The 121,896-nt window shown below is 40.9% G+C and overlaps 2 protein-coding genes across 2 annotated transcripts; one reads left to right on the top strand and one right to left on the bottom strand.

Annotated features, from left to right (window-relative positions):
- Positions 1-528: 528 nt before the first annotated feature.
- On the bottom strand, positions 529-98,907 carry METTL25 (methyltransferase like 25). The gene is made up of 12 exons (XM_054027431.1): positions 98,638-98,907; positions 84,303-84,467; positions 70,314-70,414; positions 65,525-66,166; positions 62,718-62,862; positions 29,003-29,097; positions 25,623-25,652; positions 23,112-23,185; positions 18,673-18,766; positions 6,013-6,087; positions 5,342-5,413; positions 529-3,141 (listed from the first exon to the last, which is right to left on the bottom strand). The coding sequence occupies exons 1-12, from the start codon at positions 98,897-98,899 to the stop codon at positions 3,055-3,057; spliced, it is 1,842 nt and encodes a 613-aa protein (XP_053883406.1). The 5' UTR covers positions 98,900-98,907; the 3' UTR covers positions 529-3,054.
- A 197-nt stretch (positions 98,908-99,104) lies between these two features.
- On the top strand, positions 99,105-113,342 carry CCDC59 (coiled-coil domain containing 59). The gene is made up of 4 exons (XM_054027445.1): positions 99,105-99,237; positions 101,335-101,557; positions 107,639-107,738; positions 113,132-113,342. The coding sequence occupies exons 1-4, from the start codon at positions 99,108-99,110 to the stop codon at positions 113,291-113,293; spliced, it is 615 nt and encodes a 204-aa protein (XP_053883420.1). The 5' UTR covers positions 99,105-99,107; the 3' UTR covers positions 113,294-113,342.
- The last annotated feature ends 8,554 nt before the right edge of the window (positions 113,343-121,896 follow it).

The raw sequence follows: 121,896 nt of genomic DNA, 5'->3' as shown, positions 1-121,896 counted from the left end.
CTTTTGTCCTAAAAATAAATGTACTGTGCTCTGAAAGCTGGCTCGTCACCATGTCTTTGTTCCCGAGACAATGCAAACCATACACAGGTGCTGGATTCAGGTCAGTGCTGCTGGGATAAACACAATGAATTGCAGAAGAACCGCAAGACTAACTTCCTAGTCTGGAGAAAGTGCGACGAGGGTTCTGCCTAAAGAGAGGTGGTGGCTGACGCCTGAGACCTAAAGGCGTGCCCCTGAGTACACCAGAGAGGGGGCAGAGGTGCAGTTAACTACAGAACTGCAACACATTTATCATTACATTTATATAATACCCTTAATTCTGAAGGCTCCTAGAACATTTTGGCCTGTCTAGTATACTAACGTGTAGCTGGTTCTGGGTTGGAATGTAGCAGCCATGTTGTATTAGGAACAATACAAAAGAGCATTAAGAACATGCAGAAGAAATGTCCTTAATAGCCACTGTCCCAATGGCTCCAAAGCATCATGAATCTGCATATTACAAGAATGTATCACATTGCCCACTCAATAGCTTGTTTTACCTTTTTAAATATTTTATTGAAATTATGAATAGAAAGTAAAAACATTAAAATACTATATTAAACAGTGTGAAATTCTACAATTACCAAAGCAAAGTAAGGAAATTTTACCTTCAATTTCAGCATAGATTCATCCAGTTGAAACTGAGATTCCCACAACACCTAACCAGAAATATTAGTCCCACAGAAGTCAATGGTAAAACTTCTGTTGGATTTACTAAAGCTTAGATTTCACTGACTGATATGAGTTAACAAGAGTTATCAAGACACAATGAGATTAAACTAGCTAAATGAGACATAAAGGGTAAAAAGAAAACATTCTACAAATGCATTAAAAGCAAGAGGAACACCAAGGACAGGATAGGCCCATTTCTCAATGTGTGTGGGGGAAACAATAACAGAAAATGTGGAAATAGTAGAAGTGCTAAATGACATTTTTGTTTCAGTTTTCACCAAAAAGGTTAGTAGTGATTGGACGTCTAACATAGTAAATGCCAGTGAAAGTGAGGTAGGATCAGAGGCTAAAATAGGGAAAGAACAAGTTACTAAAAATTACTAAGACAAGTTAGATGTTTCAAGTTACCAGGGTCTGATGAAATACATCCTAGAATACTCAAGGAGCTGACTGAGGAGATACCTGAGCCATTAGCGATTATCTTTGAAAAGTCATGGAAGACAGGAGAGATTCCAGAGGACTGGAAAAGGACAAATATAGTGCCCATCTATAAAGAGGGAAATAAGGACAACCCCGGGAATTACAGACCAGTGAAGTTCACTTCAGTACCCAGAAAGATAATGGAGCAAATTAAGCAATCAATTTGCAAAACGTAGAAGATAAGTTAATAAGTAACAGTCAGTATGGATTTGTCAAGAACAAACCATGTCAAACCAACCTGATAGCTTTCTTTGATAGGGTAACAAGCCTTGTGGATGGCGGGGGGGGGGAAGTGGTAGATGTGGTATATCTTGACTTTAGTAAGGCTTTTGATATTAATATTGTGATATTAACACGGCTGCTACTCTGAAACCTGGCTTTTGATATTGTCTCGCATGACCTCATAAGCAAACTAGGGAAATAAAACCTAGATGGAGCTACTATAGGGTGGGTACATAGCTGGTTGGAAAACTGTTCCCAGAGAATAATCAGTGGTTCACAGTCAAGCTGGAAGGGTATATCAAGTGGGGTCCCACAGGGATCAGTTCTGGGTCTGGTTCTGTTCAATATCTTCATCAGTGATTTAGGTAATGGCACAGAGAGTACACTTATAAAGTTTGTGGATGCTACCAAGCTGGGAGGGGTTGCAAGTGCTTTGGAGGATAGGATTAAAATTCAAAATGATCCGGACAAACCGGAGAAATAGTCCAAAGTAAATAGGATGAAATTCAATAAGGACGACAAATACAAAGTACCCCTCTTACAAGGAACCAGTTGCATTCCTACAAAATGGGAAATGACTGCCTAGGAAGGAGTACTACAGATAGGGATCTGGGGATCATAGGGGATCACAAGCTAAATGAGCCAATGGTGTAATACCATTGGAAAAAAATGTAAACATCATTCTGGGATGTATTAGCAAGAGTGTTGTAAGCAAGACACAAGAAGTAATTCTTCCACTGTACTCTGTGCTGATTAGGCCTCAACTGGAGTATTGTGTCCAGTTCTGGGCTCCACATTTCAGGAAAGATGTGGACAAATTGGAGAGAGTCCAGAGAAGAGCAACAAAAATGATTAAAGGTCTAGAAAATATGACTTATGAGGGAAGATTGAAAAAACTGGGTTTGTTTAGTCTGAAGAAGAGAAGACTGAGAGGGGACATGGTAACAGTCTTCAAGTACATAAAAGGTTGTTACAAGAAGGAGGGAAAAAAATTGTTCTCCTTAACCTCTGAGGATAGGACAAGAAGCAATTGGCTTAAATTGCAGTAAGGGTGATTTAGGTTGGACATTAGGAAAAACTTCCTGTCAGGGTGGTTAAGCACTGGAATAAACTGACCACAGAGGTTGTGGAACAGGTGAGACAAATACCTGTCAGGGCTGGTCTAGATAATACTTAGTCCTGCAATGTGTGCAGGGGACTGGACTAGAAGACCTCTCGAGGTCCCTTCCAGTTCTATGATTATAACAGAATGGGCATTTCCCCATAAGTCTGAATTATACTATCCCATCAGTTTTTAAGCTATTAACATCAATAGAGTTCTGCTTTAAAAATAATCACACAATATGGGCCTCTGAATTTTTCTGGGAAAATCAGATGCTTAACATTACTTTATTAAATTAGACCAGGACATGTTGAAATATAAAACGAGTTCAATTTTACTTTGGATATATTTCTCATGATTCACACTTATTAAATGCTTTATTTTTCAAGTAAAAACAAGACGGTTACATAACATATCATTGAAGTACTTAGATAATAGCTTAAAATAATAACAAAATAAATGTGAGTGTCAAAAGTAACAACAATATTAGACCTAGAGTTGTGAACTATCTAGCAATTTGCTTCAACTTGAGCACACTTCTATTTCTTCAGAGCAACAACTGCATAGCATCTGGGGGATTTCACAGGATCAAATAACTTCAGCAGTCCAGACCAGGCAATGTTGTCCTGTAAAATGATATATGATTAAAGCACATAAAAATGCGTTTGACTTAAAAGCAAAGATATGGGAATGGGTCCATATTTTTAAATACAAAACTGCAAAAAAAGAAAACTCTAACTTTTATGCAATACATGAAACAGTTGTGAACTCACAAAATAATGCTTATGAAAAGTAAAACAGTCTGTGGTTTAAAGTCTTTAAATTATTTCTTACATATTGTCATGTGAGTCTACCACTCACTATACAGATTTCTTCTTTTATGAATTACAAGCAGTGAAATTAAAGACAAAACCCTACTAACTTTACTCATTCAAATAGTTCCATTGAAGATAATGAGATTTCTCAAATGAGTAAGTTGACTTGGATATGGCCCTGACACTTTGTATAGTTTCCATAATTTCTATTTCATCTTGTCTAGAAAAATACAATTTGTGAGACAACCAATTACTCCTGAGGGAATTCTGCACCAAAAAATAAAAAAGTATGCGCCAAAAAAAATTATTTCTGTGCACGATATTTTAAAATTCAGCAAATTTTATTCGTCAATAAATAAATGTGAAGGTTCCTGCATGGCAGTGGGGAGCAAACACCACTGGCTGCATGTAGGTAGGAGATCACCCTGTAGCCCCCTCTCTCCTGGGCCAGGTACTCGGTGGCGAGGTTGCATCCGACGCTGACCCTGAAACACCCTGGCGCTCTTCCCTCTGTAACAGCTGCACCAAGTGTGGGCAGGCAGGCTCAACCCAGCAGGATCCAACTATGGGGGATTCAGGTGTTAGCAAGCCGGACGGCACACTCCCTCACTTGGCAGCTCTGTGTTCACAGAAATAGGGGGAGCAGTGGCACATGACTCCACAATGCCCCCCCAAACTATACCCCCACCCCCAGGGTGATTTACCTCTCCACTGGCTCCTCCAGGCACTGGAATTGACCTGCCTGTACTGCTAGGGAGGAGTATGTGACCGCTCTTACGTCTTCCCTTTGCTTCCCTATCATTTTCTGAGGGGAAGCAAAGAAATCTACAGGGAACATGAATTCTGCACGCATGCAGTGACGCAGAATTCCCTCAGGAGTAACCAGTGCAAAATTAAATCTATGGGTATATTAAATTTAGAGAAGGTAAATCAGAGCTAACTGCAGAAGGTCTGATCTCCCAGTTTGGGAAATATACAGATCTCTTCATGATTTATAGCTAGTTGGCATTTAGGAAAATACATCATTAGATATTTCAGAAACGCCTCTCTCTGTAAAAATACCAGTTAGAACAAAAGCAAACATTTATTACAACTCATTTGCTCCAAGTGTACTGTAGAAGAGAATAAAAAAAAACTTTCCTTATGATAAAATGGAGCTATTAAAATGAAAAGTTTATAGTGGAAAAAAAGAGCTGCTCACACAAATGGGCTTAATATGAAAAGGTCACAAAACTTTATTTTGACTATAGCCCACAGTAGAAGCTTCAAAGACACCACCCTAACCTTCTAACAAATTACCATTGGATGGAAAATATGTTATTGGAACAGCATAAGTATGATCATTACTTTTGAGTTAATTAGGACAAGCTGAGACTTAATGGTGTAATTCAATGGAAGTCAGTGTAGTTGCACCAGGTCTATATTTGGCCAGTTCAGATGGGCTGTATGTTAGTCAGGTGAAACTCAATTTATTATATAACTGAAAAAAAAAAAGCTTTTTTCCCCACTACATATCTTAACTAAGTAGGTATAAAAATAATCCACATGCATTTTGGACATGATCCAAATCCCACTGAAGTCCACAGAAAAACTACCATTGAGATCAGTGGGCAGCAGATCAGTCCTTAAAATATCATTAGTTGAAAGCTTTAGTATTCACAGGGTAATGTTTGTTTACTACTTCCAGTATTAATTTTAATGATTAATATACCAATACTTGGTATGGAATAAGATTTGTAAGGGTTTAAAAAAATTTTTTTTTACTGTCTACTGACTAGTAATTACCATACAATTAAAAGAACATAAACTTTACGGTTGCAGTTTTGCTTAAAATAATAATAATAAAAAAACATCTGCTGGGCATATGTTTAGACAAAGATGGAATGAATACTTAAATTTTTGCAACTATGATGAGAATAGCAAGTCTGCAACAGGGGCTCTTTGGTACCCAGTAAATAATTTGGTTAAAATAAACAGACTTCAGGTAACATGAAATATAAAGTAAACACACCTTCTCTTTGAGGTAGCAAAGACGATCCAGAAGTAATAAAACTTCTATACAGGGAGCCAGAACAACTTTCAACTGAAAGAAAGGTTAGACACAATCATGGCTTTAGGAAAGGAAGCCAGCATACTACTAAAAAGACAACTCTGTCCCCCAGAAACACTTCTAGGAAGGTGAATCATTTTCTTGAGGAAAAACCTTTACAAGTGCCACCTTGCCAGTTCTTCCCTATCTGACATTTTCAGAAAAATCTAGTAAAGATCAAAAGTCCATGGAATGTTATAAGCAGGGCAAGTATTTTACATGGCTGGCTCAGAGGCATAATCTAATATGCAAATCATACTATAAATGGCAGAAAGCTTTTAAAGAGGGAAATAATTTTTAGAAGACTTTTTTTGTGAAATAACTTCATGGAGACCAATCCGGTTTCAAAAGGAGTCTGACATTTCTTTCTTCACATTCATAATCCCCCTTGAAAAAGAACCTTCCATGTGTTCTCTTTATTATTTTACTGACACCTGATATAGCTCTGGAATAGGATAGCCTCGAAGTGAAGTGTTTTTCTGTAGACAGTATATCACAATATAAGCTGGTCCACCACCACATAAAATTTGACAGGGCTCTATTCTAGACTAGCACATATATACAAGGTAATGTTTTTAATCCTTTGATTTTACCATATTAAATGCTTCCAGCTCATTCATTCTATGCTTGTATTTTTCATAGTAATCCATTATACAGCTGTCCGGGAGCTGCAACAGAGGAAAAAAATGGATGACAACAATTAAAGCCATTCCTATTACCTAGCCCAGGAAATGTCTGAAACAACATTATTCTTTCTAATTAAAAGTGATAATGTCAAATGAACTTTAGTTTTGTTTTTTATTAGTACTTTTCTAAGGCTTATAATGAGCCATTTTTCTGTTCTCAATTACCCAAATTCTTCGATTAACTTTAGCCTTTTCACTAACGTGAAATATTCAGATATATTATTACTCAGAAGCATGAAACCATTCTTAAATAAGCATTATAAACTGAAGTGGAGGTAACGTTCCCATTTCTTACAGTGAACATCTCACATCAGTTTTTACCAAGAAGTACAAAAGGGCTCACTTACAGAGCTAAGGGGGGAGTACGATATGTCACAGTAAAAGGAGTAGGAGTCAGAACTCTAGGGTTTTATTCCTGGTTCTGCCACTTACTCGTTGTCAGGCCCTGGAGAAGTCACACACTTGCTCTGTGCTCCAGGTTATCCCTCTGTGAAATAACTATAATACTTCCATATTACTTTTCCTCAATTGTAATTCTCTGCAGTTTCCCTCTCCTTCACCAGACTGCCTGGTGCGGTGTTGCCAATGCCTGTAATATTGCAGGTGCTGCAGTTTGAGGCTGGTTTTGCTGAGAAGACACAGGCAGCTCTGGAATTTTGCCTGAGCCATGTGCAGCTTTCCCCTTTGGCTAGTAGAAGCCATTATGCTGCCTGTGTTACAGGCACAGGGCCAGCTCCAGGCACCAGCGAAGGAAACAGGTGCCTGGGAAGGCCAATACAAAGGGGCCGCACTCCGTCTGTTATTGGGGCAGCACGTCCGGGTCTTCAGCGGCAGGTCCTTCAGCCCCTATCTTCGTCTTCGGCGGCAGCTCAATTGTTTTGTTTTGTTTTTTCCTTTGCCGCTTGGGGTGGCAAAAAAGCTGAAGCCGGCCCTGTACAGGCAGCAGCCATAGGGAAGCTTTGGCACAACAGAGCTGGCCCCTACTCCAAGTTTGGCAGTACAGTAATGGCTTCACACCCCCCACGGTGCAGGAAGAGTGAGTTAATGAAGATAAGAGCTCTGGGGAAGCCCTCTCACTGAAGACTGGAGATAGGGGGACAGTTATTGGAGATATCATGGGATTAGGAGAAGAAAAGCAGGTGGCTGCAGGATCCTGCAGAGGAGGAGTGGGACTGGGGGCTGCAGGATCCTACCTAGGGGATCCTCCCAGGATGGAGCGGGGCTGCCCGCCAGCTGGGACCAAGGAGAGCTCTGGGCAGTGAGAGGGGAGGAGTCTGGTCATCCTGGTCCAAATTCTCAAAGGATGCTCAACACAGCAGCCACAGTTAAATATGAGCAAGTTATCATGTGCATTTTTCACATGCAAAGTGTCTGATTTACATATGCACATCAAACAGTATTTCTAACTACTTGATTTATGCACACCACTGTATTTATTCTACACACGGTTATCAGAGTTGCAAGTGTAAAAAGTTGTGTGCTCAAAATGTGAAAAATATTATATGAATGTAGAGACCATATTATTCTGTGATATTTGGACATTATACTCTGAATGCAAATCATCAAAGGAAACAATGGCCTTGTCTACACTACAGGGGAAATTTGATCTAAGCTATGCAATTTGAGTTCCGTGAATAGCGTAACTCAAATCAACGTAGCTTAGACCTACTTATTGTGGGGTCCACACGATGCAATGTTGATGGGAGACGCTCTCCCATCGACTCCCCCTACTCTTCTCAATCCGGTAGAGAACAGGAGTTGACGGGAGAGCGATCTGTGGAAGACTAAATCGACCGCTGATGCATTGATCGCCGCTCGTCAATCCTCTGGTTAGTGCAGACAAGCCCAAAGAGTATGCTTGCTGCACTTGCCAATTCTTCCTAAGGCCTCCAATTCTGCAGTGAAAGAATTGGAATGTGCTCCTAACGTTCTCAGGCAATACAGAACATTGCACTGTGGCCAAAGTCTCTTCCCTCCTCTCCCTCCACAAATTCACACATTTTAGTTTGTTTTGGGATATATTCAAGTTACTTTAAGTTTTAATACACTATTGAAAATTATGTGATTTTGTACATGTGGTTCTTGCACCCTTCCTCTGAAAAAAGAAAGCCACAGATCATGATTTTTCCTTTAATTTCCCCTTAGACTGTCAACACCATTATGTAATCCTCCACCATTTCCCTGGAACAGCTGTTGCCAAGGAGACACATCCAGTACTGCTCTGTGGTGGGAGAATGAGCAGGGGATTTTAGATAAACAGAGATGTGCTTTCTTATTTTATTGCCCAGAATACAAAGCCTTAATTCTCAAGTGAGAGAACCATCCACTGTGTACAAATTGCTGTACCAAAACCAAGATCCCCTTTTCTTTTTCACTTAAGATAATATGACACAATATAACATCATGTGACATTTATTACTACTTGATATTTTCTTATGTGAGTACTGAGAAATTCTCATAGGGACATGGCCCCACTGTGCCAGGTACTGTACAAATGTCTATGAAGAAACAATCCTGATTCTGAAGATAAGTGACACAGAACAATGATACAATCCTATGTATATTCTATATACATACATATGTATTTATTCCCAAATCTTATGGTTATAGGTGGATAAATTGCTAACTAACCTCATCTTTATTCCACTCAGTCTAGCTATTGGATGATTTCTTATCAGCACTGTGGTCTTGAGGAGAGATTTAAAGGAATGGGTATCAGCATTACAGATTAGCTCAAGGTGAGTGTTTCACATGTAAGGAACATTGTGGAAGGCAGTATGAAGATGTTTGTGTGAGAAGATGAAAAACAGGCCGATGAGACTCATGTTGTTCACAGAATGGAGGACATACATTAATAATAATCTCATACTCTCCAAATGTTTTTATACCATGGACCACATTTTAATAGAAGTCATGGACCCTCCCTCTTACAGTGAGTACAGTCCACCTTCCCTCCCATTCACAATCATGTAGCAACTACAGCCATTACTTACTCATAAACGTAATAGTAGGAAAGTAGTTGATATACTTTTAGATTCTTTTAATGCAATTTAGCAGCTGGAAACAAGGAGGAGAACAGCTCTCCAAGGACCATGAGCAAGTGCTCAGCAACCACCATTGTTCTAATCTGATTAACCCATTACTCTGCACTATATCTTCTTAAAATGAAACAATCCAATATAAAAACAAATACCCTACAGCTAAATTCCAAGCCCAGTGATGCTTGTAAACCAATGCATGACAACTACAATATTTTGGCATTAGTCAGTGGATAGCGAAGTCTGTTTTGTCTTTCTTTAAAAATGTAGGGAAGCAATCAATTTCACAGACTCCATCATCACTAGAATCTAATTTGGGGAAACACAAGCAAAGGACAGGGGCAGGTGCTGAAATGGTAGTAGGTTTAAAGTGAGAGTGGGGAAGCAGAAAAGTAGTAGTAGCTAGGTATGTAATAGCATCTCAGGACACATACAGCTAGGTGGTTAGATATAAGGCTGCTGAAGTTATGCTGCATTATGACAAAGAAAGGAGCAGCATTAAAAAAGAAAATCGCAAGATGTTACACATTTGTATTTCAAAGTAGAAAAAAATCATATGTTATACTGCTTGAGAAATAATATACAATCATGTAATTAAAGATTACCATACACTTATACACAAGGAAAGGGAGAATAAAGTGTACAGTTGTTATTTTGGCATTTCCTCCCTTGACTGTTTAATTGCATAGGTCATAATGTTCTCAACATAGTTTTTGTCTGGAATTTCCTAGTTTGTTTTAACATTAAAAACAGCCACCCACAAAGCTAAGGCATTTAAATTCCAGATTTTTGAAGCTATGTTGGTTCTACAAAAAAAATGGTATCTAAATTACCTAATGAGGAACTTTTTGGACAGACACTATCAGAACACCCTATCCTAAGCATTTTAGGAGATCTACAGGACAGAATCTCTTTCCCATGAACTTCATGCAAATCATACAGCAGCCCTTCATAACTCCTGGGTCCTAACAAGCTCCATAGAGCCTGAGGGCTTCTGCCTTTTCCCATGCACATCTTCAGTACATATTTCACTGTGAAGCTAAGTTTGTCATCAATGCATGCATAGCACAGCCTGCCTTAGCTACACCCTTTACAAGTTTAGTGAAAAATTACATGCAAAATATCTCACTGCCAATGTGCAACATGCAATTCTGAAAGGGTCATATTTGAGTCAAATTAACAGCAAAGGTCATTTGGAACATTCAAGTCATTGCTCTCCAGTGAGTGAAAAATCAGCAGAGAGGACCTTCCAATATGTTGATCTCCCCCTCCCCATGCAGAAGAGATAGGAGGTCAGTTGCCTGTATGACACCATCCTCCTCATTCTCCCGGCATGCTCTCCATAGGTCCAAAGAGCCATGCATGGGAAAGGAGCAGGCCAGCAAGTAAGAGTGACAGATTGTCGGGGGGCAGGAGAGGGAGAGGAGTGTACACATTGTCACTCTGGTGCAACTAGTGGAAATACCATATGGAAATTAATGAAGCCAATGGCCTTAAAGACTATTTAACGTGACATTAATGTTGGTATATGGCTGAGCACCTGCAAGACACAGCTCAGCATAGAATCATGGAGACAGAGGGCCTCCATCTGGATGCTCCCCACTGGACTCCAAAGTCCACAGGATGTCAAAGGATCTATTGGGTGTGTGTGCTGGACCCCGGTTTCTTCTACAAGGGGACAAACCATGGATGAATTCAGAGGGAAGTCCATGAAGAGAACCTCACATAGTTTCCCAGCCCCTATGCAGGCATTTCCACATAGAGACATTATCTGGCCTCGTAAATTTAAGGCTGGGATTTTTAAAGGAGCTTGATGGGATTTGGGCACCCAAATCCCTTAGGCTTCTTCAAAATTTCCAGCCTTAAATACTTGGTCTTACAGTGGCCTTAACATGTAAATCTGTACTTAATACTATAGGAAACGGAACACACTGAAATTAAACTATTCCTTCTTTTTGACACTAATTTAGAAAGGAACATAATTTCCACAGAAACAAATGCATGAAACCACAGTATCAATTACTATAAACAGTATGCTGATAACAGAGGCAGGACTGAACCCAGTATCTTTTGAAATATAGACTTAGCTGACATGGATCATTGGCTCATGTTAATAAAATATGAGACTGTTATATCTGGGGTGTAGGTGGCCAGGCCAGGAATGTCTGCTGGGTTGGAACTGAAGGCAGGATTTGAGACAAGTTACCAACCCAAGTCAGGAGATGGGTATCAGGGTCAAGCTGGGCCAGAGTCAAAGGCAGGAGTCAGGACTAGCTACCAAGCTGAGTAAGAAGACAGGTACCAAAGTCAAGCTTGGCTGGGGTTTAAGACAGGAGTCAGGAGCAAGATGGGGCAAAAGACCTCGTCTGTAGCAGTAGGAAGTCAGAGTTTTCACTGTTGCTGAGACAGTTCCCTGGGGCAACTTTCTGGTTTAAAGAGCTGGTGTGAACCAATCAGGTGATCGCAGGGCTCTGTCACTCTGGCCTCTTCAGATGGTACTTTCTGCGGTGCCTGACACTCCAGTAATTGTTGGATGCTGTATTATCTGGCTCCCCTGTGGTGCTGTGGAGGGGTCTGGACTGCACAACCCTGGGTTCTAGTCCCATAAATCCTTCTAGAGACAACAGCTATGTACACTGTGCCTTCAGACCAGGTTGATATGACTTTAATATCTGTAACTATTTATTTTTGGTAGTCATACCTTTTAAAAATTGTGATTAAGTATATTGAGAAAATTGTAATATGAAATAATGATCCACACAGACTCATAGACTTTAAGGCCAGAAGGGACCATCATGATCATCTAACCTCTTGCACATTGCAGGTCACAGAACATCACCCACCCACTCCTATAATAGACCTATAACCTCTGATTGAGTTAATGAAATCCTCAAATCATGATGCAAACACTTCAAGTTACAGAGAATCCACCATTTACACTAGTTTAAGCCTGCAAGTGACCTGTGCCTGATGTTGCAGAGGAAGACAAAAAATCCCCCAGGATCTTTGTCAATTTGATGGGGGGGGGGGGGGGGGGAGGGAGGGGAAGGGGAAGGGAGGAATTCCTTCCTGACCCCAAACAGAGTGATCAGTTAGACCCTGAGCATGTGGACAAGACCCACCAGCTAGACACCAGGAAAGAATTCTCTGTAGTAACTCAATGCCCTCCCCATCCCGTGTACCATCACTGGCCACTGGGGATAGTTGTTGCTAGCAGTCACAGATCAGCTACATGCCATTGTAGGCAGTATCATCATACCATCGCCCTTCATAAACGTATCAAGCTCAGTCTTGAAGCCAGATAGATTTTTTCCCCCACTGCTCTCTTTGGAATGCTGTTCCAGAATTTGATTTCTCTGATGATTAGAAACCTTTTTCTAATTTCAAGCATAAACTTGTTCACGGCCAGTTTATATCCATGTAGCGAGGCAGAATGGCCTCCCTCTGAGCCTGAGAGTGAGGAACCTCTCCTTGCCCATTGGGGGGGCAGAGCCAGACCAGGCCCACCTCTTGTGCCAGAAGCAGAGGTATGGAACAAGAAGTATAAGAAGCAGTGCTTCCAGCTCAGTTGGGGGAAAGCCAGGAAAGGAGTCAAATGCCTCTGCCTTGCTGCTGGCCCCTGGGCCAGAGACCAAGCTGTACCAACTCTTGCTCCTGGAGGAGGACCCTGAGGAGCTGCTGGGACAGCTGCCAGTTGACAACCTGGAGGAGCTGCCGGGACTGCCACCAGTCGAGTATTCTGAGGAGCTGCCGGGACTGCTGCCAGTCGAGTACCCTGAGGAGCTGGTGGGACTAACAGCTGCTGAGTACTCAGAGGAGATTGAGGTCCCATGAGCAACGAGGCCCTACGAACAGGTACAGGTAGGATGTAGCCCAGAGAAAACCAGACTTTAGTCTGGTTGTGTTGCTAAAGCTGCAGTCAGCATGTTTTGGGAGGATCCCTGCTGACCCAGTGGTGGGACCACATGCCACTGGACGGGCCCTGGGCTGGGATCTGGTGGAGTAGGATGGGCCTGGGTCCCCCTATCCTTCCCCCTTCACTGCCAACCCCATAGCTGGGGATTGGCTGCATGCTCACTTTAGGCCCTCAGACCTATAGACTGTCTGCCCCAGCCAGGAGGTTGTGGCTATAGACTATTTGTTGCTCTTCCCGACCCTGAGGGCTAGAGACTATACACTGTTCATTATTGTCTGCCTCAGCCAGGAGGCTATAGACTATGTGTCGCTCTGGTGATGCTGGTACTAACAAGACTCATATCAATTGTTTAAAAATATGTTCAAGGAAATGACAAAAATTGTTTTGGATACATTTTTGTAAGACAAAATGATAATGAATTCTAATTAACAGAATGATCTACATATTCTCTACACAGTATCAGTCATAATCTAGTATCAGAGGGGTAGCCGTGTTAGTCTGAATCTGTAAAAAGTAACAGAGGGTCCTGTGGCACCTTTAAGACTAACAGAAGTATTGGGAGCATAAGCTTTCGTGGGTAAGAACCTCACTTCTTCAGATGAAAGAGTCATAATCTAGTTAGTTTTACCACTGAAAAATGAAATACTCTGGAATTCACAAAGGCACAATCTTAATGTAGCAACATTGAAATAAATAGTAATTTTAACAAAGACTAAATAGCTTAAAAATTCACTGCAAGACCAATGAACATCAAGTCCCCTTGAAAATACCCATATCCTGGCTCAAATTAATGATCGTAAAGGAAATGTACCAGTGAAATTATTACAGTATAAGCATTCTTTAAAAATGAATGGCATCCAATTCCTTCAAAGAATGTTAATAAAAACAACAAGCTTGTTTTATTGTACAGATTAAAACTACTATTGCTCTATATACTGCAAAAACGAAGGGTTGTACCAATAAAAAGCATCCCATATCATAAGAATAATAAAGACAGCAGGTTATGTGATGATAAACATTTCTCTTTATGTGCTGCATAAAAAAGCTACATCAGGAGATTCAGAATATTTTTCGTTCTGACTTCTAGATGCAAAATGACAAATATCAGAGCTGTTTAAATTATTTTTAAAGAGAGGAAAATGTCTTTGCTGCAGGGTTATTGTTTTCATGTATGCAATTTCTGCTGTGCCATTAATTTAAACACCACTAACATTATATTGTGCAAAACTGAAAATGAAAAATTTTAGGCACAGCCAACTTTTTTGATGCATCACTATGGGTTTAGAAAATCAATCAAACTTACAGCAACCTATACAAACACACACACTCTTAAGGTAACACAACCTAAACTGTGGAATTGCTACTGCATCTCCATAGTACATACTTAATTGGATGCTTCTGGAGGAGTTCTTAAATTGTGTGTGAAATATTTTGACTACAAGACAAAGTAACCATCATTAGTGAAAAAGTAAGCTATAACTTATACAGTAGCTTGTATGCTTGGATGTGATGACAAGATGGATTCAAGGTGATTATTTAATATCTTTTCTCTGTATGTGGAATATCAATTGACAAAGCTATTTCTATATAGAATTTATACTTGAATGAATTAACCCCTTCATGATTTCAGGCTGCCACAAAGAAGCCCTGAAAAGTATAAAAAATAGCAATGGTGCTAAGACATTGGGTGCAAAGAAGGTTGAAAAATGGATTTAAATAAAATTTAATCTTTTTGCATAAATCAGTGTTACTGTATTGATATAAAACAATTAAAGAACATATATATTTCCCACTGTTTTCTATAAATAACATGGGAGGTAACTACCATTACATTATTACCAACAGGTTCCAGATTTTCATATTTAGATGTCCATTTAGGACAGAAATATTAGAAACTGAGCTTGTTACTTTCTTTAAACATATAAACTGGGACAACTTAGTGGTAAACTTGGAGTATATATCAGCACTGAACTTGGCCCATTATGTTTTAATAATATAATGGATATGACATATGCACACTAAAACATGGGCTATCATAAGGGAGTTTTAAAAATACATGATACTATAATGACAAATTCATAAAAACTAAATTATAAGATCTTGAGCGTTCTGCCATAGCAAGTTTTATTATATGTGAAGCCATTTGCTGTATTCCTGTATATTGGGCTGGGGTGAATATGCTACCTATTTAGAGTGGGAATAGTTTAGATTAAATAGATTATGAATCGTTAAAAGTAAAAGTAACAGCTAAATGTAGTTGCAAAATACCTAATGTCCGCGTCCTGTTTCAGGTTTTCTGAGGCATGTACGAACACTTTACTCCTGGGGGAATTGTTCGTCACTGTGCGTATGCAGAATTCATGTCCCCTGCAGACTTCTTTGCTTCCCCGCTGAAAAATTACTTATGATGGGAAAGCAAAGGGAAGCTGCAAGAACTGTCATATGCCCGTTCTTGGCAGCACAGGCAGGTTGGCTCGAGTGCCCGGAGCAGCTGGTAGAGACGTAAATCACCGCCAGGAGAGATGGGAGAGGGGCTGGGCAATCATGCAAGTGAGAGAGAGAGAGAGACAGAGAGAGAGACTCTCCCTTGCTACTGAAGCATGCTCAGTGCAGAGGGGCAGGGCTTCAAGGTGTTTCTGAGGAGGTAGGCATAGGGCAGGCTCTGTCCCCTCTGGCAGAGCAGAATGTAGCAGCCTGTCTGCTTAGTGAATTGTTCCCATTGTCTCTGTGAGTTCCCCCAGGAGTATAAAACAGGTGTAAAAGTTTTAAGGCTCCTTCACATTGCCAGAGGGATGTAAAGGACAGTATGGCCTTATAAATGCTCATGGTGCTTTCATGATTAGAACTGGTCTAAATTTTTGGACTGAAAAAAATTCCTATCAATGTGCTCCATGAACTGTTTGCTATTGACCTTTCTGGAGATGGTCAGCAGCCAATATAAAGCCATATCCATGCATTCTCGGGAGTAGCAAAGCACCTGCAAATGAGCTGTATTCCTTCCCTTTTCCAAGTAGCCCTACTCCCTACCCTGCTTCCTGCTGAGGCTGCAGAGGGAGCTGGGATATTTTCTACTGGACAGTGGTAGCAAAATTGGACAGAGAGAAAAAGAGACACTCCTCTGGCGGAAGGAGTGGGTATGACCCCCTGCACCAATCACCCAAGGTGTCTCTGTTCTGCATAAATGTGAAAGTAAGAAGTGCTCCCTCATATGATCACAGGTGACAAAGGGTATTTGGTGAATTAGAAAGTAAGAAATCTTCTGCCAGATAAGGGCTTCCTCTCCTCTTTCTACCTAACTGCCAGTGCTTTCTTCTTACAAAATTGTGTGTATGTATGTGAATGTGACTAGAACCAGTAAATGTGTAAGGGCAAAGAAAACATCTTTGAGAAAAATACTATCCTCACTCCTCCACACCCTCCCTCACTCCACTACTTTTCCCCATGTTCTATCCATCATTCTATCAGAACTGCACAAAAAGTTAAGCAAATGGAGTGCCTCCACTGGGGTTATTTTTTAGCCCCAGGGAAGCGGGAGGCTTGACTGTCCACCAAAGAATGAAATGGATCTAATGTAACAACATTCAAGGCAGAAACAACCACTTAGAAACTTTATAGGCCAATCAGGAGCACATTTTTATCCTGAACTGTACATCACATAAAAGCAGGAATTTATAATGAATTTTTTGGGCAGATTCCACACTATATAGCCATACAGATGACATTACTAATGTGAGAAAATGACAAAATAGTCACGGTCCTCTTTTAGAAGTGACTTCTAAGGATTTGCCATTTTTGATCATCTTCTACTTGGACTCTAGCCACATATAAATCTCTCATATGTAGCTCTTCCTGCTTTGGAATGATAATGACTAGTATGAAAATGTTTTCTCTTACTCCACATCTCTCACAGTAATTTCTTAGGACTGAGAACCAATCCAGAAGCATGTTAGATTAGCTAGACACTTCACTTATTTACACAGTTTTGAAGATTAACAGATGGTCATTACAGAATCAGAAACACGTTAATATATACTTGTTCTCCATGCACAGATTTGTTTAAATATAAGTTTGTAAATGTAATATAACATAGATTTATTCTAAAACTGTACACTTTGTGCATTATTTAATATCCTCTTTAGATCTTTTTACTGCCTCCCTCCATTGTTCGAACTTTTTACACAAACATAATCTGGTTATATAATGAACTGGATCTAGTCCTCTGGTTTTCTACAGCTGTGGCTAAAATATTTCATTTTAACATTGAGAGCAGTATGGTAGTCCAGTGGTAGCACAATTCAGAGCACAAGTTTAGGTCTATGTGGGAAGCTGAAAATGATAAGGGGTTAATTTATTAAGCAAAAGCCACTTATTCTGTTATCTCTGCCGCACTATTCAGCTTTTCTGATATACATAGCTTTAAATAATAAAGGTGAAATAGCTCCATATTTGTTCAGAATAGTGGTTCATTTGGATCTATAATGAAGACACAAGAGGCATGCTTAACATAAATACTGATTAAATATGAAAGTTATGACAGGCTGACCAGCATAGTTTCAGCACAGGCAAAAGAATCCACATCTTTCATCTGAAACTCAAGCATGTGGGAGGTGTGTTTATTTACTTTGGATGACAGCATGTGTAAAACGGGTATAATATAAGGAGGCATTAAGTTACTATGGTCATGGAGGCCATACTGAGTATTTACATAGAAAGCGGGAAGGAAAGGCTTGATTTATACCAAGTCATCTAAGACTATTGACACTGCCATTCAACTTATTACCCATCTGGCACTGGTCACTGTCAGAAGTCAGGATACTGGTCTTGATGGACCATTGGTCTTACCCAGTATGTCCATTCTTATGTTCTTACCCGCTGTTCTATATCCACTTCCTTCACAGAATCAGACTAATCCACCTATCTTCCCTGGATTACAAAGGCATCTAGATGCTTTAACCCTATCTCGGCCAAACCCTGTACTGAGTCTTTTCATGTTATCAGAGCATGGTAAGATTGTAAGGAAAATTGAATGAACCAGGAAGCATTATCTGCCCATATGAGTAAAGGTCTCAGCTAAACCTTGTTACTGGCTTTGATGCTGTATCTACAGTCTAGTACTCATTTTATGATTTTAGGCCACAAAGAGGATGCAAGAGTTATGTGGTGGAGTACCCATCTCCACCACACATGTCTTGGAGGACAAAGGAGAAGGAAAAGGATATTGTAAATGTATCTGGAGAAATAGAGATGTTCATTAATTATAAACACTTAGGCTTTAGAGTGTATTTTCTGAGGGGTTTCAAAAACATTATTTAGACTATTAGTAATCATACAAAAATAAAAATAAAAAGGCATCTCACAAGTCATACGTTTTAAAATGAAAGTATTTTAAAGAAAATAAAAGTGAAAACTAATCCCCAAACTGAATATACAAACTGAAATAATTTGTCTTGGATAAATATTGTTTAATTCACAAAGAGCTGAATATGTGGATGTATATTCTAGTAATAATAGCTGCTCACATAATATATACAAACAGCTCCATCAAAATGCTGGCCACTTCTTAGAGTTTACATTGATATGTGAACTGTATGCAATATGAAATCAGCTGCTTACCTTTGTCTCATCTAGTTCAAGCTTCTTCAGAGACTTTCTGACATAATCCACGAAAGAGGAAGACTTGGAGAAAATTTTACCAACATGCCGATCACTGCAAATGTAGTATTGAGGTTATTCTTTTAATTTTCTCACAACACAGACGTTGCATATTATTGTTTCATAAATCTCAGATCCACTAAAAACATATACAATAGGATATTCTGTGAAGTTAGAATAATAATTTATTTCAGTTTTACTTTTTCTTTTATCTAAAAATACATCAAAGCAAGCTAACCAATACCCAAAGACCTTTTTAGACCAAAAATATTATTACTCATGAATACCTGAAATTATGAATGAGGTGAAGGTGATTTTTTTTATTTCTATTCCTCTCCTAACATTGTTTTTATTGTATTGGATCCATTACACAGTGTCCATTTTCAGTGCCTCACCTGACAATATTATCAAGAATTCAATGTTTATGAAAGCAGAACTTCTTCAATGCCAACTGTCGATCCAGGGATCATGTAACTTAAGTGTGATTCTGATCTTATTTATGCCTTGAAGATTTCTCTCCTAGATGTATGTGTAGCATGTGATTCTCATTTAAATTAGGCAATGTCAGAATTTTCCAGATTTACAATTTAGGGTGCCTCTTCAGAAACTTGCCCAATATTTGAATTGGTTGAGGCAAAGTGGTAAAGCAATGCAGAAAAAGTATCAGAAGGCAAACAGAAGATGCACTCACATTAGCAAATTACATGTAATCTCCATTTGAAATACCTTAGGAAAAAATGTATGAATATGTTTTGTCAGCCCTCAGTCTGAATTAACTTTCATAGCCATCACCTACATAACACACAGCTCCAGGTCTCACTGACCTTGGTAGTCTTGTACTGTAAGAATCATATTCCCAAACACATTAGCTATTCACAAATATTCTCTTCAATGTATTATTTATGCACAAACAGATTTTCCATAAAATATTAGTTAGGTACTATAACACTAGCAAACCAGGTGCCAATTTATACCAAGATCCCCATGCCTCACTTTGATACTGCCAAACACATAGCTGGAATTAGTCTGGCTCCCCTGTGTGTTAGTACTGTTAAAATAAGTATTAGTGTTATAAAAGTGTGCTTAGTATTTAGACTTTATTGAATGCTTGTAAGCTGCTGGATGCATTAATTTCCCTTATAACATCTGTATCACATATCTTAAGATAGTATTTGAGTATGTGCATTGTATATCTCTGTAATTGTGTAAAACACCAGATAGGAAAGGGACCTGAGTAAGGGCTTGTCTACACTGGCATTTTACAGCGCTGCAACTTTCTCTCTCAGGGGTGTGAAAAAACACCCCCTGAGCGCTGCAAATTTCAGCACTGTAATGTGCCAGTATAGACAGTGCACCAGCGCTGGTAGCTGCACTCCCAGCGCTTATAGCTATGCCCCTCTTAGAGGTGGTTTTTTTAGAGCCCTGGGAGAGCGCTGTGCCACGACTACACAAGCCAGTGAAGACGTGCCCTTAGTGTGAAATGCTGGCTTCCAAACGTAGGCGTTAGGTCCTGCCCAACACAGAAGACTACTTGACACCAGATGAACTATTGTGGAACATCAGAGGACAAAAGACTTTGTTAATTGCTCTCCCTGTCTCCCAATCCCTACCAGGAAGAGGAGATGTGCAAATAAATTCCTCCCATCAGCTGAGCTGGCAGTTCAGAAGAGAAAGGTGAATAAAAATCCCTGATAAGGAAAACTGTATCTCTGTGCTGCTTGGACTCTCAGGCCTTGGCTACACTTGCAGCTGTACAGCGCTGTGAGGTAAACCTGTCTTTGTACAGCTGAGTAGGGAAAAGCGCTGCAGTCTGTCCACACTGACAGCTGCCAGCGCAGTGGTGTGGCCACACTTGTAACATTTGCATCTGTGTTGGGAGTGGTGCATTATGGGCAGCTATCTCAGCATTCATGTGGCTGCAACGTGCTTTTCAAAACGGGGGGGTGGGGTGGATTGTGACAGGGAGTGTGGGAGAAGAGAGAGTGCAGCTCTCTATTTTGCAAGTTCCGAACTCCCGGCCCCCTGCTCATTCATTTACTCACTCAAAGCAAGCTGCAAATTGCTTGCTTTTCTCTGTGGTTCGAGCTTTGAAACCGGCACTTCCGCATTCCTGCAGCCGGTCACAACAATGGAGAGGATTGGCCACTTGACAAGGTGATTAGTACAGCGCTGCAAGCGTTTACACTCACACCTGTGAGTCGTGGCCACTCCGCTGCAGCTGTTATCCCTCTCGGAGATGTGGAGTACTTGCAGCGGTGTACCCAGGAAGATACAGCGCTGCAAGTGCCCTGCCAGTGTGGACGGGGAGTGAGTTACAGCGCTGGGGGAGGCTTTACAGCGCTGTAACTTGCAAGTGTAGCCAAGGCCTCAAGGGCAAGGTTTTCTAGGCGTAAGCAAGAGGTCCCCACTGTTTAGCCTGGGTTACCTCAAGGAACAAATAGAGCTTGCTTGTTATAAACGCTTCTATTACCTTTTGAAACTTAAGACTGTAACTCCTTTGTGTATGTATGTTTACCTGCTTTAACCTTGTAAATAACTCTCTTATTTCCTTTCCCTAATTAACAAACCTTTAGATAGTTTATTATAGCGTTGGTTACAAGCATTGTCTCTGGTGTGAGATCTAAGGTTCAACTGACTTCAGGTAAGTGACTGGTCCTTTGGGACAGGGAGCAACCTGAACATTGTTGTGATTTTTGCTGTAAGGGACCATCTATCACAAAAGCAAGCTTGCTTAGGTGACAAGGTAGATTGGAGTGCCCAAGGGGACTGTCTGTGGCTCCCTGGTTAGACTATTATAATACCTGCGGAGTTTGCACTTGATGTTTGGTTGGTGAAATCTAAGTATGGAATATAAAACCAATTTGGGGTTTGTGCCCTGCCTCTTAACAGTCTGTCCTGAGGTTGGTACTCATGTTTGTGAGTCACAGCTTGATGGGTATATTTTCTTAAAAACTATTTTACTGGAAACTCATAGAAAGCCTATTCTTTTCAGCTGTGGGCCTATTCAAAGCCTATTGAAGTTGACAGAAAGACTTCCATTGATATCACTGGGCTTTGGGTCAGGCTCCAAGTTCTTTGTGTCAATTAACTTTCAATTTTATTTTATTTTTAGGGAAATAGGAAATTCCTGTTACTGTATTTTTTATTATTCTAATGCAATAAAACCTTTGGGCAAATGCAGTCTGAAGACTACTTAATGGCTATGCATTTAAAAGATTCTTTGGAAAAAATATGCTTTTAGTGTATCTATCCTACAAATCAGAAGCAGCATAGTTGTAACAAGAAAATATATACTGAATACATGAAGCTCTAAAAAGTCAGAATGGGCTCTTAATGACTCAAGGCATCATAATTCATTCTTTTAATTGTCTTAAACTGCTTTTTAAGTGTTATTGGATAAGGAACCTGACATCTTAAAAACTGCTGAACTGGTCCCACAAGGCTTCACTGAGACAAAGAAAATTCCAGCTACTTCATCAAAACTGGAGACATCTAACATTAGCAAGCTTAAAACTGGGCCTAAAACTCTTTTAATTTCAAAACTGCAATCTTTATTACTTCCCCCATGTTACCTTTACTTTAATAGATAACATACACTGGTCTAGCCCATACTTTCAGTTTTTACAACCTAGTTCTCATGTTTTTTTCTGCTAAATCTTCTGTGTAGTTTTATTATACGTAATGTCAAGTTAAGGAAGAAATTCTTCTGTTTGGAGGTTACCCATTGACAGAAAAAACTATGCTCCCACCCCAAATGCCAAAGACAATTTGTCATTGGTCCTGTGAGTCCACACTGGCTCTTGGACTTCCTGCTGCTCAACTCAATATGCACTGACAGGCCTTCAAGTCAGTAGCTGACTATGAGACCTATGATAAAGAAGCACTCTCAGATATAGTCTGTATAGCTCAAAGCTGTAGTGGTGTGCTCACCACAGGGAAGAAGGCAAGAACACACGGTGCGAGTTTAACCAGGCCTCAACTTTACTAGTCAAATTATCTTCAAGGTTACCTTTGAGATAAAGCCCAGTGCATTGTTCCTTTGCTAGTTCTTAGGGGTGCTCTCCCCGCAGGGGGAGTCAATCATCACACTAGGAGGTTCTCTGGGCATCTCCAGCCACCCATAAGCATTTAGTGAATTTGCCACAGTTGCCTACATGTCCAGTGCCAAGGACAGGGCTAATGCCTCTGCAATGCTGGAAGGGCAAGAGCTCTGTGTGGATGGTATGCTCTGCATATGGATTCAGAGCAAATGAAAGAGCCCTGTATTATTTACTGACTGCATTCATAATACAAACAGATACAGACAGAATTTAGGGCCTCATTCTGCAATTCTTATGCTAATAGTTACAACTTGCAGAGTAAGGGAGGCAGAATTAGGCCTTAGTCTCAGAATCTCATACCTTTTGATGACACCGTAACATTCCTCTATAATAACCTGTAGAACAGCTCGATAAAACAATGATTCTGTAGGCAGCTGGAAAAAAGAAAGCAAAGAACAGCAGGACTGCAAAGTTGGCATCAAAATCAAGACCAGAGTAACTAGAATGGTGTTGGCTGCCTTACCTAATTACTGGTTTGTATTCTCTCAAACCAGTCTTATTAACCTGGTTGACAGGACAATTTACTAATTTTCCTGTTTGCAAGTTAAAATGAGTCAGACGATATCATAACCATAATTGTGAGAAAAAATAAACACAGGAAACTGCAAAGTTTGATAGGAAGTGGGTGGAGGGATAGGGATTATAAAAAAGAAAGGAAGATGGGCCAAATTCTGATCTTCATTTGTAAACCCAGGGAACTCTATTGCAGTTAATGGAGTTATTCCAAAATTGCACCATCAAACTTCAAAGCAGAGTCTCGTCCAATGAATAAAAAAAGAGGCAAAAGGAAAACATACTACCTGTGTCATAACATTTTCTTATTTATAGCTTTATCTTAGTTCCCTGAAACACTGATATCCATGCAGAAAGTACTGCGCTTATAAAAACAGTGAAGTGCATTTAAAACTTCATACCTTTAGGTATGAAAGATGTGTTTACTTAAGAAAAGTTAATGCTTGTCAGTTAAAAATGTAGTGCCAAATGCATCTCCTGTGTAAACCCTCTGCAGTCAATGGGCTTACAATGGGGATAAGTTGGCCTGTAAATCTAGTCTATTAAATACTTGTACAGTTAGTGTGCATACACAAAAAAATGATAAACTACACAATCATGATTTAAAGTACTCAGAGAACAGAATTTAGACAGGGATTTAAAAAATGAGAGACAAGTGTGATATTCCCGCCAGAAGCAAGCCGCTGCAATAAATCATACAGAAATTCTCAATCACAGTACCTTCCTATCTCCTACAACAGTAGTACTAAGTGAAAAAGTTACTGGTCACTACCCTGCAAGATTAGGAAGATATCTGGGATTTGCCTTTTGTATTTGTGGTTACATGATGGTAGATTACTTATACTATAGTGAAAAATATTACATAGTTTCTGGTTTTATGTTATTCAATATCTGTCCATAAATTATAGTCAAATAAAAATGCAGTTACAAATAAATATTTTTCAGTGAAAAAAACTACTAAACATTCATGCTCATCCTGGTCTTCGCATTTCAATTTTCAAACAGCTTATGAGTATGCAATTTAAAATATTATGTTAATTTGATCTCAGGCTTTTGGAGGTCTCAGGCTAGCACGTATGATCCACACCAATCATGCTCCTGTGCTGAGCTTGTATCTGCTTTCTGAGAAAATTTGGACCCAACAGTATGTGCTAGGAGGATAAGAGGACTGGCCTACATGGTTTAGGAGTTTTGTCTGCAGTGTGCTGTACCACATTCAGGAACACAACCAAGTACCAGATTAGGCTTCTGGTGGGGCAAAACACTGTTAAATTTCTCTAGTTACTAACCGAATTTTAACCATGGAATGCGATCCCAGAGAGCCAGGTATGTCAGTAACTGTTTGTTAACTTAATTAAAAGTTGCGTGTTCAAGGCCTTTTACATAGTATTAGGAGCTTTTATAATTGACTTGCTATATAAATTATAAAATATTCTCAAAATACACGGGACTATCTTACACTGTCATTTTTGTTTCAATAACAGAAATTAGTTTACTACTGTTCAACTTGTTTTAAAAGTTAGATGTACCTAAAGTTCCGCTCCTCCTCCTTTATTAAAATAAATTTTAATAAAAATTTGAAAAATAACTTTTTCCATGGTTCCCCATAGTATTTTATGAACAATATTTTTGCAGTTTCATATTATTTCCTTGTGGACATGTTTTTGCCTCAAAAACAACACAAGTGACATTATGGTTGGAAATCTCTGCAGAAATTACCAAAATTTAATGAGTTGGGAAGAGCCTGAACTAATCCCTTACTCCTAGTGACCATGTTGCTAGACCCCAAAACACTGTGGTTCTTCAGAATAAAGGGGTCAGTGAATCCTCTAAAGATGATCTGCACTGGGCCAGGAGCCTCTGTTGGATCAGTCCGTATAAGAAAGCACCCAGAGTTTGGAAAGGTAATTTTATACTTTAATTTTTTAAAGAAGCGCTTTTGGATTTAGCGAAGAATATTAACCAGCATAATTAAGCATAAAATAGCTTACTATTAAAATAAGGTATTTTCAAAAAACTATATTAAAATTGTACTTTCTCTAAAATATATGTTAGCTGACTCTTAATTGTCTGAAGAAAATAGATACTTTAGCATCACTACGTGCAGACAAGGCAATAAAAATGCAATTCTGTGGTGCTGAAACATGATATCATTCTGACTTTGATTTATATTCTGTTAATTGTAGTGTTTTAGAACCCAGTAAGTCACAAGTTCAGGAGAAGGTCATGCATTAAAAGTATTCAAAAAGAGAAAACAGTTTTGTCATTAGAAGGGTTAAAATAAACAACATTACTTACCACTTGGCTGACCGCAACTCGTTCCAAAGCCTTTAAAAGTGAAGAAATTAAACTTCTATGTTTATTCTTTATCAGGGCATTTTATAATCACATTGTATAAAGCCTGGTGGAAATGACATTTTACAAGATTAATTATGTGATATAACATGAGCTTGTACACTTAAGAGTGTTAAAACCATTAGAGGTTGTTAATCAGTTCACTTCTGTTATTTAGGGTTTATTTATAGGACATGCAATGATAACGGAATGTATATATATATTCCGTCATCATTGCTACATATATGTGCTCTCAAAAATTGAAGAGGATGGATATATATATGATGGATATATATATCCATCCTCTTCAATTTTTGAGGATATATATATAGCAATGATGTAAATATATATATACATTCCGTTATCATTGCATGTCCTGGGATATATATATATCTCCTCTTCAATTTTTGAGAGCACTAAGTAAAAAATAAATTTATTTTTTCTTGGCTATATTTCTATACAAGTATAAGCATAAAAACAGCTCACTTTAGTTATTATAATGTATAGTTTAAATAATCTTTTAATTTAATGCACAATACATTAAAATATCTTTTAAAATCTCTAGCAACTACACAAATGTTCATTTTCCACTTCCAGTACTTAAAGTTAAACAAAATAAAAACTTTAGAGAGACTGCAGTTTAAAATGTCATGTAGATCCTTTAAAATAGATTTTTCAGCCCATGAATCCTGATGATTTGAGAGTATTTGATTTTTATGATCTAAGGTGACAAAGAATTAAGAAAATATATGAATTGGGTGGAAGATTTTTCTACAGTTGGAAAGATATAGTACTTATAGGAATTACAACCGAAGAGTAAAATTCTCTGTGCAACCAAAGATAAATATGCAGTGAACACATTCTGTGGCACTGCCACAATATAATAAATAAATAAATACCGCACAGCATACTCCTCATACCATCCCTATACCCCAAATCTCCAGCATAGCTCCTCTCTCTATTTCCCACTCCACTCCCTTGTCCCAGAGCTCACCTATCCTGTCAACCTGCACCCAGGACTTCCCTTCAGCTGCACTCCAAGTAGCTGCAGTTCTCCCTTCCCCTACCTTTTATAGAGTAGCAGGTGCGATTTACACTACATAAAAGCTACTTCCCTTCTTTACTTCCAATGAATAATTGGCTATTGCAGGTATGCCCTGTGGTCACTGCTGACCTCTGCCCTACTCCAGATGTCTCTCTTCCAGCTGCAGAGCAGCAGCTCTCCACAGCCCACAAGTCTCTGTGTCACCATCAGAGGTGAATGAGAACCCCAGCTAGAAAGGAGGGCAGTGTTACTACTGTCCAAGCTGGAAATTTTCCTGCTGCTGCATGATTCCCCTGGTAAGATACTGTTGGCTACTCCTGTAATTCACTATTACACACAGCGTGCTAGTGAATACCGATGACCAACATTAGCCAGAGAGAGGCCACTCTTCATGCAAATATGCCAAAATAGAATCAAGTGATGCTGAGGCACAGCTCAGTTAAAGCCAGCTGTTTAGCATGCTGGCACAGACCAATGAGTGCTCTGGATGTGGATATGAGTTCTCAGGCAGGACTCTAAACCAGTCCCTATGGTGCCTTTGGTCTTCTGTAGTTCAGCAAATGGGAATTGCCATGCAAGTAACAACGATGGAATAGTTATTAGTGCACTGCAAGCTCCCAGGGAACCCTAGCTGGGTCACTCCCTACAGAGGGAATAGTGTTCTAACTGCACTGCTCTGTCTGCCTATCCCCTTGGCCTATGGGATGAAATGACAAGCCCTCATCACGCATGTTCTTGAGAGAGTCTCTGGCACAGTAATAGCACCTATGGGCAGAGGAGAACTTCTTGGTATCCACCTTTCCAATAATTTAAAGGAGAAAGTTTGGAAAGGGAAACATGCTGATCTTTTTTCTGGTAAGATAAGTGCACTGGGTGCAAAAAAATAATAATTGCTCTGTGTGGCCACAGGCATCTCCAGCTGGTTGTTTGCCTCTGAAATAGATCATTCTATCCTCGTCAAAAGGCAGCCTGAGCTTTGTCTCTCACTAATAAGGCCTAATCTACACTAGAAAATTAGGTACGTTTAACTACATCAGTCAGGGGTGTGAAAAATCCACATCCCCTGAGCGGAGTAAAGCCGACCTAAGTCCCTGTGTAAACAACCTAGCTACTGCTTCTCGGAGAGATTGATTACCTACACCAATGGGAGAATCCCTCCTATTGGTATAGGTAGTGTCTACACTGAAGCACTGAAGTGGCGCAGCTGTGCCGCTGTAGTGTTTTCAGTTTAGACAAGCCCTAAGAAAGAGTGGGAAATGGAAATTCTATAAGGAAAGGAATGGGCCAATATGACAATTGATCTAGGGTATAATGGATATATTACTGGGACCACAGAAGATGGTAAAACATTTGGGGAGGGCTTAGTGAAGGGTTTTAGGGTAACATACGGAGGTTCTAGAATTTACATTTTGGTCCATATCCTTAAGCACTTGAAATGTTTCATGCAGTTTGTTGAGGATGTCACATTTAAGGGTGAAAACATCCTGTATAATTGTCCTGACATGTTTCAGTCTTAAGATCTCTAATGTTAGCTCTGATCTCTTTAACCTTGATATATGGGCCTGAGTTGATTTTTGGCAGGTATCTGTGTGAGTGAGCAGCTGAAATTGAGGCTAACAGCATCTGTTGTGGTGCATCCTGGAAAAGGGATTAAAAATAAACAGAGACTAGAGGTGGCGTTTTCCTAATGCCACAGTAGTTGAAGACTTAGGGTCATGCCCTTATCCTGAGATTAAGCACCAGTCCATCATCCTGTGCTGATGTAAAATGAGCGAACAGGAGCACTCTGTCTCTTGGTGCAATGTTAGATGATTTCCCGGTGTAAAGGCTTATATAGGTGTGTAGGCCTACTCTGGTTTTGGGGTTAAAAAGGCCTGTTTATGGTCTTGTACAGTTAGGACATTGAGTGTTATGAACAATGAACCTTTTTGGGAAAGTCAGTGATGGTAGAAGGAATACTATCCCTTTTAAATCACTGCCATGACCTATTGCCCTGAAAGATTACTTTGTTTAAATTCAATTCAACAAAATTGTGGCCTTTTTGGTCATTTTTAAAATATTTTTTGTCTATCTTCATTGTTTCCTGTCCTCAGCAAATATAAAATGTGCAAAGTTGGAAGGTTAATACAATTTTTTTTACCTATAATTTATCATGCATACAACATTAATGATGTTATTCTGTAGAGTCTGGTATTTAAGTCATAGCTCTAGGATTACAAGCCAAAAACAATGAATTCTATAACATCTGGATAAAACTTTCAGTAGGGAAAAAAAGAAGAAAAAGAAAAAAGAACCATACTAAGCATGCTGACATTCTGGCATTGCGACCACAGCACCAGCCCTCTTCCTTTAAATACCGGCACATGGGAAACCCCCACAATCCTGGAGAGCAATCTGCAGATGAGAGAAAAATAGTGTGTTACTTTATTAAATTGTTCTTCTCTTAAAGTAAATCATCTATTGAGAAAGACAAACAGTAGTTGGAGCATAGGAGCAGAACTGTGTAACTGTTATTCCTATCCAATAACAGAAAGCATACTAGTGTTATGAAAAAAGATATTTTCTCAACAACAGATGTTTTTGCTTTAGGCTCCATTTTTGAAATCTTCACATTTTCCAAAACTATTCTTCCAAGACCTAACCAAGTGAATTCTCTGCAAAGTCTTTCTTTCTTTCTTTCTTTCTTTCTTCAGAGATGACAAAAGTGTTTGTAATTAATTTTGGCAACCAACACATTGACAATCACCCCAAGATGCTGAGCTGGGCAGCCCGTCAATGTAGCAGGATGTATGTGTCACTTACTGCTGGGCTTTTCTTTTACAGTAAACAATTTTTAAACAGTATTTTGGCAAGTCATTACAGAATGTGTGCTTGTTTACTAAAGTGCTGATGGCCTGTTTTGTTGTTAGCCATTATGTTTGTTTTCCAGAAAGGACCAGCTGCAAATGCTCTTGCTGCTTCTTCAAAACACCAGGGCATTTACATCACAGACTGCAACTGAGTTTGGTTCAGTCTCATTAATGTTTCAAGAGACAACAATGCTCCTAAATTAATGCTTAATCCTAATGCAACACTGGGACAGCTAAACTGGCAACATTATGAATACTACCTGTGTGTATGAAAAATTCTGCTAGGTTTTCTTTAAAAAACACTTTGATGTCAGTTGACTGTTTAAATCATTCTGAATGTGATTTTAATTGTTAAAAATGAAAACAAGTTGGATAGGATCTTGGCATTTCAACTTAGAAAGATGGCTCTGAAATATTTTAAGATTAATCAAGCAGAAGAGGTTAAAAAGAGGACAGTGGAAATACAAAAGTCTTCAGATTTATAAAAAGTTACATGCATTCAAAGAATGGGTTACAAACTTTCATGCAGAACTCTTTTCAAAGAGCTAGCAGACAGAAAAAGGAGACCAAAATTGAGAAAGGATAAAAAGACCCCAGACCAATGGACTAACAGTGGAAGCTCTAAGAATTAGAGAATGTGGCTAATGAAGGGCAACCAGGAGAAGAAAAAGAGGAGCTCCCTAAAATATTAAGATGATGTTTGGGGGAAAAAGACCAACAGAAGCCTTTGGCCTACAAGGGTATGTCTACATTGCATCTGGGAAGTATGATTCCCAGCATGGGGAGACAGACTCGTGCCAGCCCTGCCAGAGCTAGCATGCTAAAAATAGCAGTGTAGACATTGTGGCACTGGTGGCAGCTCAGGTAGGTAGGCTTAGACTCGTGGCTCGCCAGAGCCCCCAGTGGTGCTGCAATGTTCACACAGCTATTTTTAGCATGCTAGCTCAAGCAGCGCTGGCACTAGTCTGTTTACTCGGGCTGGGAATGACACCTCGTAACTGGAGTGTAGATATACCCAATGGAGTCTTATGTACAATAAAAGGGGAGAGAATAGTAGGGTTATTTTTAAGGTAATTTATCTGATCTCTAGTCATAATCTTTGTTCGCAGTCCCAGTCATAGTGGTCCTAATCTCAGAATAACAGCAAAGGTGTAATATGTTGTGACATATATTTCCCTGAATTTTTGTCACTACTGAGTGCAGAATGTATCACATCGATCCTCACCCAATTCTGCTTTTTGTGATTTATTTTAAGTGAAGGGGACTGTAAATGTGTGATTTTATATGGAGGTAAAATTAGGATGTGATTTTTATGAATGTATTAACTTTAAAATTAGTTACTATACCCAATATCCTAATTAGCTTTAAAGAAACATGGTCTAGTGATTAAAGCACCTAACTCTGAATCAGGAGATCAAGGCTCCACTCCCAGCTATGTCACAAAACAGACTGAGTGGCTTCGGTTAAGCCATTTAACCAAAGAAACTTAACAAGATTTGAGTACTGTGGTGGATAATCAGCTGAACATGAGCTTCCAGTGTGATGTTGTGGCTGAAAGGGCTAATGCAATCCTTGGCTGCATAAACAGGGGAATCTTGAGGAGGAGTAGAGAGGTTATTTTATGTCTGTATTTGGCATGTGCAACCACTGCTGAAACAGTGTCCAGGTCTGGCATCCATAATTCAAGAAGAATGTGGATAAATTGGAAACGGTTCAGAGAAGAGTAATCAGAATGATATAAGGATTAGAAAACCTGTCATATTGTAGATTCAAGGAGCTCAATCTATTTAGCAAAAGAGAAACAAAAAGAGAAAGTTAAAAGGTGATAGATTACAGTCTGTAAGTATTTGTATGGGGAACAAATATTTAATAATGGGCTCTTCAGTCTAGCAGAGAATGGTAGAAGACAATCCAATAGCTGTAAATTAAAATTCAGACTGGAAATAAGGCGTACATTTTCAAACACTGAGAGTAATTAACCACTGGAACAATTTACCGTGAGTTGTGGTGGATTCTTCATCACTGACAATTTTAAAACCAGGGGTGGATGTTTTTCTGAAAGATCTGCTCTAAGAATCATTTTGGGGAAGTTCTATGTCCTACGTTATACAGGAGGTCAGACTAGATTATCACAATAGTCCCTTCAAGCCTTGGAATATATGAATCTATAACACTGCTCTACAGCCAAAATGCTTCTGAAATAAATGTAGTCAAACTTTACTAATTCTGGGTCACTGAGAACGAAAATGATGCTTAAAATTGTTGATTGGCTCTAGTTTTCAAGATATGCTATTGGGTCAGTATATACAACCCTTAACTTGGGAATGGCAGAGGATAAGTGAGTTATAAAGGGAAGGGATCTCAATTTAAACCAGAAATGACTAAAATACATCTTTGACTGGATCTATGAATAAATCTATGACTGGGTTTGGACAGTACTTGCTTTTTAGGCAAAACAATAAATGATGCAATCTGAAGCTGGTATTGCGTCATACATGATATGAATTGCATCATGTTATTCCTAGAAGTCATGGATGATGCAATCATAACGAAGCTTACATCACTCTGTTGAACAAATTGCCCTATATCAGCTCTAGAAATCATACAGTGTCGTGCTCTCTTATTTGTCAGTGTTTGATTTTGCAAAGGGACACATTTCTGTTTAGCCAAAGTGAGCAGAGATGCCTCGTACTTGTGTGAACAGTGCAGATAACTTCTGCTATGTTTGTGGTGAAGTGACTTTTGCATCACAAAAGCGCAGTATAACCACTATGGTTTCTTCTAGATCTCCCAATAAGATTTATTTTGCAAGTGTATTTAAAATGTAAGCTCCTTGGGGCAGGTTTTAAGTATCTTCTCCCATGTCCTGTATACTCCCAAGCATACTGTGGGTGTTTAAAACAATTTAGCAGATAGATAAGCCTGTATTAAGGATATATTTTTATGAGCCACATTTTTAAAACCTGGACACCCTTTCTGTGCCTGCCATTATTTATAGGCACTATTAACATTACACAATGTCTAATTACCTGATTGCTCACAGGTGAGATCTCTAACCAGCATTATTTTTACCTCAAAACTGCAGGAGGTAGAAGGGAGACTGAGTTGATTCAGATTTAAAAGTCAAGTTTACAGTTATTTTAAAAGTTATATTGGGTTTCTTTTAAATTATTTTGCAGTGAAATGTCCTTTAAAAACAAGGATAATTATAGTTTGAATGAGTATGTCTGGTCTCTAAGAAAAAATAAGTTTGGATCTCAGAAACCGCTCTAACAGAATCCTGAATTGGAAGTTCAATAAATATTGATATACAAACCCTGAAAACATTCAGGAATACTTTATGGATACATTACGAAAGATTGTATAGCAAATCATTGTACAGCATATAATTGTAAAAGAGCCAGTCTATTGTATATGAAGCAACTAAGAAGACGTCTTACAATTCATTTAAGGGATGTTGATCAGGCAGAACTCCTCTCTATATAACTTCACACAAAGTGAGTAATTCTAGGTAATGGGATGAAGCACTGAATAAGAGCTGAAGTGGAGTGTAACTCTATTCACTATTAATGAAGCAGATATATCCTGACGTGTAGGCTAACAATTTACAGAGATCCCACAGCACATGTGTGGCAGAAGGAATAGCCAGAAAGAGCATACCAAAAGGAGCTGCTGTCAAAAGAGCTAACGTCTCACATTCAGGCTCAATTCTATTCTATTGAGGTTTATCGGCTCTTCATAAGCCACTGTGCATTTCTAATATACACTCAATATACAGAGGAAGGGCTCATTGAGGTATAACAGAACTTAAGCATGCCATCCCACAACATGAGCACAGGGCCTCCAATTCTGTAAGGTACCTGAGCACATGCTTTAAGTCCCACTGATTGTAATGGTCCCTACATATGTGCCTAATACCGAATAGAACAATTTGGTAAATCATGACCTAAGCAAATAAAATTAAGGGATGTTTGACTGGTTCCAAAATACATGTCACTATTCTCCATGTGTTACAGACTGTGCAATGAGCAAAAGACACACATCAGATGTAAATGAGCGAACATCCAGATCAATGGTCCAACAACACAAATCAAGGCATTGATTATACAAAAATGCACAATGTCAGGCCAAGTAAAGCATTCTGATGTACTGTGATGAAAACAACCCCTTCTTATAGCCAAAGAGCATAAGTCCTACTTCTAAATCCAGATAAAATGGAGGTAACATTGGTGTGTTTATGGAGTACTTTTTTAAAAGCAATTATTTAAATTAGCTAATTCTCCATTCTGTTTATTTCTATGGGCTAGCTAGTTACCACCCACAAGGGGTAAAACTATTATCAACTGAACACGGAAAAAAGTCTTTAAGAGTTTTGTAAGAATGAATTTGTTCAAAGTATGTTGAATTATGTCTTTCCATCTCTTCTGGGAAACCAACTACTAGTTACGTACTTTAATATTATTGCATCTGGATTATTTCATAATGCATTAATTTTCTCATGAAGGTTGTGTGTTTACTGTTATCTGATCTTGATTTTGTAATTCTGGTTTTATGGTCTTTTAGAGGCTGACAATCTGTTTTCAACTACTATTCTGTAAGGTTTTGCAGAGAGATTTTAACTCCAACTACTCTGCCTACATTTTTTGTAGCATTGCAACTACCTTAGCACTTACATTTGGAATGTCCATTTTATATTCTATGTAAGCTTCATTTGTAGTTGATGGAATTCTTTTCCTTTACTTCACTGTTCCCAGTGGGGAAAAGGGAAGATGCAAGTGGATGTTGGACTTATATAAAATGTCACTGATGATTCGATTAAGCAAGAAGTATTATCCAGAAAAAATATATATTTTTGGATTTTTGTCAACTACTCCCACCCTCATAATAAGTTTTAATTCTTTCAGCATGTTGTAATGGGGGAAAAGAGCTACACACTCACCCTTGTCAAAACCCTCCATTCCACTGCATAGGTCCCTCACGCTGATTTGTTTGGTCAGCATTTCATGGCTAAACAAGAGTTGTATAACTAACCAGAACAAATACGTGTGGATAGAAAATAGTGCAACTTATATCACATGGCCAGGGTGTGGAACATTAAACACACTCTATTTACTGCTTCTTTTGGTGCTTACAGAAAAAAAATATTTAACAATGCATGTAAGAGCAAAGGATTTTTTTCCATTATGTTATTATGGAATGTTATTCCATTCATATATGTGGAATAGGCCACAGAAAAACGTTAAAAGAGGATGGGTACTAATGTCATCAATTTTACCCAGGTCAGTGTATTGTTTGGATCAATGTATAGGAAAACAGTGGGCCTCACTCTTCTGTGTTCTATGCTATACCTTGTATAGAATTTTATACTGTGCAGAATGAGTGTAAAATACCACCCTTCTAGTCTGGTAACATTTTAAATTAACTTTGCACCATGCATAAATGACTCCAAACGGTGCAAAGCAGTGAAGGATCAAGGCCACTATATTTTATTCCTTTAGCCGAGAAAGTTCCACAGTGTATTATAGTTTCTTGTTTATTTCCTGACCCTAGGGTGACCAGACAGCAAGTGTGAAAAATCGGGACAGGGGTTGGGGGTAATAGGCCTCTATATAAGAAAAGGCCCTAAATATCGGGACTGTCTCTATAAAATCAGGATATCTGGTCACCCTACTTGACCCAGTGTTTTTGAAGACTCATTTGCATTTATTAAAATGTTTTCTTTCTTTTTAGTTCCCAGTGATTCTCAAGTGTTATGCATAGAAACATATTCACAAGTTTTCCTTTGCAACTTCTGAAACAGAATGGTTTATTACTAAGCAAACAGTCCCTAATACAGTCAATTTTTTTTTTTACAAAACTTTTCTTACAGACTCATTCTAATTTATTTAACACTAAATATTACTCACTATAGCAAACACAATTCATACTGGGTGGCAAGACAATGACTATCCAAATCACCAATGGTTTATTTTAAAGAGTACAAATCCGATTTTTTGTTTTACTGTTTTCAATAACATGTAGATGATTTATAAATTCTGGTTTGGAACACTATTATTTTTCTTCAGATCTCTGACAGATAGTCAACACAAATCAGTTATTACACTATGCAACGTACTATAAACATAGAGGATACTTGTTTCATTCAAATTGCTGATGGCCTTTTTCTTCTCATCCTATTTTTAAGGCGTTAAGCTACTCCAATACATACATAACTAAAAATGGATGGAGGTGAACTGTGATTTATTTTCTAGTGACTGAGTCCATCAGTTTGTATATAGTATGTGACAAACAGAAGGCAGAAATAACCTTTTAATGTACAGACCAAACTGCCAACTCTACTCAGGATTGCATTTTGTTTCAGAAATTATACTCTCTAAAGGAAAACAACTGTCATTTATATCATTTTTAACCTTTACCTTGGCTGAGGCAATTTGTTACTGAAGTGTTGTGAAATATCAGTCTCTTAAAGTGTTTCAGCATGAGTATAACTTGAAGAGAAAGAAAGCTCATTCTAATTTAGCACTGACATAACTATAATATTACTAAACCCAGAGATTGTATAGTCTGGAAGTATTTTAATAGCTTTTAAAGTGACACTGACACTTTAAACTTGGCTTTCTTACCAAGATTGCCATTGAAAGTAATAAAATAAAAATCTGATCTCAAATTGGATTTCTCTTTCTCCATTTTTGCCACTTGTTTTATACTGGTCTTGCTATCAGGGCTGGCTCCAGGGTTTTTGCAGCCCCAAGCGGCGCAAAAAAAAAAAAAAAAAAAAAGCCGGGATCGCGATCTGCGGTGGCGGTGACAATTCGGCGGGAGGCCCTTCGCTCTGAGCGGGAGTGAGGGACCGTCCGCCGAATTGCCGCCGAATAGCTGGACATGCCGCCCCTCTCCGGAGTGGCTGCCACAAGCACCTGTTTGGCAAGCTGGTGCCTGGATCCGGCCCTGCTTGCTATAATAGAGTTAGTGTTGTCGATTCCTCTTGGTACTATCTATGTGCTCCAGACCTTTCAGGAACCAAGCTGTCATGGGATGGGCGAAGACCGACCTGCCGTGAAATGGGATGGAAAGCCGAGATGGCCACCAGGTGAACTTTGACTGAGGACAGGAATGAGGTGAGACGAGAAGATGCTGCTGACATGATCCGCCAGGATGTTCTTGGCTCCGGACAGGTGGAAGGCCACCAAATGAATGGCATGCCACATACAAAAGTCCCAGAAGCTGAGAGCTTCCCAACAAAGAGCCGAAGACCTGGAGCTGCCCTGTCTGTTGATGTAGTACATTGCGGCAGTATTGTCCGTCGGGACCTGCACTGCCTTGCCTTTCAGGTGGGGGAAGAAAGCTTGGCATGCCCGGAAAACTACTCTGAGCTCCCTGACATTGATCTGAAGGGCCAGGTCATGTTGCAGCCAATGGCCCTGGGTGTTGAGCTTGCCCAGATGGGCTCCCCAGCCCAGGTCTGACGCGTCCGAGACCAAGGTGAGCAAGGGCAAGGAGGTTGCAAAAGGGACTCCCTGCAGCACCGACCTGGTATCCTGCCACCATTCCAGAGATGAGAGGATGTGGCTCGGCACCGTGACCACAGGGTACAAGGGGTGCCTGCTGGGAATGTAGACCGAGGCCAGCCACACTTGCAGGGGCCTCAGACAAAGCCGGGCATGGCTTACCACGTAGGTGCACGAAGCTATGTGGCCCAACAGTCGCAGGCATGTGTGGGCCATGGTGAGCGGTTGGTTCTGTATGTGGCCGACCAAGTCCGACATGGCTTGAAAGCTTGCTTCTGGCAGGAAGGCCCTGGCTCTCATGGAGTCGAGAACTGCTCTGATGAACTCTATGCATTGAACTGGCATTAAAGTGGATTTTTCTGTGTTTATTAGGAGACCCCAGATCGCTGCAGGTGGAGCGCACCAGATGGAGGCTCCTCTGGACCTGCTCATGAGACTTGCCCTTGATGAGCCAATTGTCGAGATATGGGAAGATCTGGACCCCTCGAGGCCTCAGGTATGCCCCTACCAGCGCCATGCAATTTGTGAATACCCTGGGGGGTTGAGAACAGGCCAAAGGGCAGCACTGTAAACTGGAAGTGGTGCCCTGCCACTATAAAGCTCAGGAAACATCTTTGCCCCAGGAAGATAGAGACATGAAAGTAAGCGTCTTTTAAGTCGAGAGCTGCGTACCAATCCCCCAGATCCAGAGAAGGGATGATGGAGGCCAATGATACCATGAGGAACTTCGACTTCATGAGAGACTTGTTGAGGCCCTGCAGGTCCAGGATGGGTACGAGCACCTCTTTTGCCTTTGGGATTAGGAAATAGCAGGAATAGAATCCTCTTCCTTGCATATCCCAAGGAACCTCCTCCACGGCCCCCCAGACTGAGAAGGTTCTCAACTTCCTGAACGAGGAGCTGCTCATGAGAAGGGTCCTTGAAGAGAGATGGGGAAAGGAGTGAGTGGGAAAAGGGGCAGCCAAAAATTGAAGGGTGTAGCCCCGCGTCATTATGTCCAGGACCAAATGGTTTGAGATAACCCGTGACCAGGCCGAGTGGTAAAGGAAAAGGAGGTCGAGGAAAGGGTGGGATGAATCTGCACAGTTGGCTGATTTGTTGCTCCAAGTGCACCCACAAAATGAGTGCTTCTGGCCCCCCTGGTGTTTCACCGGGCCAGGCTGCACAGGAGATCGGGACGATGAAGGGCAGCGGCAGTTGAACCCAGTGTCCCTTTTCCTCGTAGGCCCCTGTCAAGACTGCCTCTGCCTAGGTGGCGGAGGAGACTGGAACGGCTGCCTGGACGACTGAGGTGTGTGTATCCCCAGGGAGTGGAAGGTCGCCTTCGTGTCCTTTACGCTGTGCAGACCTGCATCCATTTGGTTGGAGAACAGGCCAACCCCATCAAACGGAATGTCCTGGATGGAAGCCTGTATTTCTTGGGACAGGCTGGCGGTTTGGAGCCAGGAACTGTGCCTCATGACCACTGCCAAGGCAACCACTTGGGCAGCTGAATCGGCCGTGTCCCAGGCCATCTGGAGGGAGGACCGGGCCGCTGTGGTCCCTTTGTTCACCATGGTCGCAAATTCCTGGGCCACCTCCTGGGACATGGAGTCCTTCAACTTGGGGCGAGAGTCCCACAAGTTAAAACTGTAGTGGCCCAGAAGGACCTGATGGTTCGCCACCCGAAACTAGAGGCTGGCCCTCACATAAATCTTTCGACTGAACAAATCCAGTCGCTTCACCTCTTTATTCTTAGGGGTAGAACTGATGGGCCCCTGTTTGTCCCACTCATTGGCCGCCGACACAACCAATGATCCCAGTGGTGGATGAGTGGATAAGTACTCAAACCCTTTTGTGGGAGCTAAGTATTTCTTTTCCACCCTTTTTGAGGTGTGTGGGGGGATTGGAGGACGGGGTTTGCCAGATGAATATTGCCAAAACTAAGACTCCTTCGTGTACCAGGAGTACGACATGGGCTGGGGCGGACATGGAGAGCACATTCACTGCTCTACAGCCAAAATGCTTCTGAAATAAATGTAGTCAAACTTTACTAATTCTGGGTCACTGAGAACGAAAATGATGCTTAAAATTGTTGATTGGCTCTAGTTTTCAAGATATGCTATTGGGTCAGTATATACGACCCTTGACTTGGGAATGGCGGAGGATAAATGAGTTATAAAGGGAAGGGATCTCAATTTAAACCAGAAATGACTAAAATACATCTTTGACTGGATCTATGAATAAATCTATGACTAGGTTTGAACAGTACTTGCTTTTTAGGCAAAACAATGAATGATGCAAACTGAAGCTGGTATTGCGTCGTACATGATATGAATTGCAACATGTTATTTATAAAAGTCATGGATGATGCATCATAACGAAGCTTACATCACTCTGCTGAACAAATTGCCCTATATCAGCTCTAGAAATCATACAGTGTCGTGCTCTCTTATTTGTCAGTGTTTGATTTTGCAAAGAGACACATTTCTGTTTAGCCAAAGTGAGCAGAGATGCCTCGTACTTGTGTGAACAGTGCAGATAACTTCTGCTATGTTTGTGGTGAAGTGACTTTTCCATCACAATAGCGCAGTATAACCACTACGGTTAAGAAAGCCTATCACCTTTATTTTGGCTGCAAAATTGGAGATCAGGACAAGAGGTGGGCCCCACACATATGCTGCAACACTTGTGCAACAAATCTTGGCCTGTGGTTGAACAGGAAAAGGAAATCTATGCCTTTTGCAGTGCCAATGATTTGGAGAGTGCCAACAGATCATACCAGCAATTGTTACTTCTGCATGGTGCCTCCAGTTGGGAAAGGTGTGTCAAAGAAGAAAAAGTGGACTGGGCATTATCCAAACATTCCATCAGCTATACGCCCAGTACCCCACCGAGAAGGACTGCCGGTTCCTGATGCACCAGAATTATTCTCACGTGAGTCAGACGAGGAAGAGGAAGAGGATGAAACTTCTGGTCCCGAACCATCAATGTCACAGGACCCACATTTTCTCCCATCCTCCTCCTCTGAACCACACCTCATAACACAAGGTGAACTGAATGACCTTGTCAGGGATTTGGAACTACCCAAGAGTAAGGCAAAGCTGTTGGGCTCCAGACTACAGCAGTGGAATCTCCTGGCAGGTGATGTTAGGGTTTCCATGTTCCATGACCGTCAAAAGGATCTTGTCCCATTCTTCATGGAAGGTGATCTTGTAGCCTGCAACAACATCGATGGTGTGATGGCAGCCTCAACATCGTTCACGATCCAGATGAGTGGAGACTGTTCATTGATTCATCGAAGACGAATCTTAAAGCTGTTTTACTGCATAATGGCAATGTTTTGCCATCAATTCCAGTTGGTCATGCAGTCCATATGAAGGAAACCTCTGACAACATGAAACAACTTTTGAGGTGCATAAACTATGACCAACATCAGTGGCAGCTTTGTGGCGATTGGAAGGTTGTTGTTCTCTTGCTTGGTCTGCAGACTGGATACACAACATACTGCTGTTTTCTCTGCGAATGGGATAGTCGTGCAAAAGATTCTCACTACATCAAGAAAGATTTGCCACTCTGACAGTCATTGGAGCCTGGGAGGAAAAGTGTTCAGCATCCACCACTTGTTGAATCAAGGAAGATTTTGTTACCACCCTTACACATCAAGCTGGATCTGATGAAGAACTTTGTCAAGGCCATTGACAAAACGCAAGCAGCTTTCAAGTACCTCCGTGGAAAATTTCCAAGGTTAAGTGAAGCTAAGATAAAGGAAGGTGTCTTTGTTGGTCCTCAGATTCGTGAACTTCTTCTAGATGATGCATTTGACCATGCACTGCATGGCAAGGAAAAGACGGCATGGAAAGCCTTCCAGTTAGTGGCAATAAATTTTCTCGGAAACAACAAGGCAGACAACTACAGGTTGTTGGTGGAAAACCTCCTCAAGGCATACAAAAGCCTTGTTTGCAACATGTCACTAAAGATAAATTTTTTGCACTCTCATCTAGATTTTTTTCCACTGAACTGCGGAGCAGTGAGCGACGAGCACGGCAAGCGATTTCACCAGGACATTGCAACAATGGAGAAACGCTATCGGGGCAAATGGAGCCCATCAATGCTTGCAGACTATTGCTGGACAGTGACAAGAGATGCTCCATTTAATGAATACAAGAGACAAGCCAAGAAGCGCCGAGTAGACACTGAATAGGACTAAACTATGTACATAATAGTTTTTTGCCTTTTGTTTCATAATAAATTTTATTTATATAACCCTTTTGCTGGTTTTTAAAGTGTTACATAAACAGGACAGGTGAAATATTATCATGTAAAGCAACCATAAACACATGAAAAGACCTAGGTTTACAATTTATGATTAAAACTCTACTATCTACACAATATACATAGACATAAAAGTAAAAACGTAAATATCTTAGAAACAGTATCCAATCAGTTGTTTTAATTGTCATATTTGAATTCAGCACATCAAAATACATAATAAATAGCACATTTTATCTCTGAAGCAGACGACTTCTCAAAAATTGTAGACCAGTGTAATGTGTTTGTCTGTTCCTCCATCTCCTTGGCCTGGAGGCCCAAATTTGCTGCCACTGTGCAAAACAGTGCCTGATGCTCACGGAAATTGTCTAGTGTGCTAGCCCTAGAAGGCCCTTCCACTGCCTCATCCAGGGAGGTGTAGGATGTTTGGACGACCGAGGGAGGTCTGGAGGTGTCCTCACCTGCCAGGGAGGGCGGCCTTGGGATAGGTACCGGCTCCTCACCCAAGACGGTCGCTAGGATGTTCTGCACCAAGGCCAGTGCTGCAGGTAATGGGGGCGCCACCTGTGATCTGTCTGATGCAGTGACCGAGGACTCGTGGCAGTGGGTTACCGGCATGTCAGGAATTCCTCATGCATCCCAATATGGCCATTGGGTAAGCCACTGGCTCTGCTGCCAAGCCGGTGCTGATGCCGCTGACGCGCCCTCTTGAGCCCAATCACGTTGTCTGGGCGAGGGGCTGAATTGTGCCTCCTGGCCCAAGAAGTCATCCCCCTCTGGCTACCGGGGTGGGGCTGTGGAGTCTTGGTGACAGTAACTGACAGTGGGATGAAGACTGGACCTGGGGAGATCAATGACACCTAGGCGAGCTTCAGGATCGGGAACACGGTGCTGACAGATCATAACAACAGGCCAGAGACTTGGGTCGGCATGCAGACCAAGAACATGGCGACCTAAGGCTCTAGCTTGGCTCCAGAGACTGTTGGCGCTCACCTATCTTGTGCAAGGCCTTGTCCTCATGGGGAGCCATAGCTGATTCCTTTGCCAAATGCGGTATTGGATGCAGAGGAGGCGCTTTCAGTTCTCCTGGTGCCGGGCCCTCGGAGGGGGTCAGACGCACGATCGACCTACGCCCTTTACCACTCCCTGGAGTTGGTGGTGCGTCTTTACAGGGGGGAGAAACTTCCCACGGCTGAGCCCTTAAGCGGGTCCGGAGTGGGCATGAAGACCAAGCAGGGTCCTTTGCCCAGAGCCTCTTTGTCAGGATTGGCCAGTGCCATCTTCTTAAGCCTTTTTCTTTGGCACCAGTGATGGGGATCAGTGCTGGGAGGACCCCAGTGCTGGAGATGCGCTACGCACCGAAGCTGAAGTGCTGGGTTCTGGTTTGTGCCGTGCTGCCTCTGAAGCTGGGTGCCAGGCAGCCTTCATTGATTTAGTTGGGGATTGGTCCTGCTTTGAGCAGGGGGTTGGACTGGATGACCTCCTGAGGTCCCTTCCAACCCTGATATTCTATGATTCTATGATCAGGAGGGCCCTGAGACGTATGTTGTGCTCTCTTTGTGGAAAGTGGGGCATGCCCCACTGGGGACAAAGTCCCTGCTGGGACACTATCTAAACACTTAACCGGTACTTAACAACTATCTAACAATGATTAAGACTATTTACAGGTAGGAAAAGCACAGGGCTAAACTAGACGATAAACCGCTGACCACTTGCGAAGCTCATGACCACCATGGGCGGTAAGAAGGAACTGAAGGTGCAGGGCCAGCAGCGCCTGATATACTGTGCCATGAGCGCGGCACTCCAGAGGGCGCCACAGCTAGCCCTACAGGTACCAGTAAGGCAAAAGTCTATGACGGCCACACACGTGGGCAGGCGCACATCTACAATAGAATCGACACGAGTAAGCACTTGAAGAAGAACTATACAAATTGACATCAGCTGAGTTTCTAGCACCTTAGTGGTTATTTGTAACAATGTTGGGTATATGGTTTTCAGATAGAATCTGATTTTTTTGAGTTAACAATGTCCCTTTAAACAACAAGAATCCAAATAGAACTCTAATTATTAGCCAGTGTCTCCTCCACCATCCACATTAACACACATGGAGTCTATCTAAACCTCTGGCCTTATTTATATAACTAAAAAGTCACAGTGAAATAATACATTAAGTTATGGTATGAAATTCTGATCAAAATCACCACATGGACCTGTGCTGCTATATAAGTAAATATTAATTATCACAAATGTGCAGCACATATTGACAAAGAAAATTGCTATTGACCTTGTTGACCAAACTATATGCTGGGTCTGGATATTAAAACAGAAAGTCCTACACAAAGATAATTAGGTATTGTTTTGTTTTTGTCAAAAGTCAGTGAAGACTGACTTAGAGTTGGAGTCATCTTGCAAGACAGAGCTCTCTACCATTGTTTATATATTATTTTATTTTAGATGAATGGTGGGTTGGAAAGGCAGGGAGATATCTTTCAAAGGATTCCTTGAAAAGGATGTTTTTGTTTCCTCACATTCAAAGTGTACAGAACCTTGAGATCAATTATTTATTAATTTTGTTTACACTTCAATTGCATTTTTCTACTACACAAATCCAATGTACATGAGCGTTTACGATCCCTTTCTTTGGCCACAAAAATAATAAAGTTCAAATAAAAGCAAAAAAAGAAAAGAAGAAGCAACAGCAGCAAGAATATTTTAAGACTCCATTTCTAACCACTTCAGGCCAGCTATAAAATACCCCAAGGCAAAAATAAAATACGTTGAAAGCCTGCAGAAAACACACAACTGACTGAAGATCAGATACAGCTGTCAGTGTGAGGTAATTGTACAAGGACTGCCAAGCACGTTGAAAAAGCTCCGTATTAATCACATACTTATTGGCAGGGATGGCTTTGGGATTCTGGCCAAAGTCACATACTGAAGAGTAACATGATATAGCACCTAACGCTTGTACACAGCTGAATCCACAAAGCTGGCACTAAGATCTGCTCATCAGCTATTTAATTACAAAGACCAATACCTGGGAGGTAACCACCATAAAAATCATTTTCAAGCTTGGGTGGTTCATGATATATTAGTGGTTGAGATAAAACCAGCCATAACAGATGGGGTAAAAATAAACAAATCTATTCCCTGATTCCTATTTTAATTTTTAAAGTTGTAAGAAAAACAGCAAAAGTGTACGGCAATCGACCAATTTCATTTCTATCATGTAACAAACTGCATGATTTAAAGTCTTGAGAGTGTTTCTTTCTGTGTAACTTGAGCTTTGCTTTCTTTGAAGAAATATGGTGAGCATTCCTAGAAGTATATGATTAAAATACCCTACCGAAACAACAGCAGCATGAGTCATATGACAATTGTACATAGTATTCTTTTGTTTCCCTTTCCCCTCCCTCATTCTTTTTTCTCTTTCCTTCTGTCTTGTTCTTGCTACTTAGATTCTTTTTGATATTTCTGATTAAAATGTTTTCCATATACAAAATGAATTTTGCCCCTAAAACTCGGTATCAGTAATACATGATGTCTTAATAGAAATATATAGATATAGATATACAATGAGATAAAAACACTAAAGAAAGCGCTAAGTGAAGGTGTGCTAACACAAAATCATCAGTTTTTATTATATAGATGTTACAGTAAGGTCTACAGGCCCCAATTAATATTGGAACCCTGTTGCCCTAGGCTCTGTACAAACACATTATGAAATATAGTCCCTGACTCAGGAGTTTACAATCCAAATATACAACACAGAAAAGAGGTGGGAGGGGAAACAAAGTCAATGAAAGATGAAGTGACCTGCCCAGGGTCATACAGAGGTCAATGACAGCTGGGGCAGGGATGTGGGGGAGAGCAGGGGGTATAGAAATCTGGTCTTCAGAGTTATGAGGTTTTGGTTCTAATCTTATCTCTGCCACAGGCTTTATGTGTGACTTTAGGCAAGTTACAACTTTTCCCCATGGACAGCATGATGTGCTGTGAGGTTTAACTCATTAACATATGTAAATATTTTGAGAAGAAAATCACTTTATAAATTAAAAATATTTTTCAAAAACATTTTATTACACTGGGTAATGAGGTCATATAAAATATTGTGTAGCATACTCAAACTTTTATATATTTTTATGACAGTTTCTGTTTTTGTATTCTTTATTTCCAATTTATTTTGCAGTTAAGAAACGTACTCTGTCCATTCTTTATGAGAATGGGGATTTGGCACCAATATGTAGTTGGTGTCCAGCTTTTTCTCTTTCTCTCTCTTTTTTTTTTAAGCAGGGAAAATCTTTGTGTCATTGACTCTTGTTGAAGCTACTGAATTGTTTGTCCCTGCCCATTCTCTCTTTACTTTTTACTGCTTGATTTGCAATTTCAGGTTTCAGAATACAATGCTGTCTTTACTAGTGAATGTTTTTGCATTCAAGACATTTGTAAATAAATTAGCATTTAATACATCTTCGTATGAGGGAGGCTTTTTTAATACTCAGTATAGTGTGGCTATGTCAGAAGTAATAGTTGTAGGTGTTTCTAGTTAATGTTAAGAAAGAGTACAGTTGGAGTTTTAACAGTATGCACCAGGATTAGGAAGTGTTGGTATTAGGTAAAATCTGACTAGCAATAATTCCCTAAGATTAAGTCACAGCTCTAAAAGAAATTTTTGTATATAATTTTAGCAAATATTTGAGTTCTCACCTTATTAATCTTTCTTATTACAAATATTTAATCCCTTTTCCTTTTGGTAACACTTCCCATATTTGTTCATTGGTTGATGACTTTGATTTATTACACTGCTTGGTTTGAAGATTAAAGCAATGAGTGAGTGTTGTCTCTGTTCACCTCTGCACCTGGGGAACTAGAATATGCAGTGTAGTAAGATCATCCATTTCTACAGTGTAGCGTAGGCGAGACACAAATCAAATTTCTTCTCCAGTAATATTGCATGATAAATAGAGATTTAAGAATGCTTGTTGACTGATGCAATGCTTGCTGGTGAGGTAGCATGTTTAGTTGGTTAGGGCACTGGAATGGGAGTCAGAATCTATTTTTCTAAGATATCTGTTGATATATCTATCAAGCCTCAGTCACTGAAGGTTTATAGGTAACAGTCCTGTGCTTCAGCTGTAGACTAGCTCCATTATAACAATGATATTTTTTTGCTAAATCTCTACAATTGGTTAAAATGTAAAGTAACTTATGTAAAACATTTAATTTCAATAACAATATTTTTTTTTTAATCTGGAATACTATGATTTGAAGAAAACATTTACAATCAATCATTTGAATATACAGTCATCCAACAGGCAGAATACCATTTAACTCAACTATTTCTCCTTAATTTTAACAAAAGAGCACTGTCACATTATCTTGGCTTGTAATTCAAATTCTGTAACAAGCCATTTGTCTTGTCTGTAAAGACAAGCTCTGCACTTTCAGCTGGATCTAGGATTCTTCTTCACTTACTTCCTAAACACTTACATAGTGCAGCTGTGTTGCTGTTAACAAAGGTGCTTCCAACCCAGAGATGGATGAATTTCAAGTTCAGAAGTGACTCCTGTACACTAGAACAGATCCTGCTGTTTTTATTGTGTCAGAATTCCTACTGAAAAAGACAATTACCTTTTTTCTGGGGGTGTCGGGTTGGAGGTGTGGGGTAATAAGTTTCTGGGAGCGCTCACAATTGGCTGGGTGCTATACAAATAAAGAATGTATGGTCCCTGCCTGAAAAACATACACTAAAACAGACAAACATATGAAAGATAGGGGAAAGAGGTACAACACAAGTAGTGTTCAGTGTAATGAATGACCATATTTATAAAAACACTTTTTTCTCATAAATAATATTAGATGTATATATTATCTCCAGTTTCTCATCAATTTTGCTATTATTAGTTGGCAAATTTCCCATCTCTATAATGGTAAAATAGATCTTCAGAAACAAATAGGAGAAATTTTTTTAGATTTGGTGTTAATATGAAAGCTACAAATATTTTGTTTGTTTTTCCCTGGTCAAATATGACAACCTATTTATTTGGCTGGTTTGAGATAATAAGAATGTAAAATAATAGGGAGAAAAAATGAATTTAAAACATGTTCAGACAACTAAAATCTGTTTTAAAAACTGGAAGACAATAATTTGATTAAACATTTTTCTTATTTCCAAAATATAGTACATTAACACTGACCTACTGTAAAAAAATCTATATTGAGCATGTGCAATTAATCATTTTTATAATATTTAAGGTTTCCACAAAGTTTCATGTTATAATTCTTTACTAATACTAGAAAAACAGGCATTAGTTCAAAAATCATATACACTGTGCTTTTGATAAACCCAACGGCTATCAGAGTGCACATATTCTGTTTCTTAGGCAGGTCCAGGGAGGATTTACAAACACTTAGTGTAATAAAAAGATATAGTGACACTTTGCCTGAACAATATTGTGTAAAATACTACTCTCAAGACAGAAAAATGACCTTGATTATAAAATAATGATCTCGGTAACCTTCTCGTCCCCTATATGATATATTTCACTACAACTAACCTCAAAACCAGCTGTTATTTTAATATATATGTTGAGTGTTTTTCTTCTGTGCTGTGTAATTTTTGTTTCTTCTGAATATTTTGACTTCTAATTTAGAATCTAATTGTTTACTTGATTTTCAGTCAGCATTCTCAGACTGAACAGTTATAACTCTTCCAATATCTGTTTCATTCCAGAGAATGGATTGTTAAAGAATTCTTTTGAGGTTCTTTCAGGAGAGCACAAACTGTTTGTCTGACATTGCTAGATGTGCTTAGCAGAGAACACAGGGTTGTGAACAGATAAGGTTCTTAGGTTATTAGCTGAACTGGTGTAGAAGAATGGGGCATGATAGATAGTGATTCGTTTTTATTTCTGTACATATCTAAGTCTGTAACCTTTTTGGTCCTTCAGTATTTTTCTTTGGTAATGATCTGCACAGGTCTACATTTTTCTTTGAGTATGATCTGAAATCTTTTCTAACTCTTGTAGATGTGTGAGAATGCTGACCTATACATTATTTGTTTGAAATTTGGTTGCTGTAGCATAGTTTCTCTGTAGGCTTTGTGTACATCCTTCACTAAATGTCCCTACCCTTTGAGTATACTTACAGGTCATCTTGATATACAAATGACTTGTTACCGATGAAGCATGAAAAGAGACTGGTGCACAAGTATACAAAAAAAACTTGAATCTGACTGAGGCAAAATAAAGAATGGTAGAAATACTTTATTGTACCTGTGAAGGAGATAAAGGAAGTTTTGGATGCAATGAAATTATCTGTTTCAGGTAGTATAAAGCCCTGTGAATCCAGACTACCTTAACATAGAATTTTAGTCTAATGTATCTCAATGTGATTTATTATTATGTGTATCACTACAGTGTCTAGGAACTCCAATCATGGACGATGTGTTTGCTTGGCACAATACAAACACAGAATGATGATCCCTTCTCCAAAGAGCTTACAATCTAGCTATAAGACAAGAGAAAACAGATGGATATAGACAGACAGATGGGGGGGGGAGGGAGTACAAGGAAACAATGAGACAATATAGGTCAGCACAAAAGGATGTGGTCTCAGCACACCAGCAGCCTAACTGTTGTCACATTTTTTATAGGAGGTATAGCAAAGGAGAGTTTTGAGGAGGGATTTGGAGGAGGATAATGAGGTAGCTGTGGATGTTTATGGCAAGCCTTCCCGAGCATCCGGAGCAGCATGGGAGAAAGCATGAAGGTATATGTTTGAAAATTGACTAAGTGGGCAATGGAGGCTGGCATTGGAGTATACCTCTAGATACTAAATGAGAAATAATTGGTAAGGTGGGTATACATTATAACAGCCCTTGAAAGTGAAGATAAGTCGCTTGTAGAGGGATACAAAAAAGGGTGTCATGGTCAAAGTGTCGGGCTGGGAAAATGAGCTTTGTAGCAGCATTCTGAATGGATTTGCATTTGTCAAGGCCAGAGAAAAGGATATTGTCGTAATTGAGACATGAGTTGAAAGACTAGACAAGGATTTTAGCTGCATGGATGGATAGGAAAGGTTGTATCTTATAGAGGTTATGCAAAAAGAAATGTCAAGATTTACACGTAGCCTGGATGTGAGGACCTGTTTTTTATTTAGAGGTGAAGATGACACCTAGGTTCCAGGTCTGAGTGACAAGTAGGATACTGGTGTTGTCCACAGAAAGGAGATAGGAAAGAGGGCTTGGTAGATTAAGAGCTCTGTTTAGTTATGTTGATCTTGAGCTTATGGCTAGACATCGACCAGGAAATGTCAGAGAGACAGGCCAAGATTTTAGTTTCTACAGAAGGAGACAGGTCTGGAGTAGAGAGGTATATATGTGAATCATCAGCATACAGATAATAGTTGAATTTGAAGATGGTATACGATGGAATTGGAGAGGAACTACAGACAGCAATTGTAAACACTACATTAAATGAGTTTACAGCTGAAAGGAAGAAGGGGCAGTAATTGAAGAGGCAAGAGGGGTCAAGGATGAGATTTTTTAAAAAAGGGAGAGCCTAGAGCATGCTTGTATTGGCGGGAGGGGGGGAGAAAGCCAGAGGACAGTAAGAGGTTAACGATAAGAGTACGGGAGGGGTCAGAGTGGATGAGAGGGAGATCAGGAGTTGGGATGGGATGGGGTCACTGGGGTAGGTGGAGAAGAGCTGATGAGAAACTTTTGAGGCTAAAGAGGAGAGAATTGGTTGTGGGGGGAGAGAAAGGCAAGACTAAATGAGGAGAGGAGAAAGGTCATGTTGTATTTTGTCAGTTATATCTCCTTTGCTGATGACATTAACCAGATTTACACAAGATTGACCGCTTTTATGATAGCAGATCCATGTCAGAGTAGGCACAAATGCACCATCTTCTCTAGTAGCATTTTGGTCATTGTCACTCTCTGATGTTCTAGAAGTGTTTGGGGAGCTTTAGGTTGGTGAAATCTATTAGGGGATACATAGTCCATTATTGATGCAGATTGTCAACTCAGCTCTTTGGAAAGAAAAATAGGGTTACCATATCTATTAAATAAAAAAAGAGGACCCTCCACGGGCCCTGGCCCCGCCCACTTCCCCACCCCAGCCCCGCCCCAACTCCGCCCCTTCCCCGCCCTAATTCCGCCCCCTCCTCCCTCCCACTCCCAGCCACGGGGAAAGGGCTGCCCAGCGCAGCTGGAGCCCGGGAGGGGAAGCGCCCAGCTGGGGGCGCAGGGTCTGGAGGCTGCCCGGCAAACCGTGAAGCCGGTAGCGCTTGGGCTTCGGGCAGCCCCCTTGCCTCCACACCCTGCGCCCCCAGCCGGGCACTTCCCCTCCCAGGCTCCGGCGGCGCAGGGTCCGGAGGCATGGGGGCTGCCCGAAGCCGGTAGCGCTCGGGCAGCCCGGCTCTGTTTAAGAGCCGGGCTGCCCGAGCGCTACCGGCTTCGGGCAGCCCCCATGCCCGGCTCTTAAACAGAGCCGAAGAGTCAGGGGAGGAGCAGAGCCACTACGGGCTTTGGGCAGCCCCCATACCTCCGGACCCTGCGCCGCCAGAGCCCGGGCGGGGAAGTGCCCGGCTGGTGGCTGGGGTCCGGAGGCAAGGGGGCTGCCTGAAGCCCATAGCGCTCGGGCAGCTCGGCTCTTAAACAGAGCCGAAGAGTCAGGGGAGGAGCAGAGCCGCCATTTTCCCGGACATGTTCGGCTTTTTGGCAATTCCCCCCGGACGGGGGTTTGAGTGCCGAAAAGCCGGACATGTCCGGGAAAAAGAGGACGTATGGTAACCCTAGGGAAAAGTACCACAATCTTTCAAATAACACAAGAAATCAACTCTTCACATTGAAGGTCTTGCCAATTACTGCCCTGCCCCTAACACTGTGTGTTGGGAAGACTATTGAGAAGGTTGTGGAAAGACAGATCTGCCATTATCTCAAATGCCCTGAAAGCAGCAAAAACTTTGTGGAGGACCTATTTTGGCAGCATTGGTGTGAGTCTTGTTTATGCATCTGATACCTAGATACGGGGGTGAATTGCATACTACATTGGAAACGCAGACAGGCAAGATAAGGAGCAAAAATTTCAAATGTGCCCAAGTGACTTAACAGCCCCACTGTGATCTCTAGGCACTGAAAAGTCTAAGCCCCATTGACTTCCAATGAGACTTAGGCTCTCAAGAGAAAATGAAACTTAGGCTTCTAAGTCATTTGGGAACTTGTGAAAATTTTACCTACAATGCTGACATGACAAATACTTTACATGACCGCTTTATTTAGTTATGTCATTGGAACTATGCTAGTCTTGTTGGTCAAAAATCTCTTTTCTGTAATAAACCAAGCCAAGATATCCAAGGTAATTCTTTTAGAGCAATCAATTGCCTTTGAAACTATTCAGAAGTTGCTTTGTTTACATATCTGTGACTCCTGGGTGAAGCAGATGGAGCTGTGTTCAACTGACTCAAGTCTTTCCTCTTGAAGAGGTCCCCAGGAATGGTATTAGGCAGTTGTGTAATTGTCCGGTGATGATATGTACAAACATACATAGAACCCAAACTGGAATTTCTTAACCAGTCTTACATCCAGTAAGATATAGTGCATCACAAAGTCTTTAGGTGCGGTTTAATTTTTAAGTATGAGGGAAATCTACAAACAAGCCAACTTTAAAGAAAATTAGTGTAGCAGTATTATCATGAATGTTTAAAGCTGAACAGTCTGGAGTATGAGATAGTTCCAAGTTTAAGATTAAAGCCAATGATGCTACAATGATTTACACCAGCTGAGTATCTGCAACAATAGAAATAGTGAAATTAAGGTTGCTCCATCTTTTTCATCCATTTAAATAATTTTCACTAATATTAAATGAAATTACAGCAAACCTGTATCAAATAGAGTTAAACTTGGATCAAAACCAAAAAGTAAATATTTATTTTCTGTAGCCCTGAAATCCTAGATATTGCATATTATAAAGGGATACCAGAACTTTGTGTGCTGTTGGTCCTAAACTAAAAACAATGTACTACCATGCTTTTAAAATTGTATAGTCTATCATATGAGAAGATATTAATGCAAAACTGTGCGCAAGATTTCGTCATGCAAAGTACTTCTTCACGTACATGCTTTTTCCCAGGCTAGGAAAATGAACTCTCAGAACAATTTTAAGTAAATGTAAAAACAGTTACCGTATTTAAAATGGCTACACAACACTAAACTGCAATTGTTTCATAAACAAAGAATCAGCCTTTCATTTAATCTTTTTTTTTTTCTTCTTCACTGAAGTGGTTTCAACAGAAAATATCTTACTTCATTCTTAGGTTGAAAGATGTTTGGGACAGTCTGTCTTTGTGTGTCTGCCTGTTTGTGCATACAGGATGCCTGGTACATTCTAGAAACTACTGAAAGACAAATAACCAGACCTGGTTTTGCCTAACTTTCATGGCATCTGGCAACAGGCCAAATCCTAGTTCTAAGGCTCTGCAAAGAAGGGAGGAACCACTTAAACGGTCATTCTCCCTCGGAACAGATTTTAAAGTTCAAACAGGTTCTTTGAGTCTGTAGTGTGTTCATCTTAAAAAATCTCATAAACTATATGTATCCTTTTACTGAAAAAAGTTTATATGAAAATTGATTCCCCCCACCCCAATGATTTAAACTGTTGGCATCTTCTTAATCATTTCCAATATTCAACAGAGGCACCCTCTAAGTCATCATTTATTATGGAAACACTGGTTTTCACCAGATATGCTCCCTTCCATGCTTGACAGAAAGATTTACAAATACAGATTAAATCCAAGATTTCAAATCCTTTTTGTTGTGTTCATTCATGAAAGAATAAAATAAAAAAATATTTTATTTTACACTGGTCACTTCATGGGGGATTGTTGGAGAGTCACAATATTGTCTGTGAAATTTAACAAGATAATGATTTTTAAATATTCCAAAATATTTCAGATAGATTTTGATTAAAAATATCTGTATTTTCTTTACAGTCATGTATTAGGTTTCTCACAAATTCCATGAAATATTGCAAATGTGCCCTGTGCAGCAATATCTAGAGATGGTCTGGTAAGAAAATCAGGCTCTTTGATCTTTTGCTTGGAATAGTTTTCATGTGTTGCCATGGTCTCAATGATGGTTGTTTTAAGACAGTGACCATGTAATATTTTTCAAAATGCAAGCAGATATTTGCAATGTTTAAAAGGCAGCCAAGCAAAATAAAAGGCCCCTGTCCTATAATACTTCTACAGCAATGATTAATCCTTCTACATTTCAACAGAATGCAATAGTAAGTAGCCATAATGTGTGTGTAGTGTGTTCATCTAAAGTGGCACTCAGTACTGGGATCTTTTTTGTTCCCTGCATTCAATTTATTTAACACCCTTTTTATTTAAATTACACAAATGTATTGAAAATCTTAAAATAAAGTGTGCCTTCTTTAGCATCCTTTTCATTTCCTTTAATTATGTTTACAAGCTTTTAAAAGTTAGATGTTAACAAGTGGAGCCAAAGTTTATATTTACCTGGATTAAGAGTCTCAAGGCTCTCGTTCTTTTGCAGAAAAAGTTTGTTGCATACATAATCAGTAAATGTGTAATCACTCAGCCATGGACTATGCCCATAATTATATGTGATCTGTGCTGAGGCTTTATTTACTCTTTTCTAACACCTCTCAAAATTATGAAAAAGTACTCTTCAAAACTTCTAGTAAGCCTTTAAAATTCATCAGTCTGGCATACATCCCTTTGTTACTAAACTACTATAGACAAATTGCCTCATCTTGCAAACCCGTACTATCAGGACCGTTTTTACTTACTAGTCACCAGGGCCGGCTCTGGCTTTTTGGCCGCCCCAAGCAAACAAAAAACAAACTAAAAAAAAAACCCCGTGCGACCAGAACGGCAAAGCAAAAAAAAAAAACAAAAAAAACGCTGCGGTGCGGCCGGAGCCAGGGTGCAGGGGGACTCCCTGTGCTGTGCCCCGGCTAGCAGGGGGAAGGGGAAGGAGCGGGGGGGAGAGAGAGAAGGGGGGCGGCCAGGGCTTCAGCGGGGCACTACCACACTGCCCCTCCCGCCGTGCCCCCTGACGGGAGGGCTCCACACCACTCCGGTCGGCTGGGAGGGAAGGACGCGGGCTGCCCTGCCGGGCTTGCTGCAGGGTGTGCCCGTCCTCCACGCCACTGCCCTCTACAGGGCAGCCGGAGCAGAACAACAACAACAACAAAAAGCGGCCGCACCACCCTAGGATTGGGCGGAATGCCGCCTCCTACAAGTTGCCGCCCCAAGCACCAGCTTGCTTGGCTGGTGCCTGGAGCCGGCCCTGGTAGTCACACTATTGTCAACAGAGGCTTTAAGTCCCATTCAAATCAATGGGACTACTCATAATACTACACCTGGTAGTGAGCATTTTAGGACAAGCTCTTTGCAATCAAACTATGAAATAATTATGAATAATTGTCTCTTTAGCAATATACAGTGTAGTTGTAGCCGTGTCGGTCCCAGGATATTAGAGAGACCAGGTAGATAATGGTCCCTTACAATATGTACTAACTACTCATGCTAAATAACCTTGCATTTTGCTGTGATGCTGGGAATTCCTTTCCAAGACCTGAAGAAGAGCTCTGTCTGGCTCAAAAGCTTATCTCTCACCAACTGAAGTTGGTCCAAAAATAGATATTACCTCATCCACCTTGTCTCTTTAGCGATGGCAGTTTTGGTGCGTTTGCTCTCACAATAATGGACACTGTATTTGAGAACTCCAACTCTCTTTGTGACCAACCAGTAAAGTTTATATTTTTGACAGGTAGGGAAAGAGAAGTCAAAGGGGAGTCCATTACAATTATATTTAATTCACATTTTCCTTCTTTTATTCACCTCTCTTAGGTCATAATCAAGTTCCCATTGTCTGGCCCATTTACTTCAAGACACATGGGAGTGAGGGCTAGGAAGGCTCCCCAAAAGCCTCAGATCCAAAACTGATCCAGGGAGGTTATTTCAGCCTAATGACCAATAGAAAACAGAAATTTTCCTGATAAATTGCCATAATGACTTATAAATAATAAAAATCCTACTAAAGAGTAGTTACTGAATATTCTGAGAGTAACTGACTCAATCACATTCCAAATTTAATTTTGGAAACAGAAGCAGTATCTAAAAATATTAAAACAATACATTTTGCCAGCAACTACTGTGTGATCGGGTGAATCTAGAGCACAGACTCTGTAACAGGGAAGGAAAACCCCAAGGGAATCAATTATTCTAATCACGAAGTACATTTATCCGAAGAGAAATCTCTGTATAAATGACCAATTCTACTTAAATGAGGAAGCCAGAGTAAGATTATTTCAAGAGTTGTCAAAATATTCCTTATTAACTGACCCATACTAGTTGGTGCTTCTTCTGATAACACCAGCAAGATTCACAGAGGGGTGTTAACTGAACAAGAGCTCAAGATTATTCAATACCTTCCCTAGTAAATCACAGTGAAGGCTCTCACATTCCTATGATCCCAAAAACTCTTCCCAGAATAACTGGAGCTGTAGTTCCTTTCCCATAATTCTTGCCCAAACCTTTTTGCAGGAGGATCAAGCACACCTATGAGGGACAGAAGAATAGTCCATACATATACTGATCACAGGACACAAGACCATGTCCAATTGTGCCATATACTTTAACCCCACCCACTCCTAAATCCTCAATCAAACATTGGGAAAGGGGTAAATAAAACCTTGTAAAGGTATGACAACACAGTTACTAATCTTCCAATTTATGAAAAATATATGCAATTACTGCTTGTCATCAGCACCCCCCACATGGGGGAAAAAGAACTTGCAAAAATCATGGTGGCTCAGTAATCACCGCATAGTTACACATCCTGATGAATCCACTACCCAGGCCCACTAAACACTGCATGTTGCATCACCAGAAGGAGAAATCCTCTTTCTATCCACAGCACAATCAATATGATGTGAGGGGACAATAATGTATTTTTGGTATTAGACAACTTTTGGTATTAGATAGAAAACAAGTGCCAAGAGCTACACAAGCCTCTCAGTCTGGACAACTGTCACCCACAGCATCTTTTGTGAGGGCTAGCACATCTATTTCAACCAACACCTATCAGGCCACAGCCTGCCAGCCCCGGAACTGCAGCTGCTTTGGAGGCAGGGGGGAGAGCAGCGTGGCCAGAAGGGGAGAGACTTTGGCCCCTCCTCTTCCCTTCTGGCTCTGCTGGTTGTGCTGCCTCTCCTTGCCCCCTCTGTTGGGGGGGATGAGGGGCTGTGTCCCACCTCTCCCTCTCTATATCCGTTCATAAGCCGACCCCCTTCTCTGATGCGTCCCTTTTTTACTAAAAAAATAAATCAGCTTATGAATGAGTATATATGGTATATTTCAATTCACCTAATACGAGTACTGCAGTGCAATCTCTCTTTATCATGAAAGCTGAACTTACAAATGTAGAATTATGTACAAAAAATAACTGCATTGAAAAATAAAACAATGTAAAACTTTGAAACCTACAAGTCCACTCAGTCCTACATCAGCCAATTGCTCAGACAAACAAGTTTGGTTACAATTTGCAGGAGATAAATACTGCCCATGTCATGTTTCCAGTGTCACCTGTAAGTGAGAACAGGCATTCGCATGGCACTGTTGTAGCCGGCATCGCAAGATATTTATGTGCCAGATGCGCTGAAGATTCATATGTCCCTTCATGCTTCAACCACCATTCCAGAAGACATGCCTCCATGCTGATGACGGGTTCTGCTTGATAAAGATCCAAAGCAAAGCGGACTGATGCATGTTCATTTTCATCATTTGAATCAGATGCCACCATCACAAGTTTGATTTTGTTTTTTGGTGGTTCGGGTTCTGTAGTTTCCTCATCAGCGTGTTGCTCTTAAGACATCTGAAAGTATGCGCCGCACCTTGTCCCTCTCAGATTTTGGAAGGCACTTCAGATTCTTAAGCCTTGGGTCGAGTGCTGTATCTATCCTTAGAAATTTCACATTGGTACCTTCTTTGCGTTTTGTCAAATCTGCTGTGAAAGTGTTCTTAAAATGAACAACATGTGCTGGGTCTTCATCCAAGACTGCTATAACATGAAATATATAGCAGAATGCAGGTAAAACAGAGCAGAGGACATACAATTCTCCCCCAAGGAGTTCAGTCACAAATTTAATTAACACATTATTTTTTTAACAAGCGTCATCAGCATGGAAGCAAGTCCTCTGGAATGGTGGCCGAAGCATAAAGGGGTATATGAATGTTTAGCATTTCTGGCACGTAAATACCTTGCAATGCCGGCTACAAAAGTGTCATGTAAATGCCTGTTCTCACCTTCTGGTGACATTGTAAATAAGAAGAGGATAGCATTATCTCCTGTAAATGTAAACAAACGTGTTTGTCTTAGTGATTGGCTGAACAAGAAGTAGGACTGAGTGGACTTGTAGGCTCTGAAGTTTTATATTGTTTTGTTTGTGAGAGTAGTTATGTAACAAAAAAAAAAAAAAATCTACATGCTGTGCTGCCTGGCCCGCTGGAGCACTCTGCAGCTGCGCCGCCCGGCCTGGCCTGCTGGAGCACGCTGCAGCCACGCTGCCTGGCCCACTGATGCACTCTGGGGCCACACTGCCTAGCCTGGCCCGCCAGAGCAGGCTGCAGCCGCGCCGCCCAGCCTGCCGGAGCAGCTCCGGCTAGGCCAGAGACATCCTCCCCTGGCCCTCCCCAGCTAAGGTGGGAAGGGATGGGATGGGGAGAGTGTGGGGGTCCCGGGCTAGGGTCATGCGGGGGGTGGTCACAGGGGTTACTCCCCTGACCCCCAGCTTCCCTCCCCAAAAAAATTTCCCCACCAGTTGCTGTCCCGGCCCGTCAGGGTAAGCAGCTGGCAGGCCGAGACACTTTGTTTACTTAGTATCAGAGGGGTAGCCGTGTTAGTCTGAATCTGTAAAAAGCAACAAAGGGTCCTGTGGCACCTTTAAGACTAACAGAAGTATTGGGAGCATAAGCTTTCGTGGGTAAGAACCTCACTTCTTCAGATGCAAGTAATGGAAATTTCCAGAGGCAGGTATAGGTTTACTTCTGTGCTGTGGACGCTTGAGGTAAACAAACCATCTCGGCCCACCAGTGGCTTATCCTGATGGCCCAGGAGTCAAGGTTTGCTGATCCCTGAATTATAGAGTTGGCTTATGAATGGGTCATAAAAATTTGCCATTTTTACTTATCCATCTAGGGGGTGTTGGCTTATAAACAAACCAGCTTATGATTGAGTATATACAGTACTATTTCTTTTGTATTTTACAGTGCAAATGCTTGTAATAAAAATAAATAAAGTGAGCACTGTATACATTGTATTCTGTGTTGTAATTGAAATGAATATATTTGAAAATGTAGAAAACATCCAAAAATATTTAAATGGTATTTTATATGATTAATTGCGATTAATTTTTTTAATTGTTTGACAGCCCTAGTTTTCAATAACCACTCATCATAAAATCTAGTGTCTAGGTGGTGACATAAGGGTTGGAATGCCTAAGGAGACTGAATTTTTGACTTTTTAACCAATATGGTGAGACAAAAGTTTACTTTTGTTACTGGCTTGGTACATCTAATGATACAATAACCACCAGTTTGCAGTGAGGCTGCCCTCAGCAGTTTGTCTGGAATCTGTATTCTCAGCTGTGACCCACTGAGGCAATGTGATATACCCTGGATTTAATTTTTCTTTTTTTTTAAATCTTGTTAATGGACTGTCATTCCCCTTTAGAAAAAAAGCTTTTGGACAAATTATTTAAATTATAATTTGGTCTGCTTGAGAGGCAGTGCCAAACTGCATTGGCCCAGGGAGAGCTGTGGCAGGGATTACGCTTTAGCCCTGGTGCAGAAGGGTAATGGCCTCTTGCAGGTGCAGTCTACATCGCCTTGGCACACCTGGCCAGTTCCAGAGGCCAGTCCATAGCAGGGGTAAGGAAGACCCATGATCCCATTTCCTCCCCACTCCCTTTGAGACAATTTACTTTCCTAGGAGTGCATGAGCCCCCGGGGAGGCTCTGCATTCCCCTGAGAGCAACGACTGCAACTGATCGTAGCCCCTCCACTATGCAAGAGAAAGGGACAACCTTACTTTTTTGTGGAAACCATAGTTTTACATGCTGTAGTAAATATTTCTGCAGTAAAATTTTAAATTTGCTAATTTCCTGAGCATGCCTGGAATAGTTTCAGTGTGGTCTCCCAGGAAAAGAAAAATAGTGTGTTTTCCTTTTTCTTTTCCTAAGGAGCTCTTCATTAGAGTAATTTACATCCTTCAAGCTGCAAGAAATTAAACTAGAAATTCTAATATACAATCTGACTTCATTTCTACAACTGAAAAAAAAAAAAGCTGCAAAAGAGCAACATCTCCTATCACTGTGCACCTGCATAACTTAATGTTTCAACTTACAATAAATATCACACTTGTTATTTTGGTAGCAGTGATGGCAGTGTAGTATTAAGCCTGGTCTACACTGGGGGGGAGGGATCAATGTAAGTTATGCAACTTCAGCTACATGAATAATGTAACTGAAATCAAAGTACTTAGACCTACTTACCGCGGTGTCTTCACTGCGGTAAGTCAACGGCGGACACTCTCCCGTCGACTCCGCCTGCCCCTCTCGCCCTGGTGGAGTACCGGAGTCAATGGGAGAGCGCATGGTGGTCGATTTATTGCGTCTAGACTACACCAGATAAATTGACCCCCGCTGGATCAATCGCTGCCCTTGTCGATCCAGCAGGTAATGTAGACAAGCCCTTAGTTTCTTAAGGCTTTAAGGGCTGCTCTGGAAAAAGAAGTATACCTACAAAAAGGTCAGCATGTTTTGCCCTCTTTGCAATAGGTAATTAACATTTGGGGAAGAAAAACTTGATATCAGGGCTTGTAAAATTCACCTGATGCCTACTAGCCTGAGGGCCAAGCCTAATTACTAGAGTAAAAATTGCTGTGCATTGTTTATTATTTCTATTTAGTATATATCTAAAAATATGGAATATTTTGTAATATTGTCTTTCCTTTCCTGGTTTCACTTCCCTTTTTTGTTCTTTTATTTCCTGTAAGCAGGACCTCATGTAGAATAAGATTAGGAAGGAATTTACATTGATGCATCATAGATTCCTTTTTAATTGCTGCATAATCACACTCAGGAATCTAAACTTTCATTACAAAAGTAACTCTAGCCCTTGTGGGTGTAAATGGAGGAACTGATGTATGCCTGAGTCTGCAGAGAACCTGCAACAATAGCTGAGAGAGATGTAAACTACCCCATTCATCTTATTTTAACATGGTGTTAAATTGTCATCAAGCTTGAATGTTAAGTGTTAGCATTAACTACTTCACTGCTGATCCAGTTAGCATTTATCATTTTTAGATGTAGTAGGAGACGCTAGGGTGAAGTACAGAAGGGCAGCTACTGTAGTTTTTGTCACAGATTACTGGACTGGGAAAAGAGGAATTCATCTCCTTTCTCACTTTCACAGAAAGCATGTATGTTATATAACAAAGCTGCACTCCAAAGCTTTCCAGCTTCCTCATTTAAATGCAAAATCCAACAATTATTCGCTTACTGAGGCAAATACCCTTTTTTATTCATCACAAAATTCTCACATACATTAATCTAACACTCTGGCTAAATTGTTACCAATATCAGTTTTAGAGGCCTATATATTTATTTGTTCCTATTATCCAGCACCATGTTATTTGCTGTGCTTTGTTGAATTTTTAAATTCACTTCAGTTTGTAATTCACTGTTGTATTTTTGACAGTAACAATGATTATACCACTACAAGAGTTGAATGGCAGACATTAAAAATAACCAGAATTTTTTGTGACAACAGTCCATCAGTTTCACATACTACAATATACACTGATAAAACTTGTGCAATTACAATCCTCAGCTTTTTCTTCTTTGAAGGCTATACAACTAAAGATATCAACCTTTTTCCAGAAATGAAAATACTAATGCTTGAAGGAAAGCTTTTAATTTGGTGTGAAGATATCCTCAGACAACTTTCAGCTTTGTACTCCAGGAAAATCTGTTATACATGTACTGTTTTACAAACTATCCTGGCAATGGCCCAGAGTGCTACACTCTGATGGGCACTTTTTAAAGCAATTACTTAAATTCAGAGGGCCAAATTCTACTCTTCGTTATGCATGCACAACCCAAAGTAAATGGAAGTTGTGTGCACACAGCCCAAAGCAAAATCTGGCACAAAATATTTTAAAAGGATAAAAACATATTGACCAAAAGAATCCACATTTTATGAGTGAAGTAATGGAATAAAAACAGCTGTATTTTTAACCACATAAAAACCTTCTGCATTCATGTGCCTAATTTCAGGAAGAATATTGGAAATGCTGGCATAACAGGAAAGCTACAAGGCATCCAGGAGTGAATGTCTCACAGAACGTAATTAAAAACAGTTCTAAATAAACCACTGAAAAAGAATAGACACAAGTGGTGCAAGTAGGGTGGTACAGTCCAGTATGCCATACCAGTAAAATATTTATAGCCGGTACGGTGTACTGGAAAGACACAGGAGCAGCAGAACATGGGGCCTACCACCACCAGCCCTTCCACGCAGCTGCGTACCTGCATCTCCTGTACAAGGTCTGTACAGCAACCCTGCCAGAGGACAAGGGAGGGGCTGGGGCAATACAGCCGCGCCAGAGGAGCTGCCAGCGTGGAGCCGCCCAATGGTCCCACGTTCTGCTCCTTTCACCACTGCAGTTCCCAGGAGAGCCCTGAACCGCAGCGGCGAAAGGAGCAGAACCCCATGCCGGCAGCTCCTCCGGCACGGCTGTACCGTCCCAGGGCCCAGCCTTGTCCCCTCGCCCCCAGCCCTGTCCTCTGGCAGGGCTGCAGTACAGACCCCGGACAGGACTTAGGAGATGCAGCTGCATGGAAGGGCTGGGGGCGGTACAGACGTTCCAAAGATGCTGCTGGAGTGGGGCTCAGTTGCCAGCGTGTCTGGAAAAAAATATTCTCTGCTGTCAGAGGGAGCTGGTTTGAAACTCTTCTGCTGGCAATTCCCAAAGCAGGTGTGACTGTTAGCTGGCTATTGTTCCAGGAGCAAGCCCTCCTCTTCTCTTGGCAGCCCAAACAGCAGCTGTGCTGTGTCCACCCACTGGGAGCGCTCCCTTCCCAGGATCATGGAGAGGGAGAGCGTGGGGCCCCAGGCTGGGTCACGTGAGAGGTCCCATGGAGAGGTGTTCCCCTCCCCCCCCCCCCCCCCCCCCCGCTTTAGCTGGTGCAACGTACCGGTAAGAAATTAATTCTACTTGCACCACTGGACACAAGGTAGCTATTAGTTAAAAGGTAATTATATTCTCATCTTGCAGACTGGCAACCTGAGTTTAGCAGCATTCCTGTACCTTTTTGGTTTTCAAACTCTTCTGTCAACAGATGGTAGCAGCAGCCCACACTGCAAACTGCCTTGATTTCAGGCTTAGCAGTAAAGATTCGCAGTGTATTCGGAGCAAGATCCCCACATGTATGTAGTCCCACCATTATACAGTCCTAAAAATAAACAGCAACAAACACATTTCTTTTCAACTAAAGAAAAGACAAGAACAGTAAAAACAGACAAGCTATAAATAGTTAATTTGCTGTGAGATTTAAATATACAAACTCATGGAGACTCCCGGTGTCCTGTTCTAGAAATTTACTGAAGAACACCAAAAGCATTTCAGTGCCAACAAAGTGTGAGAACCTTTCCTATAAACAAATGCGAGGGGGTGGAAGTGTTCTCTGTATCTTTGTTGGAACTCTGAGGCTACTCTAATTTTTCCTTATTATCCATTCCTTTCCTTGGCAAGGAGAAAGCAGAAGCCCAGGACCATTAACTGAACTTGAGCCACCTGTGTGGCAGTGCAGAGACCTACCACCAAATGACCAGCCATTCTCTTTTGACCTTTTTTTTTTTTTTTAACCAAACCTTTCTACCTTAACTTGCATGACCGAAAGTACCCACAACACTTCTGCTACTTCTTATTGCCTCAGCAGACATTGGCAGTACTTTCCACCTGTGACTGAAAATAAGTGCTGCTTGCGACTGCTGTTTCTGCACCTGTTTTGTTTGCTCTGTGTCTATAGTATCTCTCCTCTCTAAAGAGCCCAAGCCAGAGTCCCTGAAGTCAACAGGAGTTTTGTCAATGACTTCAATGGAAGCATGATCAGAGCCTTAGTTATGGATAGTATACTCTTCTCTCTCTCTCCATTTCCTGTATTTTTTCCTCACTCTTTCTCCTTTTGTCCCTTTCTTTTATTTCTCCATCCCAGTTATCCTTTGTCTCACTTCCCACCATGATACTTCTCCCCTTCCTTCCTCCACTATACTGTCCATCATCCCTTTTCTCCTCTCTTTCACCCTCACTTCTCTCCCGGCTATCCTTCTGCTCCATTCCAACTCTCTCTGGAATTTTCAGCCTTGTAAGAATTAAGTGCCATCTGTACAATCCTCTTCTCTTAGCTGACCCTATAGTGAGGTCAGTACTCTGCAGTACTTCCTCCCTTCATGGTAATGTGAAAGAGCCTTAGAAGGGCTATGGGGCCTAGTAAGGGATGGAAATTCATGCCCCTGTAAGAACGGCACTAAACCTGCTGGCTGGAAAAGTTGAACAAATTCTCCCAAAAGAAAGGTGGTGGAAGATGGCCACCAGATGTAAGAGACCTAAAAACCAAATTAAATATGAAGATTCTGTTAAAACAGTCCAAAAGCCAAATTTTGTTCTGAGCTATACTGTTGTGATCTATCTACTTCAAGTCCACTTTTGTAAACCCCATTATTGGTGTAACTAAAAGCAGATTCCGATCCCTTGACTTATACAGTGTATCTATCCAACAGAATTCATTAATTCAGCATTAGCTCTGGGTTACACACAAACATATATTCTAACCTTGATACTGTTTAATCGATTCAAATTAATTTTAAAGTTTTGCCAAATAAATCAATCAACACTTCAGTTTTTCTCCAAACATTCTCAGTGTTTAGGAATATAGGCACTCCTCGGACTTATGACACAACTGGTTCCTGAAAATTGTGTCTTAAGTCAAAAATGTTGTAACTTGAATTTCCCGTAGGAACAATGTCGGATTGAGCATCGTAAAGTTTAAACCGATGTCGTAAAGTCGAAACAGGATGACAATTTATAAACATTGTAAGTGCCATTCGTCATAATTCGAACGTCATGAAGTCAAGGACTGCCTGTATTGCAAAATCACTTGATTGTTTTAAAACAAATGTGTTAACCATTTGTAATGAAGTTTTAAAAAGCCTTTGAATGGTACAATTTCTCACATATCCTTCCAGGCAGTACTGTTTACTATTTGTAGCAACCATAATATGACTTTGCTTCTAAAAACGAAAGTAGGGGCCTGCTCTCTGTTCATCTCCATCTTTTGTGTTAATTTACATAAGGGCAAAGAGAGCACCTAGTGGATGTAAAACACAATCATTCTTACTTGGCAGCATTTTCTTTGTGCTCACTTTGTACCAGTGTAAATGATATCATAAGGTACAGGGAAACTGAGATCAGTTCTCGGTTGTTTAGTCGATTATTAAACTATCATTATCTTTAAGTCCAAAAATCCAAACTGCAAAAAATGATGCTTATAAATAAAATTATTTGGCAATTCCTTAAGAGGGGTTATTGTGCTGTACCATATAAAGTATTTCATATCTAAAGTTCAATTTCAGGTTACGTAAATTTTAATTACTAAATAACAATAATTTCACAAAAGTTGTTTTTAATGCAAAATATATTCTCCTGAATAACTTGTAAATATAAATTACTCTCCTTGTAATTAAATGTGTTATATCTAACTAGAATAGTTAAGTTACAGGATAGTTGATGAATATCATTGCACAGTTGCTGTTAACTTTGTTTTAAGTAGTAATTTCAGCCACTTCATAAGCTCTCAGTAGAGCTTAATTCACCTAGCCAAAAGTAGTCCAGCACATCTTCTGAAATAGGAAAAAAAAATGTATCAGTAAGAAATGGTTATGCAAAGGGGGTGTGAAGTGTTACTGAGTCAGAATTCTCCAATCACACTGTTGGCAGCATTCTACACCCACTTTGCAATCACTTTGCACAGGTGAAAATATGTACACAAGGTGCAAAAGCAATGGAGAATCAGACACTGGTATTGCAAAAATAACAATGCTAGTAAGTGAAATAACCTCCAGATCTGTAACGATATCACGGAGTTCTGTTTCTGCAGTGATGTATGAGGTCAATGGCAAATAAATGTTTGAGTCATTTGACTTGCTTGCTTTGGCCTTGATGGAAGCCATTTTTCTTTGCTCTTTTTCCTCTTCACAGAGCTCCATGTTATATTTAGATGAAGAAACAGCTTCTACAGCATCAGCAGGTAGAATGTTTAGAAGAGAAAACGCATGTTCAGAAATTTTGTTCCCATCAGACTGAGTCTGAGCCACCAAATGAGTTTCAGTTTGTTTGCTGGTATTCAACATAGCAGAGTCTGTGAAAGCACCAGTAATTTCCAAAGGAACTGAATCTGAGCTAGCCATCTGGTCCTGACTTAAAAGACTGTTGTTAGTACTTAAAAGCTTTTCGTTGATATTTGCTCTACATTTCATTTCATCTTGCACTGCCCTATCCTTTGGCTCTTCCAACACTTGGCCTCTGACATTTGCTCTTGCCCGACTTTGATAAGCTCTCCAATGTTTCTTCAATTTCCTGTTCCTTTCATTAGCTCCATAAGTGTTGGTGTTTGAGGAATCAATTCCATAAACCTTTAGATTATATTGCATGGATAAAAAGGAGCTTAGGTAGCCTTTTCCAGAGCCCAGGTCAATCACCTAGAGTAAAGATAACAGAATGAATTAAAAATAGCATGTACCATATTAATGAACAACAAATAAGACATGTTTCAAACACATGCTAATAATAAACATTTCCCTAAGAAAAAGATATATAGGTTCATAATTTACTTAACTCTTATTCTGCTCAGCTTCTGGTTTTAAAATACAAATATGTTAAAACTGGTTCAGTTCTACCACAGAAACACAGTCAATGAAATAATCATGACTTTCAGCCTCCTGACTTTTCTAAGTCTTTTAATGTACTTTTGTACATAATTTCATTTTGTTTTTAAAAATGTAAAATAAAAAATTAATGGGCCATATTCTCAAGTGTAGCCACTTTGAACCACTGCTGGCAGACGTGGGAAGCCAAATCTGTGTAACCAACCTAGGGAAGATCGCTCCAAGGTAAGGGAGATCTTGCATTGACATATTACAGATGCCTTAGGTAGGAGCTCACATGCCATACACATTCCTGATGTCTGTTGATGAGAAGAAGTGCATGGTTGGAACACCTAGGTTTTCAGCTTCTTGTGACTGTAAGATACTTCCAACCCATGGCTGATCTAACAAAATGCAGTGAAGCTGTGCACATAACAGCAGCGGGAACAGGACAGAAAGTAAGAACTTTACACCAACTTTGCACAATCCCATGTCTTGCACTATGTGAATTTTGATTGTACATGAGGACCCAGCCCAATGCTTGGTAAGATTTTGGAGTAGGTCACAGAGAGCTACTTCTCAACAGAATGGAGACAGTCACAAAAATTTCTTCTGATCCAGTATCTGCTAAGAATTATATGGACTATATATAAAACCTTGTGTGTTAGGTATATGTTCCTGAATAGCTTGATCCAAGGATTTTTGGACTCTAACATGTCTCATTTGAACATCTGCTCTGATTTTATGCCAAACCATGTGAATAGGCATAAAAGGTTTGACCCAGGCTTAAGATGAACTGCACATACTTAGTTACCAAGCAGTACCTTTAAATTCAGCAAGGCTGGAATGAAAAGGACACTTTTATTTTTTTGAAGTCCTGAGGATGCTATAAATTTTATTCAAGCCAAGAAATCCGACAGAGAATTAGTAACCAAGGTATTTTTGGATAAAAGTCAAGAAAGGGACTACACAGAGCAGAGAGTATTTATGATTGGGGTAAAAACTAATTATGAACTGAATTTATGACTCAGCGATATTATGCAAGGATTAAGGGTATGGTTTTTTCCCCCTGTTGCTTTCTGTCAGGTTTTTTTTTTTTTTTCTGTTTTCCAACTTAATCCTTAAATTCTTTGGGTGACATGTGTATACACACACTTTTGGTGGAAGAGGGATGAGACAGACTTTGGCTGTAACTTTTGTAAAAACAGTTTACTTGCCACCCTCTCCACCATCACACCAGATGCCTCCCACAAAGCTCTAAAAGAAAGACAAGAAAGGAACATGTGGAATGTTTTTGCCAGTTAGTTAAGAAATAATGACAGGATGGAATTCGAAGATAGATAGATATTATTGTAATGTCGAATGTGTCATGATTCTATCCACACCCCAACCTTCATATAGCATTTGGATTACTATTCCTATGAAAGGAACTAAGTGGACATACATTCAGATTGTGAATTGTTCAGAAACCTATTATAATGACCTCTAGTGGCTGTAGAGATGTACAACTTTTTTGGCAAGATATTTTCATTTATTATCTAGTGAAAAAAACATACAGATAAACACCATACACTTTTAACATTTGTGGTCTTTGTAAAGTGAAAAGAAAATATAGGTTTAAAAATAGGCAGTGATTATATGCTGAAACAAACATACTGGACTAAATTAATCCCTGCTGTAATTCCATATAAGGAAAGATACTCAACATACTATGATATACATGCCAAGAATGAACTTTTATAATGAAATTTCTGTGACATAATAAACTATAAAAGCTCTGTCCATATTGGGCTGAGTACTATGTTTAAACATAGATCCTGGCCCAATACAAGCGTGGACATCATTTTCCAGAAGACTGTGAGCATTTCCCAGCAACAAGCCATGAATTAAATACATAATGAATGCAGAATTAAATCTTATTTGTTTCATACACTGAATGAATTTGTTGTGCATACTGCACCTTCCAAAGAAAATTTAACAAATATGTGTAAAAGAAAACAAGAATTACACTAGCTTATTTTCAGAATGAAACAAAGACCTTTTATATAAAATTCCATTTGTATGATCTTTCAGTAACAGTGCGTATTAGGAACAATACAAAAATGAGGTAGAAAACATTTTTTTAAAGTAACAAAACTTTTAACGTTTTTTAAAAATGTTTTAATTCAAACAGTTAACTTGAAAGTGATTACAATAAGCATAACATTTCTGCCTTCATATCCATTTTACTATTTGTTATAATACATAATAAAGTACCACAAGAGAACAATATCCTCTACCACCCATTATACATCATAGGTACGGGAGGTGAAGCTAAGGGCACTTTTCAATCCTTCAGTGATCTGTAATTTCTGAAAGAAACACCCTGAGGACAGCTGTGCTGTTGTAAAACATGTGTTGTGTTTTCATTGCTCTATATTTTTAAATTAAATGTTACATATATTTTGTTCTGTCAGCAGGATTGAAAGAAATCAATAAGGAAAAAACTCTCCTAAAACTTTACAATTCATATTATTTTTTAAAGTTTAAAGGTAACTAAAACAAAAGAGGTTGCTTTTTAATAACTAAAAAGGAGAATTTAAAAAAAAAATTTAACTGGAAAGCTCTTTTCATATATTAGGGATTTGTAACTGAACAAATAAATTCTGTTACAGTATATGACTGAATGATGGAATAAAGTTAACATAAAGCCATCTGCATTTCATATTTAGTGACATACTGTATAGCAGTGTTTTTCATTAAAATAAATGGTCATAAGTTATTTTTTTCAAAACAACCACCAAAAGAATCAATTATTTGTCCAAAGATGCTTGAAACCAACAAATGTACATACTCACTGGTTAAAAATACGCATCTTTTATTGTCAATTATCAATTAGATAAAGACAGAGTGCTGGCTGATTGCACCAATTGCACTAGGAATCAGGGTTAGATTGAGGCGGTTCCAATCTTTTCTCTCAGGATATATCTATATTTCAAGCTGGACAAGACATATCCACGCTAGTTCTGGTTGAGACAGCACACTAAAAATAGAATGTAGTAAATGGTAATGCAAGCAATGGGAAGGTTTAGCTGCCCAAGTAGGTTCCTAGCGTCTCATATGGGTATTTACTTGGGGCAGCTAGCCCTCCCACCACAGCTTTATTTTTAGCATGTTAGCTCTCATCAAGGTAGCACGGGTATGTATCTTCAAGCTGGAATTTATACCTCCAGCTCAAAGTGTAGACATACCCATAGAATGTATCCAGAAAGCTGTGGTAGGCAACTTCTCCTTTGCCTCACCTATTGAGTCCCACAAGCACATATGCTGCATACTATTTAACATCTATATGAAATTGTTGAGCGTCCATCCATTGTATCACAACCAGACTGCTACCAGGGAGTAGAGGAGTGACTGAAGTCACTTTGACTTGCTGCTTATGAGTCTGGAGCCAGGAACAATTGGACCAACACGGCTCACTCACCAGATGAGTGTTTTGTATCATGGTGGATGGCACGGGGGGGGGGGGGGGGGGAATTCCAATTCTTTAGTGCAAAAATAGAAATATTTACATTTAAAACTTGTCAGATACTGTATTCTGTTTTATTTGCTATTTTTATTAGCCTAATGGAATGTAGAGAATGAATTTCTGCTTCCCTATTAGTTACTGTTCTAGTCTTACCACTATTGTACAAGGAACACTAAATGCCTGACAACACACAGTGCAGCTTTTAACTGCTCAGCATATAAAATCATGACTATTTTTCATGATTCACAATTGTAATAATGACTGAAGAGGTTATTTACCTGAAGCTAACAACGGGGTGGGTAAAGAGCCCCGCAGCTTTGCTCTAAGGTTTCCCCTTCAGTCACTATTACTAAAATGAAAAATAAAATCTGCATTAAGGATATATCAAAATCTAGGATTTAAACAAGATAGAAAAGATGAGGCAAGTATTTGTAAATTATACGGTAATACACACTGAAATAAGTACATTCTTACCTGCTTTATACCACAAAAATTTGCAATGCTATTTATCAATTCTGACATCATCTCCACTTCATGAGATTTCTTATCATTCATAAACTCATCTGTTTTGATTTCTGAGAGATCAGAAAAACAGAAATATTAATACAATTCAGACTGTCTGGCCTTCATAGTCCTCAAATGAAATCAACATCTATCCATATATATATATATATATGTTTACATCTGAATATAGCAGTGGTTTGGACTGCAGCAGTTTTGTTTTCACTAAGAAGTTGTAAGAATGCTCTTATGATTATATTTCTGAATCAAAGATGAATTAGTGAAACTGAACAACATAAGAGCAATACCAGTAATATTGTAAGCAATACTAACAAAACACAGAATAAAATATCTAGTATGACAAAAAATTGCTACTACGAAATGTGATCTCTTATTCCTTCTTCCCCACAGGAATTTAGTTTAGCTCTTTTTCATGTACTTTACTACAACTACATTTACCTATACTCAGAGGACACATAAAGGCAGTGTTGGGAAACATTCTCACAGCACAGTTTGCTGATTCTGGCACTTTAAAATGATGATCACTCTATTAATTCTGCATGTTTGCTGATCATCTCACAATAGACACACTTCAAGACACCATCAATTATATTGAGGAAATGGGAGGCAAGAGAAGCACATTTCATAGAATCAGAGAATATCAGGGTTGGAAGGGACCTCAGGAGGTCATCTAGTCCAACCCCCCGCTCAAAGCAGGACCAATCCTCAACTAAATCATCCCAGCCAGGGCTTTGTCAAGCCTGACCTTAAAAACCTCTAAGGAAGGAGATTCCACCACCTCCTTAGGTAACCCATTCCAGGACTTCACCACCCTCCCTATTTTTCCTAATATCCAACCTAAACCTCACCCACTGCAACTTGAGACCATTACTCCTTGTTCTGTCATCAGGTTCCACTGAGAACAGTCTAGATCCACCTTTTTTGGAACCCCCTTTCAGGTAGTTGAAAGCAGCTATCAAATCCCCCCTTATTCTTCTTTTCTGCAGACTAAATAATCCCAGTTCCCTCAGGCTCTCCTCATAAGTCATGTGCTCCAGGCCCCTAATCATTTTTGTTGCCTTCTGCTGGCCTCTTTCCAATTTTTCCACATCCTCCTTGTAGTGTGGGGCCCAAAACTGGACACAGTACTCCAGAGGCCTCGCCAATGCCGAATAGAGGAGAATGATCATGTCCCTCGATCTGCTGGCAATGCCCCTACTTATACAGCCCAAAATACCGTTAGCCTTCTTGGCAACAAGGGCACACTGTTGACTCATATCCAGTTTCTCGTCCACTGTAACCCCTACGTCCTTTTCTGCAGAACTGCTGCCTAACCACTTGGTCCCTAGTCTGCAGCAGTGCATGGGATTCTTCCGTCCTAAGTGCAGGACTCTGCACTTGTCCTTGTTTAACCTCATCAGATTTCTTTTGGCCCAATCCTCTAATTTGTCTAGGTCCCTCTGTATCCTATCCCTACCTTCCAACATATCTACCATTCCTCCAAGTTTAGTGTCATCTACAAACATGCTGAGGGTGCAATCCATGCCATCCTCCAGATCATTAATGAAGATATTGAACAAAACCAGCCCCAGGACCGACCCTTCGGACACTCCGCTTGATACCGGCTGCCAACTAGACATAGATCCATTGATCACTACCTGTTGAGCCCGATGATCTAGCCAGCTTCCTATCCACCTTATAGTCCATTCATCCAGCCCATACTTTTTCAACTTGCTGGCAAGAATACTATGGGAGACCGTATCAAAAGCTTTGCTAAAGTCAAGGAATAACGTCCACTGCTTTCCCCTCATCCACAGAGTCAGTTATCTCATCTGAGGAGGCAATTAGGTTAGTCAGGCATGACTTGTCCTTGGTGAATCCATGCTGACTGTTCCTGATCACTTTTCTCTCCTCGAAGTGCTTCAAAATTGATTCCTTGAGGACCTGCTCCATGATTTCTCCAGGGACTGAGGTGAGGCTGACTGGCCAGTAGTTTCCCAGATCCTCCTTCTCTTTTTTAAAGTTGGGCACTACATTAGCCTTTTTCCAGTCATCCGGGACCTCTCCCGATTGCCATGAGTTTTCAAAGATAATGGCCAATGGCTCTGCAATCACATCTGCCAACTCCTAGCACCCTCAGATGCGTGCATCCGGCCCCATGGACTTGTGCTCATCCAGCTTTTCTAAATAGTCCTGAGCCACTTCTTTCTCCACAGAGGGCTGGTCACCTCCTCCCCATACTGTGCTGTCCAGTGCAGTAGTCTGGGAGCTGACCTTGTTCGTGAAGACAGAGGCAAAAAAAAGCATTGAGTACATTAGCTTTTTCCACTTCCTCTGTCACTAGTTTGCCTCCCCCATTCAGTAAGGGGCCAACACTTTCCCTGACCTTCTTCTTGCTAACATACCTGTAGAAACCCTTCTTTTTAGTCTTAACATCCCTTGCTAGCTGCAACTCCAAGTGTGATTTAGCCTTCCTGATTTCACTCCTTTTTTACCTGCTCCCCATTTCTCTCCAATTCTTTACCTGCTCCCCATTTGTGGCAAGGGGTAGTAATCCACTACTGATCCTTACCAACAGAGTACTACCCTCACACTGGTTCAGCTGCCCTGAGGGGATGGAGCCAAGGCCCACTCCCTGACTATTTGCTTGGGGGATGGGATAAATAGCAGGCACACAGCATCTGCTTATCCCTGCTTCCCAGACCCAAGGACTAAGAGACTCTGCAGGAGATAGCTGTATGTATAGAGGGGAAGAAATGATATTTGCAGGCCCACAGCCGCGGGGGCAAATGGGGCAATTGCCCAGGGGCCTGGGCAGGCTGCAAGGCACCTAGGCACGCGAGACCACTTCGGGCCCCGCGGGCCAATATGGGTGGTCCCGGAAGTGACAGATTTGTCACTTCTGCCTTTGGCCCCCTACGGACGGCCCTGGCCCTGGCACCCGGAATTTCTGTTGGTGGGCCTGGATACTTGTCTGTGTGGAGTCACACAGACTGAGACATAAAATACTTGTGAAGTAAGATATGCAGAACTGAACCCTGAGAGCACACTCACGGAACTGAAAAAAGAACAGTTAAAGACACTTTTCTGCATAACTAGTCAGATTAATACACCTTCCTCTTTCCTGCATTTCCTGTATTACTCTCTTAATTTGTCCAGAAACTGATCATCAGACAATAACTACATTCATTCCTTAATCAGATCATGCTGGGAACAATGCCCAAATCATTACTTATTTATAGAAGGTTGATCTGAGTTCATGAGAATCCTAGAGTTTTCGCCACTTCTCTCAAATATCCATAGGATCTCTGCGCTTTTTAAACATCTGGTTCTGTATAACAAACTATTATGACAATACTTTGAATGTAATATAGAATCTATGAACAAAACAAAGAAAATCATAAACTTTAAAATTAACAAACAAAAGCATATGGGAGAAACCAATGTTTGTCATTTCATTTTTACTGTTTTATTGAGGACTTCTGAAGGTTCTCATTAAATGTAAAAATACTTGTTAAGGCCCAGATTCTCCTAAAAAAACAAAATTGTAACCATTCCAATTGAGAAGTTCAGGATTTTTCTCCCGTACGAGCATGATGCTGATGCAATCTTATGCTGAGAGATGAGATCTCGCAGCTTTTCTGTATCTTCAGACAGGTTAGGATCTGAAGAGGGGAGCGTGCAGAGGATCACAGATACCAAAGTATTAGGGTCTTCATTTCTGTGATTTTTACAACTTTTTCCCATTTCAAAGACAACTTTCCCAAAATAATATATATTCTATTTCCCTGTTCAGATAAAACCCTTTGTTGACAAAAATGTAAGTTTTGCCCGAATAAGGAAAATATTGGGCAAATCTTGGTCCAAAACCAGCAATATTGTTATGCAATATACACCATAGACTACCCCATGCACTTCAGCATAAATGTCAAATCCCAGATGGGGGCGTTTAAAATATTAAGTGAGCAAAGTCTGAGACCCCAATGCTTAAATTGAATAGAAACACTTTTGAAAGCAAAGAGACAAATCCTGCATGTATGCTGATTTACACCAGCCGAGGTTCCGACTCAAAATTAGTGTCTCTTTCTACCTACACATTTACCTGCATATAAAAAGTGCTTATCATCATAGTGACTGAAGGACTTTTTCCACTTTTCAAACATGCTGTGATAATAACGGATATACTGCAGTCTAATGAAAAAGCTTACAGCTAGAGCCAGTGGAATACTGCAGGGGAAAACTGCAAAGTTTGAGGAAATCTGCAGGGAATTTTCCAGTTTAAAAAATAAAAACATTGCAAAAGTGTTTTAAACTGTGCTGTTCCCTCAAGATCTTGCTCATAATTACTCACCTAATTTAAGCTGCTATGCTTTCAGTCTCTCTTTAAAATGTGAGTAATAGCTGACTCAAGCAAAAATTAGGAATGTTAGAAACAAAGAACCTCCTTCCTGAAAAAAACTAAGACTCATTTATTCTCTGAAACATTCTTCCTATAACATGCTAACAACAGGTTAAGTGTGATTTGTCTTATTTTGAACTGAATTGTATCTGCCTTACCTCTAGACCAGGGGCGGGCAAACTTTTTGGCCTGAGGGGTGCATCGGGTTTTGTAAATTGTATAGAGGGCCGGTTACGAGAGGGTTCATGGCTGGCCCCCACCTCCTATCTGTCCCGCTCCCCCGCCCCCCGGGACTCCTGCCCCATCCAACCACCCCTGTTCCCTGACGGCCCCTCTGGGACCCCTGCCCCATCCACACATACCCGCTCCCTGTCCCCTGACTGCCCCGGACCTCCAACGCCCCATCCAATTCCTCCTCTCATTCCTGACCACCCCCCCGGGACCCCAGCCCCATCCAACCACCCCTTCTCCTTGTCCCCTGGCTGCCCCCGGAACCCCTGCTCCTGACTGCCCCCTGCCGCCCCATCCAAACCCTCCCCCTCCTTCCTGACTGCCCTCTGGGACCCCTGCCCCTATTCAACTCCCTGTTTCTCCCCCAACCACCATCCACACCCCCGCCCCTTGACCACCACCCCCCGAACTCCCCTGCCCTCTATCCAACCCTGCTCCGCTCCGTGCCCCCTTACCAAGCTGCCTGGAGCACCGGTGGCTGGCGGCGCTACCGCCGCGCTGCCCGGCTGGAGCCGGGCCACGCTGCCGCCGTCACCACACACCACAAAGGGTATGTCTACACTACGAAATTAGGTCAAATTTATAGAAGCCGGTTTTATAGAAATCGGTTGTATACAGCTGATTGTGTGTGTCCCCACATAAAATGCTCTAAGTGCTCTAGTCGGCGGACTGCGTCCACAGTACCGAGGCTAGCGTCAACTTCCGGAGCATTGCACTATGGGTAGCTATCCCACAGTTCCCGCAGTCTCCGCCGCCCATTGGAATTCTGGGTTGAGATCCCAATGCCTGAATGATACAAAACAGTGTCGCGGGGAGTTCTGGGTACATGTCGTCAGGCCCCTCCCCCTCCGTCAAAGCACCGGCAGACAATAGATTCGCGCCTTTTTACCTGGGTTACCTGTGCAGACAACATACCATGGCAAGCATGGAGCCCGCTCAGATCAGCTCACCGTCATCATATGTCATCTGGGTGCCGGCAGACGTGGTACTGCATTGCTACACAGCAGTAGCAGCTAACTGCCTTTTAGCGGTAGACGGTGCAGCATGACTGGTAGCCGTGGGGCTGGCAGCCGTAGGGCTGCATTGCACCAGCCCCTTGCCTTTTGGTAGAAGATGGTATATTACGATTGGTATCCGTCGTCATCGTACTGCAGTGGCTGTCAATCATGGGCACCTGGGCAGACATGCAACTGTCTCGATGATGATGGCTATCAGTCGTAGTATGCTATTTTCTGCCAATCGCCCAGTATTGTCTGCTAAGCACCCAGAAGAGGCCGAGGGAGATCTGGGTGCTGGCAGACGTGGGGCTGCATGCTACACAGCAGCAGCCCCTTGCCTTTTGGTAGAAGATGGCATATTACGATTGATATCCATCGTCGTCGTACTGCAGTGGCTATCAGTCATGCTGCACCGTCGGCTGCCAGCTTAAGATGTAAAAAATAGATTTGTTCTGTATTCATTTGCTTCCCCTCCCTCCGTGAAATCAACGGCCTGCTAAACCCAGGGTTTTCAGTTTAATCTTGGGGGGACCATTCTGTGTCACAGTTGTTTGTGTTTCTCCCTGATGCACAGCCACCTTTCTTGATTTTAATTCCCTGTACCTGTACACCATGTTGTCACTTGGCCCTCCCTCCCTCCTTTCCCTGGTCCGTCAGATACTAGTTTTGCGCCTTTTTTCAGACCAGGTGCCATAGCTAGCACTGGGATCATGGAGCCCGCTCAGATCACCGCGGCAATTATGAGCACTATGAACACCACGCGCATTGTCCTGGAGTGTATGCAGAGCCAGGACATGCCAAAGTGAAACCCGGACCAGCCGAGGAGGCGATTGCAGCGTGGCGACGAGAGTGATGAGGAAATTGACATGGACATAGACCTCTCACAAGGCACAGGACCCAGCAATGTGGAAATCATGGTGTTACTGGGGCAGGTTCATGCCGATTCTGGGCACGGGAAACAAGCACAGCCTGGTGGGACTGCATCGTGCTGCAGGTGTGGGACGATTCCCAGTGGCTGCGAAGCTTTCGCATGCGTAAGGGCACTTTCATGGAACTTTGTGACTTGCTTTCCCCTGCCCTGAAGCGCCAGAATACCAGGATGAGAGCAGCCCTCACAGTTGAGAAGCGAGTGGCAATAGCCCTGTGGAAGCCTGCAACGCCAGACAGCTACTGGTCAGTCGGGAATCAATTTGGAGTGGGCAAATCTACTGTGGGGGCTGCTGTGATCCAAGTTGCCAGGGCAATGAAAGACCTGGTGATATCAAGGGTAGTGACTCTGGGCAACGTGCAGGCCATAGTGGATGGTTTTGCTGAAATGGGATTCCCAAACTGTGGTGGGGCCATAGATGGAACCCATATCCCTATCTTGGTACCGGAGCACCAAGCCACCGAGTACATAAACCGCAAGGGGTACTTTTCAATGCTGCTGCAAGCCCTGGTGGATCACAAGGGACGTTTCACCAACATCAACGTGGGATGGCCAGGAAAGGTACATGATGCTCGCGTCTTCAGGCACTCTGCTCTGTTTCGAAAGCTGGAGGAAGGGACTTTCTTCCCGGACCAGAAAGTAACCCTTGTGGATGCTGAAATGCCTATCGTGATCCTTGGGGACCCAGCCTACCCCTTAATGCCGTGGCTCATGAAGCCGTACACAGGCAGCCTAGACAGGAGTCAGGACCTGTTCAACTACAGGCTGAGCAAGTGCTGAATGGTGCTGGAATGTGCATTTGGACGTTTAAAAGCGCGCTGGCGCAGCTTACTGACTCGCTCAGACCTCAGCGAAAAGAATATCCCCATTGTTATTGCTGCTTGCTGTGCGCTCCACAATATCCGTGAGAGTAAGGGGGAGACATTTATGGCGGGGTGGGAGGTTGAGGCAACTCGCCTGGCCGCTGATTACGCGCAGCCAGACACCAGGGCGGTTAGGGGAGCACAGCAGGGCACGATGCGCATCAGAGAAGCTTTGAAAACTAGTTTTGTGACTGGCCAGGCTACGGTGTGAAACTTCTGTTTGTTTCTCCTTGATGAACCCTCCGCCCCCCCCCCCAACCCGGTTCACTCTACTTCCCTGTAAACCAACCACCCCACCTTCCCCTCCCCCCTTCGAGCACCGCTTGCAGAGGCAATAAAGTCATTGTTATTTCACATTCATGCATTCTTTATTAATTCATCACACAACTAGGGGGATAATTGCAAGGTAGCCCGGGATGGGTGGGGGAGGAGGGAAGGAAAAGGACACACTGCATTTTAAAACTTTAACTCTTATTGAAGGCCAGCCTTCTGATGTTCTGGCAATCATCTGGGGTGGAGTGACTGGGTGGCCGGAGGCCCCCCCACCGCGTTCTTGGGCGTCTGGGTGAGGAGGCTATGGAACTTGGGGAGGAGGGCTGTTGGTTAAACAGGGGCTGTAGCGGCGGTCTCTGCTCCTGCTGCCTTTCCTGCAGCTCAACCATTCGCTGGAGCATATCAGTTTGATGCTCTGGCTGCTGGAGCATCAACTCTTGTCTTCTGTCTGCAAGCTGACGCCACCTATCATCTTCAGCCCGCAACTTGCTCTGTTCATCCCGCGATTCAGCCCGCCACCTCTCCTCTCGTTCATATTGTGCTTTTCTGATGTCTGACATTGACTGCCTCCATGCATTCTGCTGTGCTCTTTCAGCGTGGGAGGACATCTGGAGCTCCGCGAACATATCGTCCCACGTCCTCTGTTTTCTCTTTCTAATGTTCACTAGCCTCTGTGAAGGAGAAACATTTGCAGATGGTGGAGGAGAAGGGAGAGGTGGTTAAAAAAAGACACATTTTAGAGAACAATGGGTACACTCTTTCGTTACAAGGTCGCATTTTTCCTCTTATAGTGAGGGCCTGCCGGTTTCGTGTGAGAGATCACTCACGCAGTGCCAGGCAACAGATTTCGGCTTGCAGGCAGCCATGGTAAGCCACAGTCTTTTGGCTTTTTTAACCTTCTTAACATGTGGGAATGGTTTCAAACAGCAGCGCCCTCATTTCCCATATCAAGGATGAATTGGGTTGGCCATTTAAAATGGGTTTGCAATGTAAAAGGAGGGGCTGCGGTTTCCGGTTTAACATGCAGCATAAACCCAACTAACCCCCTTTCTCCCCCACACCCAATTCTCTGGGATGATCACTTCACCCCTCCCCCCACCGCGTGGCTAACAGCGGGGAACATTTCTGTTCAGCAGAGCAGGAACGGGCACCTCTGAATGTCCCCTTAATAAAATCACCCCATTTCAACCAGGTGACCGTGAATGATACCACTCTCCTGAGGATAACAAAGAGCGATAAGGAATGGATGTTGTCTGCATGCCAGCAAACACCGGGACCATACGCTACAATGCTTTGTTATGCAATGATTCCAGACTACGTGCTACTGGCCTGCGTGGTAAAGTGTCCTACCATGGCGGACGGGATAAGGCAGCCCTCCCCAGAAACCTTTTGCAAAGGCTTTGGGAGTACATGAAAGAGAGCTTTCTGGAGATGTCCCTGGAGGATTTCCGTTCCATCCCCATACACGTTAACAGACTTTTCCAGTAGCTGTACTGGCCGTGATTGCCAGGGCAAATTAATCATTAAACACGCTTGCTTTTAAACCATGTGTAATATTTACAAAGGTACACTTACCAGAGGTCCCCTGTGTGCCCTCAGGGTCTTGGGTGAGTTCGGGGGTTACTGGTTCCAGGTCCAGGGTGACAAACATATCCTGGCTGTTGGGGAAACCGGTTTCTCCGCTTCCTTGCTGCTGTGAGCTACCTACATTACCTCCATCCTCATCTTCCTCGTTCTCTGAACCTCTTCCCTGTGTGTTTCTCCAGTGAGGGAGTCATAGCACACGGTTGGGGTAGTGGTGGCTGCACCCCCTAGAATGGCATTCAGCTCCACGTAGAAGTGGCAAGTTTGCGGCTCTGCCCCGGGACCTTCCGTTTGCTTCTCTGGCTTTGTGGTAGGCTTGCTGTAGCTCCTTAATTTTCACGCGGCACTGCTGTGCGTCCCTGTTATGGCCTCTCTCCTTCATGGCCTTGGAGACCTTTTCTAATACTTTGCCATTTCTTTTATTGCTACGGAGTTCAGCTAGCACTGATTCATCTCCCCATATGGCGAGCAGAACCCGTACCTCCAGTTCGGTCCATGCTGGAGCTCTTTTGCGATCCTGGGACTCCATCACAGTTACCTGTGCTGATGAGCTCTGCGTAGTCACCTGTGCTCTCCACGCTGGGCAAACAGGAAATTAAATTCAAACGTTCGCAGGGCTTTTCCTGTCTACCTGGTCAGTGCATCTGAGTTGAGAGTGCCGTCCAGAGCGGTCACAATGAAGCACTGTGGGATACCTCCCAGAGGCCAATAACGTCGAATTCCGTCCACACTACCCCAATTCCGCAAAGGCCGATTTTATCGCTAATCCCCTAGTCGGAGGTGGTGTAAAGAAACCGGTTTAAAGGGCCCTTTAAGTCGAAAGAAAGGGCTTCGTTGTGTGAACGTGTCCAGGCTTAATTCAATTTAACGCTGCTAAAGTCGACCTAAACTCATAGTGTAGAACAGGCCAAAGACTGGGTAAGGCCCGGCTCTATGGCTGCGCTGCCCCAGGAGCTCACAGCCACCATGCAGCACAGAGCCCGGGTCAGGCCCAGCTCTGCAGCTGCGCTGCCCTAGGAGCTCATAGCCCCGCTGCTGAGAGCATTGCGCCGGCGGCGGAGTGAGCGAGCTGAGGCTGCGGGCGAGGAGGAACAGCGGGGGAGGGGCCAGGGGCTAGCCTCCCGGGCCAGGAGCTCAGGGGCCAGGCAGGATGGTCCCGTAGTTTGCCCACCCCTGCTCTAGACTGTAAGCTCTTTGGGTGTAAGGAGCAGTTATTTGTTTGGAAAACGGCACTAATTGTACAATGCCATATACATCTACAACTCCTACCTCAGTAATTAACAGACATATATTATTCCTCATATAGGTCAACTGAATTGCATGTTTAAGATAGGACATTTTGTAAAGTTCTCCTTAAAGAGTTTCCTGGGCACTGTTCTGATAGGGGGAAGGATTTGTACGCCCTCACCTCCTGTGGAAAATGCCGAGGGTTTGACTCTTGCAACCAGTAGATGTCTATGTTCCTAAAGGAACTTCAGGATCCAAACAGGCTAGGTCCATCTACACAGAGGCCATGTGCCTGTATACCAGCTTCTACTCTTGGTCAGCACAGCTTCTGCAGGAGCCAGGTTGATGGTGGAATTCCCTGCTGTGTTGGCTGATGAACCAGAACCTCTGCTAAAGATGGGTTTTGTGGAGATCAAAGCATGGAGGAGAAAGGTGGGTAAATTTATACTGACTAGGGCAGCATTAATTTGTGGAGGGTAAAATGACGGCTCTGGGTCCATTTCTCCGGCATGGCTCCCTTCCTACATTCAGACCCTAATCTCCTACCAAGAGGAATTCCCCTGTTCCAAATCCCCTCTCTGGACCAGGATCTTTTACATTCCATACCCTTAGGTCAGGGAAGCTGGAGGTCTGATATGGCTCACAATAAGCTATGCCAGGAAGCACGAGGCTAAGACCTGGATTCAGAATTACTCTCTAAATGGCCCTGTCCGCACTATAATTTTTAAGCCCTATTAAAGATTTAAGGGTTGGATTTTCAAAAGCACTTTAATGATCTGGTGTGCTCCCTTTCAAACAACCCACCCTAAAAGTTGTTACTATTATGTGCATCCATATTACAAGGTTTTAAAATTATTTCACAGGTTTGAGAACTCTGGAGGTGTTTGTGTCTCTCAAACATCTTTTTCTTATGACAAGGAACATTACAAAAGACATTGGAACAATAAATGGAATCATGCTAAAAATAATTTTGCATAATATAATTGACATTTTTCCTTTGTATGTAAAACCCTCTTTAAAGATTCCAATTTGTTCCTGAACATTTCACATAGGATAGCAAATGTGCATCTTTCCTGAAATACAGGAATGAGTCCAGGAAAGTCTAAAAGAAGATTAAAGATCCCAGTTTTCACACAAAAAGTCCCATATTACAAATCTGAAGCTTGGTACTTTGCCTCAACCAGATGACTGCCAGGCAATTCATTTAGATTAAGGAGTCTTCATTGACTTGTGGGCAACTCTATACAAAGGACTCAAATTATAGTAAAATAGTTCAATACATGAAATATTTGTAATATTTCCTATACTGCAATAAAGCACAGGACTACAATTACTATATTACAATCACAGAGCTCATTTACAGTGTATAGAAAACAATTATTTGGTCTCTATCCTTTAATGTAGATGTTCAGTTCTGTACAGACATAAGGAAGAAAGACGCTTGATATATGGCGGGGGGGAAGCTGATCCAAATGCTGGGGACAGCGGCAAAAAAAGGGTACAAAGTCAAGAGTGGGAGAAGCAGGGAAAAAAGACATTAATTAGAGAGAATTAAGCATAGTGCAGGGCCTGAGAGAGCATGGAAAAGGAAAAAAGAGTAAAGATGCAAGCAAAATAAGAGCTGTACATATACAACCAGAAAGACAAGGACAAAGGGCTTCAGTTGGATGCAAGAAGGAAGAGAAGCTAGTGAAGGTAGTCAGGGAGGGGGACTGACATGTTCATAGCACCAGAAGAGGAAGATGATTTTAGCTGTAACGTTTTGGATAGTCTGGAGAGATGAAAGACAGGGAAGTCGGACAGAAAAGATCACAGCAGTAAATGGAATAAATAGCCAACCCCCATTATTAAGATGGTGAAGAAGAAGGGACTTCAGAGTTTAAATACAATGTACAGAGGGATGCAGATTAGAAAACAAAGGTAGGAGAGCACTGAGAGCCTGGATGTGAGCAGTTAATGAGAAGTGTCAAAGACAATGCCAAAATTGTGAGCCTTAGGGAGGGAATGGATTGTGCACTTGAAAATGATTGGGGTGAAAGGCAAGTAAAGAAGAAAGGACAATTTATGATCTGTTAAAACAAGATCAATCCGGTGCAAACTCCAGTGCACCTTTCATGCCGCTTTAATTCAATATAAATAACTGCAGTTAATGGACAGTCTCCAGATTTATACCAGCGCACTTGAGATCAGACTCTAGCCCAAGTAAAGAAATGGGGAATAAGGAAGATCAGTACCTTTTGTGGTGTCAATTCTGTCTTTAAGGCTCCAATCCAGCAACGCACTTAACCATGTGCTTAACTTTGAGCACAAGAGTAGTACCATGTTTTCAAGTTATATTAAGCTCTGATACACTTAAGATGTGCCTAACTTTAAGGTGCAGTAGTAGTCACATGAAAACTAATCTGACTACTCACACTGTTAACATTAAGCACATATTTTATTTGTAGATATAGACTGTTCCTATATGTCTGATGTTCCTGGGCCATCACAAAGTAGTTGCGCAGAATGCCTCAGAACATACATGCTCAAATGAAATTTTAAAGTAAAAGCTTCTTTGCCACAGGAATATGTGGTTGAGTGTCCAGCATGGGCTCAGTTAATCAAGGGAGAAAGTCCAACAGGCACTTACATTCTTTCTCATGTAAATTGTCATAGTGGCCCCACGTTTGTCAGGGAGCGCAAGGAGAATGTGCAATTTTCCCACACTATATATGAAGTTCCAAAATGAGCATGACTATATTAAGGAGTGCTAAAAAGTCTTAGCAGATGTCTACTGGGCATGCTGTAAAGGGATCTTAAATCACTTAATTTTTTTTTTTTTTTAATTCCCAAATGGCCCTACTATGGTAGGGGCTATACAAACACTTAAGACGACACCGTTCCAGACTCAAAAAAACGATTCACATGCACCATTGTCTGCACCTTCTGGGTTTTCTGCAGAAGTCTCTTATTTGAATACAGACCTAGACCCATCAGTATCTGCTAAGGTGAATCCTTGTAACCATGTGGAATCCCATTGATTTGATGAAAATTCAAGGTCCTTGTCTAATTCTTCAGATAGGAGACGAGATAACAGCTTGAGGTGATACAGCTGAAAGCCATCCTAGTGAAGTCTTTAACAAGACCAAAAATACCAATCAAAACTTACTCTCCTCAGGGAGAAACAATAAGGGAATAGAACTAGATATCTGCTTAAGTACTGAACCATGACTAATTCCCTTCTGTCTGTCTTCCTAGCTAGCCCATTCTAAGGCTCGGCTTAAAAACATCTACAGGCATGGGAGTGCAGTGACGCCTTTTATTCAAATTTCAGGGTGAAAAAAATCATATAAATCTGTGCACTGGAGTAAGTAGCTAATAATAAAAGTAAATTGAGCAGTAAAGCAAGAGACTCATCTAATCTTAGCCACCACAGCGCCTGCTGAGAATTTTTGTAAGATAAAATAAATTCCAATATACCACATCTCTCGTGTTGCTTTCCACTCAGTGCTCCAAGCATCTGGTCTAATGGGGTACACACTTCAAGGCTTGGCAAGGAATGGTATTTAGCAGCGAGAGCAAAGAACTGCACGTTGACCAGCTTCTGAGAATTTTCACAGAACACGTTGGAAAACTTGCAGTTATCTGTGTGGAAAGTGGAGGGAAAAATTACATGTTAACAATAATTAACAATGAAATTGCTCTTCTACTCTTGACTGGAGAACAATAAACAAAAAGTACAAAAGATTATTAATATTTTGCTCTTTAGAACTGGACAACTCATTATATTTCTTCACATTTAAATTTTCCTTACAGAATTTAGGCCAAATTCTGCACTCAGTTACACTAATATAAATCTGGGGTAAATGCACTCACTGCAGCAGAGCTACTTCAAAGACAGCAGAATTTGGCTAAAGTGTCATCCCTGCTCTCTTGTTTAATCTCTTGCCTGCTATGAATGCCCTCTCTCTCTTTCTCAGCACTGTGTATTACTGGACTCTGAACCCTAATTAATTTTTTTCTTCCCAAGTTGATTCCTAGAGACAACATTTTAATATCAGTGAAGAAATATAATCATTAAATTTACAAACTGTACAGACTTACAATCATTACATTTATAAACTTTCTCAGCTGCTCTATAACTCTGAATTTCCAGTAAGAAATACATTCACCCCAAACTCTAGGTATGATTCTAACTTAGGTTCCCAATTGTCAATGCACCCGAACAAAGCATTTTGTTTGTTGGCAACATCTAACTCATTCAAAGGAGGGCTGAAAAGGTGGCAAATTTTCAAATGATTTTAAAACACGACCTGGAAATAATAACTGACACTGAATTAGAAAATACTGTAGGCTTCAAATTAACCTTTAAAAAAAGAAGTTAAATTATATTTAAACAACAAACAGAATACAGACACTCTCTCACTTTTTGTTCTGTGTTTGCACATCGCCTAGCACAATGAGATACTGGTCATAGAATCATAGAATATCAGGGTTGGAAGAGACCTCAGGAGGTCATCTAGTTCAACCCCCCTGCTCAAAGCGCCACGATAATACAAATAATTGTAATAATAACAAACTATAAAAGTTGTTCATAGTGGTCAATGTCTAGAAACAGTACAACTTGCAAAGAAGACAGACAACAAGCTTCCTTCATGATATAACAATCATCACTCTGAATATCAGCCTGCAATGACCTGCCCTATGAGTTGTCCCTCTTTTACCTTAAAAAAAACTTCACCTCCAGGACTCTATTAGCCAACATATTGAGAATCCGAATGCTGTTACTCTCAGGTTTTCTATGCAGTAAAAAACAACTCTTACATTAGGAAAAGTTATTTATGGCCATTAAAATTCTAATTTTTAAAATAAAAGTACTCTGCTACCATTGTTCTAGGTCCTAAAGAATTTTACTACCATTAAAAAAATAGCTACTAAAAGCTCTAGAGAGTCCTTTTCATACTGTTTTCTATATTTTCCCAAGATAATTTATACAGAGAAATACAGAAAAGAGAATATGAAAGGGATCTCTAGAGCTTGTAGTAGCTATTGTCTTTTATTTATTTTAATGGTAATAAAACTCTCTACTTAAATGAATGAACTTCAGATCATAGTCCAAATAAGGGCGTATGTGAAGACTCCATTTGGGCTCTGATCCATGCCGTGATATCAGCAGTCGTCTTCTCATTGTAAGAGAAGGGCATAGAGCAGGGGTCGGCAACGTTCGGCACGCGGCTCGCCAGGGTAAGCACCCTGGCGGGCCGGGCCAGGTTATTTACCTGCTGACGCAGCAGGTTCGGCCGATCTACTTACCTTTTCTAGCACACCTCATGCTGGATGTGCAAATAATGGATAATAGGCAGGGGTGTTAGCACCATATTAAAGTTGCATGACACTTCTCATTACAAGACCCTATTTTCAGTTCCTTATAACTTTGCCAAACTTTAACCGTTTCAGCTGAAATTTTCTGTGCAAGGTGTCTACCTCAGGTGAATATATTTTCATTTCAGCTGGAAGAAATTGCAGCAATTTCCAAGAACAGGGCTAGGGCAAAATGCATTGACATGCTCATATTAAAAAATTCTGGCAACCTTTTTCTTCAAATAAGCACCCACGCTTTGGATTATGGACTACAAATTTTAGATAGCCTTTGTGTCAGGGATGTGCCTTTGGCTGTGCCAGTAAAAATTTGGCCAAGTTACAAACTTATGAAAAAAATCGCAATGTGCACATGCTCAGTAGAGATTTCCTGCAGCTTAACAGTTAAAATCTCCAAAAATTCCATTTACACTTTGCATGCTCCAGCCTCTGACAGCTTTTAGTGATGATCAGACTGTGCATGTGCCATCCCCACAGAGCAACAGCATGCTCCAGTCTAGGGTTATGGGGGCTCAGAAGGACTTCCTCTGTAAAGGCCTCTCTCAGCTGCCCTGGGGTGAGGCAAGGCACTGGAACTGACAGCAGGGAACCTCTCTCTCTTGTGCTCTCAATTATTTCTTTGCTGGCACCCAGGCAGTGTTGAGTAGGAACTCATTTGATTTGACTGTAGAGAGGACAAAAGCTGGACCAAGGGGGAGAAAAAAGAGTAGACTGGGATAGGGAGTATGGAAAGACTGGGACTGGTGGGGAAGGGGGTAACTGTGACAGGGAGTGGGAAGTAGGGAGATTGAAACTAATTGAGCAAGGAGACTCGGTGCCTGTGGGCAGGGTGAGGGTGGGGAGAACTGGGACTAGGGCAAAGACCCTTAGAATGGAGAGACAGAACAGATAAGGGGCACTGGAACTTACTGGGCAAGGGGAATGAGTCTAGGTAGTTACAGACAACGGTCCTGTGACAAGGAAGCAGGAGTGGGGAAGAGACAGGATTGGGAGCATGACATATTGGTGGGGATGGGGCAGAAGGAGTCAAGCTTGGTGGAAAACGGGCAGGAGTGTTTGTGCCCTCTAAGAAACACTCCCCTCCAATGCATTGAGTGGAACACAAGATTCCTGAGCCTCAGCATTTCTCTGCTGTTAACAAATATCTGTAAAAACCATTAGCAAAGTGCGTATCTCATCCCCCCCTAGTGCTGGTCCACATAGAGCACCATAACCTACTACTGCTACCAGTTATTCAATTAGCTCAAGTGGCAGAGGTCTGTGCTGTAGATCTAAAGGTTCCGACTTTGCTGACGAACCATGTGGGTGTCAATATAATGCCACATGATGAAATTTCTGTTTCTTCAGTTTGCTTTATTAAAACCGAGGAAATTACACACAAAGAACTGTTAAAAGGTTGCAAAGTTAAGCATTCAAAAGTTAGGAATTGCCATAATTAAGGATGCCTGTGCACATATTCCACTGTGTGTATGCATTATGATACAGTCCTTAATTACATGTATACATATTATTTTTTCCCAGGACTCCGCCTCATTCAGTGTACATGCTGCTTTGGGGGTGAATCAAGGTTGTGTAATAAAGGAGAATGCTGTCCATAGAACTCCTGTCCCATTTGTGTCAGAATATGGAAGGTGTGTAGTGAACAGGACTGAGAACTACAGGAAAAGAAAGGAGAGCCTCACTGTTAAGACACTGAATACTGCACTAGAGTTCCTGTGTGATGCTAGGTAAGTCACCTAATCTAAAATTTCACAGGTCATAAGTATATGTTCCTTATTTTCTGGGTCTCAACTTGATACCCTGGGATCTGATTTGCAGAACTGCTGAGCATTCATAACTGTTAATGGGAGCTGTGCTTTGAACATATAAAGTGCTATATTATGCTAAGTACTCTGAAAAAATCAGGTCCTAGGTGTCTCAAACTGGGCACCTAAACTCAAAATGTTTGGAGTTTAATCTATGTCTCAAGTCCATCTGTAAAACGGGGACTATGACAACCCCCTTTCCTCACAGAGTCATTGCGAAAATAAACTGTTTGTGAAGAACTCATATATTAGATAGTGATGAGCACCAAAGAAAAGCCCATGAGGAAATTCATAATTCTGTCTGCAAAGTAAAGTTTGAATGGTACAGAAAACAAGGCATAGTTCCACATGCTAAATAATAAGAAGAAACAAAAAATTGATAGCTGCTCATTCAGTGAGCACCATACAGCCTGTGCACTGAATGTGGTAGGGGTTCTGAGGAAAAAAATATATGTGATCATGAAATTAAGGACTGTACTATAAATTAAGGATATGATTTAGTCAAGGAGGTCACGGATTCTGTGACTTTACTAGACCTCCACGACTTCTTTGGCTTCAGCTGTCAGTAGTTATAGCTGGGGCTGTGCCACACTCCGCCGTGGCCGGAGCTGTGTGCCCCCCCCCACACAGCTGGGGCTGTTCTCCCCCCGCCCCCCGCCGTGGCTGCACCCAAAGCCAGATGCCCCCTGCCGTGGCTGTGCGTGCCCCCTTGTGGATGCCACTGGGCGTGTGCCCACCCCATGGTGATGGGGCTCAGGCTGTCAGTCCACCCACCTCTCGCAGCAGGGCACAGGCTCTCAGTCCCCTCAATGGAGCTCCAGCTGTCACTTCTCCCCCGACTCTTCCCCCCCTTGGTTATTTTTAATAAAAGTCACAGACAGTCATGGCTCTCAGGAATTTTTGTTTAGTGCCCACCACCTTTTACTAAAAATAACTGTGACAAAATCTTAACCTCAACTATAATTTATACACACAAGAAGGCTAAATTAAGGTTTTGCAGGAAACCTTAATTTTGGCATTTTCTAACTTCTGAGTGCTTATCTTTGAAAATTTAAGAAACTTCCTTTAATGTAATGGGTTGTATGTGTAATTATATATAGATTCCAATAGTATTCCTCATAAGAAGTTCGTTACAAAGGGACATAAACAAAAGTGCTAAGCAGAAAAATGTACCTAACTTTCTTGATAGTTCCATGATGAACTGTTTATTTTCAAGATTTTATGCAAATATTTTCCCCACACCCATTATCAGTAATTAATTAATGTTTGTATAGCACTTTGAAAATGTAACATGCTAAATAAACATTAATTATCATTATAACTAAAAGTTATATTATGAAAAATAAATCTGTATCTGTATTACTAGAAGTTGCATAGTAAACAGCACAAGCACTACAATAAGGGTGAGCATATGTGCACTGTTTGGTCAACATGTGCCTAGAAGTCTTGAGTCCGCTTTACAACAACATTAGCGGCAAAAAATAGAATTTTGAACAAATCTAATATAATCTATCAAATTCAAGAGACAAAAGCTTTAAAGAAAAACTTCAATTATTTGTTATAATCCTTTTATTTTAGATTAGACAAATATCTTTTAATAAAGGCCAGATTTTGCTACTCTTCTCTCACCCTGAACAATACCTTACTCTGGACTCAAATGCCATGACCTTTGAGTCGAGGACAACACATAGTTGTGCTGCCCCTGGAGTTTACTGGAAGGCAGACTGTGAATCAAACTCATAAACTGCCTTGGTCTCATGGGTAATGCTGGCACCAGGTTTATACCTGGCACAGCATTCTTCCCGTGGCACCCAGAGACAGCCACCCTGACCTGCTCCACTCACCTGTACAAGGGGAGGATGTAGCATTCCTGCAGAGGCCATTCTCCTTACTGAACTGCTACTCACAATCTGTAACCCCCTTACTTCCTTGCATGACTGCACAAGTCATGCCACAATTTGATCCACTGAAAGCAGTCCCATTGATTTCAATAGTTTTACTTGTGGAGCAAGGTACTCCCAAGACATGACTACAGGTGGTAACATGTGGCCCTAGTAAGAATAAATATTTTGACAGGCTATAACCAGACTATCCACTTTTAAATGGTTTCAGTAGCTATCCTTATAATTTTTATTCTTTATTTTTCTATTTCAAAATTGAAGAGTGATTTTTGCATTACATAAATGACTTTGCTTGTTTTGTATTACTGAGATAAATCAGTGAGCCAATCATTTGCAAATAACAAAACTTTATGCAAGATACTGATATAGTCTGAAACAAGAAAACAGGAACACAAACATATAGAAATACTGAAACAACGTAAGGAAGAATGCCAAAGGTTCACTTAAAAAAAAAAAAGTCAGTGCAAGTTTGTTTGTTTTTTACAGGAAGAAGGGGAAATTAGATTTGTGCATTCTGAAATCACAGAGGGGAAATAAAGACTCCTTCTGATACCTTCAAATCAAACAAAACAGGACAATCTAATATCAGAAAGGTGAAGTAATCAAACACTTGTTTGCAATGTAATGGATGACTCCTTTACTTCAAAGTTTAGGGAATTATAAAAGGAGCTGGATACCTAAGCACAGACATTTTTCTGCTGGGAAGATGTGCTGGGAGTTCTGACAAGGAGAAACAGTCACAGCTTGAGCTGTTGCAGAACTAATATGTTTATGCTATGTAAAATCTGCAACTATTGTGTAATTAACTTTAGGCCCAGCATGAAAATACTTTTGCACAGCAACAAAAGCAGCCATGTATTACCTAACAATCCTTTTGTTTGGTTTCTCTCTGTTTTGTAAAATGTCAGTAAATTCTTACTTTAGTTTAATCTTAACTAAATTGGTTTTATTGTTAAAACTGGAGTAGTTACAGTAACTGCTGGAACAAAATAGCAATCTGTACTCAAGGGATGCACAGAAAGATGAAAGGAAGATGGACAAGGGCATGAAGAAGGCTTGGATCTTCCTTTCTAAGCCAGGCCACAGAAGGATTAGTGGCACCAGAAGTTGGCTCAAGCGGTTTATATGACCAGGAAGCATCAAACACTACACACAAAGATACTCTTAAAAGATCATTTTGATCATTCCTCTGTGATAAGAATGAAAATATTCATAAACATAGTGTTCAGTATACTAGAGATCCAGCTATAAATGAAAAATTATGTCAGTGTGTTAGACTGAGTGCTACTACACAGTACATCATAAATCTACTAGTACAGTATTTACTTTCACTGTGAAATTCCCCAATAACAGTTATTTCATATTTTACAAAATAAAACACTTTTTTATTTAAAAAAAAAAATCAAATGTAATTTCTAGGGCTGTCAAGCAATTACAAAAATTAACTGTGATTAATTGCATGATTAAAAAAATTATTCGCACGATTAATCGCACTGTTAAACAATAATAGAGTACCATTTATTTAAATATTTTTGATGTTTTCTACATTTTCAAATATATTGATTTCAGTTACAACACAGAATACAAAATGTACTTAGATTTATTTTTGATTAAAAATATTTGCACTGTAAAAAAACAAAAGAAATAGTGATAGGTTTCATAGTAGCAGCCGTGTTAATCTGTAATTCCCCCATTACAAGTACTGTAGTGCAATCTCTTTATCATGAAAACTGAACTTACAAATGTAGAATTATGTACAAAAAAAAACTGCATTCAAAAATAAAACAATGTAAAACTTCAGAGCCTACAAGTCCACTCAGTCCTACTTCATGTTCAGCCAATTGCTCAGACAAACAATTTTGTTTACATTTGCAGGAGATAATGCTGCCTGCTTCTTGTTTACAATGTCACCTGAAAGTGAGAACAAGCGTTCGCATGGCTCTGGCATAGCAAGATATTTATGTGCCAGGTGTGCTAAAGATTCATATTACCCTCCATGCTTCAACCACCATTCCAGAGGACATGCGTTCATGATGATGATATGTTCTGCTCGATAACAATTCAAAACAGTGCGGACCAATTCATGTTCATTTTATTCATCTGATTCAGATGCCACCAGCAGAAGACTGATTTTCTTTTTTGGTGGTTCAAGTTCTATAGTTTCCGCATCGGAGTGTTGCTCTTTTAAGATATCTGAAAGCATTTTCCACACCTCATCCCTCTCAGATTTTGGAAGACACTTCAGATTCTTAAACCTTGGGTCGAGTGTTGAATCTATTTTTAGATATCTCACATTAGTTCCTTCTTTGCATTTTGTCAAATCTGCAGTGAAAGCGTTTTTAAAATGAGCAACATGTGCTGGGTCATCATCCGAGACTACTATAACATGAAACATATGGCAGAATGTGGGTAAAACAGAGCAGGCGGCATACAATTCTCCCCCCAAGGAGTTCAGTCACAAATTTAATTAATGCATTTTTTTTTTAAATGAGCATCATCAGCATGGAAGCATGTCCTCTGGAATGGTGGCCGAAGCATGAAGGGGCATACGAATGTTTAGCATATCTGGCATGTAAATACCTTGCAATGCCGGCTACAAAAATCCCATGTGAACGTTTGTTCTCACTTTCAGGTGACATTGTAAGTAAGAAGCAGGCAGCATTACCACCTGCAAATGTATATGAACCTGTTTGTCTTAGCAGCTGGCTGAACAAGCAGTAGGACTGAGTGGACTTGTAGGTGCTAAAGTTTTACATTATTTTGTTTCTGAAAAAAATCTACATTTGTAAGTTGCACTTTCACAACAAAGAGACTGCACTACAGTACTTGTATGAGGTAATTGAAAAATACTGTTTCTTTTGTTTATCATTTTACAGTGCAAATATTTGTAATTTAATTCAATATATTTTAAAACGTAGAAAAGCATCCAAAATATTTAATAAATTTCAATTGAGAGTCCATTGTTTAACAGTGCAATTAATCACAATCAATTTTTTTTAACCGCAATTAATTTTTTTTAGTTAATCGCGAGTTAACCACAATTATTCGACAGCCCTAGTAATTTCTCTCTACTTTCTCTCTACACTGCTGGCCGGAAAAAATCAGCCCTGAGTTTATTTCAAGGAGTGAAACTATACATGATTCTTTTTGTTTCCTTATCGACATTACTAAATAAAAATAAAAATATGTATTTTTAAAATAAAGGTTTATTCATTTAACTTATTTTCAATTCCCTGGGACAGAATTCCATGAAATTCACACAAATCCACAAAATAAGTATAGCCAAAAGCAATAAAAATTGCATAGAAATCCTTAGGTTTGATACAATACAGACAACTCACTAATCTGTCAAGCAAGAGACCTAGATTAGAGGTCGGGGGAGTCAACAACCAAGGCTACAGGCCAGCAATTGTTGGGAGTATGACAGAGATTGAGTATTAAATCTCAAACTGCAGAGGGATTTCTCTACTAGCCAGCTGTTCATCGGTGTTGCCAAAAGGAAAAAAAACAACCTGATTTTCCTGTTGGGGAGGAGGTGTTCCAATTTTGTTTCACAGGCATTATGATGTTTTAAGTGGTACAGCATTGTTGTTACTACTTTTTATTGTAAAACTTGTGAAAATTCCAATCCAATCCAATATTATGTATATAAATTTATAAACATATATATACACATTTATTTAGCTTAGAATTAGATTTCTTGCAGACTAACCAACATCCAGTAAATTTCCTTTCAGCATTTTTGTAAACCTGGCATATACAATCATGAGTTATAAAGACAAGGATTACAAGAATATAGTCTTTTTTAGCCATTACTACATTAAAATAAAAATGTGTTGCTCTCAGGGCAATCATAAGAAACCCTTTTCCAACACAATTTATTTCTTCCATTCATTTGCATATAATCATCCAAAATTAACTAAGCACTTTTTTTAAAATATAGATTTTAAAGTCTTTAGGCTATATTTTAAAATACTTCTTTAGCATATGTAAAATGAATAAGAAACAGATATGAATGAACTTTCATTTCTGTAACATTTATATATGTATGCTGGAAACACATTTTGATTTCTGAGTGATTCCTTCCTCAACATCTGGCTAGGTAGAGGTATTCCTGAGAGGTTCTTATCTTTTAAATATACTGGTTTCTAACATCAATAAATAAAATTAAAACTTGGGGAAAATATGTCCTTTGTCATTACAATGGTACTGTTACCTTTTCCTCCCCTCAAACAGGAATAATAGCATAGTTTTGGAAAATATTTCACTATAATGAATCTATGAAAACAAGAAACTCTTGTTAACTACGGAAGTATGCATTTCTTTAACAATGTGATGGGAAAGATTACATAGACTAAAACACATCTGTTTTACCATCCTAAACCAAGCATTAGTGACTGAAACATTTTTGTTCTTTCTACTAAGGGCAATTCAGTTGTTGATGAAGATTAGATGAAATATTTGCATTTAATCTGGGGAAGTGAAAACAATTGCAAGTTATCTATAAACAAATAAAGTAAATATATATTGCCCACTTATGCTCAGTGACCTATTTGGCATAGGTTAGTCTGGCTTATTTCATAGTAATATGTGAAAGCTGTAAATAAATAACTCCAATGTATTGGAAATGCATGCAATAAGCTCATTAAAGGATTATCTGTAAAATAGTCATGTCCTTATTGTGCCAACGTTAACCTCAAATAGAACTTGTTAAATGGATCCAACTATCCATTTCTGCATCATTTTTACTTAATTAGGCAAAACTATTTGCAAAAAAACAAAAAAAGGCTTTTCCATAAATATAGGAATACCAAAATACAGCACTCCTTCTGATATCTGCTTTTGTATTGTTAAAAGATATGTTTACAAGTATACACTGAATAAAAGGAAGTAAGAGACTAATATTTCTTAAACTCATTGCATTCTATTATATCACTAAATAATATGTTGCAGGACAGCAAACATAAATATTTAGATCATCATGTAATATTAGCATGCTATGATCTGTATACATAATCCTAACAATTTAAATTGTTATTTAGCCGGCAGCTAAAAAAAACAAAACCCAATTATATCAAAGACAGCTCAATTGTTTCCTCAAAGTACAGAATTGTAGTGCGTGTTGTTTTGAAATGTTACAAAGGCAGAATTTCTCAAAGCTTTTTAACTTTAAGATTGCCCACCACATGAAATCTAGTATGTCCATTAATCAGTCAGCTCATGCACCTGTAACTAGGTCTTCAGGCAAACAATAAACGTGCCAAAAAGTTAAAATTATACCATGAATATTTGAGCAATTTACAGTATAAAAATGCAAAATAAACGGTTACAGACTTTTTAGAAAATCTGTGTCTAACTTTACAGTCATCTAAATCAGTAGTTCTCAACCAGGGGTCGAAGTAGGTTTCAGGGCAGCCTCCAAGCAGGGCCAGCATTAGACTTGCTGGGGCCCAGGGCAGAAAGCCGAGGTCCCACTGCATGAGGTTGAAGCCCAGGTCCCTAAGCCCCACCACCCCAGGTTGAAGCTGAAGCCTGAGTAATGTAGCTTCATGGGGGTCCCTGTGGAATGGGGCCCCAAGCAATTGTCCTGCTTGCTACCCCCTAATGCCACCCTGGCTTTTATATGCAGAAAATCAGTTATTGCGGCACAGGTGGGCTGTGGAGTTTTTATAGAATGTTGGGGGAGGGAGGGGCTCAGAAGGAAAAAGGTTGAGAACCCCTGATCTAAATCATGGCTAGATAAATGAGATGTAACTTGGTAAATGTCAGATCTTAGATGCATGAAAAATAGAGTAGGTATTCTCTATGTCTAAAACTGGATCTGAATTTATTTAAGCTAAATGAAATGAGGGTTACACCCGTTATATGCTCCTTATATGAAAATCTGGTCTACATGGAAATTACATGGGAATGTTCTTGGAATCAGTTAATAGAAGAAATCACCCTCCTGTATTAAGCAATATTAAACACTTGGCATCCATATGACAATTCAAAATATTGCACAAAATAATTGTTTTGTGCCAGTTTTTAAAAATGCAATCTTTTACTTTGTAGAAATATTTTAATTGTTATTAGCAATCTTTACTTGGTGTAGAGAATCCATTTTGCTTAATCCACTCTTAATGTTGCCTTTAAATTTCATTTAGTGTCCCCTTATTATAAGACAACTTAAATTAAAAACAGTGGGCGCCTGAATGGTTTTCTACATGCCATTCATCTTATACAATTTGGGGATTCTGTACATATAATCAGACCTGAACTTCTCATTAACTCTTAGGAGGTGAAGGTCTTGCCATATGTAAAGGGAAACCCTAATTTTATCCAAATTTGCGGTAATGCATTTTGGATATATAACCTCGATGTCACATTCCTTTGCGCATTGAAAGTATATTAGTTCCCTGAACCAGTACCTCTATAAGTTACAGTATTTTATACATCATAACTTCACAGTTTTTTTTCCAAACTAAATAAGCATAGTCTTTTAAATCTCTCATAATATGAATAACTACTATACATACTTTCAATCATTTTCATTTCTCTTCTCCATTCTCTTTTTCTATTTATCTTGGGGTTTGAAATAATATGACCAATACTTAACACATTATTCAAACTGAAATGAACCATCTATTTAAATAAATGCATTACCATATTTTCTGTTTTCTTCTCCATACAAACTTTTATTCACTTTAAAAAAAACAACAACACTGATACACATTTCACAGATATCTTCACTAAGAAATCCACAATGATGCCTGGATCTTGTACAGTAACTCCATGCTTAACGCTGTAGTTATGTTCCTGAAAAATGCAACTTTAAGCAAAACGATGTTAAGCAAATCCAATTTCCCCATAAGAATTAATGTAAAAAGTGGGGGGTAGGTTCCAGGGAAATTTTTTTCACCAGACAAAAGACTGTTATATATATATATATATATACACACCCACAGTATCAGTTTTAAACAAACAATTTAATACTGTACACAGCAATGATGTTTGTGAAGCTTGGTTGAGGTGGTAAAGTCAGAGGGTGGAAGAGGGTGGGATATTTCCCACAAAATGCCTTACTGATAAATGATGCACAAGCACTTGGCTGAGCCCTCAGGGGTTAACACACTGTTGTTAATGTAGCCTCACACTCTACAAGGCAGCACAAATCGAGGGAGGGGAGAAAGCATGCTGACCCCACTCTTAAATACACTGCCTTTTTAAGTAGGTCAGCAAGTTGAGACAACAGCTGCTGCTTGCAAGCTCCCTCTGTCCTGAGCCCTGTCGTGTCATGTCCCCTCCCGCTCTATTGAGGTTGCGTAAGTGGGGGGCAGGAGCATGGGGGAGGGGGACACCCTGACATTAGCCCCCCTACTAAACAGCAAGCAGGAGGCTCCCAGGAGCAGCTCCAAGGCAGAGGGCGGGAGCAGCACATGACAGTGGGGGGAGGGACAGCTGAACTGCCAGCAATTGATAGCCTGCTGGGTGGCTGCTGCACAGGGAACGGGGAACTAATAGGGGGGCTGCTGGTCCACCCTGGCTCCAAGACCCCACCAGCTAGCTGCAACGAGCTGCTCTTCCTGCAAGCAGCGGACAAAGCAGGCAGCTGCCAAACAACATTATAAGGGAGAATTGCGCAACTTTAAACAAGTATGTTCTCTAACTGATCAGCAACTTAACAACATTAAGTGAGGAGTTACTGTACTTGAAAACTTGGCACTGTGCATACCTATTTTAAATTGTTCCTTTCAATGCATAATTGTCTACAACTTCATCAACTAATTTTTGAGACTCAAATGGAGTTTCTCAGTCCTCCCTAACCTTAAATAATTTTGAATCATGAGCATATACCACCACATAGCTATTACCTCATTTTCCAGATTGCTGATATGTTGAACAGCAGCACTGGTCTCAGTACTGATGACCAAGCTGCTCTTCTCCCTGCTACAATTCCATCTCCTCCATTTGGCTTTTCCATCTCTCTCTGAGATGCCATTATGTATTGTTTTCTGGCTCCTTCTCAGTTTCTCAGCTTGAACGTCTGGCTCTCTTTCTTCTGTCTTCTCACCCTTACATTTTTATTATAATGACTGATCAGACCTCACTGCTTCTTGCATCTTTTCATTAGAGGAACCCCACATGAAGTTTTGAACACGCTAGTATAACATGGCACCAAAAAACTGCCCAACCATCTCACAATACATTGAGATGGTCCCTCTTGCGGCGGCAGGTGGGGCAGTGATGTCCCTGCAGCATGACAACGCAGCGCGGGATGTCCATACCGCAGTCTCGTGCTTTGCAGAGTCTCTCCTCTGATGCTGCGGAGGGAGCACTGCCAACCACAAGCGATCAAAAATCATGAGCTTGGCTTAAAAATCACGATCCTTTAAACAATAAATGTGGGGTTCCTCTAAACTTCACTATCTGGTGTCTGATCTTTTAGTACATGCAAGTCCCGTCGTCAAACTTTTCTCGCAATCAGGAGGGCTACTGGCATTTCTTTTAAAGGGAAGCTGAGCATCTACGGAATCACCCGACTCCAGGAGCTGGGGCTTGAAGAGAAACACCCAGCGGGGTGCCCCGGTGGCAACACTATGCCGGCTGCCAGGCCGTGACGGCCACCGATCATGCCGTCGTCACACAGCCAGGAGGGGCAGAGTCAGCCAGGGAGTGACCCCAGCGCCCACCATGGGACCAGCAGCGTCGGGGCACTAACGCTCCCCTAACGGGGGTTCTGGCACTTACCCCATAGCCCAGACCTGGCGGTGCCGGCGGCCTCCTCCAGGGGGCGCTGCTGCCGCAGGAGCCCGGCCCCGCTCAACGCCTCCAGCACCGTCTCGGGAGAGAGAGCCACCAGCTGCTCCCACAGCCCCCGCGTGTAAAACTCTACCGTGTGGGCCTGGCACAACGGCAGCGCCCGCCTGAGAAACTGTGCCACGGCCCGCAGCCGGGAGGCCACCGTCTCCGCTGCCGGTTCGGGCGGGAGGGAGCCAAGGGAACGCGACATGGTGGCAGCGGCGAAGGAGGGAAAGTTTGCTCGGCGCTCGATTTGTAATGCCTGGCGGCCGGGTGTCTCGAGCTCCACCCTGTCTCAGGTGGTCAGGCTGGCGAATCGAACACCGAACAGAGGTCGTCATCCGCCTGCTAGGAGGCGGGCGCTGTTTGGTGACGTGTCCAGAGCGCGACGACGAGTGTGAGGGACCGGAGGAAGGCTGATGGCACCGGCGGTGACGACGAGGAGCCGGGCTGCCCCGAAGAAAAACACCGCGGCGGCCCAGGGTCCCCGCCGAAAGCGGCAATGGAGGCCGGACCCGCGGCAAAGCTTCCTGGGGAACGTTCGGGAGGGTGAGTGGGGAGAGAACCGCCGCCCGGGCCCCGCGGCTCCTGCTGCTGGGGGAGCGGGGAGTGGCGCCGCGGCCTCGCGCGGACTCCAGCGTTTAGGGGCCGCGCGCGGGGGATAGGGGGATCTCGCGCTTTCTCCCCAACGGCCGTCCCTGACCTCCCCCGCCCCGGTTCCTTGTGCCCAGCGCTCGCGCAGCCCGCAGCCGCTCGGAGCCTGTTGCCGTCGTTGCACGTGGTGTCATAAGCCCCGGATTGCCCTGTGCTCACGGGCTGCAGCCAAGCCTGGCGCTTCTCAGACCATTACAGTGGCGAGGAGTAGTGCTGGCTGTGCCCCATGCCTCTTACCCGCCCGGTTTGTGGAAGCAGGATTCCCCCGTGGGATGGTGTGAGGGGACTCAGGCTCAGTTGGGTCTTCTCCCCTACTTAGCAACGGAGAGTCTTGTGGCACCTTTCAGACTAACAGATGTATTGGAGCATAAGCTTTCGTAGGTGAATACCCACTTCATCAGACGTATGGTGGGTATTCACCCACGAAAGCTTATGCTCCAATACATCTGTTCGTCTGAAAGGAGCCATAGAACTATCTGTTGCTTTTTACAGATCCAGACTAACACGGCTACCCCCTGATACTTGACTCCCCTCCTTAGCTTAGACCCTGATCCCTGACAACTGGAGAACTGTAAATAAATAAGGCTGGTCATGATCTAACAGGGCCCACCTTGCAATGAGGAGTTGCTAGAGTTGTAACTAGTTGGCTCTTGAGATCCCAGAATGCAGAAGGGCTCCCAAGCTTTCTTTGCTTTGGGTTTAGGCCAGCTCTGTGGTTAGTTGGATGTAAAGAAATACATGTGTTGCAAATGCATTCTCATTCTTTCATTCGTAGTAAGGTTCATCAGGTATGTCTAACTGTCCGTGATAAAGTGTTTTAGAGAAGACACTGGAGGGTGAGCCAAGCAACTCTCAAATTTTGGCCATTGAGCTGGAATGATTCAACTAAAAGCTTGTATGGAAACCATGTGCTGTTATCCAAGTTCCAGAATGGGTTTAATCCTTCTGGATGGAAAAGAAAACACCCATTTATGCTTCTAACACTGATAAATGGCTATACAAAGTGGAACAATTATTTATTTATTTTTTTCTTTGAGTGACTTGAGTGAATGCTTATAATAGTCATGTATATGTTGAGTGTGGCATATATTTCTAGGCTTGAGAGAGAGCTCTTCCCTGGACAGTTATAAAAAACAGGTAAATGAAGAAAGAGAAGACAATATTTTATTCAAAAATACTTTAAAGCATTGCACTTCTATAACTGAGCCAGTTTTGTTCCAGTTGTAGTTGCATATTTTTTGGGCATCCAAGATTATTTTTAGCAATGCTTCTTTGAGACCATCTTTATGAATTCCCTTTGATCTCATACATAGGGCTGAAAGCAAGAGATTGTGATAAGTGAAAACTGTTCAAAACTGGATTTGTAAAAGCAGGAAGGAGACCTTATAAATCATCTGGTGTATTCATCCAAGTATTTTTAAATGATTATCATCAGCAAGGCTGCACCCACACTACCATGTTTTACAACTGTTTTCCTACAATGGTGCAGCTGTACCAGTGCAAGCAGCCTAAGTGCTAATGTAGGGACCAGCCATTTTCACCTTCATGTTTTGAAGCCTTTCTCAGTTTTCTTGACGCAACTTAAAACAGTGGAGCCCTGTCTATAGCAATGATTCTCAACTAGGGGACTGGGGACGCCAAGCAGGGCCAGCATTAGATTTGCTGGGGCCCAGGATAGAAAGCTGAAGCCCTGCCACATGGGGCTGAAGCTCAGGGTCCTGAGCCCCGCCACCCAGGGCTGAAGCTGAAGCTTGAGCAATGTAGCTTCGCGGGAGCCCCTATGGCATGAGGCTCCAGGCAACTGCCCTATAACACCGGCCCTGGCTTTTATATGCAGAAAATCCGTTATTCTGGCACAGGTGGGCCATGGAGTTTTTATAGCATGTTGTGGGAAGGACGAGGGCTGAGGGGGGGGGAAAAGGGTTGAGAACCCCGGTCTGTAGTAGCAGTTAAGATAGTTTATGTCTAACTCACTCTTTCTAATGGCTTCAGGACAAGGATTTGCATTTTGGAGAAAGCAAAAGATCCATCGGGAATACAAGAAATTACTAAAAAAGGAAGGAAAGGCACATCCTCAATGGAAAGTTCAATATACAGATTCTTACCCAGAGCACTTGAAGCATCTCTATTTAGCTGAAGAGAAAATGCTTGAGAAACAATCAAAATCTAAAAGAACTGTAGTTTTGTTAGAACAAAAATGCAGCACAAAAGTAACGTAAGTATCATTTTTAAAACAATTTTTTTCCCTTCCTTCTTAAGGCACCTGATGCCACAGCTAAGGTCCTATAGTTGGTTTGTTATCTTTAAGTAAAGGAATAGATAATATAAGATCCTAATGAATAGACATGTTTTCTTAACATTAAAACTTTATTCTGAATTGTTAGAAACCTGAAGACAACAGCTTTGAGCTTATTTTATCAGAACCAGAAAGCAAAACTGACAATAATTAGGGCTTGAGTCCTGTGTTCCCTGTAAGCTATGCACTTGGCAGCTGCACAGGAGAGATTTAAGTGCCCCCCAGCTGATAGCAGAGCACGTACAGCCGGCAGCATGTGTTCAGGTGCCCCTATCCTCACTTTGCTCCATCCTGCAGCTGCTACCGGGACCTTCCTGCTGGCTGTGCAGAGCGCTGTGGGGGAGGGAGGAGGGAGCTGATGTCAGGGTGTCTCGTGGCCCCCGCCTCTGTACCCCATCTCCACAGAGCAGGGCAGAGGGGACAGCCTGGCTCAGGAGGACTCAGAGCTGCTGTGGTCTGAATGGTGAGTGTCTGAGGCCTTGTCTACACTAAAGGGAAAAGTCGATCTAAGCTACGCAATTTGAGTTACGTGAATAGCGTAACTCAAATCTACTTACTGCAGGGTCCGCACTACGTGATGTCGACGTGAGACACTCTCCTATCTATGCCCCTTACTCTTCTCAATCCAGCGGAGTACAAGAGTTGATAGGAGAGTGATCTGCGGTCGATTTAGTGCTAAATCGACCACCAATGCATTGATCGCTGTGCATGAATCCCCTGGTAAGTGTAGACAAGCCCTCGGATTCTGAGTGCCTTTCTCAAAGAGACAGTGCATTATTTCTGAGATTTCCCCAGCAGCCAGGTCACACTGTCTGTCTCTCTCCCTCCCACTGCCCATGTACCCCATCTCCACAGAGCAGGGGAGGGGAGACAACAGGGCTCAACACAGAGCAGGAGAGCTTTCAGTAAGTGTCTTAAAGAGACAGCCTACAGCTTTCCCCAGCAGACAACAAACACACACACACAGTCTCTTTCACGCTCACCTTCCAACACATACTTGTATTATTATTGTTACTTCTTGGTACTTCCTTCAATGCATATATATTCGCTGTAATTTTATTCTTTCAAAGTGTTATTTTAGTGTTTTGACTGGTCTATGCATTTCATAATTTTTATTTCTCTTACACTTAAATTTAATTCTTTGACTAGTGAGTTCTAAAATGCCTAACCTGTCCTGGCTGGACTAATTATCCCTATGGTAACTTTTTAAAAAAATATATATATATATATTTTTTTTTTTTCTACTGGTGGCGCACATAGGCACATACCTCAGTGCTCATAACAAAATGTATTCTACACATGGATGGAAAAAATTAGTGGAAACATTGCTTGAGTCCTCTAAAATAATGAGAATTTTTCCATGCGACTTCAGTGGAAGAATGAAATAATGATGCTGGGCTAAATAATTTACTAATTTTGTCCCCAAATCCTACTAACTGAGATGCCTGCACAGATCCTGTAGCAATAAAGGAATTTAAATTAAAACTACACTGGTTGGAAGAGAATGGTAATTAAATTTCAGTTTATATTTTATGTTGAGTGTTAATGCAAAAGGCATTTTTCTGTCCTAATTTCACTACTTTCATGTTAACAGGAAAATGATAGTCTGTATGGAATAAATAGCTTTGAACTTTTATTTGGAAAAATGAACAACTGGTTTTTAATACTGTGTTTAATGTTAAAATTATTATTTAAAAATCCTTATTTATTTCTCTTTAAAGGTAAGATGATTGGTTGCTAAATCTAATCTTTGTTGTGCTACATGTAATTTACTAGGTGGTGATGTTCTCAGCCAGTGGCCTAGTATGATGGGGGGGATAAAGTGCTTCTGGAGATTGTCAGGGTCTTTGTTTTTTGGACTGCAAAGCAAATCTGTTAGATTTTGTGCTGCTTGTCACAGTGGTCCTGATCTCATTCTTGTTGAAGTCAATGAAAAGATTCCACTGACTTCTGTCTGAGCTGGATTGTGCTTCAGAGTACTCTTGGTCAAATTAGTGGTGTCCTGGCTAAACTCCAATTTGGGTGACTCCTTTTAAACAGCTTTTTGCTTGCATCTTAAATTAGATAAGGTATTCCTTGTTTTTTTTTCTGAAGTCTTGGAAGCTGTTTAAAAACACACATTACCTATGTTTTATCCTCCAAATGTGTCTGCACTAGAGCAGTTTGAGGCAAAATATGTTATAAATGGGGTCCTGCCTGGGCTCTTTTCCATATAATCTCATTGTGCTTCCTCTATATACATTTCCATAATCAACTTACTCAACATGCCTGAACCTACTACACCTGAGTCCTGTCACCTTACTTGAAAATAAATTTAATTTTGACCCAGCACCTTTTAACTACAGCTCAATATTCAGATTAACTGTTCTTCTCACAATACTGGAGAAGTTCATCATCTTTCATCTTGTCAAACAATTCATAGCTCACAGTGTCCATGATTCAATTCTAGAACTGTGAAAATAGAAAATACTTTACACACATTTACACAGCTTAATTCAGATGTTTACAGTTTCTTAAGACTTTTTGTGTCTGCAGCCATTCAAGTTATCCAATTTATTTGGGTAAATATTCACAGAAAGTGAATTTCAGTATTTTGTGCTGAAAGTGTTTCCAATCCCAGCTAAGCAATAGACCTTAAATTTAGAACATTCGTAGGCAACCCATAATAACAGTTTGAAAAAAAATTGTATTATCTTTCAATTATTTACTTAGGCTAGCTGTATAGTAGGTTTCTACCCACTACATATAATCAAAAGCACCCACTGGATAAGTCACCTACTTCAGTCTTTAGACCATGGTTCTTGCATACTACATAATTTTAGCCATTGTAACCTTTGACTCTTCACTTTCTTTTTTCATTGTTAACAGCTGCAACTTGGACACCATATTCCTGTATGCAGTCTCCAGAGGCTGTTATTTTATCCCACTTGTCTACATCTCTTCACTTGAGCATATCATTTTAAGGCAGTGGTTCTCAAACTTTTGTATTGGTTACTCTTTTCACAAAACAAGCCTCTGAGTGCTATATATTTTTTTAACACTATTATAAGTGCTGGAGGCAAAGCAGGGATTGGGGATGGAGGCTGACAACTCAGGAGGCCCACATAATAACCTTGCAACCCCCTAAGGAGTCACGACCCCAAGTTTGAGAACCCCTGTCTTAAGGTGTTCGCATATTCAAGGTGCTCCGATTAGTGGATGAGGAAAGGAAACTTTCAAATCAGAACAAACTTTCCCATTTTCAACATCCAATTAAACCTTAATCTGATACATCCATTCTTTCTTTAAATCCTTCAGTGACCCCACTCACATCTCTCCTGCATTTGCTCAAATATACTAATACTGTGTGAATATAAATCCATGGTACACCCACATCTTGAATACTGCGTGCAGATGTGGTCGCCCCATCTCAAAAAGGATATAAATTGGAAAAGGTTCAGAAAAGGGCAACAAAAATTATTAGGGGTATGGAACGGCTGCCATATCAGGAAAGATTAATAAGACTGGGACTTTTCAGCTGGGAAAAGAGATGACTAAGGGGAGGATATGATAGAGGTCTATAAAATCATGACTGGTGTGGAGAAAGTCAATAAGGAAGTGTTGTTTATTCCTTCTCGTAACACAAGAACTAGAGGTCATCCAATTTTCAACATCCAATTAAACCTTGGATGGTTTAATTGGATGTTGAAAATTGGGAATGGGGAACCGCGGCCAATGGGAGCTGCAGGGGGCGCTGCCTGAAGCAAGAGCAACACACAGACCCCTGTGTCCCCCCTTCCCCACATTCCGTCTGCTTCCGGGAGCGGCGCAGGGGCAGGGCAGGCAGGCAGGGAGCCTGCCCTTCAGTCTCCAGAAATGCTTGCTCTTATTGAGTGTATGAATGCTGCTGTATTACATGTGCTATGTGCATTTGATGCATGACAGTTAATATTAGGGCTGTCAATCGCAGCTAATGCAAGCAATTAATGCAAAACAAATTAACTAGATTAAAAGAAATAGTTGTGATTAATCACACTGTTAAACAATAATAAAATATCAATTTCAATTTATTATAAATAGTTTTGGATGTTTTTCTACCTTTTCAAATATGTTACCTGAAAGTGAGAATAGGCGTTTTCATGACATTATAAATAAGAAGCAGGCAGCATTATCTCCCATAAATGTAAACAAGCTTGTTTTGTCTTAGCGATTGGCTGAACAAGAAGTAGGACTGAGTCGACAATGTAAAACTAAAGTTTTATATTGTTTTGCTTTTGAGTGCAGTTATGGTTTAAAAAAAAAATTCTACATTTGTAAATTGCACTTTCAAAATCAAGAGATTACACTACAGTACTTGTATGAGGTGATTTGAAAAATACTATTTCTTTTTATCGTTACAATGCAAATGTTTGTAATCAAAAATAATAATATAAAAGGAACACTAAACACTTTGTATTCTGTGTTGTAATTGAAATCAATATACTTGAAAATGTAGAAAAAAATTCAAAAATATTTATAATTTAAATTGGTATTCTGTTGTTTAACAAGTATCAGGGGGTAGCCGTGTTAGTCTGTATCTACAAAAACAACAAAGAGTCTGGTATCTGTTAGTCTTTAAGGTGCCACCAGACTCTTTGTTGTTTTTGTTGTTTAACAGTGCGATTAAAACTGATTAATTGTGACATTTTTAACATTTGTGATTAATTGTGATTTTTTTTTTTAATCATTTGAATCTTAGTTAATATAGTTTGGGATTATTTGCCACTTTACCATGTTCTGTATTAAAGTGTAGGGGATATCAAATGAATCTTGTCTATGGTGTTTCTATTCTATTTATTTTTGGCATTTGTCTTTGTATACTGCATTACTATTTAAAATAGTTGCACACTTTCAAAATGGTGTGCTCTCAATTTTAGGTGTTAGTACACAGTCTTGCCACATGATGGAGCTGAAAATAAACGGATGACTACTGCAGAAAATAAATGAGATACTTTTGAATGGCAGCATGAGTTCTAAGACATAGTATCTGAACTTTCCTTTTTTTGACTGAGCCTATATCATGTTTGCTAGATGGCACTGGTTAGCTGTCATTTCTGAAATCTAAACTATAGAGCATGAAGGAATTTGTCCACCTGTTAGTTTGTGTCGCTGAAGTATTTTCAAAGGTAACAGGTTTAAATTTTGGTAATGGCTTGAGCCCTTATTTACCTTCCATGCTATTTAAATAATGTAAAAATTGGGAATCTGAACAAAATCATGAAGGTAGATAACTCTATATTACACAGAAAAATCCCATAAGGGAGAAGTGTGGTGGCAGGAAATTTCTACCCATGCTAAACTGCATTACCTCCTGCTAGATTACTACATGGAATTATCTGCATTCTGAAGAGGGTGGTGATGTGGGGACCAGAAATATCCCTAATGCAACCCCTCATTCTGTGGGACATATGCGCAGGACACAAGAGGCACTGTACTACTTACAACAACTCCCTGCCCTTCCTCTTTGTGCACAGAGCTCCATGTAGTTCAGCCCCTGGTATATTAAGAATTTACTGAGAAACCTGATATATTGGATTGCCATCCTTGATTCCTATCATGATTGTGATAAATAGATAAGCCACATAAGGTTTAGATCAGGTAAGCATCAGAGAATCCTACGGTGGAAGGGACCTCGAGAGATCATCTAGTCCAGTCCCCTGCACTCATGGCAGGACTAAGCGTGCTTTTGGTATAGAAATTTAGTGAGATTTCTAGTATTTGTGTAATCAAGAACACGTTGCAGTCCAAGCAGACATGAGAATAAAGAGACAAATGCTTTTTTTTTTTGTTGTTGTGGAAAAAAGAGGGTATTTTGTTTTTGGTTTTTGTTATTTTTTTTTTAAGTAAAGATTCACGGTTTCTTCTTAGAGCCACTTAATTCCTAAATAGTCTATACTAGATCAGTACTGCTTTGTGCTACAGTTATGATTGTGGTAATCTAAATACCCATGAGCTAATTACATGTACACTTGTCCATTACAGGTCAGATACGACTCAGAGGAAGTTTAAAAAGAAAACTTCTAATCAAAAAGCAAAAGAAGAATATGAGAAAATAAAGGCTGAACGTGCCAAGAAGAAAGAGGTGAATAAATCTGAAATTGAGATCTTTGGGGCAGGGTTGTGTCCAGAGGTTAAATTGGAGGGGGGAAGTAAATGATATTCTTTGTCTCCGAAATCAGATTAAACACCACTCACAGAGTGTAAGTCTTAAAATACGATTGTTCATGCCCTCCTGTTCTGCACTGCACTGGGTTTCCTTAGTTTTGTTCCCCCTGTTTGTGGGTTTTAATATACATTGTGCTTATCTGGCTAAGCTCAAGCTTCACAGGACTTGATGCCCCCTGTGCTCTTTGATCTGGCTTCCTTCAGTGAGGTTTGGCTGCCCTGCTTGGACTTCTTGGATTTGATTTTTTGATTGGGGAAAAATAAGTTGTGATATCTCCCCATGCCATCCATTTGTGATGCTGACTGAGATGTCACTCATTCTGGAAACTACACATTTTCATAATGAGACAACAGTATAATGCAGTTGGAAAAAAAAAACCTAATATAATTCTGGAATGTATTAACAGGAGTATCATATGGAAAACATGAGAGTTAATTGTCACGCTGTATTCTGCACTGGTGAGGCTTCAGCTGGAGTACTCTGTCCAATTCTGGTTGCCACACTTCAGGAAAGATGTGGATAAACTGGAGAAAGTCCCAGAGGAGAGCAACAAAATTGATAAAAGGATTAGAAAACCTGACCCTATGAGGAAAGGTTAAAAAAAACCCCAAACTGGGCATGTTTAGTCTTGAGAAAAGAGGACTGAAGGGGATCTGATAAGTCTTCAGATCATTAAGGGCTGTCATAAAGAGGACTGGGATCAATTGTTCTCCATGTTCAGGTAGAACCAGAAATAAAGAGCTTTGCCTGCAGCCAGGGGAATTTAGGTTAGGTATTAGGAAGAACTTTCTAACTCTAAGGGTAGTTAAGCTCTTCAATAGGCTTCCAAGGGAAGTTGTGGAATCCCCATCATTGAAGGATTTTAAGAACAGGTTGGGCAACACCTGTCAGAGATGATGTAGGTTTAAGTGCTTTGTTACTTCTGGAAATCCTGGCCCTCAGGTATCACAGTTGGGGGTTTCTGTTAGCAAATGATGAGATGAATAGAGTTGTTGAAACCTGTTGGAGCTTTTGCTCTAAGCTATCCACAATTGAGACAGCGTCACTGTCAATCTACCCTCAATTCAGGTATTGAAAGTTTTCTTGGTAACCATCAAGGTTAAGACTCTTTAATGAAAGCTAAGTTTCTGGAGCACAAAATGGCACCTGAAGTCAGGATGCAGGACTTGTGTGGTTGGCTGGCTAAAGCAAATTGGAGTTCAGTAATTAATTTATAAATCTTGCTTTCATTTACAGTTTCGCTAATTCATCTGTGTGCCAAGTAAATTTGCCACTTAAATGTTTAGATCAAGATTTTTAAAAAGTGACTATTGATTTTTTTGGGTGGCTAACTTGAACCATGTTAAAGGCTTGGTTTTTAAAAAATGCTGGTACTCGGCAATTTCTAAAAAAAATCAGGCCAAAATTACTAGTTGCTTTTTAAAATCTTGGCTTGATAAAAGATGTGTAGGCAGCCCAGTAGGAAACTATAAAATACTGGAATATGCATACAGACATTTGCATGGGATTCTGACACGGTGGAGAAAAATATCATTTGGGTAAAGTTTTTTTTTTTTTTTTCCTTTAAGAAAAAATGACAGAACAATTTACTCACACATGCTGGGTTCAGAATTAACTCGGGAAAAGATTTATTCATGTAGAGCTCAATTAAGATGACTTTTTCATATGCTGTGGTCAAAAAGATAGGATTAAGTAGGGGTCATAAGTATGTAAACGGTAATACAATTATATACATCAGTAGAACTTCCTCACCTTGGATACTGCATTTGTTTTTGGTCATCTCTTCTTAAAATGGGTAAAACAACCACTAAATACCAGTGGGAATTATTGTAAAGGCATTGGAGATATGGGGCTTTCATAAGGGGAGAGAATATTATGTCATGGAGGTGCACATATAATGTGAATTTGATATGATTTATTCCCCTTATGTAAAAAAGGACACTTTATAGAGAATGCTTTCAACAGTCATACTAACTAGAATAAAATTTAATCAGAACATAAGCTAATTGCTAGTTGATACTAAAATAGTTACATCTCTTTCTACTCTCCACTTTACTGCTCGCCTCTCCAGATCTATTGAGTCATGACTTCTCCCGCAGATGGAGATATTTGGGCTGCACTTGCTTGGTGTAAACACTTGAGGCAATTCAAGCTTCTTTACAGGGCTCCAGGGCTTTATTATGTCTTTTCCTCATTCACCAAAGAAGTGAACATGCTAAGCTGTCAGCTGATGGACAACTTGGAATGGACCCTGAACACATCAGACCAATTTATATGCAGGGATCCAATGCCCTCCCTCCTCCCTCCCCGAGGGATATATTTGCATGCAGTAAATCATAAAGGTGCGAGACTCTTCACCAAGGAAACTTACCAGAAATCTCTGAGAATGGAGGCTCTGGCTCACAGATAGCTGAATCATCTTTTCTTTGCTTCCCCCTTTTGTCACTAGTAAAAGTGATTCAGAAGATGAAGGGGGAGGCAAGTCATCCTCACCCCCACTGATCAAAAAGGCTTTGGTATTCAGACCTAGCGTGGTCTCAGAGGTCTGCACTCCCATCTATTCCGCAGGCAGGATTTCCATGCCTGTGTCCCACTTATGCTTGACAGCAGGGCTGTTGAACTACAGGCTCTAAAGAGAGGGGATGCTCCCCCAAAGAGAGTCCTCTAACTTTACTCAGGTGTTCCACTTATTCAGAACATGCAAAATCCTCCTAATGATGCCAAGATAAAATGACCCCAGAAAACCAGGGTTTTTACAAGATGGCCTAAGACCTTCCATCGTTGCTGCTTGCATCTACGGTAACTCCTCACTTAACGATGTAGTTATGTTCCTGAAAAATGCAACTTTAAGTGAAACGATGTTAAACGAATCCAATTTTCCCATAAGATTTAATGTAAATGCGGGGGGTTAGGTTCCAAGGAAATTTTGGGGGGGCAGACAAAAGGCATTATATACTGTACAGTACTGTACTGTGGTGGGGACATGCCTCTGGCTTACCCCACACAGGCACAGCCCTCTGCAGACAATGAGGCAGGCAAGGACGCTAGGAAGCACCTTGTGCAGCAGCAGCTTCCCCACCAGAAGAACAGGTGCTGACTTTGCCGGGGGATGCTCCAGGCCTGCCTCTTCCCGTCCCCGCTCCACTCCAGGCCCGCCTCTTCCCACCCCCACTCCACCTCCGGAGCATGCCGAATCCCCGCTCCTCCCAGCGCTTCCCTGCCTCCAAACAGCTGTTTGGCAGCACTTGGGACTTTCTGGGAGGGAGGGGGAGGAGCAGAGACTCAGCGCTTCCCCGCTCCTCCCCCTCCCACCAGTGTCGAATTTAGAGTTAGTGGGGCCCAGTGCTCAACTTCATTTTGGGGGGGACCTCCATGGGGGGAGCATTCTCTCTTATCTCTCCCCCTTAGCCCAGGGCCCTGCAGCCCCTAAAGCCCCTGCATTCCGGGTGGCCCTGCCTGCTGGGGTTGGGGGGCAGCTTCCCCGCTCCCTTCCAGAAAATCCTAAGCGCTGCCAGCAGCTGTTTGGCAGCGGGGGAAGCCCGGGGAGGGGGAGGAGGCGGAGAAGAGGAACTTGTGCAATGCTCCCTTGTAAAGTCAGCCAAACGACGTTATAAGGGAGCATTGCACAACTTTAATGAGTATGTTCCCTAATGGAGCAGCAACGTAACTTGGAAACAACGTTAAGCAGGAGGACGTTAAGTGAGGAGTTACTTTATGTGCTAAATAGTGTTATAAATCTTGACACATCAAGTTTCTAATAGATCACACAATGATCTTAATGATTCTTAAGACTGCATATCTGTTGAAACCACAAGTCAGGTTTATTTCCTTTCCATAGAAACGTGTTTTCTTGTAGTCATGTCAGCAAGAAAAGCCTCCAAAATCTATATTTATAGACTCAAGCCATCCTGCATATTCCACATGGACAGGGTCATTCTTCCTGCTCCAGAATAATTTGTTTCAAGCCCAATGTCAGCAATGATCTAAAGTAACTTTTCTCTGACTCTTTGTCTGGCCTGCATGAAATGCAATTGATTAGGAAGGTTTGATATATATTTTTTTCCCAATGCCATACATTTTAGTATTTTTTCAGTAATATTCATTAATAAAATACTCATTTATGGACACTTTGTGTATATGAAAGGGACTTAGTATTTGTCATTATTTAGATTTTTCAGCTGCTTTGGGATTCCTATTTAGAAATGTTTGCTTGGGTTATTTAGATTTAACTCACTTTATATTTTCATAGAACATAAAGTACTATTCCTGCTGAATTATGAAATATTTCTGTTGCATAAAATTGTTTTTCATGTGTTTTTAATTTCTACAAAACGCTGATGCCTATTTATGCAATGAAAAGAATATAATATGCATTTGATAAACTAGCATCTCTTGACATGCACACTGCTGCTAAGACATCTGTCTTTGTGGCCTTTACAGTGTTGCGTTTCAAAGAATAAAATCCCATCAGAGCAGCCATCCAAATAAATTGAAGCAAGCCTTTAGTCTGATTAGTGACAGCTTCACATATTTTGATTGGACATCATTTCAGTGTATCAAACTAGTTATCATGCTCATTAAAAATATAATTTGCTTTAGTAATTTATTCAGTGTAAAACAAAATATTGATAGTAGCACCTAAAGTTGCCCTAAATGCTGAATAAAATTATATAAAGAGTTTTATACCACGCTTGTCACTGGTAGTATGTGAGTGCTTTCCAGTAGTGCATTACGTGATGTGACTAACATCTGTTACCTGTTTGTTTTTGTTTTTTTTCCTCATTCCCTCCCCAGTGGGAGAAGTGTGTGCAGTGAAGTGTCTTGTTTTAGTGAGGAGGCTTTTATTTCTTGTTTTAGTTTGTTTTTTAATATGTATGTTGCAATGTATTTGATACAGAAAGCAGGTAAAAAAAAAAAAAAAGTCTTGCCCTTGGAAAAGAAGGCGGTGAGGTTTGTGATGGTCCTTAGTTCCTGTGGGATTTCGTTCTACAGCCTCAGCTAGCCCTATAGAAAGGTCTGTGTGCAAGACGAAAGAGCTTTAGCTTTATTGTAAAGCGTACCACCATTGTGCCACAGATGTGAAGTTGCCATTGCAGTCTTCATTCCAATGGAACATTTGTTTCAGTTACAATATCTGACTCTTCTTCAGCTCTCAAATTTCTTTTAAAAGTGGTGATGGCCATAAAACCAGTACGGTACCCAACTTCCAATATTTTCACAAGGATGCTTGCATTATTTAAAAATCACATCTAGGGTTTGTACTGATTCTGATTTACTCGTCAGTTATATTTTCGCTGCTTTTATTTCAGGAAGCCGAGAAAAGGAAACAAGAAAGAGAAGAAGCTCAAAGGCTCTACAAGCAAAAGAAAATGGAAGCTTATAAAATATTAAGTAAAAGGACCAAAAAAGGACAGCCAAATCTAAATTTACAAATAGAATTTCTCCTTCAGAAAATACAACAAAAACCATAGATCAGATTATCTTCTCTTTTCAGTGAATTAAATCAATCCACTAAATACATCCATTGACTGGTACTTTTTATTATAGGTGATATTTTTTTAATGCGAATATATGGCAACTATTTTTGTTTGTTGTGATTATTGGTCCAGGATTGTGCTGGAGTGGGTCATTGATCCTGAAAACATTTGTACTGGTCTGAAAATAATATTTCTAGCTCAAGCAGATTATGGGATATTGAACTTTCTTACAATAAATGTTCTAATTAGCACCTTGCTTTATTCCCCACTTCAGTTCTATGCTTGATTTTTACCAGCCAGTATCCCAAATTGCTAGTTTGAGACTTGTTACCATTTTGAGAGCTGGGATTCCATGCTGCTTTTCAGATGGCATAAAGCATTTGTTTTTAGCTCTAGCAGTTCTGGTGGTGTTAGCTGCTGAAATCATGTCCATTGAATAGGGAGAAACAGGATGGCAAACTATGTGAACGCAATATCTAAAGGAACTGCCAGGGCTAGGATTGCATTCCTTATGCCATTTGAAAGCTCAGAATACAGAAACCCAGAATATAAATTATATTATAAGGCTTTTATTATACCCTTCCTCCTCCTTCCCCTCCCTCCTCCCCCCCCCCCCCCCCCCAAGGAATAAAACTTGCCCTGGTCTAAGACCTTCTAATCAGTTCTGGGCTAGTGCTATAGAATGATAAGGTCTAATATGTTATGAACCATCATGGATAGAAAAGCGTACTTTATAGATAGAGCACTAGATTGGGATTTAGGACAACTGGATTCTATTCCTGACTGTGCTTACTGGGAAACCGTGAGTAAGTCACTTTGCCTCTGTGCTTCAATTTCCTCTTCTGTAAGATGGGGATAATGATACTGATCTACTTTGCCAAGCGTTATGGGATCTGCTGATGGAAACGTGCTGGGTAAGAGCTAGGTATTGTATTAATTATGTTTAATTCTGTGGCCAATTCTAAGATACCAGTGGATTTTTAAATAAATAAATCTGACCTCTTCAATGGAAATAAGACATTTTGACTACTGCTTAAGAAGTGAACACAGTCTCATTTGCATCACTGCTTTAGAACACTTCCATTACCCCTATTCGGATAAGATTTTTCCAGAGATTAGCGTGCTCTCATCTAGTTTTTTTCAATTGCACAGAGAATGTGTTTTGGTCATTCCACATGTTAGCTAAATATCTTCACATATCTTGTTTATGCCTCTTCTTGAAACAGATCTTCCATAAATAAATTTGAACTCCATATACATCTGTTTAACATTTTTCCATGCTTTTGCTTTAAATCTAATAGTAATGGTTCCGTCTACTGAGAATTTTTTCCTCTTTGAAAACATTCAGCCAAACCTTGTAAACATTATAGACTTATTTTTAAGTTGGGCTATGGTGATGTTTACTAATGCTAATGATATTTAGCTCTGGATGTAGCTATAAAAATGTTAATTTTTGTACACATGCCTGCAGCCATGGCAGCAGTTAAATTTTTTTCAGAACAGAATGTTTCCATCTTCCGTAGTATTCAGAAAATCATTTTTAAGGTTGTAATTTTAAATAGCCACAAACATAGTATGGTCAGTATAATGTGGTGCAATACAGAAATGAAGAACCTCACTTCATAAAGGTTTATTCCAAAAGTGGTAAATATTTATAAAATGTATTCCTCCATATATTAAAATGCTATGTTTTGAAGTTTGAATGAAAAGGTTCATTTGAGGTGTAAATGGTCCCCTTTGAGCACTGTGAGGCATTAATTCATATCAAGTTGAAAAAATTTCATCTCCTAGTTTAATTTGCAATATCTCGCCCTGCTTTGACAGCCAATAAATAATGTCAGATGAGTCTCTACGTCTGATAAAGATTATTCAGACACAAAGGGGAAGAGAGTCTGTTCCAGACACGTGGATGAGTTCAAATTTGATCAGTTATCAAGGGAAAGGCTGCAAAAATAACTAAGCTGTAGACTCTCTAGGGTATCCTCTTCTGCACATCCATATACATAATTAGCAGTGAGGAAACTTGGAATTTCTTATTGATAGCATTCCATATGAGGAGGAATTAAATGTGATGGAAAGACTTCTTCAGGCCATACGCTGTAAGAAGAACCATCAGAGCTGCAGATCAGTATTCTAGAGAAATACTTAAGCTATTCACAATGTATTTTTATGAGATGTTTAGTATCTTCTGAAATAAAAAATCCTTGCTTTCTTTGTTTTTATTTGAAATACTCATGTAGTAAACAAACTATAAAATGTGATTGGCTGACTTTAAGCTCCCTCAAGAGGGAAGTAGTTTAGAATTGGGGATAGACAGTTCTCATTTCTCAGAGCCCTAAGGATTTGCCTCCCGCTGCCTCTTCACACAGCTTGCCCTCTTGGTTATGCATCGTTGCTGTAATCTCATTCAAGCAGTATTCTTATAGAGCTTGGCAACAGAATAAGTTCTTTTCTCCTAAGAATCTTTTTTAGCAAATGAATGCACTGCCTGCAGGAGAGAAAGTAAAGGCTCTTGTATATCTGAATAGTCATCTTTTATTATAGAGTCAGCATATCACACTCACCATCACTAATTTTAACAATATTTCCATTCTACCCCCTTATTTTCAGTTACTTGTAACTTTAACCTTCCATGCCGAAGTTTTCCAAGTTTAGTCTCTCAAAATCTTTGTTCATAGAAAGCTGCACTGTGGCAGGGAAATGGTCTTTATTGAGAAGAGCCTGTCACCATTTTTGCTTTAAGTTGGTTTTGCTTGGATGGTTTTGTTGGCTGGAAAACAGATTCATATAGTTTCTGGGGTATGATTTTTAGCATTTCAGCTTTCTCCTTCAAGCACGGTCTGTATGGATCGCCATTGTTGGGATAAATGCACCAGACCAGTGTTCTAGAGAGCAGCGACCATTTGGAGGTACTCTCCTGTTTCCACCCTTTCTTCTTGTGCAGAGTTGTGAGGATATAAATGAGGAGTACCTTCAACTACTTTTCAGTTCCTTTTACTTCTGAAAGTGAAGTGGGCTTTGAATTTATGCTTGGTGTAATCTGCACTTTCCACATCAACTTTTTCTGCCCTTCAATTTTTTTTCTTGCATATGGTTAATTAACCCATGAGTTTTTTCATTTAAAAAATGAATATAATGTAACTTCTGCATGGTGCCTCCAGTTGGGAAAGGTGTGTCAAAGAAAAAGTGGACGGTGCATTATCCAAACATTCCATCAGCTGTACACCCAGTACCCCACCAAGAAGGACTGCCGGTTCCTGATGCACCAGAATCATTCTCACTTGAGTCAGACGAGGAAGAGGATGAAACTTCTGGTCCTGAACCATCAATGTCACAGGACCCACATTTTCTCCCATCCTCCTCCTCTGAACCACACCTCATAACACAATGTGAACTGAATGACTTTGTCAGGGATTTGGAATTACCCAAGAATAAGGCGGAGCTGTTGGGCTCCAGACTACAGCAGTGGAATCTCCTGGCAGGTGATGTTAGGGTTTCCATTTTCCGTGATCGTCAAAAGGATCTTGTCCCATTCTTCTTCATGGAAGGTGATCTTGTAGCCTGCAACAATATCGATAGTGTGATGGTAGGCCTCAACATCGTTCACGATCCAGATGAGTGGAGACTGTTCATTGATTCATCGAAGATGAGTCTTAAAGCTGTTTTACTGCATAATGGCAATGTTTTGCCATCAATTCCAGTTGGTCATGGAGTCCCTATGAAGGAAACCTATGACAACATGAAACAACTTTTGAGGTGCATAAACTATGACCAACATCAGTGGCAGCTTTGTGGCGATTTGAAGGTTGTTGCTCTCTTGCTTGGTCTGCAGACTGGATACACAAAGTACTGCTGTTTTCTCTGCAAATGGGATAGTCATGCAAGAGATTCCCACTACATCAAGAAAGATTGGTCACTCCGACAGTCATTGGAGCCTGGGAGGAAAAGTGTTCAGCATCCAACATTTGTTGAATCAAGGAAGATTTTGTTACAACCCTTACACATCAAGCTGGGTCTGATGAAGAACTTTGGCAAGGCCATTGACAAAACACAAGCAGCTTTCAAGTACCTCCGTGGAAAATTTCCAAGGTTAAGTGAAGCTAAGATAAAGGAAGGTGTCTTTGTTGGTCCTCAGATTCGTTAACTTCTTCGAGATGATGCATTTGACCATGCACTGCGTGGCAAGGAAAAGATGGCATGGAAAGCCTTCCAGTTAGTGGCGATACATTTTCTCCGAAACAACAAGGCAGATAACTACAGGTTGTTGGTGGGAAAACCTCCTCAAGGCATAGAAAAGCCTTGGTTGCAACATGTCACTAAAGATACATTTTTTGCACTCTCATCCAGATTTTTTTTCCACCGAACTGCAGAGCAGTGAGGGACGAGCACAGCGAGCGATTTCTCCAGGACATTACAGCAATGGAGAAAGGCTATCAGGGCAAATGGAGCCCATCAATGCTTGCAGACTATTGCTGGACAGTGACAAGAGATGCTCCATTTAATGAATACAAGAGACAAGCCAAGAAGCGCCGAGTAGACACGGAATAGGACTAAACTATGTACATAATAGTTTTTTGCCTTTTGTTTCATAATCAGTTTTATTTATATAACCCTTTTGCTGATTCTTAAAGTGTTACATAAACAGGACAGGTGAAATATTATCATGTAAAGCAACCATAAACACATGAAAAGACCCAGGTTTACAATTTATGATTAAAACTCTACTATCTACACAATATACATAGACATAAAATGTAAAAACTTAAATATCTTAGAAACACTAGCCAATCAGTTGTTTTAATTGTCATATTTGAATTCAGCACATCAAAATACATAATAAATAGCACATTTTATCTCTGAAGCAGATGACTTCTCAAAAATTGTAGACCAGTGTAATTGTCATCATGTTAGTCATCAAAGCATATAGGAGAAAACATTTAATAATAATGAACTTTTAGCATGCCTATAGGAACCTTTAATTGAGGCCATCCATGAGGCTTATGGGGCCCTAGTAGGCCAAAGTCTTTCCAACCCTTTCTCAAGGATTGGGGTCCCCCTTTGGACAGAAGGTCCTCTCCATTTGCTGGATCAGAAAGAAAGCCCTGCTTAAACCTTGCCTTTTTATATTTAAAGCCCTTTCTTTGTTGCTTTCTGGAAAAGCTGGTTTGAGCCAGTATGTGCAAACCACCCCAGGGAGGCTCTCTGGAGGAGTTTATAACCTAAGTGGTTCACCTTAATCACCATCTACTGTTTGTAGCCCCTGACAGTGCTGTAGTCCTCCCCTGACCTGGAGTCACATATAATCCCAAACCCACAGTGTTACAAGTCATAAACCATTCATACACTTAACACAAAGAGGTCCCCACAGATATTATCTGTCGTTGCAGTGTCTGTCACAGGTTGTGCATGTGAATTTTTTAACAGGACTATTGTGTTTAAGATTAACAAACTTTGCTAGGTAACTACCACACTGAAGACTTTGTGCGGAGAATATTTCATCCCAGACCACTACTCCATCACAGCCTAGTTAAGCACAACAGCAGCAGCACTTCTGGTGGGCAGGAAGGAAAAAGAATTTTCAGCAGTTTCCCCCTTCTCACAGTAGGATTTCTTGTTTATGCCACATTGCCTTTTCTCAGCTCTTTGACTTTACGGAGATGTGGGTATAAGGAGGAAATGAGCCATTATTAAGACCTATCGTCTTTTCCTCAAGAGAATCATGAGATCTTATTGTTTCTCTGGGCTGGTCTACACTGGGGTGAGGGGGGGAGGGATCGATCTAAGATACACAACTTCAGCTACGCGAATAGCGTAGCTGAAGTCAAAGTATCTTCGAACGAATTACCTGGGGACCACACGGCGCAGGATCAATGGCTGCAGCTCCCCCGTCGACTGTGCTACTGCCGCTCGCTCGCTCTGGTGGAGTTCCGGAGTCGACGGTGAGCGTGTTCGGGGATCGATATATCGTGTCTATTTAAGACGCAATATATCAATCCTGGATAAATCAATTGCTACCCGCCGATACGGCGGGTAGTGAAGACGTACCCTCCAACACAGCTTAGTTCCCTGCTTCAGCAGCAACAGCAATTCAAGTGTGTGTGAAGGAGAGAAGGGAATCTTACTCCTCCTGTATGACCACACAGGATACGTCTGTACAGCCAGTGGCAGCGAGACTCTGATCCTGGCTTGACAGACTCAGGTTCCCCCTATGGTGCCAAAAAAGGTAGCTGTGTAGACAGTGCTATGAAGTTGCTGCTTGGGCTCTGAAGCGCTAGGCTCCAACCCAAGCTGCAATGTCTGCACAGCTATTTTTAGTGCCATAGGGCAAGCCCCATGAGCTCCGTTGACCTGGGCTCAGAAACTCCTTGCCACAGGCTGTGGAGACCTACCTTAAGAGACTTGTAGGGATCTCCTGAGCTGCTGCTTAATTGTAGTTAAGCACCTCATTGCAGCAGCAACGCTTTCTACCGCTTCTCCTGGTGGTCCCAGCTCTCCAGGCCATAGCAGCAGCAGTTCCTGAAGGGTGGGAGCAGCCCCAGCACCTCTTGGCTTGGCAGTTCATAGCCCTGGCACCCCTGGGCTTGCTGCATCAGTTATGAAAGTGAAAGTACCGCTTGAGCCCTGGCACCTTTTTCATTACAAATTAAGCACTGGTAGGGAGCAGGCTATTTGGGAGGGGAGGTGGGGGCAAGACCTTTCTGGTGGATTCTCCACACACTTCCTGCAGGACTCCATGCTATTTTGGGAGGAACATAGGGTGACCAGACAGCAAGTGTGAAAAATCAGGATGGGATGGGGAGTAATAGGAGCCTATATTAAAAAAAAGACCCTACAATCGGGACATCTGGTCACCCTAGAGCACTGTTTCCCAAACTTGGGATGCCCCCACACCGCTTCCAGCAGCTACCATTGGCCTGGAGCAGCGAACCGCGGCCAGTGGGAGCTGCGATCGGCAGAACCTGCGGACAGGGCAGGTAAACAAACTGGCCTGCCGGGGGCTTTCCCTACACAAGTGGCATCACAAGTTTGGGAAACACTGCCCTGGAGGAACAGGAAAGGGTGGAGTTATATTTAGTTTTCTTTTCAAGATGCATCTTGTGAAAGGAACTGCTTGTTGAAAGATGTGAATTTGTAGGTGAAGCATAGGTTAGGTTGAGGATGGCAGGGTGCTATAGTGAGGCAATATCTAGAGCCTGAATAGTACCACTGTGGTTTTACCTAACTTCAAGTCCAGAGTCAGCAACTGAGTTTCTGTGGCTGGGTGTATTCAGTAGTACACCCACTCATTCCAATAGTTTCTGCCTGTCTATAGTACTTATATGGACCCCATCATTGTAGTATCTTACACTTTTTAACATATTCATAACCTTACACCTTTTAATGAATTTATTCTCACAACATCCCTGTGAGGTAGGAAAGTGCTACAATCCCCATTTTACAAATGGGTCACTGAGGCAGAGAGAGACTGTTACCTTATGTGAATAATGAGTTGGTGAAAATTTGGGACAACCTGGATATCAGATCTTCTCTCCCTCATATTTTTGGTAAATTATGCCAACACCACAAATTATAAAGTGAATATATAGTTTTGAAAACTGATTCAATCACTGTAGCATGCTCTTAGGTTTAGGAGGTAATGTGTCTTTCTGCTTTCAGAAAGGCATTTTTAATCTTTTGATCAGAGCTATTAGAAACAGCTCCAAGTGGATTGATGGACAAAGGTGTTTAGAAAAAGCTATCTAACAAGATAGGGAGGGAAAGACTGAAAGCCTATTTCCTCGCCGAATAATTTTTGCGAGTGTATGGTTTTTAGAACTTTTTGCTGACCTGATGGTTCATAACATAATGAGAACCATCACTATGTGAAGGCCTGCTGAAGTCTCTAAATAGAAATTTCAGATCTCCAAATTGACACCTCCTTAAGAGAGTGTGAGAAAAAGTATGAAAGGTGTGGCTAATGTAAAGGAAGACTTTTATGTGGGTTTTGGGAGCAGACATGCCAAACCCGTGGAAAAAAAACACAGCACTTGAGCTTGTTTGTGGCTTAATTGGCTTGTGAGTTGCTTGTTGGCTAGTTTTTGGCTTGTTGCTTGTTTGGCTTGTAGCTTCTTTTTTTTTTTTTTTTTTGATCGGCTCCCAGCAAGCAGGGCTAAGTGGGGGAGCGAGTCAGGGGTGCACAGTGGGACCACTACAGTCCCAGACTGCACACTGGGGGGATCTAGTCACATAGAGTGTTGGGGTTCTTAGGGATTGGCTTGTTTTGGCCTTGTTTTGAAATGGGGTTAGCCTGATTTTTGGCTTATTGTGAAAATTGGGGTGCTTATTTATCCTGTGAAAATTGGCAACTGTTTGGGAGGAGGTGGGAACGTGGAATCATCCTAGTCTCTTCAACTGGAATTTACTTCCCCTCTCCCCTGTTGCTAGCAATATACAGAACTGGAGTTTAAGTTTCTGGTTTTTGCAATAGAAAACAAAAGACTCACACTCATTTTATTTATGTAGCTACTTGTATGGCCCTGTCATTATAGTCTCTGAGTACTCCAACAAATCCTGTAACCTCAAAGAAAATGTTTTGCTTTTTCTTTTCCCTTTCTCAA

Source organism: Malaclemys terrapin, chromosome 1, assembly GCF_027887155.1.
Source record: "Malaclemys terrapin pileata isolate rMalTer1 chromosome 1, rMalTer1.hap1, whole genome shotgun sequence".
NCBI lineage: Eukaryota > Metazoa > Chordata > Testudines > Emydidae > Malaclemys > Malaclemys terrapin.
This window is presented reverse-complemented; position numbering and strand designations above follow the sequence as displayed.

What these genes read in the sequence shown, in the direction of transcription:
- CCDC59 (XM_054027445.1), top strand. Translation starts at nt 99,108, where the DNA reads ATGGCACCGGCGGTGACGACGAGGAGCCGGGCTGCCCCGAAGAAAAAC. An exon ending in CCTGGGGAACGTTCGGGAGG is followed by an intron (nt 99,238 to 101,334) that starts GTGAGTGGGGAG and finishes TAATGGCTTCAG; the next exon opens with GACAAGGATTTGCATTTTGG. An exon ending in AAATGCAGCACAAAAGTAAC is followed by an intron (nt 101,558 to 107,638) that starts GTAAGTATCATT and finishes TGTCCATTACAG; the next exon opens with GTCAGATACGACTCAGAGGA.
- METTL25 (XM_054027431.1), bottom strand. Translation starts at nt 98,899, where the DNA reads ATGTCGCGTTCCCTTGGCTCCCTCCCGCCCGAACCGGCAGCGGAGACG. An exon ending in TGTTACGGTGTCATCAAAAG is followed by an intron (nt 18,767 to 23,111) that starts GTATGAGATTCT and finishes CTACATTTGCAG; the next exon opens with TGATCGGCATGTTGGTAAAA. An exon ending in AGCTGGAAGCATTTAATATG is followed by an intron (nt 5,414 to 6,012) that starts GTAAAATCAAAG and finishes CCTTTCTTTCAG; the next exon opens with TTGAAAGTTGTTCTGGCTCC.